Source organism: Crinia signifera, chromosome 4, assembly GCF_055691185.1.
Source record: "Crinia signifera chromosome 4, ASM5569118v1, whole genome shotgun sequence".
Classification (NCBI taxonomy): domain Eukaryota; kingdom Metazoa; phylum Chordata; class Amphibia; order Anura; family Myobatrachidae; genus Crinia; species Crinia signifera.
In genome coordinates, this window is record NC_139220.1 from 25,224,734 (window position 1) to 25,368,912 (window position 144,179).

Genomic DNA, 144,179 nt, shown 5'->3' on the forward strand with positions numbered 1-144,179 from the left:
AAGGGGCAGGGGAAAAAAAATATTCTAAAAAATATTTCGGTTTTTGTATATACGGATAAGGGATACTCAACCTGTATCACATATTTAACTTTTTGAATGCCAAGTAAATTTGACAAAATAGATGTGAAAATTGCCAAGCAAACATTTGTATTCATCATAATGACCTGTATAGGGAATATAATTTTTATTTTATATAGGGAATATAATTTTTATTTTACACAACATTTTTTTATTTGAATTTATATAACAAACGTGAGCGAAACTGGCATTTTTAGCGGATATTTTGAACATCACTCACAGAGATGTTGGCTTTCAAAGGGTTAAGCTAAAAAAAAAACGAATTGTTTTTTATTTAAGAAATTTGTAACATTTTTATTCAAATGAGTTTTCCCTTGATCTGAAACATTTTAGTGTCCCTTCGATCTCCTAATCCCTGTGTAAAGCACATCTGGCTTCGTATGCTCCTGTGAGGTTTCATTCCTGAACGAGTCAAAGGATACAGAAACATTTCTTCCGCAGATCAATAACTGTTTAGACTAGGCTGGTTGCACAGATTTGGAATAGTGGAATTGCTATGTACACATAATTATATGTTATCCCAGACATCGGGAAACACGCTGAGAACATCTGGACTCGATAACATTAAACTATGTTCAAAAACAGCAATAGCCGAAACTAGAGACTAGCGGTAGCCTGAGCGTTCTTATAGTGTTATAGTGTTTGCCAGTAATGAATATTTACATATATTGAAAAAAAATAAACGTAGTAAATTCTTTTCTCTAGATTTTTTTATTTACTTGCGTTCAAAAAGTGAATAACAGTCAGGAGAATAACTAAATGAACAATTTTGAGGTCAATTGTGCTATGCACCCCATGGCCATATAGGGGCTGCTATCCAAATGATAGCAGGCCGATATGCAGGGCAAATGTATAAATGGTCAGCAGAGCCGACTGTTCCGCCCCCTGCCGCTATCCGCTTTGACAGCAGGGTGGCGAAGCCCTATCCCCACAGCGCTCTCCCTGCTGCTGGATCCAAGCTGAGCTGGAGATTTCGTGTGAGCAGCGAGATCTCGCGCATGACCTGTACAGCCCACCAGGGGGAAGGAGAGAGCGCATCAGTGTGAACTTATGTGCTGTCTCCTCAATAGGACATTGCCAAAGGGAGGAGTTTGCGCTCCCCTCGCTTCAGCGGACAAGATGTTAATACATTTTGTTGATGTCCCTACCTGCATCACCTCGTTAATGAGGCAAAGCAGGAAGTGTTATAGCGGCGTGATAAGCGCGGGGCAGCCTTCGAGAACCTTAACAATCTGAGGGGTAGATTTACAAAAGCGCAGGGCACTATGGCATAAGCCAAAGTGAAGGTATTTCTAAGCGCCTGAATTCACTTTGCTTTGGAGATGTGCAGTTCCATTTCCATGAAAACCGAACCAACATGTATTTACAGGATCCGATGGGATCGGATACCCGGATTGGATATTTCTGTTGGAGTTAAGTCAGAAAATGAGGCAAAATACAGAGATCCAGTCATCAGATTTATGTGCCTCTGGAAAGCTGGCTGCCATCTACAGTAGTCCAATCCGTGGCCTGGTTCCATGGTCGTGGCTGCTGATTGGGTCTGACAGGCAGAAATGACTGGGAGCAACTGGTCCGTCAATGTGGCTGCTTACGGATGGAGAAGATATGCCAGCGGCTGCTCCTATAATCTGGCGATGAAGCTTCCGGCTGCTGTGTTCCGGATGATGCAGGATAGATAAAGGTGTCAATGTCTGTTGTTTGGTAGCGCAGCTGGGGGGGAGCTTCGTCTGTTGCTATGTGTAGTCTGGCGGAAAGTACATAACAAACAATATAAACCTTCCTGTGCAGGGTCTGATTGGGAACGTAATCCGGCCCGGGAACAGTAGCCTGGGGGGTGGTGGTGGTTAGGGGTGCCAACGCTATAGCCCGGGGTGGGGGTGGCAGAGGTGGAATAGCTACTGACCGGGGGGGCAGACACTACTCACCAAGCTTCAGGTTCGTCCGCCGCACCACCACGCTTCCGTCTGCTAGCTGGTGACATCATCCAACAGTGAGCAGCGGCCGCAGCCTGGTCACAAAGTGCAGCATAGCCCAAAACAAATATGTCCACCGCATATGTGCATATAATATATGCATATATGCGGCGGCCCAATTTGTTTTGGGCTATGCTGCCGTTTGTGACCAGGCTATGGCTGCTTGCATATATAGGATGACGCCAGCCCTGGAAGCATGGTCGGCGGCAGAGCCAGAGGGAAATCTGGACCGGCCCCCCGGGAAATTGCACGGTTCCCCGTTGGGAGCAATCCGCCTCTGTTTCTGTGTGCTATTGCAGTGTGCTGGAACTATGTGGCATATACTGGTGCAGTACTATAATACAAATAGCGCAGCCTCTGCTGTTACTGTAATACATATGGTGCAGACTCTGGTGTCAATTTACTAAGATAGGAGTTCTAGTGAAGATGGTATGTTTCTTATAGTAACCAATCAGATTCTATACTATGCATGACAGTATTATGCAAGTCACTTATTTTCTTTGCATATGATGAATTTGATGGACGCAAGTCTTTTTTCAACTTCAAGTACTATGTTACTATGATTAATACTGGATACATCTTGGATCAACTGCCAATCAGACCTAACTGACGATTTCCGTTGAGCCCAGAACGAGCCAAATTGAGCATACACACATTTCAATCTTGTAAAGACTGAGAGATATATAGCATCAATTGGTTGTATTGTATGTATGTGTATGTAGTGGCATGAAGATGACTTCAAACTGGTTTCGAAATATCATTTGCCACATCCAGGTTGTGATAGTTCCAAATCGCTAGTGTTATCCTTAGGTTTGATGTATACCTCATATTGAGCATACTGTAGGTTATAATTTGGTCTGATCCACTCGATCGGATGACACAACGCTCAGTGTGTACCCATCTTTACTATAGATATATTTTGGTGCGGCATGATCCATTTCTTATATCAAATTTTTGACTTTTAGGTGTTTTATATATTGTAGCTGTTACATATTATTGCACTACAGTATGTTTTGGTTTATTTTGTTTTCTAAATGTAATGTACAGTCTAATAAAGAAGCCAGAGTTACCCTCCGCACCAGAGCCCCGATGTACCGGGTTTAGTGCATTAGGAAATGTAGTAAAACCCAGAATCGGGGGTTTTACTGAATGTCTCTATTAGTGCTTCCCACCCATAGAAGTGATAAAAATCCCTTGAAATAAATCTTCATTTAACACATTAGTTTGTACAAAAGTAAGTGATTTATGTCAGCTATATCATGTGTAATTTATGTATGATACTATATATATTATGTAAGGATCATCATTAACTTTGTACGCATAATTCCAGGAAAGCAAAAAAGTTAAATTGGTGCAAAAACAAAACAAAAAAAATAAGGCAATATTTTTCCCCCAATTTATTTAAAAAATGAATAAGAAACCACCATGCAACTTTCTACAAACTGAATGTACTTAAATAACATGATAATTTAGCAGTACACTGCATTACATTTATAGATAATATACACAATAATACGAATCTGTTTCATAGTATATTTACATATTATAAAGCTTTTGTCTACCCAACTAAGTTCAGTAAGAAAGGACCATACTGTTTAACATTGAGTCAAATACTGTCTATTAAGCATTTACTAACAGTGTATAAACATTTTCAAAAGTTTACAGCTTTATCTTGAAGGAAATGTGTGGGATTTTTTCATTAAAAAAAATATATGTATTATAATTTTATATCAAATTAAAGTCACTTCATTTTACGATCTAAAAGCGAATGTTTTATATAAGAGAAATTGACGTGATCTTAGCTTGAAGAACTGTGAGATTTTTACCCTCTAGACTTTAAATATGTCTGTAGCCTTTAAATAATATCGTAATTTTCAAGGCATACGCCTCTTTGTAACTCATCTGTGTACTCTGTAGGGCTAAAAGGGTATTACAGGAATTTGTGTCTTTGTTATGTAAGAAATTTAGTGCCAGAGGTGATTGACTACCTTAACACCAGGGCAAAAATTATTTTCTGGTTATGGTTTTTATATCATATCATTAAAAAGAAATATAAAGTGAACATATAACAAATAATTTTATACTCTGTAATTACTGTACCTAAATCAAAAAAAAAAAATTTTAAAGCAAAATTTAAAACTTTACTTCTTTTTGTTCAAACCGCAATATTATTTTGCTTGCTATGTCACAATTGAGAAGAAAATATAAATCTATTCTAAAATTTTAAAATTTGATCACTTGTGAAAATGTCATCATTAAATTGCATGTTTTTAAATAAAATGAAAGAATTTTGACAATTTTAAGTGACAAAGTGCTTTTCTCTAACCTTTAAAATAATGACACCATTAAAAAAATCTTAATTGATGGCCACACTAAAATCTGACACTTTTAAAAAAAAATTACAAAAAATGTTATAGAAGAATTTTATTTATAAATTTGCAAAAACATAGCTTAAATGAAGGCCATACAAAAAAAAATATGCAAAATTATAGATTTTAGAATTAAATATGGACTCTCACCAACATGGTGTTTTGAGGATACACAATAACTAAATACTTTGGACTATCAGAAAGTGATGTGTGGCACCTAATTTTTTTTTTTTTATGTAATTGTTTTGTTTGCAAATGGCAAAGGGAAAATTAAAATTTATGGAAAATATAATAGTTATTAATTTTACCTAATTACTTTCTCGCTAAATGAACTTATAAAGCTCACATGTACTATTGATCTTTAAGTTAAACATGCACAACATATAAAATAACACAAAATAGCTTTTCCATTTTCAGTATTATGAAGACTGTTATAAATTCAGAAGAGCATGAGACAATTATGAATTTTAAAAGGTTTATCTTTTAAATGGCTATAAAATGTAAAAATGGACCCCTCTTACGGAGTGTTTATAATAACGTAAGTCTATAAACCAGGGAAAAAAAGTAATCAGTTTTGTCTTCTTTCCAGGCAGTCTCTTTCTTTTGATTTCTTTTGTTATTATATCTTGCAACAGTAATGTCCTCTTAATCTTCATACACTCTATAAAAAGAATAGAAATTATATATACAGTTATTAATAAAACAAAAGCACATAAAAATACTCTTAGACATGAATTATACAATGATCTCCTAAACAAAAAACCAACTGAACTTTTTTAAGTAGTAACTGATTCAAAATGTCCTCACCACCTCCATAGGAAGCTGGGGAGGCCATATTGAAAAATCCAAGTTTTCAATTTTGATGGTAAATTGACTGTTGTTGGTCCAACCTTTTTACCCTGTATGGGACTAATTCAGAGATCATTGCAGATCTCCAAAAATTTAGAGAAATCAATGCATGTGCAGAGCACTTAAACTGTAGTCTCGCTGTGACCGCAGTTGTAGCTTTGGGCGGTGGCAAAGGACCGTGCTGGGGTGGCAACTCCGAATTTTCTGGGAGCAGTCCTGACCACTCTGGGGAAGGATTGCAACAGCTGTCTGGCATCACACGTATTTGCTGCATCCCAAAACATGGCTAGCCTGCTATATACTTTAGCAATGTGCACACCAAATTTTGTGGGCACATCATGGGGTGAGACCTGGCGTGCTGGGCAGCCTTGCCCTATGCTGAGCACCCACCCCTGCAGCCTAGCATTTGCAGTTGTAGCTGGACCCACAGATCTACTAGTCTGCAGTCCCGGCTCCTGATAATGGCAAAAATAGTTCTCACAAAATGTCCGCCCTCTTACATCAGACACTTTTTGAGGATGCTAGAGGAGGCTCCTCTAGCATCCTCAAAAAGTATCTGCTGTAAGGGGGCAGACATTTTGCAAGAGCTATTTTTGCTATTATCAGGAGCCGGGACTGCAGATTAGTAGATCTGCGGGTCCCGGCCACACACCCGGCAGCGGTAGCGGTGGCAAGCAGCACCAGCAGGGTTGGGGGAGGGCGGGCTTTATTTTACCGGGGGGGCTGCAGATATTTACGGCGGGGGGGGGCACTGTATTTATAGTTACGCCACTGGATTAGCGAGTGCCCTGATTCCATATAAGAAAATATTGCCACCAACTGGAATTACGGTTGGTATGGATCCCTTAGTTGAATTTTTGAACTGTGCTGCAGCCCCTCCTCTAGAGCAACCCCTGGCCATATGGCATCGACCTATTGACTTTTGACCTAGACATTGTGAACCTACCATACAGATCCCAATTAGAGCATGCTAAAACTTTGGCAGTGCATGCTGGGACATCTAATCCCATAGCAGCTGGCTCGATATGTGTTGCCTACCCCTAACATGGGATTAAAGATCGGGTGTGCTCTTCCAAAGTCTCTTTCCAAAAAGATGCCCACCCATGTCTTAGATTATCATGAATTAAATAATTAACTTTTATTTATAAGAAAAGTGCATGAGGTGGAGCCTCAGCACGAAAGCAAAACAATTAGCAAAACTTTAAAGGCTGAATGTGTAGCAAATCTATTCCCAAGAGAAATCTCCACGCAGACAGCTGCAGCTTCTCCATGATGGACTGAGACCAATAAAATAATTAGAGTGAATTTTCTACTCTAATCAGAACTTTCTGCTCTCCTGTAGAAATCATGATTTCCTTTCTATGGTGCTATTTATAGATGCCACAGCACATCTCATTATCACTTTTCTGACAAGATTGGGATGGGAAGTGTCTGGAAACAGTTACCCAGGTCTAAATTTAAACAGTCGGTGAGAAGAGCTTTTTAGAAAAGTAAATTTTATAATTCATATACTTTTTAAAAAGTTGCAAATTATTATTAATATTTACAGCTAGATATTTAACCCTTTCAAGTCCGACATCTAGTCAGTCTCAACAGCCCTAGCGCTAGTAGCAGATCCACTTTAAAAATTAGAACATTAACATCGTTCAACACTCAATGTAGACCATTTTTTTAACAAAAAAAAATAGGTTAATGCTATCCCTAAATATTTACTGCTGTTATGGTATGTCTCCTCATATAAATGTGGCCACACACCATAAGATTATCTGTCCAACCATCCTTCAGTAGTTGATGGTTGGAATGAAAACCTGGTAATGTATAGGAGCAATGCCAATTAACCATTTGGTCTTATATTCGCGAAAATGGGCAAAGATGGTAATTCTTAGAATTTGGTTAAATCAAATGGATTTAACCAATGTCTATGAAGGACCTTTGCATCTGTTTTCTAGTGCTTGGAATCAAATGGTTGATTGTCATTTACTCCGATACATTAACAGAGGTTTCCTTCCAAACAGCCAGCAAGTTGGATGGTTGGACAGATAATTTTACAGTGTATGGCCAGTTTAATATGAGGAATCTTAATATAGCCATGAGAGTTAGTATCTGAAAAACACTAATGATGATCTCGAGTTCGGTGCGTATCAGCGTCATTGAATTTCTTCCTCTAGGAGCTCGATGATTTAAAAGGTACACATAGATGTACATGATATTATTATTATTAATTATTAATAATAATTAATATTATTGTTAATAATAATACTATCTAACATGGTTAGCCAATTTGGAATTAAAATATACAGCTTTACGTTAAACATTGATATGGTCTTCAGATATTACTAAAGTTTAAAACCCTGTAGAAATCCCTATAGCTTCATACTCTACTTTCTCAGTCAACGTAAAACATGTTACACAAGATTACCACCTCGAGGGCATGCATGTATTCAACGGTATTTCCACTAAGGTTGGGCCAAACTGATTCTGCCTTGATATACAATTTTGGAATTCCATATTCATATACTTAATTAGATTCTGCATTTTCTTCAATGTTTGCTGTAGTATATAAATAAACAGCTTTGGTGGCTTATTTTCAAAAGAACTTTAAATACAGTACTTGTTAGTCATAGGTGACAACTGGAAACCTAGACTATTCTGCTTATACCGCTTTCAGACCGCACTCTAGACCTGGGTTATTGCCGTGTCCTTGCGGCCCCAACACGTGTCAAGGTGCTGTCTGAAAGGGCCATCTCAGGTCGAGCAACATGGGAGTTCAACCATGGTAATGACCAGGGTTGAACACGGCTCTGACCCGTGTCAAGTGCAGTGTGAACGGGTGCCTGGGTCGAGCAACATGAGTCCCGTTCACAGTATGGAGGAGGCAGCACTGTCAGCTCCAAGTGATGCCTCCTACCAAGCCCCCGGTGACGCACCGCCGCTCAGCTCCACCCTGTCTGACATCACCAACTCGGCAATAAGCCGGGTCGGTGTCGGAGCTTTTAGACCGCATATGCTGTGTCACTCTGGGGATGGGACCCGTGCCCTAATCCCGGGTGCGACGCGGTATTTGCGGTCTGAAAACGGTATTGATGAAGCAGGGAAGTCATTTTAACAAGGTTGCAATTGTGTTTATCTAGTGCATCCTAGAATGCAATAGAGAACTGATAGACTAAAGCCCTGTACACACAGCGTGATTCCTTTTCTATTCAATCCCAATTTGATCAGGATCGAATCAGGATCGAATTGCATGTCACAGTGTACAAATTAGATTTTTTACTTTCTAGTACAGATCTATACTATACCTGTACTATATAGTCTATTTTTCTATTCAATATTCACTGAACCGGATCAATTGGGGCCAAAAAACTTTTAGAAATCGATTCAAAACTGACCCTGAATCGCACAGTAAGTATGGGGCATAAGTCTTGGAGAGTGAGAAAGTGGAGGGGATAAAGTAACAGCTACTCAACTCCCAACTGTCATTTTTCAAAGGCAGTCTGTAAACCGGCAGTTAGTAGCTGACTGGCTGGGACTTTATCTCTCCCCAAGGCTTAGGTGGGAGATGTGATAAAAAAAAATTGACAAAATTTTCAGCGAACTCCTGTTGTCATGTTTTCATTGTTGTATATTGTTAAGGGGTATACTGTAGCTGCCATAACAGCAACCGGATTTTAAAATTACTTTATGCTTATAATAATTTTGTTTCAAATAATTTAAGCAACAGCTCCTTCTAAACTAAACAAAATAAATAATGCATAACATAACTCCCAACTTTTGGAAAAATTTCATTGGGACTCATACACACGGCTACCCGTGTGGTCCTGAAAAGAAAAGAGCTGAGCCTTTTGCTGTCACTGAGGGACAGTCCAAACAAAATGGGACTTTTCCGTGAAAGTGGGGACAGTTGGGAGGTATGGTATAACAGATGAGTATGGAATTGAAGTGAGGCCTTGCTGAGAAGGTTACATGTGATACATACCGGCTCTTCTCCTTCCATATTGTGTACCACTTCAGGAACTTCTTTGTGCTGTGTAGCTTAGGATGCAGGCAGTACTGTTGCCCTCTATGTCTTGACACGTGCATAGTCACACTAAAAAAAGCATTATTATTATTATTATTATTATTATTATTAATAAAATGGAGTGTGAATGAGAACCACTAGTGTATATATATATATATATATATATATATATATATATATATATATACACACACCAAGTGGTGTGTGGCCGGCACTCCATATACTGAAGATAGACCTGGCTACACTTGTTTATGGGAAGTGATTGCATCCCTTTACCTAGGAGGTAAAGGGATGCAATCACTTCCCATAAACAAGTGTAGAAAGGTGGTGGCACTCCAAACAAATAAAGTCACAGGAAACTCCTTTGTAGACCAACGTTTCAAATGTATTTATCAAATCTTTCATCATTTTGTGTAAGCTACAATGTGGTATAATGTGAGCTGGAGGAACCACAACACGGAAAACGGAATGTTGCCTGGGCAACTGGCCGTGCGCTGGCATGGGTCCCTCAGAAAGAAAAACACAGGGGAAAAAAAGGAAAAGTAGCACTATACACCAAATGAGAAATTCAAAAATAACATTTAATAATTAAAAAACACACATTAAAATGAACTGGTATGCCCAAGGCACATCTGATGATTAATAGTGAATTTGTGGGATCCGTTCCTATAAATGCTGCCAATAATAGCGTCCACACATGTGAAACTCCAATGAGTTAGTCTCTCTATAAGATGGGTAGATATAATTACCACAGTTCGACCACTTGGGAAATTTTTACAATTCGGAATGCATAGCAGCAATATCCACCATATTGGTGGTGTTGAAGAGAGTGAAGTGGGTTTAGAGTGGAAATGGATGTGTGGAGATGGGTCTTTGCATGAGCGGCTGGTCTGGATACAGATACAGCAAGGTGCTCAATGAGTGTCCAGAGTCTCTGTTCTGATGCGTTTCGCTGTAGCCAGGTACAGCTTTATCAAAGCTTTACCTTTGATGGCTACAGTGAAATGCGTCAGAAACAGAGACTCTGGACACTCATTGAGCACCTTGCTGTACCCCATCTGGATCTGGACCATCCACCCATGCAAAGCCCCATCTCCACACATCCATTACCACTCCAAACCCACTTCACTCTCTTCGACACCACCAATATGGAGGATACTGCTGCTATGCATTCCAAATTGCAATAATTCCTTCAGTGGTTGAACTGTGGTAATTATATCTACCCATCCTATAGAGAGACTACAATTTTTTGGAGTTTCACATGTGTGGACCCTATTATGTGCAGCATTTATATGAATGGATCCCACAAATTCACTATTAATCATCAGAGGTGCCTTGTTCTTACCAGTTCATTTTAATGTGTGTATTTAATTATTAAATGTTATTTTTTAATTTCTTATTTGGTGTATAGCGTTACTTTTCCTTTTTTTCTCTGTGTTTTTGTTTCTGAGGGACTGCTCTTCCCTCTCAAGTAGCTGCTTACGACACACCCATGCCGGCGCCCGGCCAGTTGACCAGGCAACATTCACTTCTCCATGTTGTAGTTCCTCCAGTTCACATTATACCACATTGTAGTGCCTCCAGCTTACACATTATACTGCATCATAGTGCCTCCAGCTCACATTATGCCACATTGTAGTGCCTCCAGCTTACACATTATACCCATTGTAGTACCTCCAGTTCACATTATGCCACATTGTAGTACCTCCAGTTCACATTATACCACATTGTAGTGCCTTCAACTTACACATTATTCTGCATTATAGTCCCTTCAGCTCACATTATACCACATTTTAGTGACTCAAGTCCATATTATACCTCCAGCTCTAGTCTTAAAATTGGTCATTCAATTTTTGATGTTTAACTAAGACAGACTTGGCTGAGTTAGTTTATACTAATGCAACAATAAAGACTGAAGCCTCCATTGATAATGATGATCAAATAAGATAACCAGAATATATTTCTTCCAGATACGGTATATCAATGGGGTTATTGTTTTTTATTTTTCTATAATTGGTACATAATATGTGCGATTATACATACATTCTGTGTTTACCATCAGTGCTCTTCTGAAAATGCATTAGCAAGTTTGTTTTATATGACTATACCAGCGGTAGGCAACTTGTGGCAGCTTAGGTGGCACTACACATCCCAGCATGCTTTGTCAAAGTGTAAGCATGCCACAACAGTAAAGCTGGTCTTCAACAGGTTGCCTACCCCCGCCCTTTACTATGCTAATTTTTCACTTTCCTGCTTTGGATCTGTTAAAATTGTAACATGTTACATTATCGTATCAAATGGAATTTACTCTAAAGTTCCTACTACTGAAAAAGACAGAAGGGAGAGATTTATCAAACATCGGAGAAATATAGCATCCAATCAGCAACCTGTAACATGACAATTAAGCTGGATACACACTATAAGATTATCTGGCCAGTTGGAACGAAAATCTGGTAATGTCTGGGAACAATTACAATCAACAGTTTGCTCCCAAAAACATGTAAATGGACAAAAAAGCATTTTCATAAATTGGTTAAATAGATCAATGATTCAAAAAGAATGCTGCAGAAGACCTTTAAACCCTTATGGGTCATTATATGCTACTAACAGTTTTTAAAAATAGTTAAAGATTTTATTTTTCAATGTTGTTCTATTGATATCAGTACGTTGATCCCTGATCAATAAATGTTTATATTTCATTTTCTTTTTTACCTTTTGTAAACTATATTTTTTGGCTTTACAAGCATTGTCGGCCTAGTAATAGCTTCCAGGTTTTCAAAAGTTTACTTCGGATCATTCGATCTTAAACTAGAAAAGTTTATATTACAGATGGAGCGTCTGTCGCTCAGCTCCGGAGCTCGCCAGACCGCCCCCGCTGGCACTCCATCTGACTGGGACGTGCACCGGGGGCAGGCTGGAACGCAAACCCTGCCTATCTCCACTTCAGGGAGACGGGCAGGTTAGGGGGGAGGTGGGGGGAACGCGCCAGGGACCGGCGGCGAGGCAGCGGGGACCCTGGGGGAGCCCCGTTGTAAGGGGACACACGCGCAGCCCCTTCCGGCGGCTGGCGGAGTATGGTGGCTGGAGAATCTTCCGCCATCCTCTGCCTGAATGAGCAGCACTCCCTCTGTGAATAGATCTGCCAATATGTTTGTGGGTATTTTTTAGTTAGAAAATCTCTAATAAAATATTTTGTGCGTTTTTTTCCTTCATTTTATTGTCCCCTGTAATTCTAGACACTGTGCGAGATCCAGGAACAGCAATGTTTTTATTAAAAAACAAATGAATTTTTAGCGGTTGCAATCTAGTTCCAAAAAGTTGAAAATAATGCAGATATTTCCAGTAGAACCGAATATCGTTGTATGGAAGGAGCATTAATGTAGCTCAGTGATATTCATAATGGTAAACCTGTGCCCAAAACAGAAAGTTCCCGATATCAGTAATAATAATAATAATAATCATTTATTTTTATTATTATTAATATTCTGATATTTCTATAGCACTATTTCTCCAATAGGGCTCACGGCTTTGCAATCAGCAGAACATTATAAGAATGTTGATAAATAAGTCAGTGGAAGCACAGTAGAATTATAGGTTGGATAGCTATGTATAGGTATTGATATAGGTATTGATCTCAATTCATTAATGTGAATGGGCCCATTAAACATATAAGCACAGAAGTTTCTTATTGAGGGAATTGCCTATAGAAGGCTAGGGTGAGATATGTACAAACTGAAATCTAAATTGCAGTGTAAGAAAAAGAGTATGGGTCAATGGGTCGACCAAATTAAGGTCGATATGCATTGGGTCGACCACTGAAGATCGAAAGGCCTTAGGTTGGCACATGGAAAAGGTCAACATGCCTAAGGTCGACTGCATTCGCCATGCTTCGGGCTCAGTGCCTCGCTGCGCTCGGCGCACTATTATAATCTCCCTCCACACCGTGTGGAACCCCTGGCAACGAGAATGTAACCCCTATGGCAATGAGCATGTAATCCCCCTTGGCAATAAGCATGTAACCCCCTGGCAACGAGTATGGAACCTCTTATGGCAACGAGCATGTAATTCCCCTTGGCAACAAGCATGTAATCCCCCATGGCAACAAGCATGTAATCCCCCTGGCAATGAGCATGGAACCTCGGGCAACAAGCATGTAGGTAAGCGGCACCAACAACGCGATTAATCACAAAAAATCATGCAATGAATTGCGTTTAAAAATTGTATTCATAGCCCAGCACTATGTATATCATTTTTGTATCTATTTACACTTGTATAATGGGCCAGGTGCATCTCTCCACCCCTCTCTGGACCCCCCCCCCCCCCTTGCAAATCCTGTGCTTGTCCCTGGGGAGAGGGATGACAGGATCCCGCCACAGCACAGCCTCTCTCCCCAGCTCAGCACATGCTGCTCAGTGCCATGTGCTGAGCTGGGGAGAGAGATAGCCGCAGCGGCAGCCTGTCCTCTCTCTCCGTCTGTGTGTGCTGTGAGAGGAGGATTCAGCGACCCGCACAAATTACGGGGTTTTTCTTTTCACGGGGGCCCCGCCATGCCCGGTGGCCACACCCCCTCCATTTTACTAGGGCCCAGGCAGACTTGTTGGTGCCCCTGGTCACACATACTGTTACACACACTAGGGTACATTTTAGAAAACTAACCTGCTTATATGTTTTTTCTTTTTTTTTGTTGGCATCGGGGAGAAAACTGTAAGAACAGGAGAAAACCCACGCACAGGGCCGGATTAAGTGGAGGCTCAGGGGCTCAGTACCCCTGGGCCCCCTCTATCTAGGGCCCCCTTTGGTCAGCATGTATTTTTACATTGGGAGCCAAGGCACACTGACTGCACAAGTGTGCAGTGCATAACTGGGAGTTGACATATGAGACCTTGCGCAAGAGGTCAGAGGCTGAGAAGCTTGTGCTAGCTCTGATTGATGGAGCTCATCACATGCTTCTCAGGCCTATGGAAGACAGCAGCGGCCTCGTCATGGGAGGGTTTTTCATCAGAGGCAGCACTGAGGCCTGTGAGGTCTCTGACAGAGTAATGTACAGAGGGATAAACACACACTTTTCATGTGGTGTGTGTATATATATATATATATATATATATATATTAATCCCCCACCCTGCAGTTACCCAGTTACCCATTATGCTGCCTTTACTCTGTGTTTCTCCTGTGCAGTTTGCAGCCAGTAATGACAAGTGGGAGGGGGCCCCCCTTTTTTAAGTGACCCAGGCCCCCGAAGGCTTAATCCGCCCCATGGAGAACATAAAACTGCTGCAATGCTGACCACTATGGCACTGTGCTGCAATTAATCTAGCCCTGTTTAGATCAGCTAATTTAGAAGAAAAAAACGGTTTCGAAAAATCAGAATCCTTGCTTTAAAAGTATTCCCAGAAAAAAACTTTTCTAGAACACATTTGGCTTTATAAAAATCATAAGTAGGTGCAGACCAGCTGTGCCGCCTAAATGTAGGTCATCCGGAGTCATGCATTTGCGAGAACTGGCACAGCAACAAGAACGGCACAATGCAATCTATAAAGTAAACAGCTCCGTCATTAGTTTTCATTCGCAAGATTTGCCGGCGAATTCTCAGCTTCCCCATTTCATGTGGATTATCTAATTTGGTATTTTCTATAAGCACAATCCTACGGCGATCACACATGTATTGTTTGCTGCTGATTAGCAGGATGTGCCAGTTTGCTGTACCCGGTCACGCTGCGTTTTTGTATGGAAGCTCGGGTTTCTCGGTACTGTCTAAACAATCAATACAAAGCGTTGTATAAAGTTTCAGAATACAATGTACATCAAAGGCATAGGTGAGGTTTCCCAGCACAACCAATGATACCGCCATGAAAGAAATCTCTATTTAGTTTATTCAACTTAATGCATAAAAAGCTATGGGTGTTTTGAATGCCTTTATCTTATACGTTTGTATAAAATGAGACCTATGTTTTTCTGAGGCGTCTGTACTTCGTAGCGTGCATGCTTCAGGTGGGTTCGATAGCGGGAGAAGTCAGCTTCAACACACACCGATAAATTAGCTGAGTCACCTACAAGCTTCCGTGCGGTTTGTATTGTCGTTTGAGTGGACCCCTGTCCCTTGGCTCGGTTGAAGCTTCAAAATGCAACGTTATATCGCCATTAAATTCTGTGTGGGAATCGGAAAATTGGCTATGGAAACGTTGGCCATGATCCAGAAAGTGCATTGCCGCCAATTGGAAGCTGCGTCATGTCAATACACCAAGCCACACGGGCTCTGTAGTCAACGACTACTTGGCCCAGAACGGCATCGCAATGCCCCCTACAGTCGCAATCTAGCCCAGACTGAATTTTTCCTGTTCTCTGAGTGAAGAGAGCCTTCAAAGGACACCGCCAAGGCACCATAGCAGAGGTCAAAGTGGCTTTGAGGTGCTGCTTGAAGGACGTTCGGGGAAAGGACGTCCAGGGCACCTTCTAAGCGTGGACAACTCGTTAGCAGAATTGTGTTGACGCCTCAAGGGTCTTATTTTGAAGAATTTTAATTGTTTGTAGCGATATCTTCCATAAATATTTTTTCCTGAATTTTGTCTCATTACTTATAATACAAACCCTGTATCTCATCGCATTTAGTAATAACTTATTGTATAGTTCTTTTTGTATTATAAACTTTTAACTTTTAGGCTGCCTTCTCCAGAGTCAGCTCCGAGTAGTGGGGGTGGGGCTACAGAGGGGTGTTATAAAAGTGGCGGGATGGAGGCAGAGTTTATGAGAAGATGTATGTTTGCGGGCATGGTCACAACCCCCCTCCCCATAATGCAATGTCGGTAATACGGCATTGCACAACGGGGGGCAGGGCTACCATGTTGCGATTCGTGTCATTTGATCCCCACGGCCCCCTGCGGAGGCACGTGCCTAGGGGCGGCAGGGCAGCTTATTTCCCTGCTCGATGCAGGAAGAGGTACAGCTGGAAATGGTCAACACCTGGGATCTAAAGGCAGCGTGGGGGAGGCTTATTACATTCTATACTAAGGGGAGGCACATTATATTCTATGCTATAAAGAGGCACATTCTTTTCTATGGGGGGCACAAAGACAAAAAAATATTATTTTTTGGGGGGTGAGGGAGCTGCTAATAATTTTGTGCCTAGGGGCAACTAGATTCCTAAATCTGCCTATGGGGGGGGGGGGGAGATTGGCGGCAATGTGGGAGACTTGCCCACCACTTTGGGGGGCCAGAAGGTAGACCTGATATTGGGAGCCTCCTAGCCATTCCGGGAAGGTAGGCAACCCTGTGTTATCTTAAACATTCGGCACACAGTTGAAACCGTATTTAGGCAAGCAAGAGTACAGGGTTTTTTTTTTACATTTTAAGAGGGAGATTGGCCAAGCCTTGGAGAGTGATAAAGTGGAGTAATTTTCTAAAGCAACCAATTATTGGCTAACTGTCATTCAATGATAGATGAATGACAGTTAGATGCTGTTTGGTTGGTATGGGAAAGTTCTCCACTATTTCTCTCTCCAAGGCTTGATACATCTCTCCCCAAGGGCCAGATGCAAATTGGGGGGGGGGGGGGGCAATAAGGTCTTGGATCCAGTTTGTACCAGCCCAATATGTGTAGAGTTATGTTGTGCTCATGCCTGTGTGGGTTTCCTCAGAGTGCTCCAGTTTACGGCCAAATGTAACAGCCTCTGAGATCGGCGGACGTGCGGGATGCAGGTCGAACTCTAAAGTTTTTGAAAGGGGCAATCATTGACAGAGCAAAACCATGACTTGTAAATGATTGCCTCCTTAATAAAACCTCCGGTATACCAGCCGGTATCACGCATGCCGCTGTACTCAGAGGCTATTACATTTTGCCGATAATGTCTTGCACCTATCATGGAAAAACTGGTCACTTATTGGGGATTTGATTTCCCCTGCCATTAGCCCGATATCCGATAGCCCTCGTCGAGTCAATTAGGAACAGTATTTTTCCACTGCTAATTGGATACCACCCCATTTATTAAGTACTAAATCAGTGAGCACAGTGGAATATGCGAGTGCTATATAAATAACTGTTAATAAAATTGCTGAATTACATCCAAGATATGTTTTTATTTTATTTAGGTCACTCTAATGGGAAAATATGAGAAATACAGCTTTTTTTTTTTAAACTTTGTATATCTTTTGCACAATGCAAACCCATTAATTTCCCTGATATAATCAGCTCTCCGGAGAATTGTGGAACCAAATTTGTTTCTTTAGTTTAAATTTAAAATAGTGAATGATGCACTACATCCACAGAGAACCTAAAGTATCAGACATTTGCTTGCGTTATCTAAATTACAGTTCGCTAATGGTTGCTATGGTCCTGGAACAGATTTGCACCTCTGTACCATGTTAGTAAATACTATCTCTTATGCTGCTTTCCCACTGCAGACCAGTTTAAAGTACTGGTAATCTTAAATGGTATTTAAACCGGTATTAGCATTCCCACTGCAGCAGATTACCGTTTTAAATACCATTTAAGTACCATTCCCATTGCAGTGAACCGTGTAAAATGTAGAGTGCCTAACGACCCCCCCCCAGTGTAAAGCGTGCCTAATCCCCCCCCCCCCAAGTGTAAAGAGTGCCTAACCCCCCCGTACCTGCCCTGTGCCCCCACCTCAGCTCCCCTTGTACTTACCTGCACGGGGATTCAGGGCAGTGGGGAGGCAGCGGGGGTCCATGCAGGGTTCATGCGGGGTCCAGGCAGTCCCAGTGCCTGATGAGAACTAGTAGTTCTCACTTTGCGCATATGTAATGAGTGCACGTGCATAATAATGAGCCGCTCATTACATATGCGCATATGTAATGAGTGGCTCATTATTATGCACGTGCACTCATTACACATGCACAAAGTGAGAACTACTAGTTCTCATCAGGCACTGGGACTGCCTGGAGGCTAAATAACGTTTAAGAGGCATTCCCACTGCCTCTTAAATGTTATTTTAACGTGTAGGACTCTGCTTTAAAAACGGGTTGAAATACCATTTAACTTTAAACTTTTAACTCTGGCACTTTCCCACTGCAGCCTTAAAACGGTAAATTGCGCTGAAAATCAGCAATTTACCATTTTTTAGCTGCAGTGGGAAAGGGGCAATAAACTATATATAAGTGCAACATTGTCACAACAAACTCAAAATTAAAAACAAACTACAACCCGGAGAAAACGTGTGTCAGACACTAGCAAATCCTGGGATAGGAATTTATTTACATTTATAATTAAGTGACAGTGCTGTACGGTGTAATTTGTAGCAAGTGACTACTCCCTTTCCCAGTAAGAAAACATGTGCCGTCTGTCTCAGTCGTCTCGCTCTGACTTGATCCTGGCACCCATGAAGTTTAAAAGCACACATTACTGTCAACTAAAACAATGTAAAGGCTATATGTGTCACACAAAGAGATTTCTCAGATGCTTTAACTCCACTTTTCAAAATGACCTTGGAATTATAAATAAATATATATATATATATATATATATATATATACACTCCGTGTGGCACTCCATGGACTCGCTAACAAACAAGAAAAGAAGGCAAAATGTATTGTCCAATATTTCAGTTTATTATTTAGAAACTATCTTCAGGAATCACTGATGACAGTTTGTAAATACCCCCAAAATGTTTGACAATAGAATCTCCAGTCTACAGAATGCTGCTCAGATGAGAGGCATGTGCCGTACACTATTAGGCACTTTAGAAGAGTGTAAGATAAATATGCATTAGATAGATAGATAGATAGATAGATAGATAGATAGATACACAAACACTTTCTATAAATTAGTTTCAATTTAGTTGTTAGTCTAGTGACCTTGGGGTCAATGGGGTTATGTACTTAGTCTTGGAGAGAGATAAAGGTGAAGGAGATAACCAACATGGAAGTTAGGAGTTGATTGGCTGATCCTTTATTTTTGACCACTTTATCTCTCTCGAAGGCTTAGTACATAGGTTTGGGTATGGGATCCCAACATTCATGGATGTAGACAGTCAAGTAAGAGAACATACTGCAGAATCACGACTGTCATAATCCCAACATATTTTGCTAACTACTGCAACTACTGCAACCCTTCCCCTTCCCCAAACCTACCCTCCTGCAGCCTAACCCTAACCTCCCATTGAAATCATCCTCCCAGCCTAAAGCCGACTGCCCGATGGTGATAACAAAGTCATTTTGCAGCCGCCACATCAGTCAGTGGCAGATAAATGCCTATTGCCATTAACTTAGTAAAAGATTGTGGCAGGCCCCACCCCCCTGAAAAAGTAGGCGGGCCATAAATCACCAGCGCCTACCAGTAAATTACCTCCGGTTCCCTGGCAGACCAGTCTGAGCCTGATTGTACCCATTGACATCTTATCTATTGGGATGCTGACTACATCCCAGTACATAGACCAATTAAAGTTCACCGTTCACGTTCTTGATTAGTGGTATTAACCAATCAATTTAGTAGGAAGTAGCAGCAGTACAGCTTCTGTGGGGAGTAGCAATTCGGGGGGAACCCCCAATTGACCTGCGGATCCTGGCTCTTCTGTTTTGTCATTGCTAGGGGAAACAGCAGTCAGGAGTTTTCTGTCACAAACAACAGACAAGAGCAGGTGTGAGCTGCCAGCTCTATACAGCACCTGTTATATCTCCAGCAAGCAGGCAGCAGAGATCGGTCCCAGGAAGGTATTGGTTAGGTAGAACACCAGCGGCCCATACCTTATTGGGGCGCTGCCGCTGCTGCCTCCTCTCCTGTCCCGGGCCCGGCACCTGTGCGGTGATGAGTGACAGGCACCGGGACTGGCGCATGCGCAGTACACACGTGTACTGCGCATGCAGCCAACTTCTATGGGCTGCTTGGGCAACAGCCCATAGAAGCAATCTTGGTCCAGGCGCCTGTACAATGTAAGTTACAGGCACCAGGACCAGCGTGTGCGCAGTACCTATATAGGTACTGCGCAAGCGCATCTGCCGTTTTTGCACTGCAGCCCGCACAAAGGCGTCCTGGAGGGAGGGAACACCTCCCAATGGGACTGTCTTTGTGACTGGCAGGTCGGACTTCCAATTGGAAGTCACTGCCAGTCACAGTGAAGTCAGTGCAGTCTCACAGACTGCATCTGGCTTCACTACAGTGGCGGATATTACCTGGGGGGGGGGGGGGGGCTGCAGCCCTGCAGCCCATAGGTAAAAACTACCACTGTAGTACACTATGTTAGGGTACGTGGAGAGTAGTGCCATACACTAGGCACCAGGGTGACCTCTCATTTGTATACTAGGTAACAACTTTGGTATCTGTTTCAGTCAGCACCAGAATGCATTCTGCTTATATACTATGGGTAAGGTAGGTCAGGACCCCAATTATCATGGTTGCAATGTAGTGGACACGGATATATTCGATATATGCCCAGTCTGATGCTCTGTCACTACATACATTCATATGTTGCATTGTAATGAATATTAAACTTAAATAATGGTTTCATGTCTCAGTTAGGTCATAGGTTGCCTATTGTAAATTACTGATTCGCACCACAGCTGGTACTGATTGGATGGTAACATGGCAAGAGCTGATTGGTTGGTATTTTATCTCATCAACTTTATCCTTATTTGCTTACGGTTCAAGCTGATGTCATTATATATGTGACCAAAATGTCCATATGTTTTTTATGTATGTACAGATAGAGCCATCCTCATCTAGCCCTTTAATAGTATTAAGTGAGCCAGAGCTGTCGGAAGACTCCATATGTATGTACATACATATATACATATATACATACACATATATACATACACACACATATATATATATATATATATATATATATATATATACACACATATATATATACACATATATATATATATATGTACATACATACCCATGTACAGTATGTATGCATGTTTGTATGTATGTGTGAATCATCCTGTGCAATGGCTATGCTGTAGAACTGTTAAGCTCTGTACCCACTGAGCAATATGCCGTCCGGTCGGGCGAATGGGGCCAGCATATTGGCGTCATCATTCAGTGTCTACCGGCAATATGCGCGCTTCCGGTACCGCATGCGACAACTCCAGGTCTGATGTGCTGCATATCAAACCCAGCTATAACACAAGTGACTTAATGCCAGCTAAGGAAGGACGGCACAGTGATCATTCCGTCGTTCATTAGCATCATGCCGGTGTGTATCATCAATCCACACTGACGGCGATTGGAACGAATCCCTGACAATCTAGTGTGTACCCAGCTGCTGCAGACTGTAACTAACAAGCTGGTAAATAGGTTATATTTGCATAATAAACTCTTGGGGACAAAAGTAATAGGGTGAGAGAATCAGAAAGCCAGAGATTTTGGGACAGTTTTCCCATTTTTTTTTTTATCATTTTTTTTTAAAGCGGCAATCATTTACATGACAATATCAACCTGGTTTTTCACTGTAAACAATTGCCGCTTTAAAAAATGTGAAAACTCTCCCAAAATCTCTCACGTTCTTATTCTCACACCCTATTACATTTACATGACATGTAGTCCAGAAGGGTGAAACCAATCCTTTAATTTCAGCCAACACTGGACATTGTAAGTCCTGTAGGAAGCAACACAGAGGGGGTTATCCTGATTCACTCGGAAAGGCACAATCACTCTCTAATGGACAAAACCATATGCACTGCAGGTGGGGCAGATGTAACATGTGCAGAGAGAGTTAGATTTGGGTGGGGGGTGTACTTCAAACTGATATCTATATTGCAGTGTAAAAATAAAGCAGCCAGTATTTACCCTGCACAGAAACAATAAAACACCCAAATCTAACTCTCTCTGCACAGGTTACATCAGCCCCACCTGCAGTGCACATGGTTTTGTCCATTAGAGAGTCATTGTGCCTTTCCGAGTGAATCAGATTAACCCCCAGAGAGTAGCAGTAAGTAGTTACTGTGAATCACAAGTACTTGAAAAATTGGTTCCAACAGAGAGAGTCTGAGGACCAGAGAACATGTTTATATAGCATCATACTCCAGAAAAAAACAATAGAAGGTCATTTTAATCATTTCAGTGCCAACATCTCTGTGAGAGATGTTCAAAATACCCGCTTAAAATGACAGCATCGCTCACCTTTGTTATATAAATTCAAATAAAAAAATTTGTGTAAAAAAAAAAAAAAGATTCTATTTCCTACAGAAGGTAAACATGACAGGTCATTATGATGATGAAAAATGTTTGATTACCAATTTTTACACCTATTTAGGTAAAATCATTTGGCACTCGAATGGGTTAAGTATACTTGTTATGAAATGTTTTGCATTGCTATAATTAGCATATTTATGGTAAGTTCAATAATTAAGTTATGAATAATAACATTTGGCATTGTTTTTGTCTTGAAAGCCCCTTACTCCAATTATTATAACTGAATTCCATCCCCGGGAACCCTAAAATACAACACATAACACCCCCACCCCCACCCCCCCACCCCCCCTTCCCACTTTCTGGCCAAATAATCAAACAGGGTGGTAAAATTATTTCTTGACTTTAAAACATTCTTTACAAGTGTGCAGTACTCAGAGTATATATTACACATCTGTAAATTTAAGTCAGATGTTCTCAGACTAAGGTAAGGAGAACGAGATATATCACCAAAAAGACTGACTGCTGTGAACGAGTCTTTTAGAGATACAGTAAAGTGGACCAAGGTACACTGTTGCTTAAATGATATGTTTTACTTAAAGATCACTGTGATTTAATAAATTACAGTAGTTCTAAGTATTATATAAGTTTTCAGCATCACTACCTAGCTGAAACAGACTATAAATGGTACTTTCACATCACTAGAACAATGTCCATTATCATTATTGTTTACAATGTCATAGAAGCCGAAATTTCATTATTTAACCCTTTGGGTGCCGAGTGAATTTTTCAAAATAGGTGTTAACATTGCTAAGCGAACATTTTTCTTCATCACAATGACCTGTCACATTTACCTTCTATAAGAAATATCATCTTTTTTTACCCAACATTATTTATTTGAATTTATATAACCAATGTGAGCGACGCTGGCATTTTTAGCAGATATCTCTCGCAGAGATGTGGGCAATCAAACGGTTAAATCATAATTTTTTTGTATTATTAAATGGTTAAAAAACAGGGCACCGATTTGTCAAAACATCTGCTAGGTTGCTGGTCTATCCCACTATGTTAAGGGTCTTATGTAATAATCACCCCATGTTATAATAAATGTCAGCGGTTTTGCAAACCAGAATTAAGTATCGCTTGCGACAGATAAACACAAAAAATAAAATAAAAGTAACCTACATAATCATCTTCTCCTCGCAGAAGGGGTGTCTGGGTTTGATTTCCAGCTTCTGGACCTCGGTGAATCTTATTTTAGGACCCTTTCTGGGACATTTGCATTTCAACCCTGGAGAGAAGGGAAAAAAAAATGAGGACATCTTCCAAATCCAGTAATTAAGTTTTATAAATTCCTTAACCCTTTGAGTGCCAAGCGACTTTGTCAAAATAGGTGTGAAACTTGCCAAGCCAACATTTTTAATTCATCGTAATGACCTGTCATGTTTACCTTCTATGGGAAATAGAATCTTTTTCGACACAACATTTTTTTTATTTGAATTTATATAACAAATGTGAGCGACGCTGGCGTTTTTAGCGGATATTTTGCACGCCTCTTACAGAGAGGTTGGAGCTCAAAGGGTTAAACAGGTTCAAAACCAACAACGATATTATACAATTATACAATACGACATAACACAGACGTACAACTAATACATGCATTATGCAATGGACATAATATTTAGCATCATGGAATCTAATAAAGCGATCCATCAAACACTGAGTGATTTCCCGTGCTGTAATGCATTTAAAAGTTATGTATAGGAGAACAAGTTCATCTAGTTTCTAAGCAATATCAATATATTAACAGGAGAATACAGAATGTGCTTTAATACACAATATATAAATATAGCTGAATGCCTTCATATATTACAGCTGCAAAGCCGTATCTGGGAAAATAGTGGTTAATCCAAGAGAAGAATATTGAGTCTCACCTTCCACGTGTAGCGTGCAGACGGCTATAAGGAGCAACAGAAATGCCACTGACAGGAGTTTCATGTCCCAAAGCCTATTATTTATTAACTGCAGATCTGCTTCAGTCTGTCCCCCTGTGCAGTCTCCAGTGCTGTGTGTGTGCTTGAGTTCAGGGAAGCCTCACTGTCCCGATGCCCCTACTGCTTGTATTGAGAACCACCTCCAGTCTGAGTTGTCTGCCTCTCCAGTCCTCTTTTAAAAGAGATCCTACAGCCCGAGTACAAAGTCATTAACATGCATAGCAACCCAACTACTCACTGCAATTTCCTCACTCTGCGGAGGGTGGGGATTGCAAGCTCACCCTATCCTGTTCTGCCTGAATGAAGTGGCTGAAAAACACTGAGGGCTGGATGGTGTTTTTTTTTGTAACTGATATTTTTAAATCCCTAAGGTGAATGTACAATGAATGAGCTTCCCCGTATTATAAATTAAGGTGGCAGTTTTTTTTTTTTTTGTAGTTTTTTTTTCAGGGAACAAAACATTTATTTTGTATACGGCAAACTTACAACTAAAACCGATACATAATAAATGTGCTTTCTATATTAGACTGCAAGCCTGACGCTGCTGGCGGTGCATCGGGAGGGATCCAGATGATAGGCAGACAGTGTCTACGTCGACAGTCAATAGGTTGACACAAAATGATCAACATGCATCATGTCGACATTGTTGACATAAGTAAATACTGTAATTGATTACATGGCACAGATGTATCAATTATCACATCCAGGGATCAGGGATTTTCCCCCCAAAAAATACCACTATCGACATTGCCGCTGCCCTCCCTATCACAACACCGCCACTCCCCCTCCCCCCGCCGTGCGCGCGCGACTGCCCCACAGCTGATTCATGCTCACCAACCACCTGGAATTGGAATTGGCTCCTGTAGCACTGCTAGTCTTTGAGGCTTCCTTCTTCTGTGACCCCCTGTAAAGTGAGCGGACACATACAGATGATCACACTGGCCCCTTCCCAGCACCGTTTTCTCCACTTAGGTGTCGAGAAAGCTGTGCAAATTCCCTGATTCCCATTTGAGCCCTGTGATTCGCCAGCTGAAGCTGGCGTTATTATCACAGGGTTCAATGTAGTTTTCTTTTCACTTTTGTTTAGTAAATTCAGCCAGATCACATTTCCCATTCTAAAGTATGGAAAATGTGATCTGCTCAGTGGCGTAGCCACCTTGTGGCAAACCCTGCGGTGGCAGGGAGGTGCTGAGCTCCTAGCCTCCTCCTAGCTCCTTATGACAAAATGTCCCTCAAAAAATGGCAGACATCAGACAGTATTTAGGATGCTAGAGGAGGCAGCAGCGGCCTCCTCTAGCATCCTTCAAAACGGTCTGCTGTAAGGGGGCGGCAATTTTTTGAGGGAGATTTTGTCATATGGACTCAGAGCCCGGAGGAGGCTAGGAGTGCAAAGTAGATCTGCGGTCCCGACACCCGGCCAGGAATGCGAACAGGTAAGAGAGGGGGAGGGGGGATGGAGACGGACACGGACGGTTGGATGAGGGGGAGGGAGCCAACATTTTGCGGCGGGGGGAGTGGGGGGCGAAATTTGGCACTACGCCACTGGATCTGATCAGTTGGTTTGGACCTTTACAAATGCAAAGGTTTGGATCATTTTTAGATAAAACAACTCCAAAAGCCCATTATTACCATCCGCTGATCCTACAATAATCTGGAAAAAGGTGTGAAAACAACCTTTTGCACATTATTTTAGTAAAAAAAGTTGATGTGATGTTGCTATGGGCAACCAATCAGAATCTACTTCTTATTTATTTATCACCCTCTAGAATATAGTAGACAGGATCTGATTGGTTGTCCCATAGAAACATCACATGTGAAGTCTTATTCCCATCTTAGTAAATTTCCCCCTTAGTCTCGGTTTATGACTGTCTAGCTACCAATTGTAAATAGCAGGATAAAATAGTATAATACCAGCAGGTTGAAAAAAGTCAAGGTCAATACAAGCCTATATACTGTAGTAGGCCATGGCAACGTGGCATAGATTATTGGTGAGAGGCAAGAGTCAGCCCTAAAAAATCCAGAACAAATTTAGGAGACAAATATTATATCAGATAAAGACTAAATCATGCTCAAAAGTGATGCCAGGCATGGGCTAAGGTGGGTTGTCAACGGTGCTTCCATTTCATATACATACGTATGGATGCCCAACTGTGCACAGCATGGCAAATATAGGTGGCAAGCAGTGTGAGTGAGCCAGAGAAGACAACGGGCAGGTAGTTGGACATTTGAAAGTTGCTCCCGGACATCTATCATCAAACTGTTGAGCAGGGTGTGGATCATTATGGTTGACCAGAATTAGGTCAAAAGTCATTAGGTCACAATATGGTCGACAGGCACATGATCAACAGGGTCAAAAGGTCGACGGGATCAGTCCACATGTAAAAAGTAAACCTAAGAAGGTCAACAGGTTCAATAGATTGACACAGTGGTCAACTTAGAAATGGTGGAAATAAAAATGGTCCACACAAGTTTATGTTATTTTTGGGGCGTCCATTACTATGTTAAACCATGTAAAAGCCAAATGAGTGGAAATGTGCAACCCCTCAGGTTCCCTGAAGTATTCCATAAAATTAAAATGCAATAAAAAATAGTGTTGACCATATATGCGGTTTGAACCTTTTGGACCTGTGAACCTTAACCCTTTGAGTGCCGAGTGAATTTGTCAAAATTAGAGATGTGCAGGCTCTGATTTAAGGTGGCCATACACACGCAGATTTATCTTCAGATCTGGCTGGTTGGAACAAAATCCTGGTTATGGATGAGAGCAAATGACAGTTGACCATTTGCTTGGAAATACTGGAAAACTGACAAACTGTCACTCATAAATAACCATGTTTTTGTTCCAACCAGCCAGATCTGAAGATAAATCTTACTAGTGTATGGGCACCTTTACTCTGATTTCAAAGCAGGATCATATTGGCTATCAACTGTCAACAATTGTCATGTGATTTGGGATAGCCAATAAGATCCTGCTTTGAAATCAGAGTAAATCAGAACCTGCACATCTCTAGTCAAAAATAGGTGTGAAAATTGCCAAACAAACATTTGTATTCATCACAGTGACCTGTAATGTTTCCCTTATATAGGAAATATCATCTTTTTTTTTACACATTATCCATTTGAATTTATATAACAAATGTGACGCCTCCAGCAAGCTCCTGGATGGGTGGGCAGAGGGCAGGCAGGGGGCAGAAGCAGGGTGCGATGATGCCTGTATGGGGCAAGCAACTGATGTCACATGACATCAGCACCAGCCCAAAATTTGACCCTCTCCATCCAGGATAAAAGTCAGTGTGACTAGTGGTGGGCATTTGTACGGGCGGCGGGTGCAGTAACATGGCTCACAGTGCAGTGAACAAACGCTGCTTTGGGAACCAACCAGAATCAGGCACCAAATGTGCTTTACGAGTGAACGTGAATCAGGCCCATCGTTTCAGAAGAACTACTGTATTGAAACTTTGTAAGTTTGGTGAAGCAGTCTGTGTATCTCTTGATTGAATCACATATATATATATATATATATATATATATATATATATATCTTACATATTTGGCTACATCTGTCACTCAATGTGTGAGTGTGTCTATAACGCTGGGTGGAGTCATAGGCTAATAGCCTATCAGAGCCTCTGACTCCGCCCACACACACTCACATAGTGACAGAGAACCAGCCCACAGTGCCAGACACCCTCTGCCTCCTCATGCTGCCAGGCAAAGACACTGTTACTCCACAGCCACCAGGTGAGCGGCAGGTCTGCCCGCAAACCCCCCCCCCTCTGCCAGCACCCCACCCCGGACCCCCGCAACCGCCCCTCCCGCGATTCACGGACCCCTGCGCCCCCCTTCCGCGATTCGCGGCCCCCTCCCGCGATTCGCGGCACCCCCGCGACAGTGTGAAGAGCGCCCGTAGGGCGCGATGAATCACCTAGTATATACACCTGGCCGGCCGACAATATCGGCCAGAGACTCTCTTTTCTACATTGTCTCGCAGTTTCTTGACTTATTTCTCCAACCTGTTGTGACCACCCAATCTACGTATCTGAAGGATACCAACACCTTCCTGAATGAACTCATGAAACAACCAGCCCTGCCGGACAATCACCTATTATGCACTATCGACGTTGTATCATTATATACTTCAATCCCGCACCAACGTGGTATCGAATCTGTGAGACGAGCAGTTGTCTCCAGCAACATGTACACTGGCCCTGATACCAATTTTTTCATTCAACTACTGGACCTGGTATTGTCCAGGAACTATTTTTATTTTGACAATAAGTTTTTCCTGCAATGCTCGGGGGTGGCGATGGGGTCTTGTGTCGCCCCTAGCCTTGCCAATATTTTTATGCATGAGGTGGAACGTGATATCTTTTTCTCTAATCCCACTACTGCTGATGCCATTAAACTCTATTATCGCTACATAGACGACATATTTGTAATTTGGGCTGGTAGTGAAGCATCTTTTCATGATCTTATGCATTCCGCTAATTCTAGTGACCCTGACATTAAATTTACCTATACCTGCAGCCCCACCACTACCAACTTCTTGGATGTGGCAGTAAGCATTTTACCCAATCGCCAAATCGCCACTTCCATTTATAAGAAACCCACCGACAAGAATACTATTCTTTTGGGCACCAGTCACCATCCCCCCTCTCTAAAATGGGGCTTGCCCTATTCCCAATTTCTAAGGGCTCGGAGAATTTGCGGTGACCCCATAACTGCAGAAATTGAAATCTCCAAAATGCTTGCTGACTTTCTGAGTCGTGGTTACCCCCACTAGCTTTTGAAAAAAACTAAAGAAAAGGTGTTGAGTCTTGACAGAATGCTGGTACTGAGCTCCTCTCAGAAACAACCACTTGATAACAAAATCATATGGACACAAAAATTTACAACAGCCAGCAATAAACTCATGAAAGCTGCACGTGAATTCTGGCCGGTGATTTCCAACAATAAAACATTGCCCTCCTTAAAAGGTAGCTTGATACTACCCTCATTCAGAAGGGGCAGAAATATAAAAGACATAGTTGTCCATAATGACTTAAGCTCATTTACCCCAACCTCTAAATCGTTTTTCTACACTCGCAAAAACGGTAATTACAAGTGCATAGGCTGCACTACTTGCTCCAGCCTGGAAACTGGAGATCACTTCTTCCACCCACACACAGGCGAAAAAATACCAATTAAATTTCCCTTGACATGTAGCAGCAAGTACGTTATTTACTATATAAAGTGCCCCTGCGGGCTACTTTATATAGGCAAAACCATTACCCAATTTAAGGAAAGAATTGCCAACCACAAAACTAGCATAAGAGCTGCGCTATCTGACAAAGGCTCTGACCAGCCAGTGGCTCGGCACTTTAAAGCCCACAATCACCCACTTCCTTCTATCAGATATAAAATGATCGATTGTATCCCAGCTAGTGTCAGAGGTGGTGATCGGAACCGTCTTCTTGTTAGATGTGACGCTAGATGGATACACCGTCTGCAGACGGTATCCCACTTGGACTGCACGAGCAACTCTCATTCACTAGCTTCTTGTAACTTGCCCCGTGTCCGTCTCGTATTTAAACCTGAGCTCGGTACACCTTGCTCCTTGCACGCTTTTTTATTGCGGCTCTTACTTAAACATTGTTGTTTATTTGAACTCTGCATCCCCCAGACTGTGCTATCTCCTTTCTTCCCCCCTCCAATGTATGTAATTTTGTATTGCATTTTTGTTTACATTATTGGTACCATTCGCTGATGCTTTATTCCCCTATTTTAGATGTAATTCACTTTTGTCACCATGGTAACGGGTGCACGGCTTTCGGCACGCCCCCTGTGATGACCGGACTGATCGGCGCTAAGGCGCAAAGGTGACGTCATAGTACTCCAGGAGCACTGGGTGGGTTTGTCACAGATATCACCTATAAATGTAAGTACTGTCTTTTATGTTTGTTCTGTCTTGATAAAGGGTCTGAGACCCGAAACGTCGACTGCACCTCCGTGTGTAGACTCTTCTTTTCTGATTGATTGCATTGGTTGTGTATGCGAGTGCCGTCCAGCATCCTTTTGTTTCTTATATTTCCCGTTCGGGAGGACAGGACACCGCAGAAGTTGGAATTTGGTTGTGCAGAGTGCCAGGCATCATTTCTATTATATATATATATATATATATATATATATATATATATATATATATATATATATATATATATATATATAAATATGTAAACACACAATTGACTATAGTAAAGAATAGGAATTAGCTGTTTTCTCACACAGACCTCAGAGATAGTTATTGTTCAGTAAGTGAATGTAATGCAGGACAATGTGCGCAGTGATGCACAGTGGCAGATCATGCGATTATTTGCTTTGACTACTGATGACTTTATTGCCACTACAAACTGTCACCCGTGTGAACAAACCTTGCAGCTCATAAGGTCATCCTGCAGTTATACGGTGTGTGTTATCTGGTGCTCCTATGCTCTCTGCGTAAGTAAGGGAAATAAAATGTCAGATATCAGATACAGTGAATTCCTTACCATCAGATTACTGACCCATTGTTACTTGCCGGATGCCAATCCTGCTGCGTAGGGGATTTATTTTAAGGTACTCTAAAACTATTTAACAACTAGGCAAGGACACTGGTGCATACCTCCCAACATTTGATGCCTGTAAGAAGGGACAGTGCACACGCCAAAGGGACAGTGCACTGAAATTTGGGGTGTGTGGACTAGCAGGAAGAGGGTGTGGCCCCATGCAAGGTACGCTACCACAAGGCCACGCCCCGTTTTCACCGCTGTGGGGGCGTGCCGCTATGGCCCCAGCCCTTCTGCAGGAATAGACGCTGTTTGCATGCGCACAGCGTCTATTCATAGGTGATAGGGGGGTTCCCCAACTGCCCCCCCCCCCCCTTGATACGGGAACGTCCCAAAAAAATCATTTTATTATTTATTAATAGTTTCTTATATCACATCAGTCCCTGCCCCGGTGCAGCTTACAATCTATTGGCCTGATTCTGGTTGACTCAGTGTCCCAAAGTGCCTAACCTGCCAAAAACCCCACCCCCAACATATCCCCTCGCAACCATACGAAGGGAGGAGTTTTGAAAATACATCCCCTCTCATGTGCCCGCAATAGGATAAATCCTTGTGATGCCAGCCGCCCCCGCCACCATAGGGACTAAACGCTGGGTGTTCCCTTGTTGGAGCGCCTCCACCGCTCCCCCCCTTCCCTGAGAAGGCGCTTTCATAGAAGTCCTGCACATGCGCATATGAAAATATGCGCATGCACAGGGCACAAACATCGGTCCCCCGTGCGAACATGCGGTGGACTGTTCTAATCAGAATATGGACCTATATACCCTACCACATGTCAGTAGCGCACGCAGGGGGGGTTTCTGAGTACCCAGAAACCCCCCTATGAGTCTAAGGGCCGTAGGCTGAAAGCTGAGGGTCCCCTCTTTCCATGGGTACAAAAATTTTAAAAATCGGCCCTTGGGAACCGGAGATATCTGACTTCAAAGTAGTGGTCCCCATCCAAGCCTGTTAATTGCTCTTCCCAGTCAGATATTTCAGGTTCTGTCTGACTTAGAGTTTTTCTGAGGGTATATTCCAAAAGCTGGGACTCTTCCCCTTTGATAGACACTAGTAGCTTGTCTCTACTCTTCCCAGAACCAGAGATATCAGCCTTCAAGCAGCTGGTTACTGCTCCAGCTCCACACACCTGGTATGTAGTTTTATATGCTCGTTGGCGGATTGCTCTGCCTCCTGAACTCTGATCCCCTAGTCCCCAGTACCATTTGGTAGGTGGGATTCTCTAGTTTTTAAGTCCATTAAAATCTAAGAAATCTATTTCTGGGAACTGGAAATATCTGCAGTCAAACAAGCTGTCCTTCCACCAGAAAATTATGAATAATAAGCCCACTCCACTATACACCCCTCATCTGCATATTAAACATCCTATATAACCCTGGAAGTCATGTATCAGGGCCCCTTCATTCAGCCCAATGCCCCCTTCTCCCACCATCTGTACAGTAAAGGGGTAATAAGTGGAAATTACTGATCCAGGCCCTACATGCTGAGCGGTTGATATAATACCCCCTACCACCCACAGGACATCAAAGCTTCCCCCACCCCTACCGCTGGAGGATTGGTAGGGGCCCCAATACATTACTATTGCCAGGGGTCTACACCGCTGCTTTATTTATATATGTGTGTGTGTATATAATATATATATATATATATATATAATTATTATTATTATTATTTATATACATTTGGTCTATCTATAATAATTTAACTGAGCCGGCATATACTAGGTCACCTAAGTGTCCATCTCCGTGCTTTGCTCCGCCCCTCTGGAAACCCCCTTCTGAAAATCCTGCGTTTGCCCCTGCAGGTTCATTTCGTTGGAAGCCAATTAGCCTACCAGTATATTTTTGGATTGTGGGAGGAAACCGGAGTAAAACCCATGACCTCGGCGCTGCGAGGCAGTAATGCTAAACATTACGCCGTCAGTGTAATAGATAAATATCAGGATTTTGCCGGACTATCAGGAAGGGGACGAGGACAAAATAATGTTACAGGAATCATGCCATATTGCAGTGAGGGGACAGAACATAATAACATGGCAGCTATTATATTAACAAAATTTGTTGGGGGGGTTTCTGGGTACTCTTAAACCCCCCTTGCATGCGCCACTGGTTGATACTGCTGCATCCGCTGTACTTTATTTATTTTCTATATAAGCTGTCTACACTTAACCAATTATTCTAAACCTTTTTTTCAATGCTCTTACCCTTTTAGTTTTCATAATATTTTCTCGTACCCCTTGGCCCTTGGTAGGTTACCGACATGGTCCCACATGAACTTTTTGCCTCAAGCAAAACATTTTCTGGAGACATTCCTGCTTCTTACAGCCTTTATAATTTAATCAACGTCTTCTTTTAGACTCTTTCCTTTCCTATAGACTCTTCATCGCTAAGAGGGTTGAGTGGTGATCCCCATTCCTAGGACCTGGCAGAAGAGGAGTGATTGCGCCTTGAGACTGTTTTGCTATTTTGTTTGTCCTTTGTCTTCTTTTAGTGCGCCCAAAATGGCTGCCTCATTTGGTATGCCCGTGGATAGGATGAAAAACACATGGACCCGATGGTTATGCTGGGACACTACCCCTAGAACTAGCATGCTGAAACCACCCATTTTGTGTCATCTCTTCTGGGCGTGACCTATTCCTCCCAAGGTAATTCTACGTTGTGAGCCCAAGATGGCTGCTGCGCCTGGGACCTTTTATGGTTTTTAATGTATTTTAAACTTTGGGGGCTATTTTGGTTCACTCTTTCTGATAAATTCCTTCTTAGATGGACAAAACCATGTGCACTACGGGGGGGGGGGGGGCAGATGTAAAATGTGCCCTTCAAATGGTACAAATGTTAAAACTGTCCCCAAATGCATGTACAGTACATGCAATTTGTTTAGTACAAATGGCTACCAGTGAGGGCTCCAGAGGTGGAGCTGCAGTGCAGTCCAAATTTTAGAATAGGCAAGCCACAGCAACTGAGACCCCAAACACTGCCAAACATCACCAGCAGGGGCACACTAGCAGTTGGATTGGCTCCTAAAATAGAATTCTGGACTGTGCTCCAGCCGCACTTCTGGAATCGCTACTGCTGGCTACCGATATTTAGCTTACCAAACATTATCTGCAGTGCAAACTTCACACTGGGGGTTAAATGTAATAACCTGTGAGATATTGTGTGAGTATGGCCTGATTTTTTTAAGGGACAATATTTTACATGGCATAACCAGGTTGGTTAGACCGTGTAAACGAGTGTCACGTTTAAATATATAGAATTAATATTGTGTGAAGATGATATTAACACTGATGAAGGCAAGGACAAGAATGATAATGATGACATCTTACTAATGTAGAGATCATTGACAACACTGTAAGTTTAGCTGCCTTACGTCCATTGGTAGCTTGTCAAACAAACCAAGCACTTCAGCCACAAAAGTGTCAATCCCTGTTGTTGAAGTGTTTGGTTTGTTAGATGTAATTGTTCTTGGAACCCTCCCACAATATTAGGGTAAGTGGTAAGACCCCAGGACAATTCCATCTTGGACCACTTTTCATTTCAGCCATTGATGTGTGGCAATATTTCATAAATGTACTATAAATAGCCGTGTGTTTGTGCCGCTGCTCTGACGCTTGGTAACCAGCCAGCCTTTGGAATAAACACAATATTAAGAGCTGTGAGGTAGTCAAAATTGACAGGAAATTACTGGAAACTAATGTTATTGAGGTTAATAACACTATAGGAACAAAAAAAGGCCCAAATTATGTGATTTTTAGATGTTTTTATAGTTTAAAAAAAGATACAGATTCAAAACCTAATCATGGAGTTAATACAGATCCAAAAAATACAGGGGTCAGCTCATATCTCTAATATATATATATATATATAAATGGAATATATATATATATATATATATATATACATATATATATATATATATATATATATACACAGTATATATATAGATGTAGAGAACAAACTGCTGTAGAAACAGTTACGCAAACAAATAACTTGTCTGCAAAGGGACTATCCCAGGAATTTCCCCTTCTGTGACAATAATGAAAACCAGCTCCACAAGGGATCCTCTCAGTCTGGTCCGTACTTGCCAGGAAAGATATTTAACTCAGCATGAGCAAACAATACAAGTAATGAGGGGGTTGTACGTATTAAAATGTGTAAACTACAAATAAATACCCTAGTTCTGTCTATCCAGCCATTTACCTTCATTTTATCTCAACAACAAACATATGTGTTATGCAGAGGGACAGTCCACATTACTGTACAGCAGTTTTATGGTCTTTTTTATTTTATTTTCTATTTTTTGGGGGGGAGGGGGGGGTTCCTAAAAAATTGATTGATTCCTTTCACAATTGGCAACAACAACAAAACACATAGAGGGCCTGATTCAGGGGGTGCATATTTTGACAATTGGCCATCTATGAGGTCAATTTTCTAAGATGGGAATTCTATTGAAGATGGGATGTTGCCCTTAGCAACCAAATCAGATTCTACTTCTAATTTATTTAGCACCTTCTAGAACAGTGTTAGGTAACCTTGATACTCCAGCTGTTGTTAAACCACACATCCCAGCATGCCCTGCTACAGTTTTGCTATTTGGAGTGTGAAGGTTAGCCATCACTGTTCTAGAAGATAATAGATATCATCTGATTGGTTGCTATGGGCAACATCCCATCTTAAATAGAACTCTCATCTTAGTAAATGTACCCCTATGAATTAAATTGCTGTTACATAGTCCTTACCTCGGGTACATCCATGTGTTTGAATATGCAAGGCCTCAGATGCTCAGATGCCCTGTAGATGCTGTAATACTGTCTGGTGCATCTCCAGGCCCCACAATCGGTCGCATTATCTGGCAGGACACTGGGCAGCTGCCCAAGGACCCACAATTCTAGGGGCCTCTGAGCAGTCAGGCAGCATTCTCTTCCTCCCAGCTTGCAGCCAGACAGTGAATGGCTGCCAGCATGCTAATTGGTTGATGCCTGGAGCTGTCCACCAATCAGAGTGCTGAGCACTATTCACTGAATGGTAGCAGGTGTATAGGCAGCACGGTTCCGCAGAATGGCCATCATTTGAACATTCATCGCTTTTCCAGGTGCCACATCAACAATACTGCCTGTTTGGTTAGAAAATAAAATGCCATTGTTGTTTTAAATGGAAACAGGAACACGGTTTTTAATAAATGCCAGATGAAAACACATTTTGCATATGAAGTACTATTTTCCGACTGGTTGTAAGCTTAGAAGCTTGTTCTATGGCAAATGATAGGATGGAACAAAGATGTCACAACTTAGTCATTCACATTTAGAACTTTCTTTTGAAATACTGCTGTCAGCGGGCATGTACTCTCTGTTGTATCCTTGCAAAAGTGGGTCTAATGGTGTGTACACACGGGGGCGATTTTTGCTAATATCGCGGGCAATATGGTCGCTAAGCGAGCATATTGCCCACGATGGGAGTGTGCAGCGGCGATATATCGCCGGGTGCGCGCTCCCATTTTTTCCCTGTAGTGATCGCTGGTCGCAGGAACATGCTCCTGCGACCAGCTGATTTCCACTGCCGGGCTCCCCCGGCAGTTTCTTTTTCATCAGCGACCAGAGATACGGGATACTGAGCTATATATCGCTCAGCGATATCTCGCCGGGCGATATATCGTACCATGTGTACGCAGCTTTAAATACATACATAAGTCGTTTTGTCTCTTCCAAAGTTTTTATAACATTGACTGAAGTGTGACTATAAATGCACTTTCCCCCAAAATGCGACATCTGTTCCGCCTGTGGTTAGATCTGGGCTGGAAGTAACCACAGGCGTAGGGGCTGGCTGGTACTGGAACCGAGGCGAGGAGCTTTGATGAGGGCAGTGTGGATGCCAGAGACCCTCGGACAGCAGCTAGACGTGACCACAGTGTAAAAGATAACGTTTTTATTGACCACAGCAGACAATATCAATAACGGTAGACTTTGATAGTGGTGAGGTACTGCAGGTAGACACAGGCAGAAAAAGATATGTATTAAATAGTAATAGCTTAGACCAGGGGTTCCCAAACTTTTTGGAATCCCGGCGCCCTATAGTTTCAGAATTTTATCTACGGCACCCTTAGGCCAAAAGTTTGATGGTGAAAAATTAAAGAAATTGTGTGTATATATAATCTTAAGGTTTAATTATTAGTTGGGGACAAGATTTGTTTCTATTCCGTACACGTGTTTTATGATTGGCAGCCACAATCACTGGTTTTGCCTATTATGCTGATTGTAACTAATTTGAATTGGTCCTTGACCACCAACCTGAGGCACCCCAGTAAGGGTCTTAAGGCACCCCAGGGTGCCACAGCACACAGTTTGGGAACCACTGGCTTAGACGGTAATAGCTGGAGTGTAGGAACACTGATGAAGTCCAACAACATATAGCATAGATGGTAAGAGTAGCTGGTGCAGTGTAGTGACGCTGATGGAGTACAGAGCTTCCTTCGCCGCCCGGCCGCCGCGAGGCCAGCACATATGTGATGGAGGCCCCCGCGATACCTGTTATACCTGTGGTGTGCGGGGGATACCTGTAGTGTGCTGGGGGGTCTCCGTCACCTCCAAGGTGCCTCCTTCTCCCCTAATGCCAGGGACAGCTAAGCAGGCTTTCCCTGGCGCCTCCTCCTCCCCCCTGGACCCGGAAGGTAAACCCTTCCTCCCCCTAGTAAAGCAGCCAGACCAGCGGCGTAGCTACGTTTTGGGCACCCCCCTGCCGTTAGGGGGGGTGCCCCCCGCCGCCCATGCAAACCCCCCCAATCCCCCGCAGCCTTACCTTTCGCGCTGGTCCCGGCGGCTCCGTTCTTCTGCTGAGGACCACCACAAAATGGCCGCCCCCATACAGCAGACAGTTTCAGAGAACTGTGTGCTATATGGGGGCGGCCATTTTGTGGTGGTCCTCAGCAGAAGAACAGAGCTGCCGGGACCAGCGAAATAGGTAAGCCTGTGGGGGATTGGGGGGAGGTGTAACTATAGCACCGCAGCCCCCGGCGCCCCCATATGCACAGTGCCCCCCGCGGTGCTATAGTTACGCCACTGAGCCAGACGCTTTACTAGGGGGTGGAAGGGTTTACCTTCCGGGTCCAGGCGGACCTGATGCAAGGTAAGCCGGAGGGAGGGGGGTTGGTGGAGGCGGCGGGTTGGTGTCAGGTTGCGATAGAAGCTCATAGGCTTCTATAGGGTATCGCCACCCAAAGGTGGTGATACCCTGCCCTGCTGTAATGTGGCAGCAGGGTTTTAGTACATTCCACCCTTAAACATTATTAAACGCAAACACTGATGCAGCTTGCATTGTTTTCCTGCTGGTGTCATTTTGCTGATACTTGATAGATGCTCCTATGAACAATACAGGTAAAAACAATGGCTTAATTTCTGCGCCTGAGGGGAAGCGAGTCATGTGAAACATGTGTGAAACATGACTGTACAGCGTTACTTTCACTCTCTTCAACTTACACAATGACATGCTTAAGCGCTGACACAGCCACGTGTGTGCATGCCAATATTGCACACCATTCATTGATTATATAACTGGAGCCAGGGGAGGACTGGGCCGCTGGGAAAGAGGGAAAGTTCCAGTCGGGCCCATATTCTGCCCTGACGACCTCGGCTGATTCATACATCTGCATGACCAGCTGCAGCACTTCCTGGATTTGCATTCCACTGTGAAACACAAACCAGAAGCAGTTATCTACTCCAGCTACTGGGCTTTCCCAGGTACCATAAACTGGACAGGAGCAGTGGTGTAGTACATTTATTTAGATGGGAGTTCTATTGAAGATGGGATGTTGCCCATAGCAACCAATCAGATTATATCTTTTTTATCAAAGAACAAAAGCAATAATACTATGGCTGGGATCAGGGTTGCCAACAGGGGGGTGCTGTGGGTACAGCTGTCCTGGCCCTCGGCCTCTGGAAGGGCCCGGGCAGCCCATTTTGCTTGCCACCGACTGCCTGCTTCTTCAATGCAGGACACTGGCGGCCAATTCAAATGTTGCATCGGCTTTTGAGCCAATCAGAGCGGCTGCTGGTACATGAGCTCTGATTGGCTCACCAGCCAGCGCTATGGGGAGAGGAGGAGATGGAGGGGGGGGGGGGGGCGGAGGGGCCCAGACTGGAAATCAGTCCTGGGCCCCAAACTTCCTAGTGGCAGCCCTGGCCGGGATGTATCAAATGAAAAAAGCGGTAAAAACACTGTTTTCGCGGGTGATACCGCATTTTCTATTGTATTAACTTGGGACCGCCGCATTTCCCTTACAGAGGGTTACACCGCGTATCGGACTCCCCCGTGTCGCCCACACCAGCTGTCCGGGCAGCCCGGACCCAGTGACCAACTCCTTCCTAGCAGCTGTACTTCCCCTTCTGGGTGCACAGAGGAGGAGCCCGGGAGTCCCTGCAGCCATCTGCAGCAGGAGGCTCTCGGGAGTCCCGGGGGTGGTGAGAGGGACCCACGGGAACCCTTTTACCCGGTGCCGGCTGCTTTGCAAAGGGCTGTACTTTGTGATACTAATGGCATATGTAAGTACATATGCCATTAGTATCAATGCGATTTGTTGCGGGATGTACCGAAATTGCTTAGTACATCCCTCCGTATGACATTCAAAGCAACAGATCCCCACCATACTGTACATTTAACTTTTAGAAACCGTTAAACTTTTTAAAAGCTGTATTTCTGGTTGTGCGCTGTGACCTACTTAATAATTTGCATATTTGCATATTTTCAATTACTTTTAAAAGTTCTTACTTTTTCCAGCGAGGAATTAGCTAGGATGGCACTAATTTCAGTGTGACCCACTTCAGCTGGGAAATCTGCACGTTTTTGATCTTCTATAAATGTATTAGTTATTACCCAACTACGATAGTGCAGCTAAGTAGCGACTGAACCCTATTACCTTGTAACTTTCCACTTCCTCTGCGCACAATTCCAAATTCACATTCGCTATTTTCTGTCACTCCTCAAAATGTACATCTTCTATACTCAAGATAATCTTCTGTATTTTTTCAGAAACATATCATTATACAGAGGTAGCGCCTATCTTCTTTGCCCCGCCAGCGGCCGGCTACGGCCAGGGGCACGCACGCACGAGACGCTCACACACCCCGTGGCAATGGAGCCTGCCAGGGGTCCCCCGCCGGTCCCCCTCGCCACCCCGACCCCGAACTAATAATTATTAGCTATTCTATCTGTGTTTTAAATTGCACCTGGCAGGTATTCTAGAGAAGCCTGTTGGTGCGATGCCAACTATGGTTACAACTGATAGGGATAGTGCAAACAGGCATTGATAGAAGCATACTATGTAATGGATGATTATCAATGGATTTACCTATCAATGGTAATCCCTTTTCTTTAACTGAGTGGCCCGTGGGACTTTTTTGTACTTTACCATCCATGTGGACTATGACTGGGAATGGTAATCTGTGCCAAACGAAGTGTTAGCATGGCAAGGCACCTTGCCCAAAACATGGTGAGCGTAGCGGGGCAACCACCCAAAGCACAGCCGCTATGACCTTTATCCCATGTTGACCTTGTTGCATGTCAACCTTTTAACTGTTTGGAAAAATGATTTTGGATACAATTTTGAAAAACCATTATGGTTACATGGTATATTCTTTACTGTATGTACTAAAAGGCTAAAAACAATCAAATAACAAACCCCATTTGATTTACGCACGGGCCCTAATCCCTCAGAGTCAGTGCGTGTTTTGTGGATTCAGAGCACAGATAGAAATGTTATATTGTTGAGTCACTACATATTGCACCACTGCGTCTGTGGAAAAAGTCTACACAACATACTTGTACGCTGTTAAAATTGGGGACAGGATTAAAAATGAACGAGCATAGGCTTTTTTAAATCACTGGGTGGATGCAGAGACTCGCATGGGATTTCTAAGCATCTTTAAGCATTGAATGAAGGTGTAGGGTCATTTGGATTTGTCATTTAGTACAGTAAGTCAATAAAGTTCTCCAGTTCAACATAGAAACCCCTCCCCCCTTTCAAAGCCCCGCACTAAAAAGTGCACCCTGTAAGCAGTTTTTTTCAGTCACAGGGCCGTCACAGGTATAATTTGTCCCACAGAACATGTCCCATTGTCTATGTTTATATTATAATAACAGGTTCATGCAGCAAATTGGTGACTTTAATGACAACTTCAAACAATTTAGCTAATCCTATCCTCTGTCATGTTACTGGCGGCACCGGTGCCTGGCTCCTTGGAACAAAACGGCTGCTTCTTGCTACTTACTTCACTGAAGATAATTATTCAGCTTTGTGTTTTTTGATCCTTTAAGTTGTTTGAAATTGTTTTTATTAGCGTTTTGCTGTACTTTGCCTAAGAAGACATAACACCAAAAGGGATGTTCCTAAAGCATTTAATCAGAGATCTTTCCTAAAGCCCCCAAATGACGTCTAAAGAGATCAGCATGTAGCCTTATCAATGGTAAAGATATAGAGCTAGTTTTACCAAGGAACAAGCTTTTACAAGCTATGATATGCAACATTACCCCCTCTATTACTCTGCCGTTTCATGGTCTAGCAGAGTTATACCCCTTTCACACCGCTGCAAATACCTGGGTTTTTCCCTTGTGGACCCGGGTCAGTGGAAGTGTAAAAGGGGTTAACCCGTGTCCCTTTACACGGTACTTCTACCCAAGTCCTGACCAGGGTAGAACATGGGCTGGACCTGGGTAGAGGGCAGTTTAAATGGGTATGCCAGGTCATCCGACCCCGCTCCCATTTACAGCAATGGGGGAAGCAGCATACTGCGGTCAATATGGAGGTTGGGTAGGGGGTGAACACAGCCTCCGCTGCTGTCTGCTGTACAGCACTAGAGGCAGGGAGGAGGTGAATGGATGCCTGTGTGCGGCATCCATTCACCTCGTGGATGGGGGCTGGGGGCAGCCCAGCAGCTTACCTTTGTGCTGGGCTTGCGCCCAGCGTGACAATAGGCAATCCTGGCGGGACGATCGGCAATCCCGGTGCTTAGAGATGATGTCATCTCCAAGCACCGCCCCCATTTACACTGTGGGTTGGCACTGCAGTGTAAACGGTGCGAATCCGGATCCGACCTGGCTTGGAACCTTGTTCCAAATACCGGGTGGGATCCGGGATTACAGCACACACTGGCATAATGGGCTTTATTTAGGTTCACTCTTAGAGGCAAATTCCTTCTCGGTACTTGTTTCCTAGCACGGCCACAATCTTATGGATCGTGTACCTTTAAGTTAAGGTACACGATCCACACGATGGACCCGATTTCCTTTGAAATCAGGTCCATTTTGCCGGCAAAGGTACAAAATCGGGGGCATCGCATTGGTCGGGACCATTAACATTGGTCCCGACGCGACCGACGCGATGCCCCCGATTTCCCCATAGGCTTCAATGTTAAAATATTTTTTAACATTGAAATCGTGAGGATCGCGTCGGTCTTGTGCCATTATAATGGCACAAGATGAGATGGACTTGATTAAGTCCATCTCACCTTAAAAAAAATGTGAAAAATGTGAAATGGGCCAATATGACCCATTTCACATTATAGATGTCCCCGTCGTCACCCCACGATAGACGCCAACCCGAAGCGTGGCGAGCGCAGCGAGCCCGCGAGGGGCGGCGGTGCGCGTCCTCCGACGTTTTCATTCCCCTACTATCCACTAGGGCGTGGAGTGAGAATAGAATAGTGTGGCGAGCGCAGCGAGCCACCGAGCCCGAAGCGTGGCGAGCGCAGCGAGCCCCGCGAGGGGACACGGATACCTTCACAGGTAAACGCGTCCCTTCGCGGGCTTCACAGGTATCCGCGTCCCCTCGCGGGGCTCGCTGCGCTCGCCACACTTCGGGCACGGTGGCTCGCTGCGCTCGCCACACTATTCTATTCTCACTCCACGCCCTAGTGGATAGTAGGGGAATGAAAAGGTCGGAGGACGCGCACCGCCACCCCTCGCGGGCTCGCTGCGCTCGCCACGCTTCGGGTTGGCGTCTATCGTGGGGTGGGGTTTACGTCGTTAAATTTGGGGGTCTAGGGAATATTTTACATTGAATCCAATGTAAAATCGGGTCCCAGGGACCCGATTTACATTTCATTCAATCAAAAAATCGGGTCGAAAATCGGGTCGGTCGCGTCGATCGCATTGCATGCGACCAAATCGCATGCGATGCGATCGACCCGATTTTTCCGACACGACCACCCCGATGTAAATCGGTGTGGCCGTGCAAGGAAACAAGTACCTCCTTCTCAAATGGACAAAACCATGTGCACTGCAGGTGGGGCAGATATAACATGTGCAGATAGAGTTAGATTTGGGTGGGGTTTTTCTTCAAAGTGAGATCTACTGTATATTGCAGTGTATAAATAAAGCAGTCAATATTTTCCCTGCACAGAAACAAAATAACTCACCCAAAATGTAACTCTCTCTGCACATGTTACATCTGCCCCCCTGCAGTGCACATCGATCTGCCCCCCTGCAGTGCACATCTTTTGTCCATCTGAGAAGGAATTTGCCTCTAAGAGTGAACTAGTATAAGGCCCAATGTGGTTGACCCAAAACGTCTTATCCTGCGGCCATATGGAAAAGCAGCTGCGGGTGCAACGTACTCTGAGTAAGCCTCTTCATATCATTGGCGTTATAATTTTCGTAGTCAGACCACGCTGAGAGCCACAGCTGCCTCTTAGCGCCCGTAGTATTTTGCGCATGCATTCCGTATGCAACGCACATGTGCGAGGGAAAATAGCAGAAGAGTATACACATGGATTGTAATCGCAATCACCTCACATTTTGACTTACAGTAAGCCAGTGTATGGGGGTAAAAAATGCCCGTTTTCTGGGAGTGTCAAACGTTTTACGAGAGGGTCTATGACATCAGCGCTGGTCACTATGAGGCTGTCTCACTCGCAGATTACTGGAAGCCCCAGAGTTACTTACATTTGCCCAGACTGCAGAAACCTTTAGATGGTTCGGGAATTGCATATGAATTTGCGTATATCGGTCTGCAATAGTTTCGCAATGAATTTGCAGATTTGCGCAGGGCGTTTTCTCTTTCTTTCTGGGCAGCCGATTTCTGCTAGCAAACAACTGCAACTTGGAAGATAAATGATCCATGTTGAATTTTGTGCATCCGAAAGGAACCAAAACCCTGTCTCCCTGGGAGGAGATCCCATGGTGACATATAAGGACGCATCAATATTTCAGTGTGCACAGTCCCTAAAAGTGGGCATCTCAGTCCTTCCATATTCGGCTGCATTGATGTACACAGGGGGTGGAACTTTGCATCACACATTGCTATAGGCAGGGCCGGATTATGGGAGGTGCGACAGGGGCTGCTGTCCCGGGACCCCACATACTGTGTCTATTACTGTAATTCACAGAATCACTGGGGAAATTACGATGTGCGACTCTCCGCCTGCCCCCAGGAGGTGAGGTCCCCGGAATCCTTCTCCCTCCACTGGTGGCAGCCAGCTGCAATCCTGGGTCTGAGTGCCACGTCTGACGTGCCAGCCCCTATGCATCTGATACTGCCACATATGTACACATTAGCACTACCCTGGGCTCCATGCCCCTGTCTAACATGGCCAGCACTGCCCCGGGCACCTGGCTATAGGAAACAAACACTGAATACTCAGATTGACCTACTAAATCCATTTCTAAGTTCGCAAATCTATATTGTATGGTATATATATCAAACAACATACACAGGAATAAATAAATCTTGAATAAACTTCACCAAGCGCCTCTGTCTTCGATAAAAAATATGATGCTTTAGGGCAATTTAATGGGATGAGAAATGGATTGACGTCATGGCATATAGATTGGATCTTTGAGCGAGCAGACGCATACTGTAGGCAATTGTGCATCACGGAACTCACGTCTGACATATGGCTGCTGGAGACAAACAAAAAGAAAGTGATTACGTTGTAATTTTGCAAATGCTGCTCTTGTGGGATTTAATAAGAAATTTACTTGCATGTTCATTTAGCAAGTCATGCACCGCGCCATCTGTTCTGGTGCACACACTGACGTAATGAGGAACGTTTAAAAACTGACCCTGTTACTATAAAAAGGAATAAGCTGCAGGCAACGTGCAGCAACACTGGCAAAAATTCATTGAAATAAATAAGAGTATATATATTAGTGCTGGGCGCGTTCACGTTAATATCACATTAATGCACAGCACATTAACTGCGATTAAGATTTTTAATGCAGTTAACGGGGGGGGGCGCTGCGGCGGCAGGGAACGGGGCTGGCGGGCTCCGGGAAATGGACAGAAGACGGGGCTGCGCCGCAGGGGTGCAGAGTCTTCATCCACATGCAGGAGGAGACCCTGTGCCCCTCCAAATATGGCCACCGCTGTGAAGGAGACAGACGCTAGAGGTGCGCCTTCACCTCTAGCGTCTGTAACGGAAGTGCAGACTGCCCAGCGCTACCCGGAAGTGCGGATTCCGGGAGTGCTGTGGCCCTGCAACTCCTGGCAATGAGTAAGTAAACCCCGCCTGGGATGGAGCATGAAACCTCCTTGGCAAAAAGCAAATAACCCCCCACCCCCCCTTCTGGCAACAAGCACGAAACCCCTGAAAAACAAGCATAAACCGCTGGCATCAAGCATGGAACCCACTATGACAACAAGCATGCAATCCACACAAGCATGTAATCCCCCCTGGCAACAAGTATGGATCCCCTGGCTATGAGATTTTAGGTAAGCAACACTTATGTACCTATCAGTGCGATTCATTGCAGTTAATCGCAAAATTAACCGCAATTAAAACTTTTAATCATTGCCCACCACTAATATATATATATATATATATATATATATATATATATATATATATATATAGCAGGTCTGGCACTCCAAACAATAGTAATATACCTGAGTCCGGTGCCCTCACAGTAGAAGAATAAAAGGCTTGAAAACAGTTAATAAAAACTGAAACGTTGCCGAGCAACCTGATCGTTCCAGTCTTATTGTCCGAGTGCCGCACACTCGTCCTGCATATATGTGTGTGTGTGTGTGTGTGTAAATGTATCAAAGCTTGGAGAGAAAAAAAGTGGATAGAGATAAGTACAACCAATCAGCTTCTCACTGTCATTTTTCAAACATAGCCTGTAAACTGACCGGAGCTGATTGGTTGGTGCTTTGGGGCCTATGACCTACAAGTACCAGCCAATCAGCTCCTAATTGCCATGTTACAGGCTGTGCTTGTAGTTAGGGGCTGGTTGGCACTTTGTCTCCAAAGTTTATTATTTATTTTAACATAGTTGATGAGGTTGAAAAAGATGTTAGTCCATCAAGTTCACCCTAGATGATATAATATAATTAAAGGTTATTTACCTGGATATTCTTTTCTGCTAAAAATGTGTGTAATTGGCACATGCACAGTAGCTTCCTTGGCACTTTGCATGTGCTGACTCCCAGCCAGCTCCTATGGGCTTCTTTAGCAGCAGCCCATAGAAGCCAACATTGCAGATGACAGGCACCAGGACCAGCACATGCGCAGTATCATCCTCGGTACAGGCTGATACTGCGCAGTCGTAGCAGCCCAGAGGCATCCCGGAGGGAGCTCCTCCCCTTGGGTGACTGGCAGGTCGGACTACCAATAGAAAGTCACTGCCAGTCACAGAGAAGCCAGTGCAGTCTCAATGACTGCATCTGGCTTCACTTATTCAGAGCAAAGTGGCGGATTTTACCTGTAGGGGATAGAGGCATCCCGGAGGGATGACTACCCTAAATCTAGCTCTCTAAATCTAACTCTCTCTGCACATGTTACATCTGCCCACCTGCAGTGCAGCATGGTTTTGTCCATTTTGAGAACAAATTTGCCCTGTGGTCAGGTCTGAATTAGACCCCAGGGTCAGCATGGATTCAGCACTGACCCAAATAAGCAGCATTTTTCTGCTACCTCTGAGTAATCCTGCGTCTTAGATTCCAGTAATATAACACATAGGGGGTTCTTCCGCTGACACAGGAGACTGACACATATCACTATCAGTACAATAACTATCCGGGCTTGGAATGTCCCCATCCTCTCACAATCTTCCCTATGGAGTCATATTAGGAAAGAACAAGATCGCATTCCGTTCGTCAAGTCAGATTATTTTAAAAGAGTTCACATGTGGGAGAACCCCACAAGCTCTGAGTAATTCCAGGGTGTCTGTGATGCCGGGCTCCGACGCAGGACATGCTGCTCCCATTGTTTTCTAACAGGATTGTGCAATCATTCATAAATGCAAAGTATTCTGTTCTGACTTCTGCCAAAGCCCCGAGCTGCCGATCGCGTCCTGATTGGTTGTGAAAGACGTCAGAAAATTAGAAAATGTTTTGGGTAGCTGATGATTAGCAGTTCCTGGAAGAGGAAAAAGATGGGAAAAATAATACAGGTCTATTATGTAATGCTGCTATGCGTGTGTTGCTGCTAGGCGTGTGTTGCTGCTATGCGTGTGTTGCTGCTAGGCGTGTGTTGCTGCTAGGCGTGTGTTGCTGCTAGGCGTGTGTTGCTGCTAGGCGTGTGTTGCTGCTAGGCGTGTGTTGCTGCTAGGCGTGTGTTGCTGCTAGGCGTGTGTTGCTGCTAGACGGGTGTTGCTGCTAGACGGGTGTTACTGCTAGACGGGTGTTACTGCTAGACGGGTGTTACTGCTAGACATGTGTTACTGCTAGACATGTGTTACTGCTAGACGGGTGTTGCTGGTAGACGGGTGTTACTGCTAGACATGTGTTACTGCTAGACGGGTGTTGCTACTAGGCGTATAATACAGCAATGTGTGTGTTGCTGCTAGGCGTGTGTAATGTTGCTGCTAGACGGGTGTTGCTGCTAGACGGGTGTTGCTGCTAGGCGTGTAATGCTGCTAGGCAGGTAATGCTGCAAGGCTTGTGTTGCTACTAGGTGTATAATACAGCAATGTGTGTGTTGCTGCTAGGCGTGTGTAATGTTGCTGCTAGACGGGTATTGCTGCTAGACGGGTGTTGCTGCTAGGTGGGTGTTGCTGCTAGGCATATGCTGTTGCTAGGCATTTGTTGCTGCTAGGCAGTGAGCTGCAGCGAGAGGTATATGGCTCATATATGGCCCCTCCCCCACACCATCGTAGGGGAGTGGTTATGGTGGGTGTTTGGGAGTCACCTAGACACGGGAGCATCTTTTGTTGCAGCTGCACTGCCACTGGCAGCCATGTTCCAATGGACATTCTGAGCCTCCACAGAGGTGGTGTAATATCCAATGGTGCGAATGACAGTGCTTTTTTATGCACTGCCAATTAGTGGGTGCCCATAGGAATCCCATCGACTACAGCATTCATATAAAGACAGGTTGGAAGTGCCAGCATCTGTCTGTGATGGTTCTGGTTTGGGGATTACTGATAGAGCATCACAATTGGTTTGATGGCAGTAGGCTGAGAAGATCTGACCATTGAAATCTTTCCATTCCGTGGTTGTTCCAGGTTGGCTTTGTGAGTTACCCTTTAGTAAGTAAGGTAGCCTGTTTATAGTTAAACATCTTCCTCAAAGTCAAGGTTCCTTGGAGACCACCTTCACTGTCAAGCCACACCCAAGTATAAGGCCCCAAGAGGACCATGGTGTTTTGGTTTGGGTGGACCTGGAGAGTGGTAGTTTGAGAGGTGCAAGACCGCCATACACTTTGGGCAGTTAGAAGCAAGAAAGGAAAATATAGAAGTTAAGAAATTTATATATAGATAAAAAAAGTAGGTTAGTTATGGAATAGCGTCCAATCAGAATTAGTTCCTGCATGTCTTTTCACACATTTCCCCCTCCCCATAAACCTAAGTGCAGAAGTGGAGTACAGGTTGCGTCTATCACATCCGAAATGATGGGGAACCGATGTATTTTGGGATTTTTCCATATTTTGGAATATTTGCATAGTATAATGAGATCTCTCGGGATGGGAACCAATTCTGAACACACATAATGCATTTATGCTACACATAGACCTTATACATAGATCCCGATGACAATTTTATACTATATTTTTAATCATTTTGTGCCTGAAGCAAAGCTTGTGTATACTGAGCGATCAGAAAGTAAAGATGTCACCGTCTTAGTCACGCTCAATAAATGTTGGATTTTGTAATATTTGGGATTTCGGCCTTTCGGATATGAGAGACTCAACCTGCATTATAGGCGCCTTATGTGCCTCTGCAACTTGACGATTGTCCTTGGCAATTAAATGGTGAAACGATCACAGATTTTAAAATCGAATGACTCAATTTTGAAAAATTACATATTTGCATATTATAAACCAAACAGCGATGTAGTTATAAAAACTGAATACGTAGACTTATATTTAACCGTTTGAGTGCCTCAACTAAGTGAGAGATGTTAAAAATGTCCACTAAAAATGCCAGCCAATCACTTACATTTGTTATATAAATTTAAATAAAAAATGTGTAAAAAAAAGATATATAGGGTAAACATTACAGGTCATTATGATAAAAAGGTAAAAAAAGATTTGCTCGGCAATTTTGACACCTATTTTGACAAATTCACTTGGCACACAAAGGGTCACATTTTCTCTTGTTAAATTTCTACGTATCTCAATTTGTCCCATTTATTTGTAATCTGTTTTGTTTTCAATGCATCTATTGTAAATAATTGGTGATTATTATTATTTTTTTCAAAACAAATTTGTAGAAAATCTGCATTTTCTATGATTCTGGTCGTGTGACGTGGATATCTCCAACGTGTCATTACGGTACAGTATACTACAATAATTGTATATATTTTCATATTAAACATATATTAGGCGATTATTAAACAAGTAATATTCATTAAGACGTAATGTCATTTGCATAAAGTACAAAATTATGAGGCCCATTATCAATGAGTTTTAACTATTTAAAACTTGTTGTGCATGATAAATGGTACTCCAGCTTCTAACTCTCATTTTTTAAGCACATGCCCCCTAGGAGCTGATTGGCTGGAACACCACTTATTATATGCAATGCGTTTTAAATAGCTAAAAAGGATGGTGACTTGCAATATATGCAATATGTTATATACACTCTCCTGATGTAACCCTAGTGATGACATCGGAACACAGCGATTATAAGCAATGCCATTATTATTACAGGAGTTTAGACGTCTACTAACATTACTTCAGTAAATATCACATTAAAAAAAATAATTTTAATATTTAGTAATATACTGCAATGTACTTTCACTTTGAGCTGTGACAGTTTTTACTTTGATTTTGAGCTGTGACAGTTTTTAGCCCACAAAATCTCCGCCCCACCCCCAGTCCCTATCTGCTCCTACCTCCAATCTCTGTCTTCACAGCTCCCTCTCTCCATATCCAGCAAGTATGAAACAGATCAGCGTCCCCGCAAAAATTGCTTTCGCTCTCTGTTATGACATCTTTTAGCACACAAAGGCGTCATTCGGTCTGTTCAGTGGCCTCTAGTGGTCAGTGTCGGTACTAAACCTCATAGAGGTGAGAAGTAGTTAGCCTTTTATATATAAACAGTATATACATTTTAAAAGTGGTGGAATTGCAAGAAACCAAGAGATTTTTTGAAGTTATTTGTTCTTTTATCTACAAGGATTAATATACATTGCTACTAAACAGACATACATTAAGTACTTCTGACAACTATTAAGACACGCTTGTTAGAAGGTTAAGTACTAAGTCTTGCATTCCAGTTTATGTATAAAGTGGGTCTCTGCCACTAGTGTTTATTAGTGACTTAAACCAGATATCCCCTCTTCTCCACAGAGCAATACTAATGACAGCTCCGTGTTCCAAACCCACATCAGCCTATTATTTGTGTATTAAGTAACCCTCGCAACTAACTTTAATTTTCCAACATATTATGTAAACTTTCTGTAACAAATTAAATCATTTTCCTACGCATTGGCGTGCTCAGAAGCGGAGAAAGCATAATAATACATAGAATTGCGCAAATCAAATCAAATGTCAAGTGCCTTATAATTAGGCAATGTGGTAACAATTGCAAAAGGGTTTGGTTTGTAAGAGATCTGTGTAAGAACAAGACCTCTGTTCACGGTTTAGCAATAGCGCTCAGCTTACCGCTGTTCTTTCTTATACAGTTTACGCCTATCTGTGAAATTAAAAGTTGGTAATGGGTGGTCACAGTTCGAAATGTTATCATTTGTAAAAAAATAAAATTTATGCGCCACAGGCGCGCGCAAAAATAGCACCATGGCCCCAATACAAGGGGCTGAAATGGCGTCCTGCAGCTGGAGTGGCAAGCGGCGACTGGGAATGACAGGCGGTGCAGCGTCCAGCAAGGGCGGGTGGCCGGGAAGGTGGGCTTTGATGGACGCATGAGTGATAGTAAGCACACGTTGCAAAAAAAAGTGTATAATGCCCATAGTAGTAGTTGTGACAGTGTACAGCAGTAGGCGCACAGCAAAAAAATTAGGGCGTGGCTTCATGGGGAAGGGGCATGGCCACAGAATAGTACCAATTCCCATTACACTACACCGTAGTGTCCTTTATTCATATTATACCACACAGTAGTGCCACTTATACACATTGCACCAGCTTGAGTTCCTTAGACACACTGCGCCAGGTAAAGCCACTTAGGTACACTGCGCTAGGTGGAGCCCCTTAGGCTCAGTGTGCCAGGATTATACACACCATAATGCCCATTACACATTATACCACACACCGTAATCCCCATTATATATTATGCCTCACACCATAATGCCCATTACATATTATGTCACATACCATAATGTCCATCACATATTATGCCATACAACTTAATGCCCATTATGGAAACGTCACAGATGGATGACAAATGGTCTGGGATGCCTAACTAAGTGCTTAAATTCCTGGCGTGACTTCTACGAAAAATGTTCCAAATTCCAAAAAATATATATTTTTTAAATTACAAAGTTCCAAAAATACCCCCAAAATTTTCAAAATGCTGCAGATATAGAAAAAAAAATGTTACATAGTGTATCAGGACCCTTATCACAATCGGTTTGCAGTACAAATTTGTTCTTAAAATGGGCAAAACCATGTGCACTGCAGGTGGGGCAGATGTAACATGTGCAGAGACAGTTAGATTAAGGTGGGGTGTGTTAAAACTGGAATCTAAATTGCAGTGTAAAAATAATGCAGCCAGTATTTACCCTGCACAGAAACCAAATAACTCACACAAATCTAACTCTCTCTGCACCTGTTACATCTGCCCCCACCTGCAGTGCACATGGTTTTGCCCATTTTGAGAAGAACAAATTTGTACTGCATTCAGATCTGAATAAGGACCCATGTCTCTAGTAGTGCCAGTTACATATCATGTCTCTAGTAGTGCCAGTTACATATCATGTCCCCAGTAGTGCCAGTTACAGATGTCACTTCTGAAAACTAACACTTTAGTAAATGTACTCCCTGATGCCGCCACTGTAGCTGACTTCGTATACACTGACAATACAACAGACGAGAGTGGGCAAAGTACAGTAGTGAGACTTTGTGTGGCAGCTAGCAAGACCAATATACTGATCAACCCTATCAGAAAAACTGATATTTTGGGCTTACTTCGCACTTGCTAAAAAAAAGGGGTCTGTCTGGAATCTTAGCCTCCAGTGTAGGAGAACCTTGTTCTACCACTGATTAAACTTTGCTATCAACCCTTGTTTTATGTAATGTTTAATTTCTGTGTTTCCCGAGGGTGTAAATATCCAGACTGATTGGGCTTGTTGCTTCCTGCAGTTCTGCTATAGAAATCTTTTGTGCTGGGATTTGTTAGATATGACTATTACTGAAATGCATTCTCATTTGGCGTAACATGTATTCTTTGGGGTTTGTTCGAGAGGACTTTTTTTTGTATCAAACCGATTTGTCACGCTGTGTCATATTTAGTCTTTTTCTCTATATTTTAATCTATTTTAGCAATAAATTATATAACATGACAGCCATTGGCAAATTGTCCACTAACAAAATACTCTTTGTAAGTCAGTAATAAATCTACATTACAGAAAGGTGAGCTGAAACCACAGTCCAAACTCAAACAGGTAGAGGCTAGTAGAGATTTAACTGCATTGTAGGCCCTGGGGTAAGTAATACATCGGGGGCTCCTATCGACCCATTCACAATAAAAAAAATCATAACTTAACGTTTCTGTGTTCCTCTTGCTTCCAGTGAATGACTTTCATCACTCTGATTGGTGGATAGCTGCAGACATCCACCAATCAGGAATGTACACAGCCATTCACTGTGGATATCTTGGTTTAGGCAGAGTCTTTGGGCGCTGCTATTGATGTTATGCAACCTCACTATCACAGGATGGGGCTATTCCTTAAACATAGAGCAATTTCTACTTAACTTCAGTTTCTGATGCTGTGATTCTTAGTCCTGTTCAATGTTGTACAGATGTATCCTCATTTGGCGTATGAAAAGAAAAAATTGAGGAAAAAGAGGTAAGGGTGGGTTCTAAACTCCACACAGACATAGGCATTCATCCACACTCACACTACTTATCTAAGAAATAAAGACGCGTACAACTGAATGGGCTTAAAGGGGACGGCTTATTTATTTTGAGCAGGGGCGGCCTATTTGAATCTAACTAAAATTTATGTCCCTGCTCTAACTAAGGTGGCGGGCAAAGAACGGCATGCAAGATAAATAACATTGCTGGAAAATAACAAAGTAATAAAAATAACAAACTCCGGATCTAAGGGTCTCCTGCCCTTAATTGCCAAGGACCGGCCACCTGCCAGCGTCCAAGACAACGGCACAATTTGGAAGCGGACTTTTCAAAAAGGGGCCACTTGCCCTTAAGGTCAGGGGGTTGACCTTCTGCTTCTGCCCCTGACCTCGCAATATCACTAAGGCAGAGCTCACCACTCTGCCCGAGTCAGCAAAAAATTGGGCCACCTGCCCTAAACTACAAATGTCCGCAACAATTTACCCTATCCGAAGTAGATGATCGTTAAGGTCCAGATGTGGGCCCACCTGGATCGGTGATGCCCACATCTCGACATCAACCACCAGCTAAGTGTAAATACAGCTCTAATTTAAGCTGCACGACCCCTGCTGCCATTTCTTCCCCTGGCAGCCATTACGCGCCCAGTGCTCATAGGCACTGCACCCCCCTTTTTTGTTTTTGGGCGCGCTCCGGTCCCCCAACCGTTGCGCCGTGCCCTCATTCTCCTTTCTTTATTTACTGTGGATGCGGGCCCGGAGTGACTCCCGGCGCCCGCATCCCTTCTCACTGCTCCTACGGCGGATGCTTCAGGCCTAGTGCCTGAGCTCCGCCGAGTGCCTGCGTTAGACCCGGCAGGGACAGACGCCGGCTCTGACGCCCTAGTCCCCGCCGCTCGCCCCCGTGTGCCCGCCTGACACTTGCGGCTAGCCGGAGGCATTCCTGAACCTCCGGCAGCACCGCTACTACGCGCCGCCATACCCCTAGTAACAGCCGGAGCGGGCGGTCCCGCCTGCGCTCCGGCAGCCCTCCGACGAGGAGAGGGGGATAGCCCCCGCTCGTCGCCCCTGCAGGGAGGCCTGGCTCTGGCTCTGAAAGACCCTGGAGCTTCGCCTAGCGCGGCATATCTGGCGGGAGCCCCCGCAGCGCGCTTAGGCCTAGCAGACATTTCTACAGGCTTTAAGATAGTTTAAGGGAATATAGAAAAGGAGGATAGATATTGTAGGATATAGATTAAAGGAATGGGATTATAGTTTAGCAGTAAGAGAGAGAGAAATAGGGTGAGGAAGAAGAGCGATAGGGAGAGAAAATTATACAGAAATAACAGATCTCTAACACAGGCTAATAATTGTCTGTACTCAACAGTCCAACGTTTCCTGAAGCAAGAGGCAGAATCTTCTGGAAGCAAGAACATCACCCCATCAATCTCCACCTCTGACCTCAAGCAGCCTATCCTGGACCGTCATTCAAATCAGCCAGCCCGTCAATCAAGATAAGCCGAACCCCCGGGCCCAGATCCAGTGTGTGAGCTAAGGATTCCTGCCAATAGCCAGGTGAGTTTATGCTGTTTTCAGCCAGACAAGCTGGCTTCTACAGTCTTTCAATGTAAATAAATATTTATTTTGTGCCCAGGATATGTTGTGGTTCTTACCCCACTTACACAGTGATGTAGTGAGGGGAAACCTATCTGGGTTTCTTTGATATTTTGTTTTTATGATGCTTTATCTTTCGACGCACCTAACTTACACATAATAAAATTTTAACATTCCTATCTGGGTATCTTTAAATGGCGTACCGGTACTCACGATTATAATCGAAGGGGAAATCACATCAAGGTTTCTTTCCTTTAAAAAAAAATTGGTACTTATGTAGTATCTGGGCGTCCGATTTTGTGATTGTATGCCTTACCTTAAGGCATACAATCAGATGCGATGCGATGTGATTCGATGCGATTTTGCATAGGATTCAATGTTAAGAAGGTCCTGTTCATTTCCCCACTATCCAAGTGGGCATAGAGTTGATTTTATATAGCGTGGCGAGCGCAGCGAGCCACTGAGCCCGAAGTGTGGCGAGCGAACGCATATTTCTTAAAAAGTATTCTGTGTCCCCTCGCGGGGCTCGCTACGCTCGCCACGCTTTGGGCACAGGTTTATATCCAGCTCCATGCCCACTTGGATAGTGGGGAAAGGAAAAGGACCCCTTTTTCCCATTGAATTCTATGTTAAAATGGACTCAGACCATTTTAACATTGAATCCTATGGAAAAATCTTGACCATCGCATCGCATACAATTTGGTCGCATGCGATGCGATGCGATCCGATCCGATTTCTAAATCGGACGCCCAGATACTACATAAGTACCAAATAATTTATTTTGAACATATAAAATTCCTTTTTCTTGACATAAAATATGTTATAGGATAAAAATACATCTCCTTTGCTGTCGGAGGGTCAGTTAGCACTCCCTGAAAATTTTGGTGGGTTCCTAAGCTCAAAAATGCAGACCGGTTCCACAAATTGAGCCTCAAAAAAAAATTGGGGGTATCCCACCTTATTTCCAAGGTTGTATCGCGGTTACAGGTTCTTCCAGCAAATGGAGGGTTAAAAAATAGCAAGTCCTCCTGCCTACGCGTTTCGAGATTACAATCTCTTTATCAAGGCATGGAGGAGTTACTGTCTGACTTGCTATTTCTGGAGTGAGCAATCAAAGATGGACGCTGAGAAAAACAAAATTTTTCCAAACAGGAATTGTATTTTTCCACATTTGTCATTATAAAATTGTATAAGTTTGGTATAGTCATTCATTATTCTACTACGGGCATGTATTTGTTATCACCATGATTTATTATGTTATTGTTTGTCAATATCTTCGATGTCCTCAGATTTATGTCTGCTGTACAAAAATCTGGGCACCTGACATAACTGAAAATTCCTAGTCATTCTGCCGATCGCTGGTTAGGGTAATGACACTCATTTATGGGATATTCATTTCATAGTGACCGTGATTTAAAATAACATGTAGCCAAATGAGGAGGGAACACTACAGCCTGGGGAGCTGGGTGATTAATAGCTTATGGAAAACTGAAGCTATATTTCATCATTATTTTATTTTAAATATAAAAAAAATTCACGTCTAGATAGATTTACATGCAGCTTAATAATTTACCACATATATATATATATATATATATATAAATATATATATATATATATATATATACTGTGTGTGTGTATATATATATATATATATATGGGTCCAATTTGGCGGCACTCACGGCAATAAATTCAAGTAGACAGCAACGTGTATTCCAACGTTTCGAAAAACCTTTAATTTTTCGTCATCAGGGTGCTATATATATATATAGCATTTTAGAGAGAAGTAGGCACTCACCAGTACTGAGATTGTGCAAAAGCAAATAAGTTTTATTTGTCAATTCATCGGGACATCAAGGAAGTCAGACTTCCTTGCTGTCCCGATAAATTGACGAATAAAACTTATTTGCTTTTGCACAATCTCAGTGCTGGTGAGTGCCTACTTCTCTCTAAAATGCTATTACTGGGATGGATAACATACCCTCCAACATGACCCATTCCATTAGGTACAAAATGCTCTGTTCCTGGACTTCCCTGCCAGTGGCAGTTACAGAGGTTGGACTCCGGCACAGTCCAAAATTTAAGAGGGGTGGGGGGTCTGCCAGTGAGTCCAGGACAGTGATGTTTGGGGTGGCAGTAGGTGTGGCTCCCCTATTTGAATATTGGACAGTGGTGCAGCCCCACCTCTGCAACTGTCACTGGCAGGGAAGTCCAGGAACAGAGCATTTTGTACCTAATGGAAAGAGTCATGTTGGAGAGTATGGGATACCACCCTGTGTCTTCTTTAATGGACTGAGTGCGGTTCCTTCTCCAATGTATATATATATATATATATATATCGGACTCGGGTTGCTGGGCAGTGTGAATAGGTAACCCAGGTCCTGTTCACTTCTATGGAGGAAACAGCAGTGTCACCTGAGAGCTGCCTCCTACCGCGCCCCCGTTGGATGTTTTCCCGCCGGCTCTGCCCCACCCAACAGATGATGTCAGTGACCCAGCAATAAGCCGGGTCTCTGTGTGCAGCTAAATATAGTAAATGGCATTTGCAGTGTGAAAGGCAGTGCCGGATTTCCCACTGGGCATGTGAGGCACTTGCCTGGGGGCGGCACAGCAGCTTCCTTCCCTGCAAGATGCTGGGAGAACGCAGCTGGAACGGGTCAGTGTTTGGGATCTAAAGGCAGTGTGGGGTTCCAATTCTCACTAAAGGAGAGGGAGGCTTATTACATTCTATACTACAAGGAAGGGAAAGGCAGGCTGCCCCATTAGCATATGGGAACGCCCAGCGTTTCATGGGCGTTCCCATGACAACGCTGGGCGTTCTTATGCTAATAGCCGATGATGCGGGTGGGGGGGGGGTCCGGCAGCTGACATCACCGGATGTCAGCTGCCCGCCCACTTCCCCAGGAGCATCCGCGCATATAATAAGTGACTCTAGGGTTGCGTGCGCCTTCGCCATCATCGAATGATGGAGGTGGATACCACAAGGATGCAAATGGATGTTACTGCATGCGAATCCACCTTGCGAATGGGTGGCAGACGTCCACCATTCTCAAGGCAGGGTTTGGTTGACTCGCAAGGGTGCCAATTCGCATCCGAACGAGTCAACCAGAATGACCCCCATATGTTGCCATAATAATGTAGCATTACATGGAAAACCAGGACAGAGTTTATGTTCCGTGTTTTACTTTCAAACAATTTAAGAATCTCTAAATTCCCTTCTCTGAAGCCGCATGTATTTGTTTGACTTTCACTGTAAAACTTAAACACATGGTAAACATATTCTTCTTATCAGCCATTTACGCTTTTGTTATTTGATCCATGTTTCCATGGTAACCCTACATTGTTTACAACTAAACACGTATTGATTAAATAAAGCCCTGTGAAAAAAAATACCAATTACCCAATCACATTTATAGTCATATGTCATTTTGTTTCTTTCATAGATCCATAACTTTTATATTGAGTCTAAATATTATGGTCTCCGTGGCAACACCTGCAGACAGCGTCAGTTATGCAGTGATAAATGAAGATAGGCGACACCTCACCCATCTACTGTACTACCATATATACTTTTATTCTGTTAAGCAATCATGGGTGTTTTCATTCTGACGGGGAGGTGTATCAAACCTCAGCAAGAGATAAAGTTGAGAGAGAGATAAAGTACCGGCCGGTCAGCCCCTAACTGTCATTTCACAGGCTGTGTGCCTCATTCAGGCCTGATTGCTGGGCTGCTAGATTTTGACAACCGCCCTGCCTGCGAATTCACAGCCGTGTAATCAGTGCTGAATAAGGCCCATTGCTGTGCAGTGCTGTTAACAGCCTTAAAAAGAGATAAACGTGAGGGGGGTAAAGAGTAATAAATGTACAATCAATGTGCCCCTAACTGTCATGTTACAGGCTGTGTTTTAAAAATGGCAAAAAATATAGGCAGCCTAGCAAGCAGGACTGAATTACCCCATTTCTCTCTCTTCAAGCTTTGATACAATTCTCCCTTAGCTTTGATTTATTAGCTCCTGAATCAGGATTACTTCAATATAAGTCATAGGCCGTCAGGTGTGTGTGAAGCGACTGCTATTTGCTAACAGCTGCAGGATACTATATCAGGGCACAAGACCATATTTACTTTATTGTGTTTATCAGTTTCTTAGTCGGGTCAAGTGCTTTAAAGTCTAGTTGCTCCTTCACTCTGTGCACTGATATAGACAATTGTGATTTATTTCTTTCTCTGGTCAGCTTTTATGTCCTCGTAAAGTGACGCGTTCACATTCTCGCCCACTTTTTAAGCCCAGAGAAGAGACACAGATAAGTGAGATCCGTGCATGTAAAGTGGGTAAAAGGTAAAACAAAAAACAGTGTGGCCCCCCCCCCCCATTGACTCATCAGTCCTGGTCGGATAACACACATGCACTCACACATACATGCATACATGCATATACATACATACATACATATACTCACATATCTTGACATGGAGTTCAGTCCTCTTGTCCAGTAGAATCCTGTATGGACCTGTGAAAAAAAATTATTCTTCCCTGCTCCAATGTAGATCGGTCCTCTTTGGTCCATGCAGCAGGCAATCCAAGGGTTAAAATTTAAAAAAGGCATTCCCAAACCATACGAACTGAGGCACTGCATGTGTATTTACCCCCCAAGAATGAGGGGAATCCCACTGACGTGAGACAATGGGAGTAGCATCAGCCTATCAGGCTGTTCGCATCTCCATAGAAGCCCCTGTTAAGTGTTTATAAGGAAGCCAATCCCGGGGCATTTTTTCAATCCCGGGATTCGGGATTGAAAAATGCTCAATCCCGGGATTCCCGGGATCCCAGGATTGGCTTTCCCAATAGAAAAACACCCTGGCTGCCCCGCATTTACTTAAATGCAGGTGCAGCTGGGTTGCCGGGTGCGTGGACAGATGGGTTGCTGGGTGCGTGGGTGGATGGGCGATCAGCTTCAGGAGCCGGGTCATGCTGCGGCGGCGGCTGGCTGGCTGGCTGGTGCGCTGGCTGGCGCGCTGGCTAGTTGGGAAAGCGGCGCGGCTTCTTCATACTGCCGGCCGTGACCTGCCTGCGCAGCGTGACCTCTGATCTCGTCACGCTGAGAGGTCACGCTGTGCAGTGCTGCTCTGCCTGGGAGAAGCCGGACAGCGTCTGAGCGGATGCTCAGACGCTGCCCGGCATTAAACTGCGCATGCGCAGTCTAATCCCGAAATCCCGGGATTGGAAACTCCAATCCCGGGATTGAAATCCCGGCCTTTTGGGGGCCAAATCCCGGGATCCAGCCGATCCCCATCCCGGGATTGGCCACCCTAAGTGTTTGCCATGGGTTCCTACGGTGGAAACCAGCAAATCAGCCTGACTGCAAACTTCATTGAAAATCGCACCCTATTACATGTGCAATTTTTTTTATGTGACTAAAAATTCCAACCTTTTTTAGGCATGTTATCATTTATTTATTTTAGTGACACCCCCATCCCTTGTGGCAAGACAGGAAGCGGCTCAGTTTTTTTTTAATTACTATTCTTGCAAAAATTTAATGAATTCTCAATTTAGATGGTACCCATTTTCTAGATCCTCAAGTCAAAGTATAGAGGTGACGTCTTAGAAGTTCAACACCTGCTGTTTGCATTAAGGGCCTTATTCACGTTGACTCGCTAAGCAGCATATCTATAAGCCCTCCAGGCACGAGACCCACAAAAATCTGACTGTTAGAGAATGAGGCCCTATGGGACAGCTAGCATTGCCTGGTATCTCAGACTTCTTGCTGTGTCATGTTTTTCTCCTGTCCATGTATATTGTAATAAAGAAATGTTTACACCCACCGTAACCATAGCGATGAAGCACTCACAGGAGAAAAAAATAATAATGATTGAAGTTATTTTAAATGACTATACCGAGCACAATGATTATGATCATTTATTTACTTTGTAAAGGTGTTATTAGAAAGAGTGTTATGACCATGTAAAAGGTGTTATATTGTAGTGTTAGCGATATGCTAAAACGTGTATGAACGCATTTAATGTACCCAACAGCTCAGAGGGATGCGGCAGTCAGCCCAGGAAGCTGCCCACACCACCCCCCGCACCCGCACAATGCATCCCCCACCCGGCGGCCAGGCGCGCACAATACACAGTGCAGCCTGCAGAGCGCCGAGCCTAGGATACAGAGGGGCTCGGCGCTCTGCAGGCTGCACTGTGCAGTGAGTGATCCGAGTCCCGACTCCCGCAGGGAGAAGATGCTGAGCTGCCGCCTGCCGCTGCTGAGCCTGGAAGATGTTGCGCCGCTGGTAAGTAATAGTAATTGGCGGGGGGCGGCGTCAGCGGCGTAACTACATTTTGGGCGCCCCCCCGCTGTTAAAGGGAGGGCGCCCAGCCACTCACCTGCCCCTCCGCCCGCCACCCGCCGCACCAACCCCCACAGTCTTACCTAGGTTCAGTACGCGCTGGTCCCGGCTCCCTTCTTCTGCTATGAGGACCACCACAAAATGTCCGCCCCCATTCAGCAGACAGTTTCAGAGAACTGTGTGCTATATGGGGGCGGCCATTTTGTGGTGGTCCTCAGCAGAAGAAGGGAGCCAGGACCAGCGCATACTAAACACAGGTAAAGACTGGGGATGGGGGGGTTGCGGGGGTTGGTGCGGCGGGCAGCGGGCGGCGGGGTGTAACGTAACTACAGCACTGCAGCCCCCGGCGCCCGCACATGCATAGCGCCCCCCCGCGGTCGCGGGGGCTGCGGTGCTATAGTTACGCCACTGGGCGGCGTGCTAGGGGGGGTGCCAGCACGTGCGAGGGGGGGTGTGTGCCGCTGAGGGCCCGGGCTGAAGGTCAGTCCCGGGCCCCAACATTACTAGTGGCGGCCCTGACGGTTAGGTTTCGTGGTGGGGAAATAAGGGTTAGGCTGGGAGGGTGGGAGAGCTTAGACTAATACGGCCTCCATGTTGACATATGTAGACATAGGACCTTATTCTGGTCCATTCGTAGCAGGGCTGCGTTCGCACGGGGACCGATGTTTTTGTTCTACGCATGCGCATTTCTGAGCATGTGCATATGCAGGGTGCCTGCACAGGGGTGTAACTTGATAGTTGTAGGCCCCATAGCAAAAGTTTGTAAGGGCCCCCTATTTAGCAACTGGTGGTGATAAATGTCTGTAAAACATATGACTTAGACAGTAAAGATGGGCCCCCTTCAGCTCTGGGCCCCATAGCAGCTGCACCCTCTGTCAGCTGCCCGCGCATTTCCTTCACAGCCTGCACGCTTATGAAAGTGACTTGAAAGTCAAATTTAAATGCGCGCACCTTCCACATCTATCGATGACCATCGAAAGATGTGGGAGGTTCCCCCCGTTACTGTGTAACATCATTTCGCAAACCCCTGCGAGCGAGTCGCTCTTGCGAATAGGTTGCACCAGCCAACCATTCCCAAGGCAGGGTTTGGTGGACTCGCAAGGCTGCAAATTTACCCATGTCAACCTAAGATATGTTGACTTTTTGTCAAAGTCTACATATTGTATTACGACCTTTTTTGTGTGTCAACCTATTGCCTGTCGTCCAATAGTGGTCGACTTTAAGACACTGTCAACCTTTAATCCACACTCCTGGAGTTACAGTACGAGAACACTCAAAGATCAAGTAATAATAAGAAAACTTTGTCTCTCTTTCCCACCCGGAGATTTATAAAATCTTGCAGTGCGATAAAGTGGAGAGCGATAACCCTGCTTGGTCTCTCCACTTTATCTCTCTCAAAGCTCTGATAACCCCCCCCCCCCCTTATCTGTCATTGCCATGGACACCAGCCTCTGTATACATTCCACATTTTGTCCATTTATAATAGACCTCCCTTCCCTGCCCTCCGAGAGATTCCAATCCTTTGCTAATAATTACAGGAATTTTACATTTCATATCTATTGTCTTTTATCTATTCTAGATCATTGTTATTTAGATTATAGGTGATTGGTTATCTGTAGAATGTTCGCTGGGCCCCGCCCCAGGCAGTAAACGATTCCATCGTCTGCATGGTCTCTGCGCAAACTGTAATGACTGTTTACATGTCACATCACTAGTTACTGCTAACGAGCTGTTCTTGTATATTTTTACTGTTATGCCACTTAAAGCACGTAGTATATTTCTTTTTCATTTGACAACTCTCTGGAAAACCCCGTTACGCTCATTAAAACTGAATATTTGACCCGGCAGACCAAACAAGCAAGGCACGTATATTATCAAAACATTTTATATAAAATAAACGGACGATATATAGACAATATGCTGTACCACAGTAGTAGTACATTTATTTATAAGGCGCCGCAAAGTGTCCGCAGCACCGTACATAGCAAACAAAAAACAAATGACAAGGTAACGTACAGGGTGTGTTGAAAAATACAGTATAAATAGGGGTATAGGTGGTAGAAATAAAATCAGCATCAGTTCAGAAGTAGGTGTCAAAATTGTCGAGGAGACTGAAGATGAAGTAGAGGAAGGGAAGAACAGGACAGGAGGACAGGTGAGGTAAAGAGGTAGGGTGAGTACATGAGGAAGGAGGGCCCTGCTCATAAGAGTTACCAGACTAAAAATAGGTGGGCGGACGAATGAAAAACAACAGGATAAGTAGGAACGGAGGCAGGATAGGAGGATCAAAAGAGGTTAGGAGGAGGGATAGGCTAGTCGAAAAAAGTGGGTTTTGAGGGAGCGCTTGAAGGAGGTAAGGGAATCAGAAAGCCTGGTAGGTGGCGGGAGGTTGTTCCAGTGCAGGGGGGCAGCGCGAGAGAAGTCTTGGACACGGGAGTGGGAGCAGGTGATTAGGTGAGAGGTCAGTCGGCGGTCAGCGATGGAGCGAAGAGGACGGGAGGGAGTGTGGATAGAGATCAGTGAAGAGAGGTAAGGAGCGGTGGAGGAGGAGAGAGCCTTGTATACCACACTATAATAATCACATCTATCCATGTACGTAGCTGTATACTGTATCTCCCGCTGGTTTTAGTTAAAAAGTTTCGAGTTTCAGGGGGGGGGGGGCGGCATCACAAGCCAGCGGCAGCCCCCCCTCCTACACTAAGGTAGCAGCCGCCACTGAAACTAACGCATTTCGCCTCTTTATCAAAGGGTGTATGCAAAAAACAAATAGAAACCCATTAGTATCTAATACATTTTCATACGGACTTAAATCAATATCTGCTGTTGTTGCAAATGATAATCTAATCTTGGGTAGAGTGTAAAGTACTTTGCTTTATATTGTTACTTGGTGTATATATTTTAGACATTTATAATATAATAATATAAACACCAGAATGTTGACATTACATTATGTAGACAACCAAAATGTCAACATGGACTATATGTCAAAGACAAACACAAATATAGTTGATCGGCGCTAAAAACAATGTGGTATTTTTAAAACAATCTCACATATGGCGATCTTCTGTCTCCTGATTTTAGTTGCTCAGTCCCATTATTCGGATTCCCACGAACACATAAAAATGAAAAGTACAAATAAAGTTTATACTGTAGTATGTCCAATATGTAATAAAAGTGATATCAGGAATCCTATGGGGTCCTCTTCCTTATATTGCATGGTCTTATTGCTCGTTACAGGAACACCTTGTGTATTAAATCGGAGATAGTGCTTACACGTTTGCTTATATAAAGGTTTCTTTTTCTCATCTAGGGTCTACTTCAGACATTAATGTTGATACCGGATAAGAAAGTGAATGCTCACTTGTATGCTTACATGTACATAGGCCGTCCCACTCTCATCAAGGTTTCTTTAAATGGAATATCCCAAGCGTGGAGATCCAAAAAGTAATTTATTAAACAATAAAATGACGTCAGAAAATGGAACGTAAAAACTGGTGCCAGTTGTACATCGACCACAAATCGACCGAGGGAGTGTTGGTCTTTATCAAGGTGGTCGACTATATGTCGACAATTAATATGTAAATGCATGGACATAGGGCCTTATTGTAGTTCACTCTTTCTGACAAAATCCTTCTTAGCTGGACAAAACCATGTGCACTGCAGGGGGGGGGGGGGGGGGCAGATGTAAAATGTGCAGAGAGAATCAATTTGGGTGAGTTATTTTGTTTCTGTGAAGGGTAAATACTGGCTGCTTTAGTTTTACACTACAATATAGATCTCACTTTGAAGTAAAACCCCACCCAAATCTAATTCTCTCTGCACAAGTAACATCTGCCCCCCTGCAGCGCACATGATTTTGTCCATCTAAGAAGGATTTTGTCAGAAAGAGTGAACTAGAATAAGGCCCATAATGTAAATAATTAAAGTATAGACAGGTTAAAATGTCAACATGGACAAAATGACAGTAAATAATAGGGTTGGGATCATTTGTTCTACAAGCATTAGGTCGACAGAATTAAGTCAACATGGGGAAAGGTAGACATGGGTCTAGGTCGACATGAGTCAAGGTCGACACAAGCATTAGGTCCACATGGTCGAGGTCGACAGTCAAAAGGTCGACATGGGGTTTATCACAGTTTTTTTTTTACCCAAATGTCGACACAGTCAACATGGACGCTGCGCTCGCCATGCTTCGGACACGGTGCCTCACTACGCTCGGCACACTATTTTATTCTCCCACCACGCCCTAGTGGATAATAGGGCATGAAATACCGCCTGTTGGCACATGTGGGCTCAAAAAATAGTCAAAAACCCCATGTCGACCTTTTGACTGTCAACCTTGCCCATGTCGACCTAATGCTTGTGTCGACATAATGACCTGTGGACTGTGACCTTGACCCATGTCGACCTAGACCCATGTCGACCTAGACCCACATCGACCTAATAGTGTCGACCTAATGCTTGTCCACCATCATGTTGTAGACCAAATGACCGTATCCCAACTAATATATAGACTTGGTCTTAATTGAAAAGGTCTTAGTTTCACAAAGCCTGGGCCCTCTTCTGATATACTCAGCCGACCAATAGTGTCTCAGGAGATCCAATGCCGCATCCTCAGTCGCAAGCAAGAGGTGTCTACTTACAGATTCTAACTACAGTTCTGGAAAAGACAGGTTCAATCTGATTGGTTGCTATGGGTAACTACTAGTGCTTCTCCATTTTTGGAAAGTTTAAAAAAATCTCCCCCCTAAGAGAGGTTGCAGCTGTTATGGGACTCACCTCTGTTGGAACCCTATGCTGTGTGTGTGTTTTATTTTTTTCACCTAACGATATATATTGTGCACATCTCCTAGTGTGTACGCACTGTATTGTTAACCCTTTGAGTGGCAACATCTTGGCATTCTCTTGGCACTCAAAGAGTTAAGCAATCTCCTGCATCATCTGAACATGCAGTCAAATTTTTGCTATTTCATCAAAACTAAGGGCCGGATGTATCAAGCTTCAAAAAGTGATAAAATGGAGAGTGATCAACAGCCAGCCAATCAGCTCCTACCTGTCATATTTGAAACCCAGTCTGGAACATGGCAGGTAGGAGCTGATTGGCTGGTGGTTTATCACGGTTTGAAGCTCAGTGGTTAGTGCACCTGTCCCTATATAATCGCAGGCCAATGTATTTTCCGCCAGTATAAACCCTAACTACCATTTTAGAGTAATGTTCCTCAAAGTACAAAATGTTTTTCAGTTCCTGATCGTGTTATCAGCCCAGTCTGTGGCTATTTTCTGGGACATTAAACTGCAGCTTTAATCCCCATGTTGTTGGGGTTTTATTTTCCATTTATTAGAAATTCATGGGAAATACAGTAGCAGCAGCCAATCAAAACTAGGAAAAATGGAGCCATACCTCTTGGAATGGGCCCGTTGTATAAGAGTTGGCACAATACTAATAACATGGAACATACGCAGGGCCACCCAGATGTGCAGATGTTTCACGGATGAAGTTATTTTGGTAGACAACAAAACAGTAGTGGTGAATTTAGTTTTTGTTATCGTAGCCCTCAAACATCTGTTATATATTCCTCTTCTAGCACGCTCATTATACAAAGAGTCTGCAGGAGAACAGTGGAGTAACTAGACATGTTGCACCCCCCCCCCCCCCCCCCCACCACCACCACCACCACCCATGAAAGTTTCGGGAAAACACCCCCGGAACCCCCCACCCTCCCCCATGTATTATCTTCTTTTTTTTTACCTACATGCTTATTGACAGGGGTTTATTGCTCATTGCCAGGGGTAACATGCTCATTGCCATGGTTACATGCTTGTTGGCAACGGTTTCATGTTTGTTTCCAGGGATTACGTGTTTGTTTCTCGCTCATTGCCAGGGGTTACATACTTGTTACCAGGAGTTACATGCTTGTTGCCAGGGGTTTCTTGCTCATTGCCAGGGGTAACATGCTCATTGTCAGGGGTAACATGCTCATTGCCAGGGGTTACATGATCGTTAACAGGTTTTTTTTGCTTATTGCCAGGGTAACATGCTCGTTACCAGGGTTTCTTGCCCATTGACATGGGTTTATTGCTCATTGCCAGGGGTTTCTTGCTCATTGCCAGGGGTTACATGCTCATTGCCATGGTTACATGCTTGTTGCCAGGGGTTTCTTGACCCTTTCTAGGGGTTACATGTTCATTAACGGGAGTTTCTCGCTCATTGCCAGGGGCTTCTTGCTCCTTGCCAGGGGTTACATGTTTATTGCCAGGGGTTACATACTCGTTAACCGGGGGTTTCTTACTCATTGGGTAGTGCTGTATGCGATGCACTCCCCTTAAAGACGGTAGAGGTCCAGTAGGACCTCCAGTATATGTCTCTTTAAAGTCAAAGGCCATTTAAAAAATGGGCAAAACCATGTGCACTGCAGGTGGGGCAGATTTAACATGTGCAGAGAGAGTTAAATTTGGGTGGGGTGTGTTGAAACTGAAATCTACATTGCAGTGTAAAAATAATGCAGCCAGTATTTACCCTGCACAGAAACAAAATAACTCACACAAATCTAACTCTCTCTGCACATGTTACATCTGCCCCACCTGCAGTGCAGCATGGTTTTGCCCATCTTCCGAACACATTTGTACTGAGCTCAGATCTGAATAAGGCCCTGTGACAGAAGTACGGACATTTCCATGGTCTACGCTCTCTGTGTATGGCACAGAACAACACTTATCATTCCTCAATGAATATTATTAACCTTGTTGCTATATTTGGCAAATATTAAATTATTGATCATATATTTTAGGGATGTGGTATAGCTCACAGACAATTTCTAGGTCGACAGCAAAAGTGCAACGTGCACTAGGTTGGCATTGACAAAAGGTTGACGCAAGCAAATTTTCGACATGGAAAATGTCGACGCGTGAAAAAGTCGCCTTGTCATGATTTTTTTTTTTTTTGGTGTCAATGTTGACATCCGAGAACATGAACTCCGTATTAGTGACTAGTGAGTCGACCTTTTGTAATTGTTTTGTCATTGTGATGTCAACTTAATGACTTTCGACCTGGTCTGTCAGCCACCCTGATACCAAATTTCTAAACATCAAAATTAAACTTAAGTACAAAGGCAAAGGAAATGATTGTTTCTTTTCCTGCACAGATATTACGAATAGTGTCATATCACAAACAGAGCAGGTGGGGGTAATCACCCATGGGCCCCCATGCAGAGCTATCTTACAAGGTTGCCGACCCCCGCTGACCCCCCGGATCGCGGCATTAAAATGCTGCAATCCTCGGGTCTCAGAGGAGGGGGCGGAGCTAAAATGACACAATCGCGTCATTTTAGCCCCGCCCCCTTAACGGAGATCCCTGAATTCGCTGGTTTACCAGCATGGGGGCGGGGCTTAGTGATGTCACACTTAAGCCCCGCCCCTGAGCGGCTACTGAACCTCTCCTCTCCGGGCTTCTCCCGGAGAGGAGAATAAGAAAGTCGGCAACCCTGAGCTATCATACCTGTGCAGGGCACCTGGAAGTATACACATTACAATTTTCAATAAAATTGCTAACATATTAAATTGACATTTTCTTGGGTAGGGGTCTCCACAAGTTAGTTGCCCTGGGGGGCCCCACAAACTGTAATCCACCCGACGAGACTGAGAACTATAGAAATATCACTTTCTTAACCTACAAAAGTTAAACACAAATAAGAATGATAAACATCTGTTATAGGAAACAGTGGCGCACTCTGGGGGGGGGGGGGGGTTCTGAGTACCCAGAAACCATCCATAAATGCTTGTGGCAGAATTCATGTATCACGCAGTAAAAAGAATGGAGTAGAGACCCAGTGGGAAACTTCCCCACTCTGTCCACTGCAAATAAACAGTTGCTTTGCATACCATAGCAAGCCACAATGATTTTAATGCTTAGAACACTGCATTTAGTAAACCGTGTTGCCTTTGACTTTCTTAGTACATATACTGTAGCACTGCTACCAAAATGGATTCCCTACAGATCAATATGTGATGAATCGTTTATAAAATGCAGGTTTATCAATTCTGAAAAGTCAGACACTGAAAAGTTTTTAACGCATTTACATGTTTTTAAAAAAAAAAACCTACAGTGTGTGAACTCCGTTCTGAAACTGGCAATAGGAACCACGTGACACCGGTGAAAACCACAGGGCTGGCCAAACCGTATGCGCTGGAAATGTCACAGATAATGTGGAATGTGCTTTTTAAATCAATGGAGCCGGAACGTGCTGCAGATTGCAACGAGAGTGGAAACTATTTCTCCATGCTTTACAATGTCAGGCTTTAGAAATAGACAACATCGTAAAAATTCAATTAAACCCCGTCGCTTGATATTCAGATCCACAGTCATTTTCCCAGATGTCCTAATACTCCGGCCCACCCTATTACATTACCTGGATTACTGGGTTATTTGCAAACAGGAGATTATTCTTGCAGCGGCATACTTGTCTGCGTTCCGGCGCTCCTTCTGGCTCCTTATGAAAAATGTCCCTCACAAAATGGTAGCCCCCTTACAGCAGGCTGCCTCCACTAGCGTCCACAAAAACCGTCTGCTGTAAGGGGGCTGCCATTTTGTGAGGGACATTTTTCATAAGGAGCCAGGAGGAGCGCCAGGACGCAGACTAGTAGATCTGCGGGTCCCGACTCCCGACCACAAATGCGGTGGCAGGATAAGGCAGGTCCCGGCAGGCCCCTGCAGACCCCGGCGCCCACGCTTACTTAGCGCCTCCCCGCCACCACGGGGTCTGCAGCACTATTCTGTATTCTTGCTAAGCATCCTATAATCTTCAATGTACCAGCCAATCAGCTCTTAACTGCCATGTTACAGGCTGGGTTTAAAAATGATAGTTAGAAGTTGATTGGTTGGTACTTTGGCCCCCGAATTCGCACAGCGGGCGATTAGCGATACGTGTGCGGTTCGCAGGATTTATGCGCGAGGCCGCGGTGTGATGAAATCCTGCTACTATTTCTATTTGCACGTGTTTCGCTCACCCGCCCCAATTTATAGTCCTGGCTGCCTAAACAGGTTAGGATCATTGGGTCCACCACTGAACGTCGAAAGGCCTTAGGTCAGGGATGGGGGTACCTTCGGCCCTCCAACTGTTGTTGGACTACATATCCCAGCATGCCCTGCAACAGTTTTAGTATGGCCAAATAGCAAAACTGTAGCAGGGCCTGCTGGGATGAGTAGTTCAACAACAGCAGGTGGGCCGAAGGTTCCCCATCCCTGCCTTAGTTCGACACCCTCAAAAGGTCAACATGGGCTAAGGTCCTCAGGGTCATTAGGTCGACACAAGCATTAGGTCGATATGGGCAAGGTCAACAGTAAAAAGGTCGAAATGGAGTTTTCGCATTTTTTTTGAGCCGACTTGTGCCGACAGCCGGTATATCATACCCTACCATCCACCGGGGCGTGGAGAGAGAATAGTGTACCGAACGTAGCGAGGTACTGTGCCCGAAGCATGGCGAGCGCAGAAAACTGATATGGTGTCCATGTCGACTTATTTTGAAATTCGGGAGAAAAATCGTGAAACATGTCGACTTTTGGCTGTCGACTCATTGTTGACCCATACAAACCAGTTTGTTTGCTTCAACAACAAGACAAAATAAATTCTATAAATATATCTTTCCTTTGATTTATACATTGACTGCAATACTGTGAGTTTTACTGCAAACTGTAACATCTGCTTTCACCTAACAGGCTGAAAATAATAGCTCACGCCATGTCAGAAAGTATTTGCATTGCCGTGGGCTGGAATTTGCTCCTTTGTCAGCTAAGCTTCGCTATCAATGTCAATTAGCCCATGTCAGTCACCATAATCCTATGTACACAGTATAGCTTTCTAATAACCATGCCCACAATCATGCAAGTATAGTAAGGATGTATCAAAGCAAGCCTTATCGGCAGGGATGACCTCCAGCACAAATGTATGGCGCTAATCGGCTGCTTTATCTCTAGAGTAAGTTATGGTACAGTCATTTAGGTACAATATCAGAGATCACTCAGTGGTAAAACGTCACCACGTAGTAAATCACAATAGGGCTGTCTACATCTTTAGATGCGAGGTGACAAGTGGAAACGTGAGGCAGGTGCCTATAGACGGCACCTGCTTGGGGTGGCACAACTGTTACTGCTTTTGCACCCGGAAGTGGCAGCCGTTTTTGCATGGACTCCGCCCATTTAGGACTTTCACCATGTCTTTTATCTTTTGGAGCTCTTCATCGCCCCTTCTTCGTCGTCGGAATGCCTCCCTGGCCTTGTGTTGGACAATATTAGCAGAAGCAAGGGGGCGGGGCTACTCGACAAGCCGCAATTGGCTCATCGTGGCCACCTTAGAAAAGATGCTGCAGCAAACCAATCACGGCTTGCCCCGCCCGCTTGCGTCGGACAATATTAGGTTCACCCACTCATCTGCTCTTCCAGAGGCCCCTGAAACAAAATGTGGGAGTCTCACGGATAGTTCCGGGAAAGTATTTGTTTATACGTATTTTGCACTTTCTACTTTTTATGTCTCTGCCTATTAAAAGGTGCTGAGGACCCCTTGTGGCACCATATAAATAAAGGATAATATAATAATTGAGGGTGTTTTTAGGTTGACAGAAACCTAATAACAAATGCAAATTTTGCAAGAACGACAAATTTTTACAAACACGGGTTTAAGTCTATGGGGGGAAATTAACTAAGATGGGAGTTCTGTTTCATATGGGCAACCAATCAGAGACTATGTATTATCTTCTAGAAGGTGCTAAATAAATAAGTAGATTCTGATTGGTTGCCCATAGCAACATCCCTTGTGAAATAGATCTCCCATCTTAGTAAATTTCCCCCTATGTGGCACATGCCCGGTGTAAACTGGATGCATAGAAATACATTGTACCTTACAATGCGCCAAAACAATGCAGCTTTAATACATCAATAAATAGTATTTACACCAGAAAACTCTCCCACAGAACATGCAAAAATGGTGATTATTGGGTATATGGCGCTTTGATATAAAGATATAATAAGGTACTTTTGTAGTTTCACGGCGCCACCGCTCGCACAGTCTGTGTTTGAAACCGCTCTAGCTGTTCTCAGCGCAGCGCGTGCCTGCTTTACATGTAATCTACGTTATCAGCATAGCGCTGGGCAGCAGCAGCGAGCGCTGCCCAGCGCTGTAATTCCACAGTGAAATAGACAGTCCTGCACACCACTGACAACGGGGGCTTCTAAACTGGACACCCCGGCACACCGCTAATGTATGGGGCTTCTAAACTAGACACCCCGGCACACGCTAAAATTTAGACGCTAAAGCTTCTAAATCCAGACTCCCTGGAAACCGCTAAGAAGGGGGCATCTAAATTTAGACGCTAAAGCGTCTGAATTTAGTTGGGTATAGGGGTACATAGGGGTGCACTGTGCAAAACACACTCTTAAACCTGTTCACAATGACACTAGTCGACGTAACAGCTGTTGACCTTGTAAATTCCACTATCCACACCACCCCGAAGCATATCGAGCGCACCGAGACCCGTGAGGGGACGCGGTACGAGTCCGACCGATCTTTTCATACCCCCACTATCCACGTCGGCGTGGAGTTGATTTTATAAAGTGTGGCGAGCGCAGCGAGCCACCGCGCCCAAAGCGTGGCGAGCGCAGCGAACCCCGTGAGGGGACGCGTATACCTGTGAAGTAATCTGCGTCCCCTCGCGGGGCGCGCTACGCTCGCCACGCGTTGTGCTCGGTGGCTCGCTGCGCTGGTACTTTATCTCTCTTTCCACGTAATCATGCTCGAAGGCTCGGTTGCGCTGGTACTTTATCTCTCTTTCCACGTAATCATGCTAGAAGGCTCGGGCTCGATGGCTCGCTGCGCTGGTACTTTATCTCTCTTTCCACGTAATCATGCTCGAAGGCTTAATAGAACTCACACATACAGTAGACCAATGGTTCTCATTTCTAGTTCTCAGTTAGCTCCAGCAGTTCATGTTTTCAGGATTATGCATTACAGTATTAAAGAATTCCAGAAAACATGACATGCTGCAGCTGGGAGCCACTGCCATTAGCATGAGTGTTATTGCTGACAGTGAGCCTTTAAAATATCAAAGGGACAGCTAATTTCCCTTGAGGCACTTCTGACTAGCTTTGATTGACATCCTCATGCATATATAAAGATTTCATTTAGATTATTATTTTAAGTCAACAGCTAAATTGATTCATTTGGGTCACAGAAGATAACAGATGAGGACCTTTCACCAAATCTAGGACGCTTCATATTCATCCATTACCATATATAAATGCTTCGAAAGCTAGGTAGCTAATGTGAGAAAGAAATGTAGTTTTACTCGCTGCCAACAGATGGCAGTGTGACACACAGACACTAGACATAGGGGGAGGGATGCTCTAACATCCGCGCTCCCTTACTTCTGCACATCGCCCCCCATCGCCAACATATGCAATAATTATGGCAAAGGACAGCTCTTGCATTAAGAGCTGTCCTTTGCGGTGAGAGTCAGCGGGTCCAGTGGCTCTCCCCTCCTTCCCTTACCCGGCGCTGCTGCTGCGTGGACTCTCCTCCTCCCTGCACCCGGAAGAGGATCAAAGTGCAGGGAGGAGTAGGTCACAGGTCCGGCCAGCACTGTGCTGCCCGGACACAGGTGAGGAGGGGTCGATGTGGGGCAGCGGGGGTCGATGTGGGGCGGCGGTGGGTCGGTGCGGGGCGGCGGTGGGACGCGTTAGAAGCCCATAGACTTCTGTGGGGCATCGCCAGATAACGGGGTTTTTACCGCATTTTTCGTTTAGAGAATCTCCCCCATATACTGTATATAGATGATATAGCATGCAAATGGATGCCCTGTCATTCGTCCGCATGGGTGAAAATTCATTTGTTGGTCGGTCTCTATCAATTTATTTTTTTTTCTCCTGTTTACTAATAAAAGTCAGCCTAGATTCACTCTCCGCCAAATTCGGAGTGGGTTCTAATGTCATGTGATGTCAGCTGCCTGCTCCAAGCAGGTACTGTCATGCCTGTGTCTCCAGAGGTACGCCCAGCGTTTTTATGGGCACGTCCATTAAACTCTGTATGTTCCCCTGACCGTCCCCTTTCTGGACCCTCCTGGAGTGGACAGCCTGGCGAGCGTGAAACTCGTCGAACCCGTTCACTCCTGGGGCTTGCACATGTGCCAACCCCGACCGACGGGGATGAATTAGGCCCTTTGCGAATGGGTCTGAATCGGGCCCATAGTTGTGCGATTTTTTTAGCTGTAATTGTATTACCTATTCCATTAAATACTTGAATCATAGGGCTTAATTCAGACATGATCGCACCGGCTGTGAATTCGCAGGCAGGGCGATTGTCGCATGGCCAATAGCACACATGCCCGAGGCCGTCCTGCCATAAAAACCTGCTACTTTTTTCATCGCTGGCCATATGCAAGTTGATTGACGGGCGGTGTTTGACGGTGGAAACCGGCTGTTTTCTGGGAATATCAGGGAAGAAGCAGGAGTTCCCAGGCGTTGGAGGGGAAGTCATGTGACGTCAGCTGCAGCCCCACACAGACTGCACATACTGGAAAAATCATTTGATGGGGAGGGGTTTGCGGATAGATTTGCAGCCAATCACCGATCCAGCTTTTTTTTCCCAGCAAATCACAGACTTGCACAGGGTCTATCACTCTGGCTGGGCGGTATACCTAAACGCAAGGGCTCCGCGAGTTAACAGCCATCGATCACGGCCATTATTCTGGTTCACTCGCAAAGGCATAATCCTTCTCAAATGGACAAAGCCATGTGCACTGCAGGTGGGGCAGATGTAACTTGTGCAGAGAGAATTAGATTTGGGTGAGTTATTTTGTTTCTGTGCAGAGTAAATATTGACTACTATATTTTTACACTGCAATAAGTAAAACCCCACCCAAATCTAATTCTCTGCACAGGTTAAATCTGCCCCACCTGCAGTGCATATAGTTTTGTCCATTTGAGAAGGAATTTGCCTTTGCAAGTGAACCAGAATAAGGGCCCAGGTCTGAATTAAGTCAATAGATCCGGCAGAACAGGCAAGTTGCCCTTTTTCTATCTTTAACAGATATTGGACTGTTGTAGTATTTTCACATTTCAATTTCTTTTCCTCAAAATTGTTTCAAAATTGAATTACTTTTAACCTATTTATTTATTTTAGTCCGGTGGCGTCCCTAAGGCCCCCTTACACTAGGGTGACTTGTCCTGAGGACAAGTCGCCCCGACTTCCCCCTGAGCTTCCCCGGCAGCTCCCCAGGGGAGCTTGATAAGATTGGCACTTGATGTGCCATTTTTTACATGTGATAAATCGTCTCGATTTATCACATGTAAACCCGGGGAGCAGGGGGGGGGGGGCTGCAGAACAGGGCTGCTGGTGGGGGGCGCTGCAAAGGCAGCGTGCAGGGGACGCTGCGGGGGACAGTGACAGAGCCGGGCAGGGGGAGGCGGGAGCTGTCAGTGCTGTAAAAAAAAGCCCATACAATGAATGGGCAGCCTGTGATTGGCTGAGCGCTCTCTCAGCCAATTGCTGCTTTTTTTTTCCAGCGCTGACAGCTTTTCCTGCCCGGCTCTGTTACTGCAAATTCTGTGTCCCCCGCAGCGCCCCCCTGTCTTACTAGCAGCGCCCCCCCCCCCCGCATTGACGGCTCCCGGCTCCCTGCGAAGGTAGTGCAAGTGGGGACCGCAGGCGTCGCAGAGCAGAGACTGTCGGCGCGGCGGGAGAATAGAAAGAAATTTTATTCAAAAGACTGGGCGGCCGCTGATTGGCTGAGAGCTCAGCCAATCAGCGGCCGCCCGGTCTTTTGAATAGGATTTCTTCCTATTCTCCCGCCGTGACGACGGTCTCTGCTCTGCGACGCCTGCGGTCCCCGCCTGCACTACCTCCGCCGGGAGCCGTCAATGCGGGGGGGGGTGCTGCTAGTAAGACAGGGGGCTGTATATAAAGATATATCGGATCTGAACATCGTGGGTGCTAAAAAGCACCCATGATGGCTCAGATTCCGATATATCTTATGTTCTGCAGGTCCGCCGCCGTGATCCGATCCGATGCGCGCGGGACCGCGCATCAGATCAGATGTCAAACACATGCGATTTTGGGCCGATTTCACCCGATTTATCGGCCCAAAGGGCCGAAATCGGATGAAATCGGCCGAAAATCGCATAGTGTATGGGGGCCTTTAGAGTTTGTATAAACCAGTTCTGTAAACAGCCCATTTGTGCCTAAAAGAGGGACAGTGCCTTACAGAGAGGGTGTGGCCTCAATGCACAACCCCTTTTATTAGGCTTATCCCAGTTTAAAGGGATAGTACAGTTAAGGTCCATACACACTTGCCAATCCCAACTGATACCATTATCATAGGCCACAGGGTGCAGCTGCTATGGGGCCCAGAGCTGAGAGGGGCCACCTTCCCTGTCACAGTTACATGTGTTATATACAGGGGGTGTAACTACCATAGGTGCAGGAAGTGCAGCTGCTCTGGGGCACAGAGCTGAGAGGGGCCACCTTCCCTGTCACAGTTACATGTGTTATATACAGGGCAGTGGCGTAACTATAAGGACGCAGCCCCCGCGGTGGCGGGGAGGCGCCGGGGGTCTGCAGGCGCTATTTTTTCTCCGCCAGCTCCCCACTGCTTGTGGGTGCAGCGGGGAGCTGGCAGGGGGGTCCGTGCGGCGCGGAGGTACCTGTATTCAGGCAGGGAGAGCCTGGAGGTCCCTGCGCCTGCGGCGCTGAGTATGATGTTGCCGGCCGGGGTCCCTGCAGTGAAGTGGAAATAACGCGCTATCTCCCCCGGAGATAGCGCGTTATTTCCACTTCACTGCAGGGACCCCGGCCGGCAACATCATACTCAGCGCCGCAGGCGCAGGGACCTCCAGGCTCTCCCTGAATACAGGTACCTCCGCGCCGCACGGACCCATTTCCACTTCACTGCAGGGACCCCGGCCGGCAACATCATACTCAGCGCCGCAGGCGCAGGGACCTCCAGGCTCTCCCTGAATACAGGTACCTCCGCGCCGCACGGACCCATTTCCACTTCACTGCAGGGACCCCGGCCGGCAACATCATACTCAGCGCCGCAGGCGCAGGGACCTCCAGGCTCTCCCTGAATACAGGTACCTCTGCCCCGCACGGACCCCCCTGCGGGGGGCAGCGGCAAAATTGTCCCAGGGGGGGGGGGGGCGGCGAAATTGTCCCAGGGGGGGAGCAAAAGTTTTCGTTACGCCCCTGATACAGGGGTGTCGCTACCATAGGTGCAGGGGGTGCAGCTGCTATGGGGATAGAGATGAGAGGGGCCACCTTCCCTGTCACAGTTACATGTGTTATATACAGGGGTGTAGCTACCATAGGTGCAGGGAGTACAGCTGCTATGGGGCCCAGAGCAGAGAGGGGCCACCTTCCCTGTCACAGTTACATGTGTTATATACAGGGGGTGTAACTACCATAGGTGCAGGGAGTGCAGCTGCTATGGGGCCCAGAGCTGAGAGGGGCCACCTTCCTTGTCACAGTTACATGTGTTATATACAGGGGTGTAGCTACCATAGGTGCAGGGAGTACAGCTGGCATGGGGCCCAGAGCTGAGAGGGGCCACCTTCCCTGTCACAGTTACATGTGTTATATACAGGGGGTGTAACTACCATAGGTGCAGGGAGTGCAGCTGCTATGGGGCCCAGAGTTGAGAGGGGCCACCTTCCCTGTCACAGTTACATGTGTTATATACAGGGGTGTAGCTACCATAGGTGCAGGGAGTGCAGCTGCTATGGGGCCCAGAGCTGAGAGGGGCCACCTTCCCTGTCACAGTTACATGTGTTATATACAGGGGGTGTAACTACCATAGGGGCAGGGAGTGCACCTGGGTTTTGGTATAGCAGCCCGACCATCAGGATTTCGACTATCAGTATACTCAGTATACTCGGACTATCAGTATACTGACATCGGAATCCAGACTGCTGGTGCGCCGACAGGATGCTGAGCGCATCAAAGCCTCTTCCGGGCGAGCTGCGCTCACCACAGGTTCTATTCTTTCTCATGGGGATAATGGACCCCCACCAGGGAGAGTAGCCCATGTAAGTGAGGATCCCGTCTATTCGGCATTTAACAGTCAGGATTCCGATGTCGGTATTCTTACCATCAGACTGTTATACATGATTGTTGGGAGGTCATCCGGCACCCGAAGGACCGATGGAGGAATTGTGACTAAATGTGGCCTTTGATGATTGCATGATGTCTTTTAAGGATAACTGTCAGGTCACCTAGCACTTGTTCTGTCCAAAGATTCTGCAATAACCAAGGTACAGTAGATCAGGTAACCGGTGACATTCGGTTGGTTCTAGCTTATTATGCTCAGTACTTTGATCCTGCATGTGCCTGAATTCTTGTTGCTGACCCTAGCATTCATAATGACCATGTTGACCTCTGAAGGCCTGACCTGCGTTTTATTTAAACCACATATTACTGCTGCTGGTGAATCTAAAGCATTCAGCCTTCGGGATCCTCCTGTATCTCAGATCTTCTGTACTGGAACCCCCACAGATTCAGGTCGAGCATTGCTACAAATTATCAAAGAAATTCAAAGTTATGGGAATTAGTTGCAGACTATCTCCCCCCAGCTACTGAATGCCCCCCATCACTTATCATCACTTTTGTGAACTATTTAATCAATTTGTGTTTGTTTTTGTGGATGACTTCTAGATCTGTATATTTAAGTAACATTCAAGATCATCAAAGACATGCCTGGCCTGCCCCAGATTGCCTCGGGCAACACAATTTATTTGCCAAATTTGAGACGAGCATGTTTTAAAACGACAAACATGAAGCACTTGGGGGTGCATTCGTATAATTACAGGATTGCAAATGTATCCGTCTGAAAGAAAAAACATTCCTCGATGAACCAAGACAAGAAGAGACATCGGTGGTTTGTAGGCTTTGCTAATTGCCATCCATGGTTTCCCAAGATCATCTCAAAGACCTCGCTCACAGCAATGTTCCGCTCCAGCGGTCTCCTGCACAAACTGTGACTATCCAGCATCGGATCTTACGTCTGCTTTGGTTCTGGCACATGTCGACCTTATGTACCCCTTTATCTTGGTAATATAGGCCATGGCCATCTTAACAGTATTGTAGGACCTGGGTAAAGCAATGTACTTGTGCCTCTATGTACACATTTGGGACCATGCGGTCCAGTGCTGTCTCTCCACATGCCTCCTTACAGTGAATGGCTGTCAGCACCTTTAACTGGTGGATAGCTCCAAAATTCAAATTGGGGATCCACACCAACTGCCAGTGAGTCCCAGACAGTTATGTCTGTAAACGTTTACAGTGGCAGTTGGTGTTGCTCCTCCATTTGAATTTCGGATATCGCTGCAGCCCCTCCTCTGGAGCCACCACTGCAGACAGCCATTTACTGCCTGACTGCAGAATTGGAGGCAGATAGAGAAGGCTTGGGACAATTTACCAATGGTAAAGGATTCGGGCGCTTGGAATGCTCTGCTTCTCTAGGCTGCTGCTAGGGGAAGGGAAGAGTTAATCCTTTCTAAATGAAGAATACAACAATATGTGAAAACACAAATAGCAGCGCTAGAATAATTAATATGTGGGATTGTCTTATTTTAAAAATGTAATAATATTTATTAACTTAGAACAATGAATAGATCAATAATAATCAAAAACAATATGGCTGGTTTGGGATAATGGGGTGCAACCATTTAAGAGGTGGCCTGTTCTTAGGATGGATGGTTGTTAGGTTCTTTTGCATAAGGTTCCACCTGTATTAGAAATAGGATTTATCTCACCACTGGAGGAATGCTTGGTTCTTGTGATCTACTGTCCAGTGTGCTCACAATAGCACGGTTAAGCAGGGTGACATGAGTATAACTGGCGGAAAGGCTTTGGACTGGATGGAGTGGCCCGGTATGTCCAATGTCCTCACGATGGCACGGTGATGTTAATTGCCGGGTAGATTGGAGAAAGCGCTGGAGGAAGATCTGTGGGCTGGACTGTGTGGCCCCAATGTCCTCTCTATGATGTGGTATTAAGCAAATCCAAGGTGGAACGGACAAGGTTGGAGATGGGGTTGGTTGCTCTCCCGCACCTTATTTGTGTCCTCCTTTTCATTGTAAAAAAGTGTTTGCTTTCACTTAAACCAGTGGTTCCCAACCTTTTTTCTCTCCCGTACCCCTTGATTAAGCTTTTCATTTATAAGTACCCCCTCCTCTCAATTTGATCTATCCACAGTACTTACAAGTGGAGTGGAAGTGAGCGGTGTGTGTGTCCTTATATTAAGGAGTAGCTGAGGAGTAGTGTGTGGTCAGGAATTGAGTCCCTCTGTGTCTGGCCGCTGGCTGTGTACTGTCTCCGGGGTTCCTCCTAACACCTGTAAGATTAATGCCACTGCTTCCTCCACCTGTGGCAGCGCAGGTAGCTCCCAGTGGATTGCTGATCGGGCAAAAACATGGGAAGATGTTAATGACGATGCAGGCAGAACCAGAAGTGATGCAACGTGATTCGTCTCCATGGCAATGGGAGACTTATCCTGGAGACTTCTTCTACTTCTGCCATTACCAATATTATTTTCAAGTACCCCCAACAGGTCTGCAGAGTACCCCCAGGGGTACTAGTACCCCAGGTTGGGAACCACTGACTTAAACTATAAAACATATTGCAAATTCTAAAAACAATATCTAGATTTAATTCTGAGGGAATGAGGTTTGAAAATTATTAATCCAAAAAGTTTTAATTTGGGGTCATTTTATTAATCTGTCTCTTGACCTATGTCTGTTCCTTCCACTGGTATTGCAGTTATATTGTCCCACAGAACACTATTATACGTAAGCAAATCAGCTTCTTTCTATCAGTTATACAGTAGCTAGAAGTAGATTGGTTTGGTATCTACATCTAGTGAGTGTTCTCTGGCCCCTGAAGTTTTTACTTTCACTTTGAGCTGTGACAGTTTTTACCCCACAAACTCTCCACCCCACCCCCAGTCCCTACCTGCTCCTACCTCCAATATCTATCTTCACAGCTCCCTCTCTCTATATCTAGCAAGTTTAAAACAGATGAGAGTCCCTGAAAAAAATGCTTTCACTTTCTGTTATAACATCTTTCAGCACACAAAGCAGTAATTTCATCCGCTGAGTGGTCATTGGCGGTACTTCACCTCATAGAGGTGAGGAGAAGTTAGCCTTTGAAATATATAGATTTCAAGAACTATTTACACATGGATGATGGGGGAGGGGGAGTCCGGAGATGTATTACTCTTATAGATAATGTGGAGAAAAATAAAGTACCAGCCAAACAGCTCCTGTCATTTTTGTTTAAAAAATTACAGTTAGGAGCTTTTGGTCAGTACTTTATCTCTCTCTCCAAGGGTTTAAAATGTATTTACTACTTGTATCCTTCTTATGATGTGGAATTAGCACAGATTTGGGATACACTGTACATACTGTATCCGTAGCATTAATATAATATTAAATAGAAAATACAATTTTTACTGACAAAGAATGCTGATAAATGGACTGTTATATGAGTCTATATTCTGCATTTAATGTCTTTCTATCACGCCCTGGCATCACCCTTCTCTGCACGCAGTTGGTGTTACACTGAACACAATACAATATCTAGTTTATATCTTGGCGTTTGGCAGGAGTTGGGTGCCATAGGTTACCCACCTCTGCCCTCTCAGTTACCCCAGAGCTCAGTGCACGCTTTTACCAAACAACATTATGGAATGTCCGTTACTATGGAGACACACTCTGCTGTACTAAGCCACAATACAATCATCAGCACTGTGCGCGTGAATACTGCTGTGTCATCGTGTGTTGGCACCAGTAGGGCACTTGCTGGGGACGGGTATGTAAAGAGACATGTAAATGACAGCAACCTGCTGGCAGCAGTATCCGGATGGCTGATAGTCAACATCCAGGTCGACACAGTCAATAGGTTGACACCAAAAGGTGGTCATACGCAAGGTTGTCCTTGACAAAAGTTCGACATGTGTTCAACGTTGGCAAAAGGATGATATGGCAATTGTCGACACATTAAAAAGGTCAACATGAGTTTTTCACAATATTTTTTATATCAACTTTTTCATGTGTTCCCATATCGATATTATGTTTGTGCTTTCACTGTCGACATTGTGCATGCTAAACTTTTGGCAGCGATGGTGCTGTCCCCCCTGTCTTGTACCCTAGGCGGCACCCCCCCTAATTACAGCCATGATTGCCCAAACCCAACATTTCCACAACTCCACCCCATCCATGATGTGAGTATGCAATTCCACCTACTCCATGTCTGGCATCATTGTACTGCATACAGTATACTCTGCGATAGAGGATTGAGGATAAATCCCTTAATAGCCACAGGACAATTTGGTGTTCCTCACCTGTGGGGTGTTTCCTTGGCAGGGAAATAATAATTATTGCCAGTTGGCATTGACTGATACATTAATAAACTCTGCCTGGGAATCACTCCCAAAGGGATTACTTATGGTAATTACAACATGCACATGATAAAGCCGAAATAATGAATTATTCCGAGATCTTATCTTACAGATGTAAACCCTGTTTGCTTTGGCTCACCTGGCCGAGTGGGGAATTCTGCACAATGCACTTTCATTTACGTGTATTGTTAGCCCCTGGACAGTCCTAGGGGGCCATTCTGATTGACCCGCAAATCTGCAAAATTAGCAGCTTTGCGGCTCATCTAAATGCCGCCCGCACGAACTCCCGCCCCCCCCCCCCTCGCACGCTGATTTTCCGGGGGTAAAATCATTCGATGGACGCCGATCATCGAATGATTCTGCCAGCACTAGCAGATCTAAGTCAGCCTCTTGTCACGGCCGCATTAGCGTGGGAACATCCAGCGTTTTCATGGGGACATTGGACGTTCCCATGGGCGCTGCCCCTCGCCGCTGCCCTTCAATGCGAATGAGCCGGCGAATAATCAATGTGCCGCACCCACCCGCAAACTGAGCCTGCACATGCGCTTACATGAGTATGCCCATGCGCAATCCGTAAACATGCTCGTAGCCAGAGGTTTCTTATTCATTGCCAGTGGTTTTTTGCTTGTTACCGGTGTGTTACATTCTGGAGGTTGCGTGTTCGATATCAGGGGATAAATGCTCGTTGCTAGAAGTTTCATGCTCATTGCCGGGGGTTACATGCTCAATGCCAGGAGTAACATGATCATTGCTGGAAGTTTCATGCTCATTGCTGGGGGTTACATGCTCATTGCTAGAGGTTTCATGCTCATTGCCGGGGATACATGATCGATGCCTGGGATTACATGATCGTTGCTAGAGGTTTCATGCTCAATGCCAGTGGTTCATGCTTGTTGCGGGAGGTTACATGCTCGGTGCCTGGGATTACATTATCGTTGCTAGAGGTTTCATGCTCATTGCCGGGAGATACATGCTCAATGCCAGGGATTACATGTTCTTTGCTAGAGATTTCATGCTCATTGCCAGGGGGTTACATGCTCAATGCCAGGGATTACATGCTCAATGCCAGGGGTTACATGATCATTTCTAGAGGTTTAATGCTCGTTGCCTGGGGTTACATGCTTATTGCCAGGGGTTACATGCTCATTTCCTGGGGTTTCTTATTCATTGCCAGTGTTTTTTTAGCTTGTTACCAGTGGGTTACATTGCTTTCATGCTCATTGCCAGGGAGTTACATGCCCATTGCCAGGGGTTACATGCTCATTGACAGGGCTTACATACCTATTGTCAGAGGTGTACATGCTCATTGGTAGGGGCAATATATATACTGTATATACTTCCTTGAAGGAGCCCAGCTCTCAGGGTGCAGGCGCTCTGCCTCACACTCCTGGCAGACCCCGTTGCTCATCACACTGCACCGGTGTTTTCAGCGAGCCTCACAGACCCCACTGGTGCTGGCTCCCCCAAGCCACTGACTGGCAATGACTTCCTGCGGCACTATTGGAAGTCCGACCTGCCAGTCACCCAAGGCAGTCCCATTGGGAAGTGATACCTCCCTCCGGGCTGCCTCTTTGGCTTCTATAGGCTGCAGCCGATGCAGCCCTTAGAACTTGGGGTATGTGCATGTGCAGTAACAAGGCCACCAGTCCCTGTGTCTGTCATCTGCATTGTACAGGCGCCAAGACAACAGCCTTGGGGAGCAGTCAGAGCAGCAGGTGACCAGCGGAGAAGGTAGAAAGTGTGAAGGCATCGCAGCAGCACCCCTCCTACAATAAGGAGCCACCGCTGATATACACCTACAATAAGGCAGGTACTGTATATACACCTACAATAAGGCAGGTACTGTATATACACCTACACCCAACAGTGAAATATCAGTATCATTGTGGCAAGAAATTAAGCAACTTTGTGGCTGAGCCAAATTACAGTGTGGTCATTAATCATCGCAGGCGGGAGCAAGCTGTATTCAGTATTTGCTGAGCTGAAAGCAGGCACATGGGCCGTGGCAGTATTGGCTGTCTTTCTGCTGTTTCCCAATAGAAACTTTCTCCACTTTATTTCCTTGTTTGATCTAATGTTGCTGATATTTGCAAAAGCGCGATATAATATAATGAGTCACGTATACTGGCGAGGTGCCAAGGCTCAGTTATTTTAATAGCGTGTCCTGAATCAACTCACATGGTAAACTGCTCTGTCAGGTGTAATATTATCTTACCTGGGAACTACAGTATGCACGCAAGAATGCTGCTCGATGTGTACAAATTCCTTTATCCTAGTGGGGGGGGGGGAGTTATATGAGTAGAGTTATCCAGCCGGGGCATAGTAGTAGTAGTAGTAGTACGTTTATTTATAAGGCGCCACAAGGTGTCCGCACCGCCGTACATAGCAAACAAAAAACAAATGACAAGGTAACGTACAGGGTGTGTTGAAAAATACAGTATAAATAGGGGTATTGCTGGTAGAAATAAAATCAGCATCAGTTCAGCAGTAGGTGTCAAAATTGTCGAGGAGACTGAAGATGAAGTAGAGGAAGGGAAGAACAGGACAGGAGCACAGGTGAGGTAAAGAGGTAGGGTGAGTACGTGAGGAAGGAGGACCCTACTCATAAGAGTTAACATACTAAAAGTAGGTGGGTGGACGAACAAAAAACAACAGGATAAGTAGGAACGGAGGGGAACGGAGGCAGGATAGGAGTATCAAAAGAGGTTAGGAGGAGGGATAGGCTAGTCGAAAAAAGTGGGTTTTGAGGGAGCGCTTGAAGGAGGTAAGGGAATCAGAAAGCCTGATGGGTGGCGGGAGGTTGTTCCAGTGCAGGGGGGCAGCGCGAGAGAAGTCTTGGACACGGGAGTGGGAGGAGGTGATTAGGTGAGAGGTCAGTCGGCGGTCAGCGATGGAGTGAAGAGGACGGGAGGGAGTGAGGATAGAGATCAGTGAAGAGAGGTAAGGAGCGGTGGAGGAGGAGAGAGCCTTGTAGGTGGTGGTGTGGAGTTTAAAGAGAACTTGGAAAGGAATGGGGAGCCAGTGAAGAGATAGACAGAGGGGGGAGGCAGAGGTAGAGCGGCGGGAGAGGAAGATGAGCCTAGCAGCAGCGTTAAGAATGGATTGGAGAGGTGCGAGGCGGGTGAGAGGTAGCCCAGAGAGAAGGATGTTGCAGTAGTCAAGGCGGGAGATGACAAGAGTATAGTAGCATAGTAGCAAGTAATGTACAGAAACTGAGGTTCCCTAGCAGAACATTCTGGAAGCAGCCTGAGTCCCACCACACATCTCAGCCCATTATCTGGTACATTGTCATGTGGCAAAGAATTGGCAACTCCATGGCCAAGAGGATACATTCCACCAGTTTTGGGCTCCCTATAGCCTATATGTAATACTCTGTGCTGCACCACCCTTGACTAGCTCCCTGCTTTTCCCAATCCCACCCCCCCAAAAAAAACGTATCTGCTGTCATCCCCTTCTTCTAGGGGGATGCAGTCAAAATCCCGACGGTCAAAATCCCGACGGTCAAAATACCGACAGCAATTGACAGAAAGTCAAAATCCCGACATGGTCAAAATCCCGACATTTAAAATCCCGACATGGTCAAAATACCGACAAGGTCAAAATACCGACATTTAAAATCCCGACAAGTTCAAAATACCGACACATAGAATGTAGACAGGTGAAAAAGTCAACATGACTTTCGGGCGACAGGTCGCGAGGTCGACATGGGTTTTTCACTGTTTCTTGACCCGACATGTGCCGACAGGCGGTATTTCATGCCCTACCATCCACTAGGGCGTGGTGGGAGAATAAAATAGTGTGCCGAGCGTAGCGAGGCACCGTGCCCGAAGCATTGCGAGCGCAGCGAGCTATGCGAGGGGCTGCGGTTGACTTCCAACTGTGTCCATGTCGACTGTGTCGACATTCAGGTAAAAAAACTGTGAAAAGCCCATATCGACCTCGCGAGCTGTCGCCCGAAAGTCATGTTGACTTTTTCACCTGTCTACATTCTATGTGTCGGTATTTTGAACTTGTCGGGATTTTAAATGTCGGTATTTTGACCTTGTCGGTATTTTGACCATGTCGGGATTTTAAATGTCGGGATTTTGACCATGTCGGGATTTTGACTTTCTGTCAATTGCTGTCGGTATTATGACCGTCGGGATTTTGACCGTCGGGATTTCATACCGAATCCCTTCTAGGTTCTCCCATTCACACTAGTCTGACAACCACCTGCCCGACTCCTTCTAAAGTTTTTCAGCACTTTACCAGAATTAGTTTTTGTACCCATGACATCTAATACACGGACACTCATACGATGTCCATGTCGACTTACATCAACATTCGGGACAAAAAACGCATGTATATGGAAACAATCCCAACCAGAGGCAGAACTCTGGGAGGCAATGGAGTCATCTGCCACCAGGCTCCTGCTTTCAAGGGGGCACCTCTCCACCACTGCCAGTTTAAATCCATTAATTGAAAGCCATCAAAATTGCTTCCGTGGCTGAGTTCTGAAATAGATATGTGTTCTCCCTCTTTTTCTGTGTATACATACAGTATATAATATATATTTCATAAAAGACTATATATATTTTGAATAACGTTGTGTGTGGGGGGGGGGGCACCAATATTCATCTTGCCTCCGGGCAACTGGGACGAACTTACGCCACTGATCCCAACCACTATAGGCCCGGCAGCTAACTGGGGTCCTGGTCATGAGAAGATAAAACACACAATGATGATACACGTATGATTTATACATGACGGTATTCACTTTGTTACTTATGACAATTCGTAATTGAAAGATTTCAATGTGCTCTACGTAGCCTGTAATTTATATATATAAAAAAAGAACGTGATAAATGAGATCTATTTGGGTTATCATAGTATTATATGGACACCCCCGGGTCAGGCACAAACCTATGATTATACTCATTACGGAAAACGTGTTATTACAAGGATCCTAGCAGCCAATGTTCTGCTATCTACTGCTAAAATCTGAATGTTTACAATTTGCTGCTTTGTATTTGCTGGTTTATGTAGCTTATTAGATCTTTAGGTTATCCTTGTACAAAGAATATTTTTAGCTTTCAAGAATGGATATATCGGATAAGGCTAATTTATGACACATAAGGAGATTGGAAATGACCGAGGGATCCCAAAGCTCAAGGTTACTAACAGACTTTCCTCACAGAATTCCAAGATAAACATCTATTATGTGGGAAGTAGTCAAAAGGTCGACATTCGCAAAGTTGACGATTCATAGGACCAGAATGTCGAAATAAGGGTTAGGCTTCGGGCAGGAGGAGATCTGACCTAGAAGTCTGGTGGGACTGCCATGCTCTAGATTCCTATCCTTATGTATCCCTCCTATTATTCATATAGATTGTAAACTTGCAGCAGGGCCCTCCTACCTCTATATCGGTTTGTTACTACCCAGTTTGTTTTATAACTTCCAATTGTAAAGCGCAATGGAATATGATGCGCTATATAAGAAACTGTAAATAAATAAATAAGTCAAAGTCACATGACCTCCGGGGCCAGAAAGACACCACTGGAGCTGATAAGCACTGGAGCAGGTAAGTCACGGCTAGGCCACCAGAAAAAAATATGTTGAAATTCTACCATGAATATGTCTATCTAGTGGTGGAACTCCCAGAGGCAACGGAGGCTCCCGCCGCCGGGCACCAAGCCCTGAAGAGATTAAGAATACTTACGAACCTGTGTCTATAGATATATCATATCCAACCCCTATTATCCATAGATAGGACAGCAGTTGAGGATCCAGGGGGAGGGGTGATCAGGGCAATCACCCCCTATAAAACACACCCTTTTCTCAGCGAAGACGTGCAGAAGTGCTGCGGACCTCAGAGGCCGCAACAGGAGTCATTGAGTTGTTGGCCACATATTCTGCTGCTATTTTATGTAGCTGTGGACAGAAGGACATATATATATATATATATATATATATAGTATAGCCTCTGTCTAAAAGCAGGAAGCGTTCGCACATCAAGAACATTAATTAAGGGACGATAAGTGCCCTAACGAATGCTTGTTTATATTGACTCATATATCATAATGGGATCTGTTTCCTTAGTGTTTACTAAGAACTGTGAAACAAGTGCTGAAAGATTAAATTCAGTGCCTGGTTATACGCAAGCTGGAGGGTGCCAAAAATAATTGGGAAGGGAACGGCTGTTCTTGAATACACGCGATAATGAACATTGCCAGATAGACTGCACAGAAAGCTTTTCAGGAGCTGGTATGTTAATGCTCCAAATAATGGTCTTTATTTGGTCAGTTTGTTATTCATGAACATAAGCCGGTGATATTGAAGAATCAGATTCATTTACAACCATCATTTCATGATTCCTATGCACAGATTTATACAGGGTATAATACATTCAGATCAACAAATTCCTCTTCTTTTTCTTCTCTTTGCTACACTCCTCTTCTTTTCCCGCTTTTTTCTCTTATCTTTGCTGAGTTAATTATCTGGAGCTAAAAATAAATTTTTTAACATCAATTAAAAAAACCAAATCAGGTTATTGCAAATGTGTCAACTGCAGTACCAAATATCTGTCTGCAAAGTGTTGAGCTTGGCAGGTAAAGCAGACATGCGTAATAAACAGATTTGATACATTATACCTTCCGCAGACATAACTTATATTACCATACATTTACATATTTCAGTCCGTTGTGCGGCCTCCTCGAATGGTAAGCTGCAGAAGAGAAACGTAAATTATGATGATACTACTAGTTATTTAAGCATTTAATTGGCCGTTGAAATCTTATTTATCCTTAAAAATTTGCATATTGATCGGCCTGGCGGAAAATGTAATCTCCATGTACAACCGGGAGTCTGTTTTTAGAGCACAAATCTAGAATATTATAGTTGTGCTTAGTTTTTTAACTTGTTATTTAAGTTATGCTGAAAAGGCAGTAAGGTAGTACAAACACAGTAGATCAATGGTAGGCAATGTATGCTGTTAGCTGATGCTAAGACTGTGGCGCTGTATGCTGAGATGTGGAGTACCATAGCAGCGGGAGTGCCAAAGGTAGCCTATCCTTGGTGTAGATTCAGCACTTGTGAAAGGTCAGTGGCGTAACTAACATTTTTGCGCGCCCCCGACGCCGATATATTGACATCGCCGCCCAAAGTAAAGTTAAGCACCCCCCCTTACCCCTTCGCATGCCGCCACCGCATTCCTGGTCCGGCACTGCAGATATCCTCCTGGCTCCGTCTCCTGCAGTTCTAATGAAAAATTACACGACAAAATGGCTGCCCCCTAATAGCAGACAGTTTTTAAGGATGCTAGAGGAGGCCGCCGCCTCCTCTAACATTCCTAGAAAACTTTCTGCTGTATGAGGGCAGCCATTTTGTCGTGTCATTTTTCATTTGAACTGCAGGAGACAGAGCCAGGAGGATATCTGCGGTGCCGGACCTGTAATGCGGCGGCGGCACGGGCGGCTCTCCCGCCACCCTCTCTGCTTCTGCCACCTGATGAGCACCGGCGGCGCCCCGCTGGCGCTTACTCCCCCAAGCAGCCGCAATGGCTGCCGTCTGGTAGCTACACGACTGTGAAAGGTGTAATGCTGGGTACACACCAGAACAATTTGGCCTCAATTCCCCCAGTTCTGATACAATTTCGATGCAATCTTGACCGATCGTATGTAAATTGGGCATGTTTTAGATCCGATCCGATGCACATCCCTCTGGTCGTTTAGTTGTTTTGCAGATCCTACCTGCTGCAGTCAGGATTTGAAAATGACCCCTTCAACTGGGTACAGATCGTGACCGGATCAGATGCAGATCCCGAGCAGATCGTGTGCTCCAACATATCGTGCAACCATCGTATGATCGTCTCACAATCTGCTCACGATCATGATCATTCTGGCGTGTACCCTACATAAGATCAGTGGCATAACCATAAGTCAGGTGACTCCAGGCAAAAAGTGTTAGACACCACCCCACCCCACCCCCCCCTCCAGGCCTTTGCTGCTGGGTCCGCTGCAACTGCCTCATGTCCTTCTCATTGTCAAGGGTTCTGCTCATTATCAGGGAATTCCCTGCTTCCTGCCACCACCGCTGTCCCCATGAAAAAATTCCCACTTAAAATGGCCTCTGCCTCATCTAGCATCTTTAATAACTGTCTTTTCTGACGTGGTGGCCATTTTTCGGAGGGACATTTTCATTTGTCATACCTTTGATAAAGTCATCTGGCGCCACGAAACATGTCAGGAAGCACCAGCACTTTTTGAAAAATACCTTGTTGGACTCTGTTGGTTTTATTGGACTACCTACTCCTAAGCAGCCACCCGAGCTCACTCCTGGGCCACAGTCTGCACAAGATTTTGCACTGCAGGCACTTTATTGGGACTCCACCACCTGCATAATCTGGATACAAACACCGCAATATTGTGAGGATGCCTCTATCCAAATAACTGAGGACTGCCATTACCCTCCAGCGGCCTACCCTGCAAGGCAAGGTCATAATTACCATAGGTGCAAGGGGTGCAGCTGCTATGGGGCCCAGAGCTGAAGGGGGCTCATCTTTCCAGTCCAAGTTGTGTTTGCTATATACATTTATTACCATCAGTTGCTAAATAGGGGGCTCTTACAAACTTATGCTATGGGGCCTACGAATCTCTAGTTACGCCCCTGCTGCAAGGTTTATGGACCCCCCCCCCCCCCCCCCCCCCCTGAGAAATGTCCTTTTTTTTTTTTAAGGCTGCCCAGTGGAAAAGTGAGCCAAAACAAGACAATAAGAGCTGTGAAAGTGGGACTCCAACTCAATGAGTATACAACCTTATTATACCTGAATTTGATTATTTTAATCAGTACACTTGCTATTGTAATTTGACCTTTTCTTTCAGTTTTTATATATATTTACAGTGTTTTAGTATATTTTAATTTAACAAAATAAAAAAATACGTTATTGTGATACCCAATTTATCATAAATCATTTTTTCTAGCGCTCCACCATCTTTTTTCTTTCCCACATTTTCCATGGGGGCAGGAGTGACAAGTATCTGCAGGTGCAGGCAGTAGTGTAGCAGAAGCCCCAGCAGACCCCCAGCGCCCACAAGCCACTCAATGCCTCCAAGCCACTGTGGGGTCTGTGGGGGCTATTCCCCTCGCCATGCTTCGGTCATGGTGCCTCGCTGAGCCCCGGCACACTGTTATATTCTCCCTCCACACCCTAGTGTATGGTAGGGCATGAAATACCACCTGTTTTTGAAGGGGAAAAAACATGAAAAACATATTGACCTTTTAACTGTTGACCTTCCCATTGTCGACCTAATGCCTGTGTTGACCTTCAACCCTGTCAACCTTAGGTCTGTTGCCTAGCGACCGTATCCCCACAAATTCATGCAGGATCTACTACTGGTCTCCAACATCAGCCACATATGGCATTATTACATGTACATACTTATACCATCATGGCAGCACCTGGCAATGTAAACAAAATGGCAGCTCAGCAGCGGCTTGCGGTAGCCGGCGCCTTACAGTCTCCGGCTCTTGGTACCTGAGAGTTTGCTCTGACCCGATGTACACCTCCTGAGGAAGCCGCTGACGTGAGAAGGCGGAGAAATGCGTAGAGGGCGACGGGGACAGCTAGTGGCGACTGGAAACAGACCTGGGGCCTTATTTTGGTTCATTCTTTCTGACAAAATCCTTCTTAGATGGACAAAACCATGTGCACTGCAGGTGGGGCAGATGTAACATGTGCAGAGAGAATTAGATTTGGGTGAGTAATTTTGTTTCTGTGCAGGGTAAATACTGACTGCTTTATTTTTACACTGCAATATAGATCTCACTTTGAAGTAAAACCCCACCCAAATCTAATTCTCTCTGCACATGTTACATCTGCCCCACCTGCAGTGCACATGGTTTTGCCCATCTAAGAAGGATTTTGTCAGAAAGAATGAACCAAAATAAGGCCCCTGATGAGATTACAGCACTCAGACATGACCGCAGAGAATTGCTATTAAATCGGGTCGGAGCAAACTCTCAGGTACCAAGAGCCGGATCCGCACTTTTCAAAACAAACCCTCAATAAGAGTGATCCATATTCCACTAACATGTGCACATGAGTGGGGGACATTTATTTCTAATAATTGGAAAGTATTGAAAGTCATACTAACCGGTGTATGTTACTATAATGGACTAACAGGATGAATGCCCATTAATATCCTACTAACAAACAAACAAACAGAGCATTGTTATATGTGTGTTTGTCTTGTCTGTCACAGTGGCCACTTAATGATTTATTGTACAAAGTTTCTTATATTTTATATTTTAATAAATTGTATACCATACTTGCCTACTTTTGAAAACTAATTTGAGAGAGATTATAGCTGGCAGGAGAATTTTGCACAGTGCCCCATTGAGGGGGCGTGTCAGGCTCCACCCAAAGGGCGTGTCTAGTTCCATATAAGGAGAGATTGTGAAAAGAGATCGTGAACGTGGCACCTAGAAGCGTGTGTGTGTGTACTGCTACATCTGAGAGGTATCTTTAAAAATGACTTATATCCAAATGTAGATGAGCCCCAAAGCAGTTAGTAAGAGCTTCTGGGAAATGGTGCTGATGATTCAATGTAAATATCTGTCTCTAATTCCGTTTTTACCCCAAAAATGTAACAGTGTAATGTGGGCTAGGTGAAATTAGGGAGATTGCTAGACTAATGAGGGAGAGAGGGAGATTGCTGCTATTTCAGGGAGTCTCCTGCAGAATGCAGGAGGGTAGGCAAGTATGTTGTATACTATTTTGCAAAGCGCAGCTCCATTGTTTTTCCTCTGTACATCCACTGTCCTCCTACTGCCTGTAATACATACATCTATACTCATAATGGATCATATCGCATATACTATAACATATTGTCATCCAAAATATTCACACGAGTTCCCATGATATAGATCAAAGCTTTTCTTTCAAACCAGTTTCCTGGTTATGAGAATGACAGTCCGGGACACCTATAGAACAGACTATGCCGGCGTAGGATGAATGAGGGTCACATAATGAAGACGGAAGTCTCTTGTTTGCATGACCCATTTTTATGCCATGCTAAACAATAATATATTTTGTGTATATTCACCTGGGTGTTCCCAACAGCCCGAGGCCGTGTTGACAAACTGCGAACACTTACACACCTACAGTGCATTGAGGATTTCTGTGCTTTGTCCAGACTCATCGTGAAGCGTTTAAGAAGAACAGAAATCACTCATAAGTGGGTCACGGCAGGATTGAGCTTCTCAGTACTTATTCTGTGTGTCTTAAACATTGACGTCAAGGATTACCGTATGGATTTACATTTATTTTATATCTACTTTTGTCAATGGTTCCTTAGGAGCATTTTACTTAAAATTGGCTTGCGTGGTAAAAAAATTGCTTTATGCAAAAAAAAAAAAAAAGATTTAGGTCACGGAGTCACCATGGTAATCACTGCTAAATATAGATGGATTATGTAATGGCTTCAAACGTATAGGTAAATGGCCTAATTCAGGCCTGTTTGCTAGGCTGCGTACACTCGCGGGCCAAGAGAGCAGGTAAACACCACCCACCGTCCTGCTGAACCTGCTGAAGAATGAGCTTGCAAAGGCTTACTCCCTACAGCCAGCCTAGGCTTCAGTATCTGCAGAGTCCAGGCTGGGTGAGTTCTGTGAAGGGGGTTATAATGATGTGTGGCATATTTGTTTAAGGACATTAATAATGTGCTGAAAAATGTTTAAGGGGAATTATTATGTGGCATTATGTGTATAAGGGCGTTACTGATGTGTGATATAGGGCCTTGTTCTGGTTAGGTCGGTGAAACGTACGTACGGCCCGTCACACCGCACAGAACAGCCGCACACGGACGGTCACAGACACTGACAATGGGGAGTAGCGTACACTTGAGCGTACGCCACCGTGTACGGACGGATCTCCCTCTTAGCCACCGATACCTGGCGTACATCTGAGCAGATGCCAAAGTGCACGGACGCATCTCGTCCGTTTTCACACCGACACCTTCCGTACACCTGAGTGTACGCCACAGTGCAAGTAGAAATTGAGTCCAAAAACATCATTGTTGCTCTTAGAAGTGGTTTATGTGTATTTTTCCTAAGAAAAAACTGGTATGTTTGTGTTACAGTGAAAAAGTTGACACATGTCGACTTCTGTGAATTGAGTGTCCTGCTTTTTAAGTATACAAAAACACTTTCTGAATGAGTGTAGATGGTTATAAAATAACTACCTTGACGTATATAAGCAGGTCTTAGAATGAATCTTACCTAAAATTAAACCAACCTTTACATGTAGAGAAGTGTAGTAAGATAAGGTTCCAATGTGTTTGAGGGCTGTGTGTGGCTTGCAGGTAGTGAAATAATGGTTTTCACTTAATAGGCTGCAGCATGGCTTATTACATTCAGGTGTAGTAATCAGCGTTAATTAGCAGACCCAGGCGTCCGCTCTCATACGGTATCTCTAATGGTGGTCTGGAGCTATCTTTGGCGTCCGCCTGTTTTTGGGCCAAAATGCACGCTGCGTTCGCCGATCGAGGCGGTTGTGGCACCGTGCATTTTGTGTGCACACCCCCGTGTACACCCATGTTTATGCCCAGTTTTCCTCATTATTCCGGCCGCTCCCATAAAAACGCCCACAAGCCGCCCACAATGACCGTGTTCTTGTGGACAGGTTTTTTCGCACGGAGAGACCCGTACGTGAGCGGTGTGCGGTCGCCGAACATGCGCATTGCGAAAGCTACGCATGCGCAGATGAAAAAAAAACCTGATCCGCCCGTATACGGTCCCACCGTACCAAACAGAATAAACCCCATAATGTGTATGGGGCATTACTATGTGTCATTATGTGTATAAGGTTCTACAGATTGTAAGCTTGCGAGCAGGGCCCTCCTACCTCCATGTCGGTTTGTATCTACCCAGTTTGTTTAATCACTGTTGTTTCCAATCGTAAAGCGCAATGGAATATGCTGCGCTATATAAGAAACTAAATAAATAAGGGTCGCTATTACTGTGTGGAATTATGTGTTCAAGGTGCACTACTGTGTGGCCTAATGTGTATAAAGGGTACTACTGTGTGGTGCAGTGTAAATAAGGTGCAAAACAAAGAGCTGGCGGAATTTATGTGCGCTGTTTAAATAATAATAGTAAGGAGCAATCGGTTCGGGGCGGAACTGGTGAAGGTGTTAGGGGCACCAACCAAAACCTTGCCTATGACATCAAATTACCTAGGGACGGCTCTGGGGATACTCCCTCCCCTCATTGTAGGAGGGGGACTGCCGCTATCCACGATACCACCCCCCCCACCATCGCCGCTCCTGCTCCCCCCACTGTGCCTGTACAGTGCAGGTGACAGGCACCAGGACTGGCGCATGCGCAGTATCGTCCTTGGTACTGCACATGTGCATACCCCCAGCTTCTATGGGCTGCTTCGGCTAAATGCACACAGACACCCCATTATTGCACACGGATATACAGTATAGTTTGTAAAAGGGTATATTTTTGAAGCAGCGGTCTTGACCTTTAAATTTAAAGCGGCAATAATATTAAGTGCACAACACGCCAGACCGCGCACTTAACAGCGGAGATGATTTTACAGTCAAAGCCGCTGCTTGGAGAGAATACACCCCCAATAAATGAGTACGTTGTTTGTCTTCATTGTGTACAACACTGGTTGTGTATGTGAAGATTATTGTCAGGCGATGTATTGGATACCAACTACAGCTTCCTTCACATAATTGAAAATGCATGGAAGAAGTGGGGACGAAGGACTCGTAAAATACATATTTGGCTACGGAACATCAGTTCTTTGTTATGACCTTTCCTTAAAAACTGAAATTGCTTAGGCAATGTTAGTTTTGGTTGAAACACGAGAACTGTTTAATAACAAACAGATGGCCGAAAATCAAAACGGTCTGAACTGTGGTATAAGACTCGCCAACAGCGTCATTTACAAACAACAGTAGCGATGGTCTGGGCTGCCCACCTTCTCATCGGTAAGTACTGTATCTTTTTGCTCATGGAAGGAAATTGTATAATGAGTGTGACGTCAAAGTGTAATCATCCACAGCCAATGCGAGTCATTCCTACGCCGAATTCTGCTGCATCACCATCCTCCCTGTTGGGACATCATTAGTAGAGGGCTGGGAACCATTTTTAGTAAGAGTATTTTTAGAAAAAAACTTTTAAACACATGTCACTATATACTGTAATATCAGCACTCACCTATTCAATGCTGAAGTTACCGACAGCACTGAAGGGTGTCAGATCCTACTTTTTTATAAAGTCGGAACTGTTTTATCAGAAACGATTGTCGAATTCACGGCCGTTTCCACCGATCCACGGAATTTCTGACACTCGACAGCCGGAACATTAAATTCCAGCTGTCGAGTTACTGTTGTATCGTACGAAAACGGCCCGGGATTCCGACTGTCATGATGTTACGACAGTCACAATCCCGGATTAAGTGCCCCACATAGGCTCTTATTCTGGTTGACATGTTCGGGTGCGAATTCACACCCTTGCGAGTCAACCAGAACCCGCCCTGCGAATGGTGGTACGCCTGTCCCCCTTTCGCACGCCGGGCTCATGCGCCCGGCATGTGAATGGATGTTTTACATAAACATCCCTTCGCATGACAGTGGGAACCTCCCCCATCTGTCGATGGTCGCCGCCCATCGAATGATGGTGAAGGCGCACGCATATGTAAGGGTGGTCCAGACCGCTCGTACATATGCATGTAGAATTCCAGGGAATAGGATGGGCAGCTGACATCCGGTTATGTCAGCTGTCCATCACAAACGCATTAGCATATGTATGCCCAGCAGTGGCGGTGTTTACCTATGGTCTGCAGGACTGTAGCCCCCCCCCTCCAGGTACAATCCGCCACTGTCTCTGCCTAAAGTGAAGCCAGATGCAGTCTGTGAGACTGCTCTGGATCCAATGTGACTGGCAGTGACTTCCTATCGGAAGTCCGACCTGCCAGTCACTCAAGGCATCCCATTGGGAGGTGTTCCCTCCCTCCGGGATGCCTCTATGTGCGCAAATGCAAAGCAGCCCCCAAAACGGGTTCTGCGCATGAGCAGTACCGCGGACCATACTGCGCATGCGCCGGACCCGGGCAACCGATTAAGCCTCCGGGGCTGCTGCAAAGGCAGCTCATGGAGGCTTGGCCCAGCGCATGTGCAGTATGTATGAAGTTACTGCGCATGCGATGGCCCCGTGCAGGGGATCTGGTGGCCGGGACCGGACCGGCATGCGTGAGACTTGGAGCACAGCAGCGGGAGCAGCAGCGGCAGCGGAGGGGGGGCTCATTGCGGCAGCCCCCCCTCCTCGTAAAGGGTAAGAGCCGCCACTGACACCCAGCGTTTTCATAGGAATGCCCATGGAACTCTGGGGGTTCACATATGCAAATGGGACTGCCTGGCACCCCCACCCCTCTCCACCCCCCTGTCTCGAAAGGCAGGGCGTGTGCACTCGGCAAACAGATTTTGCTCCCAGCGTATACACATGTGCAGAAATGCTGCTGTGCATGGCATACGCAAAATATCGGTCCCAGTGCGAATTCGTGCCAGACTGAGTCAACCAGAATAAGGACCCCAGTGCCAATTTGCGCCAGACTGAGGGCCACAGTCTGCATTCTAATCATAAGTATACTGGGGTCCTGTGGAGAGGGTGGGTTAGTGTTAGGCACTAAAAGGGGGGTTAGGGTTAGGCACTGAAGGGGGGTAGGCTGCTGGTGGAGCATTAGGCACTAACGAGGGGTATTAAAGTAAGGCTGCAGACATGATGGTTAGGGTGTAAGTGGAGAGGGGAAACATACTGCCCCTTCCCCTGGTGGGATTCTCTTCAGTGGGATGTCTTCTGCCAACATCCTGTCTTCAGGTCACACATACCAAATCTGTTACTAGCCCGTTAAACTGAGGGGACAACATAACAGCAATGTCAGCGCTGGCATACAGTATGTGCGCACTGAAAGAGAGAAATATTTGATTTTCTCCATTGGTGCCATCTAGTGGCTGCAAGTGTGTATTGCATTGTCCACTGTTAGTCCATCCCTGATGAAGCCTGTATTAGACTAAACGGGTGAAGGAGGTTGTGAGAGCATATTTATGTTGTTAATTTTGTTAATTAGACTGGATTGCCGCTACTTGTGCTGTGATGTGTGTGTGTGTGTGTGTGTGTGTGTGTGTGTGTGTGTGTGTGTGTGTGTGTGTGTGTGTTTTTCACTATACAGTATGTACTATTCACTGGATTGAAATGTAAAATTGTTCAATTGCTGAGGTGGGACACATAAAAAATACTATAGGGCAGTGGTTCCCAAACTGTGTGCCGCGGCTCCCTGGGGTGCCTCGGGACACATGCAGGGGTGCCGCGGGTTGGTGGTCCAGGACCAACTCAAATTATTAATGGTTAATTATTTATGAGCAAAACCAGTGCTGGTGGCTGCCAATCATAGAATGTGTACAAACAGAAGCAAATCCTGCCCTTTACCACATAACTGCCGCTAAGAATCGCATATAAACCCAATCTACTTAAATTTTTTGGGACCTAGGGGTGCCGTGAAAAAAATTCTGATTCTCTAGGGTGCCGTGAATCAAAAAAGATTGGGAACCCCTGCTATAGGGTATACAGTATGTAATAGTGTGCACATTTCTTGAACGGGTGTAATCTCAGCAATTATGACTGTAGATCAGAGGTTCCCAAACGGGTCCTCAAGGGTCCAGGTTTTAAGGCTATTTGTACACAAGTGACTCAATTTGATTTACCAATTTGTGCTCAGCCATGAATATCCTTAAAACCTGCACTTCTAGTTCTAGGGTGACTTGAGGATCTAGTTTGTGACCCTCTGCTGTAGATTTAAAGCAGCAATAACCAGGCGTGGATTGGACCACTGAGGGCACCGGACACGTTACCTTTGTGCTGGTCCCAAAGTGTTGCGTGAATTCCTTAGCAGTTATAAACTCCTCACATCTGCTAAAGGCCAAAATGCTAAAAACATCTCTGGTCCGGTTTACACATTGCCTCACTAAATGTTGCCATCCCAATTTCTTTGTATGGTAGGAATACAAATCATGAAGTATCTCAAGCTATGGTTTGACCTCCAGAAAACACCACCAGAAATCATGCAACCAAAAATATGATAGCCCCCCCCCACACACACACACACACACACACACAAACAGGTACTTATATGTCAGTTGGACGCCCACTATAGTTAGTACGCTCATACCCCACTATCCATGTCGGCATGGAGTTGATTTTATATAGTGTGGCGAGCGCAGCGAGCCCCGCAAGGGGACACGTAAAACTAGGCAAATAGCTTAGTGGGCGCCCAACTAACATGTAAGTACCCACAAACACACATGTGCCCCCCCCCCCCCACACACACACACACACATTTTATTTGTAGACGAGTATATTTTGTTCATTTTATTTTAAATACAAACTCATATTTGGCACTGTTTGTATGTTTTGCTGGAACCATGGAATAAATAATTGCATAGATTTTGTTGTAAAGGTAAAATAATAAAAAAAATAACTAATTTAAATGGTCAGAATTTTATCAAAGAAATATCCAGAATTTTCTACAGATATAAGATATTTGCCTTGTGTCTGGGACAGGACCAAAGGTGAAATAACAGGAGTGGGTCATTGAGTCGACCCAATTTAGGTCAACATGCATTGGGTAGAACATTGAAGGTCGACAGGCCATATGTCGACACCTGAAATAGGTCAACATGGCTAAGGTCAATGGGGTCGACAATGGGAAGGTTGACAGTCAAAAGGTCGACATAAGGTTTTTCACTGTTTTTGAGCCGAAATGTGCCGACAGGCATGGTGGGAGAATAAAATAGTGTGCCCGAAGCATAGCGAGCGCAGTGAGTGATGCGAGGGGATGCGGTGTACTTCAAACTGTGTCCATGCGACTGTGTCAACATTCGGGTTAAAAAAACCCAGTGAAAAACCCCATGTCGACCTTTTGACTGTCAACTTAGACCATGTCGACCTAATGCTTGTGTCAACCTATTGACCTGTCGACCTAAAGTGATGTAGGCCTAGAGCCATGTCGACCTATGTCCATGTCGACCTATCTCCATGTCGACCTAATGGTGTCGACCTAATGCTTGGTGACCAACTTGCTGTAGACCGAATGATCCCATTCCAACCTAAGGCCTGTCAATCTTCAGTGGTCGACCCAATGTCGACCTAAATAGGGTCAACCTAATGACAGTATCCCAAAATAACAGTGAAGTGATTTGGCAAATATCGGTGATTAATAGCTGGCAACACAAGCGATGGGAAGAGGTCACAATATACCATCTAAGTTCACAGTAATTGCATTGATTTACTAACACAAACATAAGAAAACCTTCAGCGACAATGAAGCTCTAGGGGAAGATGTTCCAAGCCTCCTAGAGAGCATAGTAGTGTAACTGTGGAGAAAATGCTCATAGTAACCAATCAGTAGTAGGAATTACTGGTTGCTATAGACCAGTGGTTCCCAACCCTGGTCCTCAAGTACCCCCAACAGTGCACGTTTTCCAGGTCTCCACACAGAATCACAGGTGACATAATTAGCTGCACCTGTGGAGCTTTTAAAATGTGTCTGAATAATGAGCACCTGCTGGGTGACTTGGAAAATGTGCACTGTTGGGGGGACCTGAGGACCAGGGTTGGTAACCACTGCTATAGACAACTGTTCACTTCTCCAGTCTTTAGAAGGCTTGATATCTCGGTACTTGTGTATTATCTGGGCGCCCGATTTTTTCATCTCATGACACTACTTAAGGCTCGCTACGCTCGCCACGCTTCGGGCTCGGTGGCTCGCTGCGCTCGCCACACTATATAAAATCAACTCCATGCGTAGTTGGATAGTGGGGGATGAAATCACCCATGGGTGACTATTCAATTAAAAATCGGGTCTTTACAATGAAAAATCGCATCGCATGAATTGTATGCCACTATATTGCATGCGATGCGATGGAAAAATCGGGCGCCCAGATATTACACAAGTACCGATATCTCTCCTCCTGGTGATGACATCACACATTCAGTAAAAGATGTATAAAGCCTTGGAAAGAGACAAGAGAAAGGGGAGAAGTCATCTAAAGAAATGAATCAGTTCATAGCTGTCATTTATCTTGTACAGTCCTAGAAATGACAGTTAGGGGCTGGTTGGTTGGTAATCTATCTTCGTCCATTTTATTTCTACTGAAGACTTAGGGGGTGATTCTGAATGACTTGCTAGTCCTTGTAACGCCGCCCCGTGAATGCACCCCCCCCCCCCCCATCTCCGTTTCCCCCCGCAACCATGCGAGGGGATGTGTCACATCCCCTCACATGTGCCCGCAGCAGGGGAAATCATTCGATGGTCACCGCATCAGACCCCCACAGGGAAAAACACATCAGTCCCCACAGGAAAAAAACAAAACACATTGGACCCCATATGAAAAAACAATCACACTGGTCCCCACAGCTAGTAGAAATAAAATTCATTGGCCCTCACATGAAAACAAAATATCTTATTGGTCCTCACATTAAAAAACAATCGCATTGTGCCCTATAGACCACAAAAAGAGATAACATTGGCCCCCAAATGAACACAGTACAGTCTGCGCCAGGCTCATTTGCTTGCAGAAGCCAGGTGAGACCTTATGCCAATGCCAATTGTTTTATAGTAGGTCAACAGTAGGACACCCAAGCCGCTCCTCACCTAGCTCCCTGTGACTGGTCTTCTCTAAATCCAATTCATGTCCTATGCAGTCTCCAGGCAGATTCTTAAGCAATGAGCCCTTGAACCGGGACACTGAGGCCGACGATGACACCATATATACAAGAGAGGGAGCAACAACAGCCATCGACCAATGATGATTATGGGATGACAAGAGGAGGAGGGGCCAGATCTGGACCACTGACATCACAAAGGGGTGATTTCATATGCCCAGGGTACAGAGACAGGACTGGAGCAGGAAGAACTGGTGGTGGTGGCTGTAAACTGGTGTGGACATCTCTAGCTCTGGTGGGACACTTGAGAACAGCACAGTGGTTCAAAAACTCTGGCCTAGAGAACCGTAATTGCATTTGCGTACAAACATAAATTAGGCCCTATGTAAAGGCTGTGTATTAGGTAGGTGCTACACAAATAACTTACATCTAACTGTTCTATCACCAGGAGAAGGCCACTGCAGGAGAGTCCAACGCAATAAAGCCGGCATAGCACAAAGGGTAAACACATTTTCATTCCTACCATACTTTCAAAATAAAAGCTTAAATGTCAAGTACATTTTATAAAATTCTAACTGGTTGCAGAAATGCAACTTTTTTTTTTTTTTTTTAAGACGCTGAAGCTCAAAGAAAGGCTTGTCTGTAGGAAACAAATTATTTGAGGACTTGAATCAGTATAAACCAAAAACATTCCCAAGTGAGGAATCGGAGCTTGGAACATGCACATGGTTGGAGGCGGCTAGTGTGGATGGCCATTGGTGCTGTCGCCATCAATGGTTGCCATTGATGCTGAATTTGCAAGTGGCCATCAATGGCAGCATACTATCACGTGGATGACCATCAATATTTTTACCATTCGATGGTCATCCCTTTTATTTGCCTAACTGGCCCATGGCCCAATCAGAAACTAGTTTGGGGGTGGAGCTATACTCTGTGTCCTGGCACCTTGGGGGGGAAAATACAAATATTTATTGGGATTTGCTGTGCCATCGATGTAGGGAAAACATCGGGTTCTCCCCATCAATGACAAAAGTACAGTATTCTGCATCGACCATAAACCTTCGGTAATTATGAATCATCGATGGTTGATGGCCATCCGTGCACCTTCTGTAACATCGGTTGTAACTGGGCAGGGAACATGTTGATATTATGAAAGTCAAAAGGGTTTGTTAACCATGAATTTCCAGTAAATAGTGTCAGGTGGATGAAAATATGGAGAGAAGAGAGATAGGAAAATAAGGAGGGAAGGAGACACAGGGAGACAGGCAGCGATGAGGGGGTAGAGGAATAGAGATGAGATAGTCATAGCCAGGGCCGTTTCTAGACAATTTAGCTCCCAGGGCGAAGGGAAAAAAATGCGCCCCCCCCCAACCAAAAACATAATATGGTACTGCGGAAATTGGGGGTGTGGCTTAATTTAAAAAGGGTGTGGCTTAATATAAGGGCGTGGTCTAGCAGGAAAACCATTACCTTACATCACACGTTTGCATCCTGCATGACCAGACATTGGTTACCGCAGGAATTGTCATTGTCCTCCCGCACTTAAGTTGGCCGGCTGAAGGCCACACAGGGACTTAGTACACCTCACAGATCAAGGCCAAACAATGACAGGCTACTTAAATCATTATACACTATTTATCCGTGATGACAATTACACATTACACCGCACACCGTGATGACAATTACACATTATGTCACACACCTTGATGACATTTACACATTATGTCGCACACACCGTGATGACAATTACACATTATGTCGCACACCGTGATGCCCATTAGACCCCACACCGTAATGGCCATTACAAATTATGCCCCATGCGCCGCTGACGCACAACTGATGCCGTTTACTAATATGCCCCCACAGTGCCAGATATGCCCCCACAGCGCCACACATATATGCCCCCACAGTGACAGCTATGCCCCCACAGTGCCACACATATGCCACCAGTGCCAAATATGCCCCCACAGTGCCAGATATGCCCCCACAGCGCCACAAATATATACCCCCACAGTGCCACACATATGCCCCCACAGTGCCACACATATATGCCCCCACAGTGCCAGATATGCCCCCACAGTGCCAGATATGCCCCCACAGCGCCACATATGCCCCCACAGCGCCACATATGCCCCCACAGTGCCACACTTATGCCCCCACAGTGCCACACTTATGCCCCCATAGTGCCAAACATATGCCCCCACAGTGCCAAACATATGCCCCCACAGTGCCAAACATATGCCCCCACAGTGCCACAGATATATGCCCCCACAGTGCCACACTTATGCCCCCACAGTGCCACACTTATGCCCCCATAGTGCCAAACATATGCCCCCACAGTGCCAAACATATGCCCCCACAGTGCCACAGATATATGCCCCCACAGTGTAAAATATGCCCCCACAGTGCCATAGATCTATGCCCCCACAGTGCCAAACTCACTGTGTCTGTGTCTCCCTAGTCTGTGCCATCACCTCTGCCTCTGCTTCCTTGGGGAGTGCTGCTGCAGCGCTGCTTCCTTGGGGAGGGGAGTGGAGCGCATCGCGCTTCTTTCCTTCCCCTTCACTGTCTGTCCTGAGCCATCGCCCATTAGCCATTCATACCCCGCAGGCTGGCTCCTTAATGGCTGTCAGCCTGCGAGCTCTGATAGGCTGACAGCCCAGTGACACACTGAGCGAGGGGGAAGGAGAGACGCATGATGCGTTCCCCTCCCCTCCCTCTGCTTGTTGTGTGTGGAGTCAGACGCCAGGGAGGAGGCTGCGGCGGCCGCGGCGTTGGGGGAGCTGCAGGGCGCCCCGGCTGTCAAACAGAGGCGGACAAGCCGTGCGGCGCCCCGGGCTGCTGCACGGCTTGTCCGCCTCTAGAAATGGCCCTGGTCATAGCACTTTATTAGAGGATAGGCCTGTTATGTTCATATGCTTGTACCTCCAATCATTAGGACACAGAAGGAAGGGAGCCACTTCCCACTTACTGAACTACAGGAAGAGGAGCAGCAGAACACGAGGACATGCACTGACACTAGAGGGAGGAAGATTCAGGGGAAATTTGAGGAAGAATTACTTCACAGAAAGAGTAGTAGATAAGTGGAATAGCCTCCCATCAGAGGTGGTAGAGGCAAATACAGTAGTACAATTTAAACATGCTTGGGATAGGCATATTGATATCCTTACAAAAAAATAAGGATCAAATATGGTTTGAGGTAACATGTTTAAAAAAGGGGCAGACTAGATGGGCCAAGTGGTTCTTATCTGCCGTCAAATTCTATGTTTCTATGTTACACCCACTTCCCAGCATTCCCCATTGTCCTAGGGACCGTAACTGAAGTTTCAGGCTTAAGATGCCCATACACTGCTGCGACACCCGATACCCTGAGAGCTACCTGGGACCTTCCCGGGCGACAGGGACACATGCGATCCACCACAATTTGTTGTGACGGATCGCATGCGTCCCTGCTCCCCGCCAGTCTCACCGCCAGGAGGGAGGTCCAAGGACGGGTGGTCGGACGGACAGCAGGTCTGACCAACCGACACAGGTCCGATGCACATGGGACCAGGCTTTGGACCTGACAGGACATCAAACTGAGCTGATTTGGGCCGATTTGATGGACTGATTCACATCGGAATCGGGCCAAATCAGCTCACTGTATGGGGGGCCTTAACACATTTAAGCAAGGGAGTGTCTACAAACACAAAGCATTCTAATGCAAGAACATCACGAGGCCTTAGGCTTACTGGAAGAAGAACAGAATGACTGAAATAGACATGTAGTGGGTTAAACATCCCAGGCTGTGATGACCTTAGGGAAGCATGTGACTAGCCATCCAATAAGGATGCAGGGATGGCAGAGTTAGCTGTGGATATGAGTAGCAGGAAGAGGAGGAGTCTCCCTCTTTTTCCTGAGTTTCCCGACCCTCCCTCCCTCCCTCCCCTTTATTTGGATGTGGGTGGGTGTTTATTTGCGTTTGCTGTTTGGCTGGACAGAACGGCAGGTTAATTTACTTAAGGTCTTCGTTAAATGATGACTCGTTGTTACAGTTGTTTTTCGGTGCACTCACCTTCATTGACTCTAGGCCTTCACGGGATCACCCGGTCGGGGACAGCGACACCACCGAGACGGGTGGGCAGTTAATGTAGAAGGCGATACTTGTGTACTTTCACGGCTCCCATCGCATGCCATCGCATGACAAATGTAGTGGCATGCGATGGCATGCTATGGCATGCGATTTTTGCAGTTTTTAAGCATTTTTTTTAAAAAATCGATCGCATGCGATCGCATGCAATTTTTAACAGAAATGCATCCAAATGCATTGAAATTAATATCAAACATGTTCAATGGCCCCCAAATGTCATTTTTGAGGCTGTACCACCCCCACTATCAACGCGAACCCGAAGCGCGGCGAGCGCAGCGAGCCCGCAAGGGGCGGCGGTACGCGTCCTACGACCTTTTCATACCCCCTCTATCCACGTCGGCGTGGAGTTGAGAATAGAAAGTGTGGCGAGCGCAGCGAGCCACCGAGCCCGAAGCGTGGCGAGCACAGCGAGCCCCGCGAGGGGACGCGGACACCTGTGAAGCCCGCGAGGGGACGCGGACACCTGTGAAGCCCGCGAGGGGACGCGTATACCTGTGAAGGTATCCGTGTCCCCTCGCGGGGCTCGCTGCGCTCGCCACGCTTCGGGCTGGGTGGCTCGCTGCACTCGCCACACTTTCTATTCTCAACTCCACGCCGATGTGGATAGTGGGGGTATGAAAAGGTCATAGGACGCGTACCGCCGCCCCTCGCTGCGCTCGCCACGCTTCGGGTTTGCGTTGATAGTGGGGGTGGTACAGCCTCAAAAAGGACATTTGGGGGCCATTGAACATGTTTGATACTAATTTCAATGCATTTGGATGCATTTCTGTTAAAAATCGCATGCGATCGCATGCGATGCAATGCGATTTTTTACTATACGATGGACATCGTGGGAGCCGTGATTGTACACAAGTACCTAGAAGGCTGAGCGGATACTGCTTGTTGTTAGGATATTTGTTGATTAGGTAGGATAGTTATGGGTGGAGCTTAAATATTATTGGCCACCATTAATTACAATGAATTTAATTAGTTTAAAGTTCATTAATAAATACAGCTAATATTTTCTGCCAAACTTAAATCTCCAAGTCGATTTTCCCGGTTTAAGTTATGTTAAGTGTTAATAATCATGCAAACTAGAGATGAGCGGGTTCAGATCCTAGAGATCCGAACCCTCCCGAACTTATCTAATCTGAGGCCGATCCGAGGACTTCGCTCATATGGGGGCTGCAAGGACCTCTCCAAGCTTCGATACATCTCCCCCTGTGACTCCCCACACTCCAAGAAATCATGTTAGCAGCTGCATTACATACTAATAATTATATTATTTCTGGCATTGCACATATATCATATTATATATTAGATGGAATACGGACTGGCAGGGACATGTTCTGACCAACATTACTAGGATGGTGACTCGGTTATTATGGTAGCATTCCTGACACGTAGAAAACTGACTGGAATATATCTATTTCAAGAAAAACAGTCTTATTATGTTCTTTCCATTTACTGTCATCTACAGCAGCAAATCAGTGGAAACCCACCAAGAAATCCGTCAAATGCTCAGATTCCTCCAGAAAACGGCAGAGGAAACTGTGTAGGTGGCTGACAGGAGGAAGCTGGAAAATCACCCGTGAAATACATCTGAGCCGTTCTGTCTACTACAGTGGGAGAGAATCTGAAGTATTTTGCCTACTGATGACTTGGTCTTATGCCATAACTTCCCATTGCGTAAGGTAAATGAGGTGCGGGACCTTTAGGTGCATTGTTTAACGACAAAACAATTCTTTATGGCCTAAAGGAGTCTGTTTATAGTTCTCATTGTTCAATGCTATGTAGAGTTAAACAAGGCAAAGGGTGGGTCAAACCTTCTCAGGAGGACAAGATAAAACTTCCATACTTACCTACCCTTCTTAAAATGTTGGGAGGGTCATGAAAATCGGGTCCCCATCCCGGCCCCCGGAAGGGTGGGAAAGCCTCCCGGATCCCCACATCAACCCCGCACTCCCACCCTCTGCCGGTCTTTGGAGAGGGGCTAAAATGTAGCAAATCATGTAATTTAGTACCACCCCCTCCCCAAAGAGTCGCATTTACCATAAAGGGGCGGGCCTTAATGATGGCAGCCCCCGGAAAAGCTGCAGAGAGTCTCCTCTGTGCTTCACCCAGAGAGGAGACACTTATGGTAGGCAATTAAGGGAAATTCTATAGAATGTACTAGACCAGGCCTGGGCAACCTGTAACTTGTCCAGCTGTTGTGTAACTACAGGTCCCAGCATGTCTTGCCACAGATTTGCTGTTAGGGATTTCTTAAACTGTGGCAATGCATGCTGGGATGTGTAGTTTCACAACAGCTGAAGAGCCACCGGTTGCCCATGCCTGTACTAGATAAATGAAAGGTACAACCTGATTGGTTGCTACGGGTAACAACTCCAATTTGTTCACGGTTTGATAAATAGTGGCCAGAAAGCAGCTAGTTGTGTCATCATTGCCCTGCCCCCATCTGCACTATGTCAAAAAGTTGTGACAGTTAAAAATTAGTTTATGGCCATACACCAGGCAGTCCATTTCCCCGATTCCCCAATTTCGTCTTCCAACCGGATCCGCCACTGGCCAGTGTTAAATGGCGGCCCATCTGGGAATCTGGATTTTCAAACATGTTTATAATTCCTGATTCCCTGACCCACCTGTTAGCGGATTGGGACACGGCTTTCAATTAACTGATTCAAACTCACAAGGGAGGAGAGGTGCCCCCTTGGGAGCTGGAGCCCAGCGGCAGATGACTCCATTGCCTCCCAGAGTTACACCTCTGCTCCTACCTGTACTCCATTGTGTTTCCTGTGATTGTTCCATGTCATTTTTACCGTGGCTATTCCTGAAACCCCTATTTTTTTGCTGATGTGGTTATGATACTAATCTGGATTATTGCAGATTCAGCTTCTCTTGATGTCCCCTGCTGATTTCAACTTTCTTTGTCTTCCGGCCTGCACCACCTTATGACACCTGTAGGTGGCGCAGAGAGTCCCAAGCAGCAACCTACAAGCATCCAGTGTCATTCCTCTGTTCCTGCCAGCACTAGCCCAGGCTTGCAATTGAGAACCCACTTAATTTACCTCAGCTGTGTGGAAGATATAGCGGTGCACTTTTTTTTTGTCGCATCCGCATTCTTTCATGCAGCTTCCATTTCCTGAATATATTCTTTATCTGAACAAACAGTGGGAACGATTCAGAACAGCTCGTAGAGGGCCGAATTTGTCCCCGATGGTGGCGCAATTGCAAATATGATCATGTGCATACAGTGGGAATTGCTGGGCCGTCCACTCCAGGGATGGTGGGACGGGAGAGGGCAGGGGGCAGAAGCAGGGGTATATGCAGCCTAGCGAACAGATCTGAATAAGGCCCTGTGTGTGTGTATTGGAACATCCAAACTCTTGGATATTGTTTAATACCTATTTTATCATTTATGCGTTTGTATTATAGTACAGTATCTTTTACATCTTCGGGGGGTTCTTTAGTCATTCCCACAGCTGCCCCTTATATTCATAATATAAATAATGAGCATTTAATAGTGGCGTTTTCTTCTAGAAAATATGGCAATTATTTTAACGATTCCCAGGTCGAGGTCAATTTCCAGGCAATTGAATCCTACTTGTCTCCAGTGTAAATGTAGAGTTTGTAATTAAGGGTGTATTTACTAAGGAATAAACGGCCGATTTTTGCAAAATAAAATGAAAGTGTCATTGATAATATCGGAGATGGCAGACATCGCTTGCGTTCAGTAAAGCACCGCAGACCCCATAGGTTTTTATGGGGACGGCGACACGACATTATTTCACAAGCTCCGACAGTCGTACCTTTCACCCGTCCCTTCTCTAACTGGAACAGCTGTATCTGATATAATTGCAACATGCGCATTCCAGGAAACATCTGTTTACATTCCTGGACAAACCGCTTTGGCCTTTCTATGCAAGTGACACGGCCCTCTATATAAACATGCTTTTATAGGTTGCAGGGGGGGGGGAATAATTTAAGCCTAAAAAGAAAGTTCAAAGAGAATACGGATATTTAATTATTTATGGTCTTAAAAAAAATCAAATCGGGGGATTACGGGAAGTGTACGGATCAGTATAGTCTGGTTATATTGTAGGTTTTGATTCATAAATGAAACAACAATCCTGCAAATGATCTCAGCAGCAATAAATATTTGATGTCCTTACAACTCAGAGTTGGCCGAGAGGCTCCCGAAAATCAGGTCCCCCTCCCGGCCCACTGGAAAAGTGGGCAACCCTCCCAGATACCGGCACCCCCACGGCAGTGTTAATTTTCCGCAATTCAGGGCTTTTTGGAGGGAGGGGCAGGGCTAAAAATGCAAATTGCATAATTTAGCCCAACCCCCTCCTGGAAGACCTGCAAATTGTGGGCTTTGCCATTCAGGGGGCGGGGCATGATGACATATACATCAGGCCCTGCCCCCTGGAGTGCTGCTGACAGTCTCCTCTTCGGGCTTCTCCAAGAGAGGAGACTTTCAAAGTAGGCCACCTGAAAATATTATATATATCATCCTAATAATAAGATTACCATTAATAATTTTACTATTAGTATTAGTCAGTGGCATATTTATACTGAGTCCCAGAGGGGCCCACAGCGCACACACTGCACCCATTTATTAATCCTTACTCTCCAGAGTCCCGCGATATAGGCAGCAGCACTGTCGGAATCCCTCTAATGGCCGCAAAACCATTTCTTGCGCAGGGGTCAGACTCTACTGCGCTGTGCATTGCAGTGTTGAGGCTTGGAGAGAGGAGGGGACTCTAGCGGAGGAGGCTTCACATGGGCCTGCTCCTCTCTCAAAGCTACCCTGGTATCATTATTATTATTAATGTGTTCAGTGACTGTTGGGCAGGAAGATATGTATGAGCTGCAGGACAGGAGAAGACTTGACAACTTAAGAATGGGACATGGGAAAGAGATTGTTGTGGAAGCACAGAGGATGGGACTAATTCAGACCCATGTGCAGAGAGAGTTAGATTTGGGTGAGTTATTTTGCTTCTGTGCAGGTAAATACTGGCTGCCTTATTTTTAAACTGCAATTTAGATTTGAGTTTGAACACACCCCACCTAAATCTTAAGGGGCCTACACACGGGGAGATTTGCTGAGCATTCTGAGTGATGCTAGATCACTCAGAACGCTCAGCAAGATCACTCAGAGTGTCTGCAGCACTATGTGCCTCCAAGACCCCCCGGGTACCAGGCTGCGGTAGCGGTGGGTGGGCAGAAGAATTCAAAATTCCCATTCACATCAATGGGTGGCCTCTAATTGGCTGTGAGAGTTCTCTCAGCCAATCAGCGGCCGCCCATTGATTTGAATAAAAGTTTTGGTAGTGGCAGTTAGGCAGGAGGTTTCAAAACTCCCATTCAGATCAATCAGTGGCTGCCCATTAATTTGACTGGGAGTTTTGATATCTCCAGCCTGCCGGTCACTACCGCAGGTTCCCCACCGGCATCTCTAATTCTGGCTGTCATCGTTGGAGGGAGGATTAGTAGGGGGTCTTGGAGGCGCATTCCCTTGAACTCCCCAGGGAGCTCCCTGATAAATTGCATGTGATAAATCGTATGTAAAATGGCAAATCAAGTGCCATGTTGTATGGAACTCCTCCACGGCGAGCTGCTGAGGGAGTTCAAGGGAAATGGGGTCTTACTTGCCCTTCACACAAGTCGGACCTGTGTATGGCCACCTTTAGGGTCAGCTATGTGGTGAGCTCTGGTATTTACTATTACACTGACCAATTTGAATTTGAATCAGTTCTGGACCACCAACCCAAGGCAAGTGTCCCGAGGCACCCCAGAGTGCCAGCCAGTTTAAGAACCACTGTAATAGGGTGTATATGCAGCATTCAACAAAGGGTAAAAATGAGTAGCTACAGATCTGCCTCAATGATCACAGTATGTGAATTATGATGGGCATATACACATGGCATGGCCCTGATTTTTTGTGATTCACAAGTTCTACATTCTCTATGTTGACATTAAGAAAGCTGACATGAAAATGTTGACACAATGTGAATATCAACATTTTGAATTTCGACAGGGTCTCACTCTCAACGTCAGCATTGAACATGTAGAGATAACCTGAAGAGAAATGACATAAACTCACCCTGCAGTGAACTGTGGGCCTCTTTCAGACCAGATACTGTAGCTGCTAAGGTGAATGTGCAGCGGCCAACGAACAGCTAGAAGCCGACCCGCTGTATTAAAATCCTGCCTTGCGAATGAATGCGCAACTGTGCAAATGGATGTGAAAGGCTAACGAAGAATTTCCCAACTGCACACCATCGAATGATTTTTCCACCGGGCATCAGTCATCGCGAGCTAGGAGTACCCAGGCAGTGGCAAACGCAGGATTTCTAGAGAGGGGTTTTCCAATGTAGTCCACAATTACCCACACTGCAGAACATTGGAGCAAGTGCGGGAGTGTGGTGGAGCGGTAGTAGAGCCGAGTAACCACGATGGACATTGGTCTTTTTATGCACTGGATCCTGTATAGAATACAGTTATAATACATAACACTCTAAATGGTCTATAGCAGTGATGGCTAACCTTGACACTCCAGATGTTGTTGAACTACACATCCCAGCATGCCCTGCTACAGTTTTGCTAGTTGGCATGCTAAAACTGTTGCAGGGCATGCTGGGATGTGTAGTTCAACAACAGCTGGAGTGTCAAGGTTAGCCATCGCTGGTCTATAGTATCAGCCGTATCAAACATTTATATAATATAAATAAGTGTTCAGGAAAAGGTTAAACATACCATAATAAATACATACACATAATAAAACCAGTACTGCACTTTCTAAGCTCACGTTCTCCCACCTCATGGCAAGGCTCCTGTTTCTTCTCCCTGGTAGCTACTCTCTGGTCCAGTGCACTGATTCAGGACTCAGATCCACAAACACACAGAAAACTTGGTAGAAGAAGCTGCTACCACTGGGCATGTGCAGCAGCTCTGCTCTGTCCCTTACACTGCATGATGTGGCAGCAGATCTAGTAGTCGGGATGCAGTTAAAATCCTGGCGGTCGGGATCCCGGTGTTCAGAATCCCGACTGCCAAAATCCCGACACATTCTCCCTCCGTGGGTGTCCACGACACCCCTGGAGGGAGAATAAATTAGTGTGCCGAGCGTAGCGAGGCACCGGGCCCGCTGCGTGGCGAGCGCAGCGAGCCCGCAAGGGGGGGCAATCCACGTCCCCCCCTTGTCAGCATTTCGGCTGTCGGGATTCTGAACGCCGGGATCCCGACCACCGGGATTCAGTACTGAATCCCTAGTAGTCATATTATATACCATTACTAGTGTCATAATTTGACACTTGACAAAAGGAGGAGTTTACGGGCAAGCGGAACCCCCCCCCTGTGTTTGCCTATCACATAGACTTCCTCGGCAGCTGTAATGAATACAGGCATATCTGGCCGGAAGCAGGAGAACATCCATCATTTTCTTAGGATTCCCATGAAAACGCTGGTCATTCACCTAGGAACGCAGGTGGGCCAATGTCTGCTCGGGACAGGCATCACATGACGTCAGCGTCCGCCCCACTTTCGTCCATCTCCGGCTGAAATAAAAGTCATGCAAAAAAGGGAAGGTGTGGGTATATCCTGCGCTGGCCTTCACTGCTTAATGCTAGTGGGTGTGTAAAAAAAGGATGATTGACACAATGTATTAATAAATAAAATAATGCCTTTTATTTTTATAGTTATAAAAGATCAAAATAAGGATATCAGGTAAAAGAATATATAAGTTATAATACTAGTGATTGGCTAGGTAGTCCTAATACCGGTATACAACAAAAAACTTTGACAGACTCACATAAATACATATATTGCACCGCCCCTCTGGGCGGAAGTCTAACCCATTCACGAACGAACACAGCTGAAGAAACGGGCGGATATGACACATGCCCTTTACAGAAGCCCGCAGAGAACGGGCGGACACACAGCAGTGACAGAGGATAGGCGGAAGTGACGCCTACCGCTCCTAAATAAAAGAGGATCCCAGGGCAACGATAGATCACTCTGCTTTATCCCGAGGAAGCCTGTGATACAGGCGAAACGCGTCGATCTCAGAGTAATCGATCCCTCCCTACACAGCAAGCCGCACGGACCGCTGCTACGAGAGGAGGTAATAAGTCTGCCGGCAGACACAGATCGTATCCCTGGAACCCCCACACGCAAACATTGAAACCATCTTCTGGTAAGCAAATTTATTGCTCAAAAACCAAGTGACTGTTTAAAACTCCGGATCATTCATTGAGACTTTATCCTATTTTAAGCACTAGTAACGCCCACAGAGGGGCGGTGCAATATATGTTTTATGTGAGTCTGTCAAAGTTTTTTGTTGTATACCGGTATTAGGACTACCTAGCCAATCACTAGTATTATAACTTATATATTCTTTTACCTGATATCCTTATTTTGATCTTTTATAACTATAAAAATAAAAGGAATTATTTTATTTATTAATACATTGTGTCAATCATCCTTTTTTTACACACCCACTAGCATTAAGCAGTGAAGGCCAGCGCAGGATATACCCACACCTTCCCTTTTTTGCATGTATACTTCTGTATAGGGTATCCAGTAGTATACCCAGGGTAAATCCCGCAGCGGCCATCCAAACTGCAAACCCAGCGCAGTTGCCACACACCTCTGTCCAGTAACTGAAATAAAAGTCAGTTTTCACTTGCTTTTCTTTCCAAAAGGGGAGAGAAATCCTTCGATGGTCGGCGATGATCAAATGATTACTGTCCCCTTCAGCCCAAAATCTCTCAATGTCTGATTCTCAAGCCCTATTACATTTGGCCCTAGACCTTGACATGCTAAGGGCCAGATGAACTAAGGTTCAAAAGTGATAAAATGGAGAGTGATACAAGCAACCAATCAGCTCCTGCCTGACAATTTTCAAACACAGTCTGTGACATGACAGGTAGGAGCTGATTGGCTGGTGGTTTATCACTCTCCATTTTATCACTTTTGAATCTTAGTGCATCTGGCCCTAAGTCATCCATCTTTCAGGCATAACTATTATATTACATTGCACAGTTACTAGCTGCCATTATGTAACACAGCTCTATCATTTATACCATGGTATTGCCAGGCTATAGCGACACAATGGATCTTTCAGCCCCTGACCAGTGTGCTGATTGGCAGTAACATGACTGTTTCCTTGGAAGGAATGTCACATTCACATTGCCCCATCTTGGAATTGATCTGGTAAAGGTCACCCAACAAGTGCACTATGTTCTGTGTTGTATGTGTTTGTACTGCAATTATACACATAAGACCAACACGCCCTTTAGTATGGATTTCTTTTTTACATTTGATATTTAAGTTTCTAATCACATTTATATCCTAAAATTAAGTAAAAAAAAAAAATTCTTTCACGTTTCCTGGTTTGTTTAATCGGAAGCAATTACTAAAATACCCAGAGGCGTAACAGCCCCCGCGGTAATGCCGTCGCCACAGACCCACCCGCCGATAATAAAGCAGCGCCCCCCCCCCCCCTCTGCTGCCCATGCCCCCCATCCCCTGCAGATTTACCTTATTCGATGTGGTGGTCCTGGCTCCCCTCCTGACTTCATAAACATCCTAGCATCTGATGTGTGTGACCTCTAGCATGTATATACATCACATTTCAAAACTTACAAACTAAACCTGAAATAAAGACTCGGAGACTTAGGTTTGGCAGAATTTGTTAGCTGATTTATTTTAGCACTTTTAAGCTAGATTAATTTATTAATAATTAATTAATTAATGGTGGCCCAGAAAGAACGGCTAATTAACTAAGCTCCACCCACACAATCTGCATACGTAATCAAGCCTACCCTAACAAGCGGTATCCGCTCGACCTACTGCATTGACTACCCACCCATCTGATGGGTTCGCTGCCCCCCGAGCGGGAGATCGAGCAAAGGCCTAAGCCAATGAGAGGCGAGCGCACCGAAAAGCAAACATATACGTAGCATCATCATTTGAATAAGAACTAATTCTATTCACCTGCCGTTCTTTCCCGCCTATCAGCCAACGCGATTAACACCCACCCAACCATAATAACACAAGGGAGGGAGGGCGGGAAAACTTTCAGGAAAGAGAGAAATACTCCTCCCTTTCCTGCCCTGATATCCCAGCTAACACTGCTCTTCCATAAGTCCTTATTGGACCACCGAGTCACATGCTTCCCTAGGTCACACAACAGTCTTGGATGTTTAACCCACTCCATGCCTATTGCAGACATTACGTTATTCTAAACATCCTAGCATCTGATGTGTGTGACCTCTAGCATGTATATACATCACATTTCAAAACTTACAAACTAAACCTGAAATAAAGACTCGGAGACTTAGGTTTGGCAGAATTTGTTAGCTGATTTATTTTAGCACTTTTAAGCTAGATTAATTTATTAATAATTAATTAATTAATGGTGGCCCAGAAAGAACGGCTAATTAACTAAGCTCCACCCACACAATCTGCATACGTAATCAAGCCTACCCTAACAAGCGGTATCCGCTCGACCTACTGCATTGACTACCCACCCATCTGATGGGTTCGCTGCCCCCCGAGCGGGAGATCGAGCGAAGGCCTAAGCCAATGAGAGGCGAGCGCACCGAAAAGCAAACATATACGTAGCATCATCATTTGAATAAGAACTAATTCTATTCACCTGCCGTTCTTTCCCGCCAAAGCGGGGACTCTGAGCCCAGAATCCCCGCCCGGCCACCAACCTAACGCACTGAGCTACAACCACAGATAGATCCTCCAAAATTAATGAACCATCCCTAACCAAATGCACCCCGTTAGGCAGGAAGACCTGATGGCACCAAAACCTAATCCTCTCCTGTGGGTCAACAGCACCTCTGGCAGCTAGAACCCACTGTGCCACCGCCGATATACTGTAGCTGCTTCCGAGCCTCATTTGAAGCCTTACCATTTCTAACATCTCTCAAAACGGAGTCGGGGAAACAATTGGAGACCAACCAAGGTGCAGAAAAACCAAGCTGTATTAATGGCTGCAAGATCACTCAAGATCAAGGCCGACAGCTTCAATCGGGACATTTTCCCAAATTGTTGCCTCCAGCTGAAGTACCAAAGACCTCAGACACTGGCGGACGTTCACCTCAAGGAACGCTTCTAAACTCAAGCCAGTACGGCCCTCGAACTCCAAGCCACCAGACTAACAGAGAATTCGCAACCGGCCTACCCCCAGATGAGGCCCAGCCGGCTGCCCAATACACAATCGAATGTTCAACTATGCACACTCTGAGCCTATCCTTCATACCTCTAAAGGAGAAGCTATAAGAGGAGACTAGTAGTATTTATATTAAAGGGTTGACCTAAGTATAATAGGAGGATCTGCCAAAAAGAAAATAAATTTGTTCTGTTGAAGCACAGTTTTAGGTGCTTAAGACATGCTCCAATACCAATTGAAGCCATACCAGGAAACAAAGATGGAAAGAGACAAACAGGGGGAGGGCAAGGTAATGGAAGGGTATAAGGAAAAAACGGGTGTACTCGGCCGGAGAAAAAACGACTGGACCTGCTGAGGGACTCTTAATTGAGACTATAGCCGAATCAGAGTGATCAAATTCAGTCCGTCAGTTCAGGCAAAAAGCGAGAAAACTCCGGACGCTGGCCCAACAGCAGAGCGTAGCTAATCCCCGAGTAGGATGGACAAGGATGGGGGAATAAACAAATGACCTCAATCAAACACATACATACAAAGCGCAAGGACCTACAGCGCAGTAGGTGAGGCCTAATGTACTATTTAAATTGCGGAGCGCCATCTTCCTAGCGATTTAAAGCTCGACAAGGCCAATTGAGCGGCTATAGCCGATGTGGCAGCCCCAAGGCAGTGGGAATGGATTCCAAATTCCCAATGGAAACTCGCTGGACAACGCCACCTCGACCCAGCAAACTGACATCAGGTCATCAGAGAGCCACCAAACTGCAGGAGCCAGAGCCTGCAAAGGAAAGCCTGACCAGTGTATAAATGTTTGCCAAGGCCACTGGGAGGATGACCTAGGGCACCACAGGAACCAAGGACACACTTCCGCCCCCAGCCGTCAGATCCATCTCGGCCGCCTAATCTTAAACCCCCGAACCCCGGGGACTAGTCGGATATCTTATGCCAGCAAAAAACGCAGCGCGGGTCCTAGAAAGCACTACCAGATAAGGCACCCGAGGGGCACCATGCAGCTGTAGCAAAACAGCAAGGATAGACTCCTCCCGGACAATAGCGTATCGTAAGCAGTGTCTGCGCAACCCTAAACCAGCAGCAAGCAAAAGGTGATGGGGAGGTGGGGAGGGGAGGGCATTTTTTGGAAAAATCAAAAGAAAAAAGAAAATACCCATTAGGTAATGCGCCAGTACCACCCTGAAGTTCCCGGCACTAAACATCTCCTAGAATAGACAACATTAACCCCAACCCCCGCCAACCTGACTGCGCAGATCAGCCAACCCAACGCCCGGAACATACGTTCCCTAAATAGAATTGGAAAGTGAAAACATTGCAGGGCGAGCTGCCCCTAGCCCACGCAACCAAGAAGACCCGGCCTACTGGGTAGATGGCTGCAGCCCTGCATTGACAACTACTAGAGCCAGCTGGATACCATCCTGCCCAATTATGGTAGACAAGCGAACCAGATGATGGGATCTGGCCACGCCCGCAGCGGCCCTTATTAGTGAGTGGCAGACAAGTGACCCATGGGTACAAATGACTTCAGGTAACAGAGGTCATACACAGCGGCAATCTGGATTCCCAGAAAGGACAGGTAAGTAACCGCTCCTCCATTCCAACCTCAGCGATTAGCACACCAAAATGTCCGAATAGCGAACGGAAACCACCCAGGAGCCTAGCGCAGCGTTCAGAATAAGCAGGGCCAACAAAAAGTAATTCCTAAAGGTAGTGAGAGATACAGCCCTGACACGGGGACACTTCAACGCCCCAGTGTAAAGGTGTGTAACCCCTTAAATTATGCATGAGAAATGGAACACCCCATCGGCAACACTTGACGATGAAGTATTCCTCGCCTCTACACAGCAGATCCGTTCGCTAAGGCTAGTGAATAACAGGCTAAAGGTGTTATAATCCTGATTTATTTATTCATGGCATTGCTGCTATTTAATTGGTAGTGGTGATGTACATTGTTCCCATACTACGTAGTGTGTTACAGGGGATCTATGCACCCATAGATTGCTGCCTTGAACTTAAAGTCTATATTTTAATTCACCTGGACACGTATGCCCACCAAAACTCATTTCGTTCTTGGCATCCAATACATTTTAGAAGTATTATTGTGGAATATTATTATCGAAAATAATGATTATTACTGCAATGCTAGAGATTTTGCCTTTTTTTTTTTTTTTTTTTTTTGCTGCTCGTCACACATTCGAGAAGCAAATATTTTGATTTGAACGACCCCTAATCCAGATATGCGTCCGTAGCATAGCCTGGAGCGCTGGAAATTTTTAGAAGGGAATATTACTGTGCGAGAACACAGCGTTGCCCATGCGCTTACCTGATGTGTTCTACCGCCAATCATGTCACCTTTCCCTCACTCATCGTAATTTTAGCATTGCAAAGCAAATGACAGGTCTTGTACCTTAGAATACAGCTAATCCAAGCTTTAGAGGCTGATGCTCCTAAATAACTCATTCGCTGGTACTGCGTTTCCACCGCCATGTTATGTAATCTATTTATTCTGCAGTAATAATCACACCCTTCTGGAGAAATGCCCTGGAGAAGGATGGTCCCTGAGCTGAACTACTTTATTAGGAACGCTGTATCTGGGGCAGGGGTTCCCAATCTTTTACTAATTGCGACACCCTAGAGTATCAGAATTTTTCCAAGGCACCCCCAGGCCCCAAAAATATATCAAATCAAGTAGATTCTGTTGATATATTTCTCTTAGGGTCAGTTATGTGGTAAAGGGCAGGATTTGCTTCCGATTGTACACATTTTATGATTGGCAGCCACCAGCACTGGTTTTGTCCAGAAATAATTGAACGTAAATAGTTTGAATTGGTCCCGGACCACCAACCCGAGGCACCCCTGCCAGTATCCTGAGGCACCCCAGGGAGCCTAGGCCCATAGTTTGGGAACCACTGATCTAGGGGTTGAGGCTGATCTAATTGAGACATAGGAACACCGAGCCTGGGAGGCTTACTTGGACTCGTCGGTTAGGCTGAACAAGTACATAAAGTCATCCTTCTAAATTTACCCCCTACGGCTCTCACTTAATGCCTCGATACCTGAAGGACTGCTGTGCATTCGCAGCGCCCAACCAATGTCAACCCCATGGGGGGGGAGGGACGAGTGAGAAATGCCAGATAAGCCGCCCGACACAGGCTCAGCCCCCTCACCTGAAAATCCAGGCCGCGCCGTACATGTACCAACATCAGCATCACTATCCATGCCCGCTTCCATAGCCGACTCCACTGCCCGAAAATCCGTGGGGACTTGACGTCTGAAGATTCAGGCTGAGCAGCCCATGTGTCATCATCTGCATCGTCCTCCCTGACTTCGCCAGCAGCGAACGAATCCTCTTCGCTGTAGTCCAGCTGTGCCTCAACATCTGTGGGAACATGCAAAAAGGAGGGGGGGGACCCCGAGGACTGTAGGCCTCGGTCACGCATGCGGCTCTGTGCAGAACCATCACCTCAGAGTGTCTCCCTCTCCATCATGGCAACAGCTGACCCCATATCCCTGAAAGCCTGCAAGAATTCTGAGCACCCTGGAATGGGCCTCCTTTGTGCCCCCTGAGATCAATCCTCTAACTGTCTGGGACCCCACCGTCTCCCGGGGCAGAGTATTAACAATGGGCACCAGAGCCCCAGCAATGGAGGACACTGCTGCGGACAGCAGAGAGGGGTCAAAGGAGGTAGTGGAGACTCTAGCCGTGGTTGCACCCCCAGACCCTGCCTTGGATCCAGAGCACCCCACCGGTGGAAGCCTGCCAATTCCCCTGACTCCACCCCCCAGAAGCCCGTGCAGTAGTATGTCCCCTAGGTGGCAGCGCCTCACAGTTGGCCGATGAGGACATGTAAATGCTGCCCGCACTAACCTGGCCCACGCTGCCCGACCCCTAATGTTCGCAGCTACTGTAGCGCTCACCTACAACACCGGGCCTTGCTGCCCCACGGTGTCCCACCCCTTGGCTCTAGCCGCCCCGGGGCCGGAAGCAGGCCGCAGCGCAGGAGCCTCCAAGGCTTCACCTGCAGCCGGGCGTCTACCACAAGCCCATCCGTGAACGGGGACCAGAGACAGGGATGATGCCACAGCGTCTGTTCAGGCCTCCTTGACTTCGCACAGCATCTACTCAGCATTGCAGAGGGGTGGGCCTAATCGCGGCTAATTAGCATATGCCGCGACCTAATTAGCATATACCGCGACCTAATTAGCATATACCGCGACCTAATTAGCATATGCCGCGACCTAATTAGCATATACCGCGGCCTAATTAGCATATGCCGCGACCTAATTAGCATACATCGCGACCTAATTAGCATAGGCCATGCCCCTTGCGGGCGCTGTGAGAGTCCCTATTAGCAATCTTCAGAAATTGGGAGGTATGCATGGCATGGTAATAGTCAGGGAAAGCACTACTGAGGCAGCAAAGCAATGTATCAGCACTCAACTGAATACAGTTATACAATAACTGGGGAGCTCAGGGGCACAGATCCACTCACCAGAAAAACTTTCAGGAAAGAGAGAAATACTCTTCCCTTTCCTGCCCTGATATCCCAGCTAACACTGCTCTTCCCTAAGTCCTTATTGGACCACCGAGTCACATGCTTCCCTAGGTCACACAACAGTCTTGGATGTTTAACCCACTCCATGCCTATTGCAGACATTACGTTATTCTTCTGATGCTATGGAGATGGACCATCATAAAATGTCCAACCCCACACAGCAGACTGTTCTCTGAAACTGTCTGCTATATGGGGGCGGACATTTTGTGATGGTCCGTTTTTCATAGCATCCGAATGAAGCCAGGAGGGGAGCCGGGACCACCACAGCGAATACAGGTAAATCTGCGGGGGATGGGTGGGGCATGGGCAGCCGGGGAGGGAGGGCGCTGCTTTATTATTGGCGGGGGAGGGGGGCGCTTAAATTATAGTTACACCACTGAAAATACCGCTTCTTTCCGAGCCCCTGTGCTTGCGTCTGTAGGGTAATACGTTCAGGAAAAAAAATCACATATTGCCAAGATCGTATTACATATATGCGATCCAGTAATAAATGTGCCCCAAGTGAGCAGATGATCTGAAGGTAGCGGAGGGATCTTAGCTGGAACTACATCCAGTAGGAAGGATCAGGCCACGAGGAACTAAAGCTATCTGAAAATGGTGTCGCTTCCACAAGTAAACTCTGAAAACTGTTCCATTTCGGAGTTTGCTGAGTACAGGGATGACACAGGATTGGGCTCCTAATAATGAATTACTGTTACTTAATCCATGTAATGACATCATCTGCAATACCAGTCACGGTCAGGAGATGGTGCACCCCAAAAATATGGGAGAGCAGTATTGTCTCCAACATTAGTGCCACCGTCTTCTCACGCCGTGTTAATGAACACAATACTCTTGTATTATACAATCTCTCTCTCTCTCCCTCTCCCCCCCCCCCTCCCAACTGTCCCGATTCCAGGAGCACAGTTCCACCTGTGGCCCGCAGTGTCCCACAGGTAGGAGGTAGGTGGAAGGTTGAGGGCCTGTGATCACCGGTGATCACTGAATAGATGCTGCGGCATATGGGGAAGCGAGCTGGGGCTGCCCAGCTTCTCAGGGAGCACTGGGCATGACCCCAAAATAATGATAATGGGGGTCATGCGGGGAAGCACTGTCCCACCCACTTGAGGGCGTGCCAGGTCCTGCATTCATACCTTCAGTATATGCAGTGCATATGGGTCCCTGAGTTCATCAGGGCCCACATTGCACCCATGTTGAACGACTTACCTCTCTGGAGTCCCACGTCGGTGCTGCATGCGGTACAAATCTCGCCGAAAATTGCCATTTTCCTGGTGATTTGGGCATGCGCTGTAAAATAAGTCCTCAGGATCATGGCGGGCACCATGTTTCTGGAGACATACACATGCATAGAGTCCACTGCACCACAGAGAGGAGGGGGCCCACACTTAATCCGCCCCTGAATACCGTTGCTATACAAAGTGCTTTTGTGCATTGCTCTCTGATATTACTGCATATTACACAATACGTAACAATGATATTACTCAGTTAGGTACTTGTTTCCTAGCAGGGCGCGTAGTGAGATCGCATCACACATCGCATCGCATGGCTTTTTGTGCCTTGCGATGTTGTGCGATGCTATCTCAGTAGTTCATTTAGTTAATTTATTCACTGCACCCTGAGTGAAATCGCATCGCAGATAAGATGAGATCTCAGTAGTTCATATGGTAAAACACCTAAAACAGCACCACTCTCCACGTCACCCCGAACCGTGGCGAGCGCAGCGGAACGCATCCTCCGACCTTTTCATACCCCCACTATCCACGTCGGCATGGAGTTTATTCTATATAGTGTGGCAAGCGCAGTGAGGCGAGCGCAGAGAGCCCTGCGAGGGTACGCGGATTACTTTACATGTATTCCGTGTCCCCTCGCGGGGCTCGCTGCGCTTGCCACTCTTCGGGCTTGGTGGCTCGCTGCGCTCACCACACTATATAAAATCAACTCCACGCCACGCTTCGGGGTGACGTGGAGAGTGGTGCTGTTTTAGGTGTTTTACCATATGAACTACTGAGATCTCATCTCATCTGATCTCATCTCATCTGCGATGCGATTTCACTCAGGGTGCAGTGAATAAATTAACTAAATTGACTAATGAGCGTAGGTAGGAAATCTGGGCGCCCTGCTAGGAAACAAGTACCGGAAATTATTTGTAATTGTCATGGGGGAGATGGATGAAACATTTGAAGAGAGATAAAGTATAATATAAAGGTGGACCACAAATATCTACAGTAAGGCCCTTATTCTGGTCGGTGCGGATATATCCGCGTGCGTTCGGGCCACCGATGTTTTGTGTCTGCGCATGTGCAGAGGCGTCTCTGCGCATGTGCGAGCGGGGCGTACGGCCAAATCTTGCATGATATGTGGACACTCCGAACAGGGGGTGGAGAGGGGCGTGAAGGGCTATTTGGGCTCATTACCATATGCATACGCCCCGCGTTTCATGGGCGTTCCCATGAAAACGCTGGGCGTACGTATGGTAATGCGGCCGTGACGCACGTGTAGGGGGCGGACATATGACATCGCCGGATGTCAGCTGCCCGCCCAGATCTCTGCTTTTGCACGGAAAAATGTCCGTGTGGTCTGAGGTTGCGGGAGCTGGTGGAGCACTCGGTCCTGCATTCGATGGTCTGCGACCATCGAATGATGGGGGAGGTTCCCTTAGATGGAGGAGGCGTATTCCGTGTAAAATACACGTGCGGTCCGTTCGACCAGCTTCTTACCGCATACGGACGGAGTTGGCGATCCGTATGGAAGGCGGGGTTTCGCACGCACGGTCCTGGACGCATAATCGGATCCGGCCGCACCGACCAGAATAAGGCCCTAAGGCTGGTCCCTCGGAGTACTTGCATAGTTGTGGGGGGCTTAAGAGTGTGAGAACAGATAAAGCCCCCATATACTTGTGGAACTTCTCCGAGTGGAGAAGTCACACGCAACCCCCTTGAACCGCCCGACAGGTAAGGTCGAGGGGGTCGGAAGATCGACGCAAATCATGTCAACCTTTTGACCTGTCGACTTTCCCATGGTCGACCTCATGCTTGTCTTGACCTTCCAACCCTGTCGACCTATTTCACGTGTCGACCTTCATACTGACCCTATGGCCCATACCCCCCAGGTTGCCGGAAAAAAAAAAAAATTACAGTACAGTAACGAAAGTAGCACAAATAAATAAATAAATAAATAAAATGTTTGCATCAAGTAACAGACTCTGGTGCCTCCTGCAAATACCTCCTAATCGTTGTTAATGATAAGGTATAAGAGATACACTTCAATAAACCAGCATTAAAATGAAATTGTTTTACTTCCCACCAACTTAATCCTAAAAACATGTTGCTTCTCGTTTCCTTTGATTTGTTTTATTATTTCCAGAACTTATCCGTAAATACGCCGCGGCATTAGGAACTTTTCCCGAACGCTACCAAATAATCTCTTAGAAGAAAGCACTTATCAGCCCGAAACAGAGGACAGAATTATACAAAGACCCATAAGCTGTATTTACAGATTACCTAATGCAGTTTGTAATAAGCGTGAATTATAATTTATGTTGACTTTTTCATTTTTTCGGAGATAATTGACTCAATTACCTATTGAGGCTAAGAATTTAATTACATCAGGGCTACAATTGCAGATCACAAATAGTTAAGCGTTGCTGTAATTAGTCGCTTGCTTCCACGGAGTTAGGAAGTGTGTATATAGACAAAACTTTACACAACTTCTCGTACCATTGCTTGTCACCAGGTCCCAGGAATCTGAAAGCCATAAAACGTTGCAAAGTGGAGTACGTTATTCCACATATTCCGAGTTGATACATCTCCCGGGCAGCTTCATTCCTTGCACCAAGATGGCCGCAGAGTTGCTTATAAGCATGTGTGGAGCAATCTTTAGACTGTAATTGTACTCCTGCGCCCACCACCTGCCCGTCCCTTCCTTCCCAGAGTGAACTCCTGGGATTTGCGCAAGAGCAAACCCTGTACCATAGTTACCTCCCCTCTTGCATTCTGCAGGAGACTCCCTGAAATAGCAGCAATCTCCCTCTCTCCCTCATTAGTCTAGCAATCTCCCTCATGTCACCTAGCCCACATTACACTGTTACATTTTTTAGGAAAAAAAGGAATGAGAGACAGATACATTTACAGTGTATAATCAGTACAATGTCCCAGCACCTTACCAAGTATAGTATCTCTTACTACCTGCTTTGGGGCTCATCTACATTTGGATATAAGTCATTATAAAAGATTCCTCTCAGATGTAGCAGTACACACCCACGCTTCTAGGTGCCACGTTCACAATCTCTTTTCACAATCTCTCCATATATGGAACTAGACACGCCCTTTGGGTGGAGCATGACACGCCCCTTCAATGGGGCCCTGTGTAAAATCCTACTAGCATCTATAATCTCCCTGAAACTAGTTTTCAAAAGAAGGAAAGTATGCCTCCTACATCGGGGACAGGGACGAATTCAGACCCTAACAAATGGGTCAACTCAAAGTTTAAGGTGACATGGCCTAGGTAGTTGATTGTAAGACCCTTAGATTCATCCGTTGTGAAAAGATTTACAAATCAGCGCGTTGAATCTATTATGACCGTTGTGTTTTACTAAGTTTGTGCCAGCGGGGCAAACCCTCTGCCCTTTGTAGGGTTGGTAAAAACAGCAGGACTTGGAATGCTTAATAGACAGAGCCTTACTGTCCCTGAATATTGGCACTGTACGCAGATGGAGGCCAGCCACTACTGAAGTCGGAACCCCAGCGGTCAAATGACTATTGAAAATAAACTCTGATATGAAAGATAATACATATAATATACAACATCTGCCAGAAACCAAGCCGTACACAACTTGCATTGTTTCCTCTATATCTCTCCTTGATATCCTACCTACAGGTAACTATAGACCATTGGTTCTCAACTCAAGTCCCCCCAAAGGTCGTGGGGTTAGAATTTCTATTTGTGGAAACAGATGGGATCTTTCCTGACCCTGCACAATAGATTAATTCACATATTCATGATTAATGAAATCCAGAAAACATGACATGTTGGGGGTACTTGAGGACAGGAGATGAGAACCAGTAATAATAGTAATAACTAGTTAAAAGCCCGCTCCTGCCTCGTGCTTTCAGAGTTCGCGGTTGTGTAACCGTTTTTGCTTTCACTTTGAGCAGTGACAGTTTTCAGCCCACAAACTCTCCACTCTCCCTATCTGCTCCTACTCCCAATATCTGTCCCTCTCCAACAGGTCCCTCTCTCCAGGGGACATTTACTAAGACGGGCATTTCACATGGGATGTTGTTAGGGGTAACCAATCAGAATCTACTTATTAAAGTTTTTGCACTTTCTAGAAGATAATAGATAGTATTTGATTGGTTACCCATAGCAACATCCTGTGTGAAATAGAGCGCCCATCTTAGTAACTTCCCCCTTCCATATCTAGCAAGATTGAAACAGATGAGTGTCCCTGCAGAAATTGCTTTCACTTTCTGTTATGACATCTTTACGCAAACAAAGAGAAGCACACCTCTAGTGGTCACTGGTGGGGATAGATAGATACAGATGGGGCTTGGCCCATCTTTGCAGGGCTGGCGTTTCTAACTCCAGCTCCGCCATTCCCACCAGGGGGCGTGCACGCACGAGACTCTCGCGCGCCCCCTGGCAACGGAACCTGCCTCCGGTCCCCGCCGCCTCCCCCGCCGTCGCCGCAGGTACCCCTTGCCGCCCCGAGCGCCCCCCCTAACCCTGCCCGTCTCCCTGAAGCGGAGACGGGCAGGGACACGCTGAGAGACTGGGACGCGTGTGCGCGTGGGACGCACGCGCATCCCAGTTCAGTGTAGCCGGCGGGGAGGGTCTGGCGAGCCCCGGCCAAGGTGGCAGGGGCTACATCTGTAGATTTGATCGATAGATAGATCTTTTCTTCCAATATGAGCCAAAGTGCTTTACATTTGCCCTAACAACACAAAATTAATATGGATCATTGGGTAGACAGCAAGTTGGTCGACAAGCATTATTAACATTATAATTTTTGCCAAGTGTCGCACCCTGTATTAGAATCCGTGACCTGTTCCGTTAGAAGCAGATACCCTACAGACATACAACGATCACGATGGTAATATGATTCTTTGGAAGCAACACTCCCGCTGCATTATCGTTTTTACACATCGCTGTTCCGTCCAAAGACACTGCAGCAATTTGTTCCGCATCCATCTCTGAATCAGCCCCCTTACGCGGTCTAAATAGCAAAACCAGTCTACGTGTTTCATTCATACGCCATTCTATTCCATCACCTGCTTCTAAATATAGAACGATTCGTTATTGATTCGCCTCCCACCAATAAACAGCTTCATTAAGAATATATTTGCTGTCGATATCACCTGAACGGTTTATTCATTGTTAGGTCGGTCGGTAGACAGCTGTTATTTTTTTTACCTGCGGGACGATAAATCCTTGAAGGTAAAACGCAGAGTAAAGTCACTGACAAATAAATTCAATTTGTAATCCGGCAGGCGGCGACGTTCGTCAATACGGTGGAATAAATGGGATTCTGTGAATAAACGGATCAGAAGAGCAGACGTAATTCAGCCTGATCAAGCCATCCATCTCCGCGGCATTGACGTCACGCGTTTCAGGTGCATATAAATCATTCTGAAGCCGCCCAGCTGTTTTCTTTCAGCTACAGCGACGATGAGAATCCCATTCCATTCATCTTGCTGTATGTGATTAAGAAGAAAAACATTCTGACATATTGATTTCAATGCAATTAAAAGTTATTTTCGTGTAATTATTATTTTAGCCGTTCGGTTACAGTCGAGATGTTCGCTGAAATAACAGGAACGGAACGGTGTGCAATGACTGGAGTGAGGTAATGACACGTCTAGATAGCTGAAATAGGTCGACGTGACTAAGATTGACACGGTCAACACAAGCAATAGGTCGACAATTGGAAGGCGGGCATGAGTTTTTCACATTATTATTTTTTCACGAATGTTGACGTATTCGACATGGACACCGTCAAAGTGTACCGTGTGACCTCACAATGAGCGGCGTTCGCTTCCTGAAGATGTCACGGAGGGGGAAGATGATGATGATGCACACGAGGATGGACCTGCTTGTCGGCACAAGATACATATACTCTGGGTGTAGGGAGTGCGCACCCATTATAAATACACCTATATTTGGGCCTGATTCTGAGCAGGTGCTATTCCAATATTCATGCAAACGCCCGATGCTTTTACATCTGCCCCAGCATCTGAGATGTGTCGCGCATGTGTCCTGATTTTGTAGGTACAGATTCGCAGCACATATTAGGAGTTGTGGCAGCAGATATGCAAGGAGGGCGTTCCTGGACGGTGAGTGGGCGGGGCTTAAAGTCACATGGAAATGTTGCATTTTCTGGGAGTGTCACTAGCATGTTGTGGGCGTGTCGCTGGTAGCGGCTGTGTACTACGGCACTTACTCAGACGGAGAATCTGCACCTGCCAACATTTTTATGGTGCATCTACAGACAAACCAGGTGGTGATGCAGGTGCTCCTCTCAATCCGCACACACACACAGTGGCTGCTCCTGATTGGCTGCCAATTCACAATCTCCAATTGTCTCTTGACTGCCTCCAAAAATTGAAATACCGCCTGGTGGTTTCCTTTTTTGGCGGCCCGTTCTGGACTCCTTCTGGTGCTACTGCTATAGTGCTGGACTGCCGTGGGCATGTCTAGGGGTGCCACATGAATTCCTAGACCTTCTCCTGAGACTGGCAACTAGCACCCAGAATAGTTGGGTATTCTGGCAGTTCTGGGCCCCACAATTTCTGATGGCAGCCCTGATGAGAGATTCAGAAAGTGAGAGATTTGGTAAGAAATTTCCAGTTTTTTTAAAAGCGGCAATCATTTACACTGCAAAATCAAAATTCCACAAGAAGCACTCCGGGCCCCTGGGAAAGGAGGAAGGCCACCAAAATCCCCCCACAACCCCCATACAGCCACTCATTCCCATCTACATCAGCATTGGGGACAATGACGCGATCTGCAATCAATTGCGTCATCATAGCGCCGCGCCCCCCCCCCTTTACAATGCCGCTAATGTGGACATTGTAAACTGGGGAGGGGCTACAATGACATCAGTGCATCTCCACGCCCCCATACCGCTTCCTCCGTGCCCCCTCCTGAAGAACATCGCTGCTCCCTCAGCCTGCAAGAGTGAATCCGTTCTGCCACGAATGTCACCCAGGTCAGCTGGTCCAGGAACGCTGTTCCAGATTACGTGATTGTTGATGACAGCTCCCAGAACAGCGTTCCTGTGCCTCCCTGCTGTAACATAGTACTGGTGCCCTGCAGTTCCTCTACCCTGCCTGGGGTGGCGCTGTCTGCTGTGGTGTTTCTAGCACATATCAGTGCTGATATACAGACCACACTGTGCTAGAAGCACTACAGCAGACAGCGACACCCCAGGCAGGGAATAGGAACTGCACGGGTTTTCAAAGATGGCGGGTGCTAGAATGAACACTAAGTATAATTATAATAAAGGGTTTATGCAGTGAGCAAATATCTTGTCCAATCGGTGTCCTGATGTTATGTATGAAGAACATAGACCATACTTGCCTACTTTTGGAAACTAGTTTCAGGGAGATTATAGTTGGTAGTAGAATTTTGCACAGCGCTCCGTTGAGGGAGCGTGTCATGCTCCATCCAAAGGGCGTGTCTAGTTCCATATATGGAGAGATTGTGAAAAGAGATTGTGAACGTGGCACCTAGAAGCGTGGGTGTGTACTGCTACATCTGAGAGGAATCTTTTAAAATCACTTATATCCAAATGTAGATGAGCCCCAAAGCAGTTAGTAAGAGCTACTATACTTGGTAAAGTGCTGGGAAATGGTTCTGATTCAATGTAAATGTATCTATCTCTCATTCCTTTTTTTGCCCAAAAATGTAACAGTGTAATGTGCGCTAGGTGACACGAGGGAGATTGTTAGACTAATGAGGGAGAGAGGGAGATTGCTGTTATTTCAGGGAGTCTCCTGCAGAATGCAGGAGGGTTGGCAACTATGACATCATACCTCCCAACTGTCACGATTTTAGAGGGACAGTCCCGATTTTCGGGTCCTGTCCCGCTGTCCCACCCGCGGCAGGCATTGTCCCGCTGCGGGGGGTGGCAGTTGGGAGGCCCCCCAATTTAGTAGAATAGACGCTGTGCGCATGCGCACAGCGTCTATTCTCGTATGAAAATGAGTTTGCGGCTAATTAGCATAAGCTGCGACCTCATTTGCATACACCACGCCCCCTTTTCGGGCGCGCGAGTGTCCCTATTTCTTCAGATGAAAAGTTGGGAGGTATGTGTCATAGACGCTTATAGATATACAGTATATCCCTGGCCTCTTATGGTTTTACTGTATCAAAGCCTTCTCCCATTCCATGTAATGCTATTATACTGTGCATTATATTGTATTATAGATTTCAAAATAAAGTAAATCTGATATATCAGCCTGTAGCTGAGACACATATGGAGCCCTAATTGGCCTGTGCAACATTTTCTTACTGCAAAGGTGGAAAAGTACAGTAGGCCTGACAGTCTAAGTCAGGCAATAGTGACACCTAGTGGCTGTTCAATTCAATGTCGCTTTAGTATACTTCAACAATAGGATTATTTTTCAGTGCTTTACAGAGAATCTGTCATCATTTACATAATATATATCTTTACATATAGCTACAGGGAAACAAAAATTTTTGTAGGAAACTTTTTATTAGTAGTATTTTAATGGAAAGTTTGCGCTTATACTTACTTAACCGAATTACAGTTTATGCATACAATATTGCCACCTAGTGGCAGTTTTGAATATTAAAGTTCATCACAACTAATTTAAATTTCCACTGAATGTATTTATTAAGTTTATTTATTTACAGGTTATTATATAGCACAACAAATTACATTGTAGTTTACAATTGAAAACACTGATAAAACGACCTGGGTAGTTACAGACATAGAGGTAGGAAGACCCTGCTCGCAAGCTTACAATCTAAGAATGTGATAAGCTGCCTGAAGACGCGAGTTTTCAGGGAACAGTGGGTGCAGCCCGAGTCAGGCTAGTCACTCATGTCACAGCCATAGTCGGCAGCACTCCACTTTAACAGACCTGAGCACAGGGCCAGATAAAAATCTGTGGGGGCTCCTGGGTAAAAACTTGGGGTGTCCCCTATTCACATAATTGTCTTATATAAAAAAAAAAAAAGCTGGTTTGGGACAGGAATTAGGGCTAGATGCACCAATCTTCAAAAGTGATAAAATGGAGAGTGATAAAAAGCCAGCCAATCAGCTCCTTCCTGTCATGTCACAGGCTGGGTTTGAAAAATAACAGGTAGGAGCTGATTGGCTGGCTGTTATATCACTCTCCACTTTATCACTTTTTGAAACTTGATACATCTGGTCCTCAGAGAGAAAAGGGTGTGAGACAGGGATCAGAGAGAAGGGGGCAGGGATCAGAGAAGGGGGTCAGGGCAGTGGCGTAACAATAGCTCCGCGGAAGCTATTGCTGGGGATTAATGCGATCGTCTGTAGCCGCCACCACTGCTGAATATGTTGCTGCTGGCCGGGCACCCTCCCCCCGCTCCTTTTCCTCACCACTGCCACCCAGTCCACTGTGACTGCTGCCTGCCGGGAACAGCAGATCTTCCTCCTGTCAGAATGTCACTTTTAAAATGGCTGCCCCACACAGCAGACGTTTATTAAGGATGCTAGAGGAGGCGGTGACCTCCTCTTGCATCCTAAATAACAGTTTGCATTAAGGCGGTGGCCATTTTGGAAGTGACATTCAGGAGGATCTGCTGGTTCTGATGGGCAGCAATAGACCGGTCGGCGCCGGCGGAGGTGAGGGGGGTTGCAGGGGGTGCCTAATTTCAAGTTAGCCACTGGGTCAGGGTCCAGGGGCATTGGGCTGGTTTTCTGAGATTTTAATCACCACCACAGACTCCCCTGGTAATGGATGATTGCCATCACCTGTTGGGAGCTAGTTAATAGATAAGAAAGGTGTCACCACAGGTGATGGCAATCATACACTACCAGGGACGTCCATGAACAGAGCATTTTCTCCCTCATGGAGAGGGTCAGGTAGGCAAGTATGGCGTACGGAATATCCACAGAAAGCAGTAGTTACTCACACAGTGTGAGTCCATATGTGCAGCTTCATTATGGATATGGGAAAATACCCATAGCCACACTCATATAACCAATTATGGGACATTTACCACTCTAATGCTGGGAACACACCAAGATGACTAGGGCCCGATCCCCTCAATCTAGATCCAATTCCGACCAATTGGATGTAGATTGTGTGGTGATTGGGCCCTTTTCTGTCCTGGTGTGGACCGATACCGATCCGATGCGCGGTCCCGTGGGTCGGTCGGTCGTTATTGAGATCCTACCTGCTGCAGGTAGGATCTCAATGACGACCATACAGCCGGGTGCGGGTCGCCATCGGATCGGTATCGGTCGTGCCCCCCCGCGTCACCGTGAGCGGGTCGGACGAGACACTGACGACCCGCTCACCATGTGCATCGTGAGCGGGTCGTCCTGGTGTGTACCCTACATTAGGATAAAGATAAATGTGATATATTCAGCAGATCTGTCTACATTTACCTCATTTAAATCAATAAGAAAGGGACTTTGTCCCCCCTCCCCCCCTTCAGAAAGCCAACATCATGTCAATGGACAATTGTGGGGTAAGAGAACATACAACTCCAAGCATATTTATTTGTGGGAAGGTTGAGTAGATCGTTCAGAATTGGACACTCCAGTATACAGTACATTTGTTATTAGAAGTATATAGACTAATTGTCTATTTTTTTATATATTTATATTTATTGTGATATTAATTTATTATTACCATTAAAATAGGACATTTTCCACCACAATGCGCTTAATCGATTGTGTTTTGTTTTTTAGGATCAATAACCCTTTGAGTGCCAACATCTCTGTGAGAGATATGCAAGATATCGGCTAAAATCCCAGCATCGCTCACATATGTTATATAAATTCAAAATAAAAAATGTTGTGCAAAAAAAAGATGATATTTCCTATATAAGGTAATTACAGATCATTGTGATGAATAAAGATGTTTTCTTGGCAATTTTCACCCCAATTTTGACAAATTCACTTGGCACTCAAAGGGTTAACATCATGTAATATTTGTATTAATTACAGCATCTATCAATCCATGACTGTCTCCATTACTGTGCAAATAACTTATTTTATATTTGTTTTAAACTGTAATATTATCCGGTTGCACAGCGCTTCCTATAAGAACTTTGTATCCAAAAATGTATTTTCTTGTTATATGCATTTGAGGTTCAGCAGTTCCTTAGAACTGGAAGCAGCAGTACAACCTGGTGTTACTGCTGCCAGTAAAGGACCCCATACATTAGGCCAACTTGTCCTCCCGGCGGCCCCTGATTGGCTGAGAGTGGTCTATCTCATCCAATCAAATGCCAGACAGTCATTTGACACGTAGTTTTAAAGTTCTAATAGCCACCACTGCCCGCCCGCTGCACTGATGATCACCACCGTGGCCGCACTGCTCCTCACCTGCACCTCCCGCTGCACCCCCCGGCCACTCATTTGAGAGCCGCCGCTGCCCGCCCGCCGCAGGAGGTCGAACGTTATCATACATGCTGCACGTCCTACCTCCTGATCCGGTCCGATGCGCACGGTACCGCGCATCGGATCGGATCAAATGTCACACACATGCAAGTGCCGAAATGGCATGGAATCGTCCCAAAATTGCATAGTGTATGGGGGCCTTAAGATCAGTGTATAGTTGTGTGTTTTTGGTCTTCTGCCGCTCCCCCAGACTCCCAGACCTGCACCATTGCTCCACAGAGCAGGCACATGGGTCGGGGAGAAGAATGGTATCCCCATGTGGGATACAAAAACCCCATACAGCGCAGTCGGTCTGTCTTTACTGCCAGGTCTAATGGCTTACTGTGATAGCTGATATGTTTGGAGGTTTGCATACACTGCGCTTTTTATAAGGCAGACCATAACTTACTATGGGGTAATTATGCCCCTTTATGGGCTGGCCACACTCGCTCTAAAATCAATCATTGGTAAACTCCCCTCTAATCATGTTTGCCCCATAACTGGTCCCTATCACTTAACTAAGCCAAACTATACAGAAAGTAAAAAGGTTAACCACTTGTGGGAGCACGCATTGTTAACAGCATTGTGCATGCACACTAGACGATATTACAAAGAAGGGACAAAATGAGTGATATTTAAAATATTGCCTAGTGTGTATGGGGCTTTAGGAGGTTCTTTACAATGAACAGTGATTTCTCATTATTGGAATTCCTGATAGGAAAGATACAGCAGAACATTGATCACACAGAGTCTTTCTTATCTGTGCTGGTGTGCACTAACCCATAGCATACTGCTGCTTTACATTTGTTTAATAAGAGTACCCAATGTCCATAATGATTTGGCTAGTGCTATAATGATATAGAAAGCAGCACATCTAATAAATATAGGTATTGCCATCTGTGCTGGTGTGCACTAACCCATAGCATACTGCTGCTTCACATTTGTTTAATAAGAGTACCAAATGTCCATAATGATTTGGCTAGTGCTATAATGATATAGAAAGCAGCACATCTAATAAATATAGGTATTGCCTACAAGTTACAGACAGTCCAGTATTCACAATAAACGCACATTTAATACACCAACAACTTACTTATATGCTTAGGGATGTATTCACACAGGGACAAATTGCATTTGTAGTTTGATGCATAGATATTACACTAATCATGTATAGTGTGCTGAGTGAAGAGAGAAATATCACAGCAAATATATAGTTGCAAATAAGAAACCCCATATTGCAGACAACAATGTTAGAATCAATCCTTGCAAAACTTCCCAAAATATATTGTAATTCGATAGATAGATAGATAGATAGATAGATAGATAGATAGATAGAGTTGCAAGAAAAGTTGGGGGAAATTTACTAAAGGAAATTTGTAAAAAATAGGTGTATTTGTATCCAGAAATACACTTATTTTTGACATTTACTATCCCGAATATGGCAATTCGTATTCGTATTGATAGCACATCAATACGAATACGAATTGCCGTATTTTCGGGATAGTAAATGTCAAAAATAAGAGTATTTCTGGATACAAATACACCCATTTTTACACCTATTTTATACAAATTTCCTTTAGTAAATTCCCCCCGTTATGTGAACCCTTTGGAATTACCTCTTTTTCAGCATAAATTTGTCATAAAATATGTTCTGATCTAAACAATCACAACAATAGAAAAACACAGTCTGCTTAAGCTAATACCACACAAACAATTATACGTTTTCATGTTTTTATTGCACACATCATGTAAACATTCACAGTGCAGGGTGGACAAAATAATGGAACCCCTAGGCTAATGACTTCTCCAAGAGCTAATTGGAGTCAGGAGTCAGCCAACCTGGAGTCCAATCAATGAGATGAGATTGGAGGTGTTGGTTAAAGCTCCCCTATAAAAAACACTCACCAGTTTTCAGTTTGCTAGTCTCAAGAAGCATTGCCTGATGTGAACCATGCCTCGCACAAAATAGCTCTCAGAAGAACTACGATTAAGAATTGTTGACTTGCATAAAGCTGGAAAGGGTTACAAAAGTATCTCTAAAAGCCATGATGTTCATCAGTCCACGGTAAGACAAATTGTCTATTAATAGACAATTTGCGAACGGCAATCACACTTAACTGTACGAACATTGCCTGTGTTTGTTCATGTTCCAAAAGTTTCCTTTATTGTCTTTACCAAAAAAATAAAATGTGTTTTTCCCTAATGTGTGTAATGTCAGCACAACATCATGTTTGTGTTTGCTTCCAAGTTGTTAATTGGTTAATGAGAAAAACTTGTATGGTGCATGGGTGGGTATTGGGCGCAGGTGATGGTTTTTTAGCTATGGCGCGTGCTGATTGGTGTTGCGAATGTTGGTCCGCTAAGCAGTTGCCTTGAGAGACCTGAGACTTTTCTTTTTCTTGCAAATGATTTTGAGCTTGAGCAGCGTTCGCACAGTGCTGCGAAGCCACCACCCAGCACTTGTGGACAACACCCTTGTATACGCCCCAGTTTCCGCCCATTTTTGCCCACTTTTTTGCCCATACAAAGGCCCACAGCTCGCCTACTTTGGTAGTGCTCATTTGCAAGGGTATTTCTGTTTGCAAGGGTGCTTGAGTGAACGGGTGAGGAAACCTGCACATGCGCACTGCGGATGGTACGCATGCGTGCTAAGCAAACACCATAAACCATCTTGCCTGATGCATCAGTATACCCCGCCTCCTCCCATGCAGCAGCATATCACGCCTCCTCCCATGCAGCAGCGTATTCCGCCTCCTCCTCCCATGCAGCGGCATATCCCGCCCCCTCCCATGCAGCAGCATATCCCGCCTCCTCCCATGCAGCAGCATATCCCGCCTCCTCCCACGCAGCAGCATATCCTGCCTCCTCCCACGCAGCAGCATATCGCGCCTCCTCCCATGCAGCAGCATATCCCGCCTCCTCCCATGCAGCAGCATATCCCGCCTCCTCCCACGCAGCAGCATATCGCGCCTCCTCCCATGCAGCAGCATATCCCGCCTCCTCCCATGCAGCGGCATATCCCGCCTCCTCCCATGCAGCAGCATAAACCATCTTGCCCGGTGCATCAGCTTATCCCCCTCCTCGCATGCAGCACCATAAACCATCTTGCCAGATGCATCAGCTTATCCCCCTCCTCGCATGCAGCACCATAAACCATCTTGCCAGATGCAACAGCATATCCCGCCTCCTCCCATGCAGCAGCGTATCCCACCTCCTCCCATGCAGCAGCATATCCAGCCTCCTCCCATGCAGCAGCGTATACCGCCTCCTCCCATGCAGCAGCATATCCTGCCTCCTCCCATGCAGCAGCATATCCTGCCTCCTCCCATGCAGCAGCGTATACCGCCTCCTCCCATGCAGCAGCATATCCTGCCTCCTCCCATGCAGCAGCATATCCTGCCTCCTCCCATGCAGCAGCATATCCCGCCTCCTCCCATGCAGCAGCGTATCCCGCCTCCTCCCATGCAGCAGCGTATCCCGCCTCCTCCCATGCAGCAGCATATCTTGCCTCCTCCCATGCAGCAGCATATCCTGCCTCCTCCCATGCAGCAGCATAAACCGTCTGGCCAGATGCATCAGCGTATAGAGTATATGGTATATAATAGATACTACACTACAAATACTGCACAGAGATAGCCAACTGCAACCTTAAATGTACAGCTATAGAGGTCTTCAATATGTGCTGATATGTCCCGAAAAGGGAAATAGCGGCACTCACCTATTCAATGCCGCCGTTAATGACAGCATTGAAGGGTGCCAGATCCGACTTTTTTAAAAGTCATCTGTTTTGCCGTTTTCACCGACCCACAGACTTTCCGACACTCGACAGCCGGAACTTTGAATTCCAACTGTTGAGTTACTGTCGGATGAAACGAAAACGGCCCTGGATTCCGACTGTTGGGACATTACGACAGTCGGAATCTTATATTGAATACCCCCTTAATCGTTTGGGTATGATATGTCGGAATGTAGAATGTTGACATTCAACATGTCAACTCCCTAATGTTGAGTTATTGGGAATCGCAATATTTACCATGTCAAAATGTTCAAAGTGTTGAGAGATGACAAGTCGACATCCACAATGTCGAAAATGACATAGGGCCTGATTCAGACCAGATTGTAGAAGTGCGTAAATCACTATTAGGTGACTTCCGCACTTCTGCGCATGCGTGTGCACCAGAGCGTTGTATTTGAGGGTTGTTTTCCACCCAGTATCTAAAATTCTGCTTGCTAATGTAGCCAGACAATGTAAAGTGTCATTAAATTGAAAAACGCCTTTATGCGGCCCACGTCGTTTCTGGTCCTAGACCCGTCTTCAGGACACGCAAAGGTGTAATCAGGGGTTAAAGTGAGGGGGAAGGGGGTGGAACTGAGTTACCCCACCTCTAATGGTGTGCAGGTGTGCTGTTACATTTTAACCTCCACATTGGCCCTGCACAGTAATTCTCACAGAAAAGCATTCTAGTGTGCAGGGGGATACAAATACCCTACCACTGGCTGTGGCTCTGCCTAATTAGGGGGGGGGGGGGGCGGTAGTAATTAGGTCATACTTGCCTACTTTTGAAAACTAGTTTCAGGGAGATTATAGTTGGTAGTAGAAATTTGCACAGTGCCCCATTGAGGGGACGTGTCATGCTCCACCTAAAGGGCGTGTCTATTTCCATATATGGAGAAATTGTGAAGAAAAAATTGTGAATGTGGCACCCAGAATCTGAGAGGAATCTTGTAAAATGACATATCCAAATGTAGATGAGCCCCAAAGCAGTTAGTACTGCTTTGGGGATCATACTTACAAAAGTGCTGGGAAATGGTGCTGATGATTCAATGTAAATGTATCTATCTCTCATTCCTTTTTTCTCCAAAAATGTAACAGTGTAATGTGGGCTAGGTGACATGAGGGAGATTGCTAGACTAATGAGGGAGAGAGGGAGATTGCTGCTATTTCAGGGAGTCTCCTGCAGAATGCAGGAGGGGAGGTAACTATGATGTAACAGTGTAATGTGGGCTAGGTGACATGAGGGAGATTGCTAGACTAATGAGGGAGAGAGGGAGATTGCTGCTATTTCAGGGATTCTCCTGCAGAATGCAGGTGGGTAGGCAACTATACATGATTTTGGACAGAAAGAAATGTCACTGTGTGGTGCACCAATAGAGGGTTTAGTAAAATGTAACCTTTATTAATGTCGGTTAAAAGTATAGCGAAATAAAATGACACAAAACATAAATGACATACACATTCGTTAAAAAAGGATATAAGTTATCCTTGCGACGTGGGGTCCCACACTCCTTATTCCTAATTTCCACTTAAATTGGAGTACATACACTGTCTAGTGAATATATTGAGTATTCTTCATACATATATGGCGGATAATGAACACAAGGATCTCAATTGAGGTCAATTTAAATTACCCCATTCATAGGGGAAAGGTTGGTGCGAATCCAAACAAACTGTCAGGGTAAGTGTACCACTTTTTATTTAGAGGATATAACGTGTTTGGCGGCGTGAGAGTATAATTCAAGTAACCAGTGCTGGTATTCGGGGGCACTGGTGGCCGCTCAAAAATATTACTGATACGCTGTTTGTGCTTATCGAATGATAGTGCTAATCACACCTAAATTAGTATGTAGGCAGCGTGAGAATACAATATTAAATTAACCAGTGCTTATATCCGAGAGTACCGGTAGTTGCTCAGTGTGTGGTACTCACACGCTGACTGAGCGTATCAGTAGCAGCTAATCACACGCTGACCGAGCGTATCAGTAGCAGCGGTGATCACTACACGCTAACTGCGTGTAGCAGTAGCAGCGTTAAATCCACAGTCCCTGGAGTGCATGAACACACAGCCCGTTGGCTGAGGGCGCACTCCTATCCAATATAATATAACTGTTATTCAGTCCTGCTAATTGCGAGACGGCGTGTCACAATAGAACACGCCGTGACACGCTGTGTGTTCATGCGCCCGCTCAATATCACAATTTTAAGCTAGACAGATCAAAATTTGTACATTTCAATGGGGGTGGGGGAGTGGGGGTAGCCCACGAAGTGTACGGTCGGCGTACGCTTCGCTAATGAGCTTCGTCAGGACCAACCTAGGTGGTGCCTGGGTTCATGAATATGGTAATGCGCAAGTGCGCTCATTGGCTATCCAAACTGTCAATCAAGAGTTACGTAATACACTGTAGTGAGTGTTCCGTTTACTGGTTGCAGGTAAGATATCTGCTGCAAAGCGGCGGTATAGTTTATCGGTGGGGATATGCACAGTATATAGGGTATGGCAGTGCGAGTAAATAAAGAATTTGCAGCAGATATCTTACCTGCAACCAGTAAACGGAACACTCACTACAGTGTATTACGTAACTCTTGATTGACAGTTTGGATAGCCAATGAGCGCACTTGCGCATTACCATATTCATGAACCCACAGGTATTTAAAGAGCTCCCAGGCACCACCTAGGTTGGTCCTGACGAAGCTCATTAGCGAAGCGTACGCCGACCGTACACTTCGTGGGCTACCCCCACTCCCCCACCCCTATTGAAATGTACAAATTTTGATCTGTCTAGCTTAAAATTATGATATTGAGCGGGCGCATGAACACACAGCCCGTTGGCTGAGGGCGCACTCCTATCCAATATAATATAACTGTTATTCAGTCCTGCTAATTGCGAGACGGCGTGTCACAATAGAACACGCCGCACTCCAGGGACTGTGGATTTAACGCTGCTACTGCTACACGCAGTTAGCGTGTAGTGATCACCGCTGCTACTGATACGCTCGGTCAGCGTGTGATTAGCTGCTACTGATACGCTCAGTCAGCGTGTGAGTACCACACACTGAGCAACTACCGGTACTCTCGGATATAAGCACTGGTTAATTTAATATTGTATTCTCACGCTGCCTACATACTAATTATGGTGTGATTAGCACTATCATTCGATAAGCACAAACAGCGTATCAGTAATATTTTTGAGCGGCCACCAGTGCCCCCGAAAACCAGCACTGGTTACTTGAATTATACTCTCACGCCGCCATACACGTTATATCCTCTAACTAAAAAGTGGTACACTTACCCTGACAGTTTGTTTGAATTCGCACCAACCTTTCCCCTATGAATGGGGTAATTTAATTGACCTCAATTGAGATCCTTGTGTTCATTATCCGCCATATATGTATGAAGAATACTCAATATATTCACTAGACAGTGTATGTACTCCAATTTAAGTGGAAATTAGGAATAAGGAGTGTGGAACCCCACGTCGCAAGGATAACTTATATCCTTTTTTAACGAATGTGTATGTCATTTATGTTTTGTGTCATTTTATTTTGCTATACTTTTAACCGACATTAATAAAGGTTACATTTTAATAAACCCTCTATTGGTGCACCACACAGTGACATTTCTTTCTGTCCAAAATCATGTATGCAATCATCTGATGTCCCGTGGTAGCACACCCTCACTTGTTATATGAATTAATATCATTAGACACCTATTGAGGGGCAAACCTTTCTTGATCTATTTCATTTTTCCTGTGCGATTACCATCTCTTTCTCTCAAATATACAAGGGTAGGCAACTATGAATTAGGTGGCATAGAGAAATTAGTTCCCCCACTTCTGCACGACCACTTTCAGTCCAGGGTATAATAAAACAAGTGCAAATTATATACTTAGGTACTCTAGGCCTGACTGTCTGTCCGTTCTCCCTCCGGGTCCAATTCTCTGTCTTCACGTCACATTGCTGGAAGTCATGCGGCTTCCATTCAGTAGTCCGGACGGGCGTGCAGGGGAAAACTGGAACAAACAAAAACTGTGACAAGGGTGAAAAAGTAGTGTCAGATACCTAGGTGTCTGGCACTTTAAGAAGCGCAATCCTGCTCAGTAAATTAAATGTCCTTGCCAGTTTAGTAACAAGTATAAATCATTGGTACTTCTTTACTTTCACGGCGCCAGCATGGCGCCGCGCTACTTCCGGGTTACGCTCGCCACAAACTAAGTAAAATAAACGAAGTTAACGCCATGCCAACATGGATAGTTCATACCTCCACTATCCATGTTGGCATGGAGTTGATTTTAATTAGCGTGGCAAGCGTAGCGAGCCACCGAGCCCGCAGCGTGGGCGAGCGAAGCGAGCCCCGCAAGGGGACTCTGACGCGCGGCGCCATGCTGGCGCCGTGAAAGTAAAGAAGTACCAAATCATTTTATTAAAAAACACATATAATGGAAAACACTTCCACACAAATATTTTAGACAATAGTAATTGTGCACAATGTAACATACAAACAAGACAGACAACATACAACATAGATTAAGAGCTGGACTTGCTGGGATTGCCGTTTGTTATAGTCACTTAATTAGAATAAATGAGAGGCTTTTGTGTATTCTAATAGAGGCAGTGAAAAACTGTGACAGTTACATGAAATATACAAAACTGTGCTCACAAGTGATATATATAAATATGGAAAAAATGGTTGAAGACTTCCTTTGCGCTACTGTGATGAAAGATTCGCCCTTTCGGGATTTGGGGAATTAACCCTTGATCCCCCGAATAAACAACTATATGAAAAATTAATTCCGAATTAAGGCGCTTCCTTAATGGGCACTATGAGAAATGGAATCACTAAAAAATACTCTCCTTTTATGTTGTTCCCGTAGTTGATCTTTCGTCACTCCGTTCCGCTTCTCTACACTTTTTAACACGAGACTCGTCCCGGAATATATGAATGAGAGAAAAAAAGGGGGCAAATGTGTAAAATTGTTTCCACCAGTTTAGATACGTCCTATCTCTATGACAGTGATGGCATACCAAGACTCACTATTTAAATCATTTAAAAAAGCACATCAAGGTTTCTTTGAAAGAATGGGGTTGCATACCCGTACTCACGGTGGATAAGACGATTTCACATACGTAGCAGTTTCTTTCAATTTTTATTTTAATTCCATAAAAACTTTCTGGCATACAGGTAAAAATAAAATATAATAAAATGCTGCTATGTACCCAGAGTGGGGGCAGTGGTGACTCGGAGTCTACACCTCTGCCGTAGAGTCCGGATCCACGACAGATGTGGACAACCTTGTCCTCACTTACCTCCTCCTCGATGGGTCCAATAACAGAAAAACACTAGTTCAGAGTCAACATGTTTCGAGATCCTCTCTCTTCCTCAGGGCTCTGACTAGTGACCACTGCCCGGACATCTCAATGGGGATTCTTATGTGGCCGACGGCTACATAAGAATCCCCATTGAGATGTCCGGGCAGTGGTCACATGACTCAGGACCACCTACAAGCTAAGCCC

The 144,179-nt window shown here is 45.2% G+C and overlaps 1 protein-coding gene and 1 long non-coding RNA gene across 4 annotated transcripts; one reads left to right on the top strand and one right to left on the bottom strand.

The window, feature by feature from the left end:
- Positions 1-3,433: 3,433 nt before the first annotated feature.
- On the bottom strand, positions 3,434-24,659 carry CXCL14 (C-X-C motif chemokine ligand 14). Its single transcript, XM_083181434.1, has 4 exons — positions 24,308-24,659; positions 23,559-23,664; positions 9,243-9,353; positions 3,434-5,081 (listed from the first exon to the last, which is right to left on the bottom strand). Exons 1-4 carry the CDS (start codon positions 24,369-24,371, stop codon positions 5,066-5,068), a joined length of 297 nt encoding a protein of 98 aa, XP_083037560.1. The 5' UTR covers positions 24,372-24,659; the 3' UTR covers positions 3,434-5,065.
- Positions 24,660-45,373: 20,714 nt separating this feature from the next.
- On the top strand, positions 45,374-108,225 carry LOC146073883 (uncharacterized). 3 transcript variants are annotated; one of them, XR_014473327.1, is made up of 5 exons: positions 45,374-45,642; positions 49,585-49,645; positions 54,711-54,898; positions 102,874-102,926; positions 108,014-108,225. It is a non-coding gene; the product is annotated as an uncharacterized LOC146073883 (long non-coding RNA). The 3 variants fall into 3 exon arrangements; XR_014473326.1 differs by lacking the exons at positions 102,874-102,926; positions 108,014-108,225 and adding an exon at positions 58,381-61,049; XR_014473325.1 differs by lacking the exons at positions 102,874-102,926; positions 108,014-108,225 and having other exon boundaries at positions 54,711-56,728.
- Positions 108,226-144,179: the final 35,954 nt, after the last annotated feature.

Coding starts and splice junctions, on each gene's coding strand:
- CXCL14 (XM_083181434.1), bottom strand. CDS start 24,371: ATGAAACTCCTGTCAGTGGCATTTCTGTTGCTCCTTATAGCCGTCTGC. Junction 23,665..24,307: donor CTGCACGCTACACGTGGAAG/GTGAGACTCAAT, acceptor CCTTCTCTCCAG/GGTTGAAATGCAAATGTCCC. Junction 9,354..23,558: donor TGCGAGGAGAAGATGATTAT/GTAGGTTACTTT, acceptor TGCTTTTTTTAG/TGTGACTATGCACGTGTCAA.